General features: G+C 36.5%; 14 protein-coding genes, 1 non-coding gene and 6 pseudogenes across 30 annotated transcripts; 12 read left to right on the top strand and 9 right to left on the bottom strand.

The window, feature by feature from the left end:
* Positions 1-3,228: 3,228 nt before the first annotated feature.
* On the bottom strand, positions 3,229-5,016 carry LOC147929876 (uncharacterized). Its single transcript, XM_087480767.1, has 3 exons — positions 4,171-5,016; positions 3,979-4,051; positions 3,229-3,914 (listed from the first exon to the last, which is right to left on the bottom strand). Exons 1-3 carry the CDS (start codon positions 5,014-5,016, stop codon positions 3,229-3,231), a joined length of 1,605 nt encoding a protein of 534 aa, XP_087336893.1.
* A 290-nt stretch (positions 5,017-5,306) lies between these two features.
* Positions 5,307-7,098, top strand: LOC104737232 (UDP-glucuronate 4-epimerase 5). Its single transcript, XM_010457363.2, has one exon. The coding sequence runs from the start codon at positions 5,535-5,537 to the stop codon at positions 6,840-6,842; it is 1,308 nt and encodes a 435-aa protein (XP_010455665.1). The 5' UTR covers positions 5,307-5,534; the 3' UTR covers positions 6,843-7,098.
* A 37-nt stretch (positions 7,099-7,135) lies between these two features.
* LOC104737231 (uncharacterized) lies at positions 7,136-8,566 on the bottom strand. 2 transcript variants are annotated; one of them, XM_087482378.1, is made up of 2 exons: positions 8,114-8,516; positions 7,136-8,024 (listed from the first exon to the last, which is right to left on the bottom strand). In XM_087482378.1, the coding sequence occupies exon 2, from the start codon at positions 7,995-7,997 to the stop codon at positions 7,290-7,292; it is 708 nt and encodes a 235-aa protein (XP_087338504.1). In that variant the 5' UTR covers positions 7,998-8,024; positions 8,114-8,516; the 3' UTR covers positions 7,136-7,289. The 2 variants fall into 2 exon arrangements, with proteins under 2 accessions (XP_087338504.1, XP_010455664.2); XM_010457362.3 differs by having other exon boundaries at positions 7,136-8,566.
* An 11,093-nt stretch (positions 8,567-19,659) lies between these two features.
* On the bottom strand, positions 19,660-22,608 carry LOC104737230 (uncharacterized). Its single transcript, XM_010457361.3, has 8 exons — positions 22,295-22,608; positions 21,568-21,693; positions 21,282-21,380; positions 21,031-21,173; positions 20,823-20,931; positions 20,602-20,709; positions 20,364-20,504; positions 19,660-20,218 (listed from the first exon to the last, which is right to left on the bottom strand). The coding sequence occupies exons 1-8, from the start codon at positions 22,364-22,366 to the stop codon at positions 19,841-19,843; spliced, it is 1,176 nt and encodes a 391-aa protein (XP_010455663.2). The 5' UTR covers positions 22,367-22,608; the 3' UTR covers positions 19,660-19,840.
* A 3,975-nt stretch (positions 22,609-26,583) lies between these two features.
* Positions 26,584-26,793, top strand: LOC109128390 (uncharacterized). Its single transcript, XM_019234602.2, has one exon. The coding sequence runs from the start codon at positions 26,584-26,586 to the stop codon at positions 26,791-26,793; it is 210 nt and encodes a 69-aa protein (XP_019090147.1).
* Positions 26,794-27,416: 623 nt separating this feature from the next.
* On the top strand, positions 27,417-28,019 carry LOC104738405 (uncharacterized; annotated as a pseudogene).
* Positions 28,020-28,618: 599 nt separating this feature from the next.
* Positions 28,619-29,239, top strand: LOC104738404 (uncharacterized). The gene has a single exon (XM_010458585.1). It carries the CDS (start codon positions 28,619-28,621, stop codon positions 29,237-29,239), a length of 621 nt encoding a protein of 206 aa, XP_010456887.1.
* Positions 29,240-30,698: 1,459 nt separating this feature from the next.
* On the top strand, positions 30,699-31,103 carry LOC104738403 (NEP1-interacting protein 2 pseudogene; annotated as a pseudogene).
* A 446-nt stretch (positions 31,104-31,549) lies between these two features.
* LOC104738402 (putative two-component response regulator ARR20) lies at positions 31,550-33,784 on the top strand. Its single transcript, XM_087480766.1, has 4 exons — positions 31,550-31,694; positions 31,795-32,157; positions 32,245-32,333; positions 33,275-33,784. Exons 1-4 carry the CDS (start codon positions 31,571-31,573, stop codon positions 33,782-33,784), a joined length of 1,086 nt encoding a protein of 361 aa, XP_087336892.1. The 5' UTR covers positions 31,550-31,570.
* Positions 33,785-37,120: 3,336 nt separating this feature from the next.
* LOC104737228 (putative transferase At4g12130, mitochondrial) lies at positions 37,121-39,266 on the bottom strand. 2 transcript variants are annotated; one of them, XM_010457356.3, is made up of 6 exons: positions 38,659-39,266; positions 38,164-38,390; positions 37,982-38,080; positions 37,733-37,891; positions 37,389-37,650; positions 37,121-37,307 (listed from the first exon to the last, which is right to left on the bottom strand). In XM_010457356.3, exons 1-5 carry the CDS (start codon positions 39,111-39,113, stop codon positions 37,433-37,435), a joined length of 1,158 nt encoding a protein of 385 aa, XP_010455658.2. In that variant the 5' UTR covers positions 39,114-39,266; the 3' UTR covers positions 37,121-37,307; positions 37,389-37,432. The 2 variants fall into 2 exon arrangements, with proteins under 2 accessions (XP_010455658.2, XP_010455659.2); XM_010457357.3 differs by having other exon boundaries at positions 37,121-37,293; positions 38,659-39,191.
* A 5,402-nt stretch (positions 39,267-44,668) lies between these two features.
* Positions 44,669-47,657, top strand: LOC104738401 (putative two-component response regulator ARR20). Its single transcript, XM_010458582.3, has 5 exons — positions 44,669-44,885; positions 45,423-45,575; positions 45,676-46,038; positions 46,128-46,216; positions 47,193-47,657. Exons 1-5 carry the CDS (start codon positions 44,672-44,674, stop codon positions 47,655-47,657), a joined length of 1,284 nt encoding a protein of 427 aa, XP_010456884.3. The 5' UTR covers positions 44,669-44,671.
* Positions 47,658-56,804: 9,147 nt separating this feature from the next.
* On the top strand, positions 56,805-57,219 carry LOC109128389 (S-protein homolog 14 pseudogene; annotated as a pseudogene).
* An 836-nt stretch (positions 57,220-58,055) lies between these two features.
* LOC147929875 (uncharacterized) lies at positions 58,056-59,017 on the top strand. The gene is made up of 2 exons (XM_087480765.1): positions 58,056-58,701; positions 58,818-59,017. Exons 1-2 carry the CDS (start codon positions 58,056-58,058, stop codon positions 59,015-59,017), a joined length of 846 nt encoding a protein of 281 aa, XP_087336891.1.
* Positions 59,018-65,737: 6,720 nt separating this feature from the next.
* On the top strand, positions 65,738-77,630 carry LOC104738400 (ankyrin repeat-containing protein BDA1 pseudogene; annotated as a pseudogene).
* A 2,549-nt stretch (positions 77,631-80,179) lies between these two features.
* On the top strand, positions 80,180-85,021 carry LOC104737227 (protein transport Sec1b). Of its 6 annotated transcripts, none has more exons than XM_087480089.1 (21): positions 80,180-80,606; positions 80,965-81,023; positions 81,140-81,221; positions 81,340-81,418; positions 81,517-81,567; positions 81,663-81,759; positions 81,844-81,876; positions 82,179-82,304; positions 82,395-82,586; positions 82,671-82,754; positions 82,851-82,949; positions 83,023-83,099; positions 83,192-83,288; positions 83,382-83,507; positions 83,581-83,676; positions 83,755-83,877; positions 83,977-84,054; positions 84,139-84,317; positions 84,405-84,495; positions 84,595-84,684; positions 84,771-85,021. In XM_087480089.1, exons 1-21 carry the CDS (start codon positions 80,534-80,536, stop codon positions 84,825-84,827), a joined length of 1,989 nt encoding a protein of 662 aa, XP_087336215.1. In that variant the 5' UTR covers positions 80,180-80,533; the 3' UTR covers positions 84,828-85,021. The 6 variants fall into 6 exon arrangements, with proteins under 6 accessions (XP_087336215.1, XP_087336213.1, XP_087336214.1 ...); XM_087480087.1 differs by having other exon boundaries at positions 80,186-80,336; XM_087480088.1 differs by having other exon boundaries at positions 80,193-80,336; positions 83,980-84,054.
* Positions 85,022-85,028: 7 nt separating this feature from the next.
* On the bottom strand, positions 85,029-85,101 carry TRNAK-CUU (transfer RNA lysine (anticodon CUU)). The gene has a single exon. It is a non-coding gene; the product is annotated as a tRNA-Lys (tRNA).
* A 74-nt stretch (positions 85,102-85,175) lies between these two features.
* LOC104737226 (methylsterol monooxygenase 1-1) lies at positions 85,176-87,545 on the bottom strand. The gene is made up of 5 exons (XM_087480093.1): positions 86,909-87,545; positions 86,473-86,795; positions 85,836-85,983; positions 85,707-85,739; positions 85,176-85,617 (listed from the first exon to the last, which is right to left on the bottom strand). The coding sequence occupies exons 1-5, from the start codon at positions 87,242-87,244 to the stop codon at positions 85,561-85,563; spliced, it is 897 nt and encodes a 298-aa protein (XP_087336219.1). The 5' UTR covers positions 87,245-87,545; the 3' UTR covers positions 85,176-85,560.
* Positions 87,546-91,161: 3,616 nt separating this feature from the next.
* LOC147929873 (uncharacterized) lies at positions 91,162-96,545 on the bottom strand (annotated as a pseudogene).
* A 5,267-nt stretch (positions 96,546-101,812) lies between these two features.
* On the bottom strand, positions 101,813-103,350 carry LOC104738398 (AT-hook motif nuclear-localized protein 8-like; annotated as a pseudogene).
* A 788-nt stretch (positions 103,351-104,138) lies between these two features.
* LOC104737225 (DNA damage-binding protein 1-like) lies at positions 104,139-107,847 on the top strand. 2 transcript variants are annotated; one of them, XM_010457349.3, is made up of 8 exons: positions 104,244-104,621; positions 105,864-106,000; positions 106,378-106,436; positions 106,594-106,702; positions 106,803-106,923; positions 107,027-107,075; positions 107,196-107,255; positions 107,365-107,847. In XM_010457349.3, exons 4-8 carry the CDS (start codon positions 106,648-106,650, stop codon positions 107,395-107,397), a joined length of 318 nt encoding a protein of 105 aa, XP_010455651.1. In that variant the 5' UTR covers positions 104,244-104,621; positions 105,864-106,000; positions 106,378-106,436; positions 106,594-106,647; the 3' UTR covers positions 107,398-107,847. The 2 variants fall into 2 exon arrangements, with proteins under 2 accessions (XP_010455653.1, XP_010455651.1); XM_010457351.3 differs by lacking the exon at positions 105,864-106,000 and having other exon boundaries at positions 104,139-104,621.
* Positions 107,848-110,724: 2,877 nt separating this feature from the next.
* On the bottom strand, positions 110,725-112,865 carry LOC104737223 (cullin-like protein 5). 8 transcript variants are annotated; one of them, XM_010457345.3, is made up of 5 exons: positions 112,422-112,865; positions 111,856-112,298; positions 111,565-111,748; positions 111,065-111,457; positions 110,725-110,965 (listed from the first exon to the last, which is right to left on the bottom strand). In XM_010457345.3, exons 1-5 carry the CDS (start codon positions 112,440-112,442, stop codon positions 110,939-110,941), a joined length of 1,068 nt encoding a protein of 355 aa, XP_010455647.1. In that variant the 5' UTR covers positions 112,443-112,865; the 3' UTR covers positions 110,725-110,938. The 8 variants fall into 8 exon arrangements, with proteins under 8 accessions (XP_010455647.1, XP_087336210.1, XP_087336207.1 ...); XM_087480084.1 differs by having other exon boundaries at positions 110,725-110,959; XM_087480081.1 differs by having other exon boundaries at positions 111,856-112,301; positions 112,459-112,865.
* Between the last annotated feature and the right edge of the window lie 9,031 nt (positions 112,866-121,896).

Here is a 121,896-nt window from a genome sequence, read left to right as displayed (position 1 = left end):
GATAATTAAAAATTATAATATAATATTAGAATTAACAATTTTAAAATTGATTGATCTACCGAATTTGTTTCCTTAATTAAGAGGGGATGAATGAGAGTTGTTCACCCCTAGGGGTGAACATAAGAATTGTCCATGAATCTATACTAGTATTTTTGCAGCAGTTTTTGCTCAAAAATACTTTTTTGGAAAGTTTTTACATTTAATGCATTGACTTTAATATTAGTTACCAAAACTTCAAAATTAATTATAGGTAAGATTTTAAAAAATAAGGAAGTCTTTCTACATCATTCAAACATAAATATATGATTCCCTTTCATTATTATTTGAATTTATATTTAAATTATTTTGAATTATTCTATAATACATTTAGCTCATAAAAATTGTGATTTTTTCCTGCATATGATGTAATACAAAATTTTAAAAACGGACATATATTACTCAATAGATGAATTAAAAATACGGGTACAATTTCCACATCGTCTAAAAAATTTGAGCAATGGTTTAGAGTGATACTATAAAAGAGACTAAAATGATTCTGAATACAAATGAGTAGAAACCTTGATTTATCAGGCATTCAAACTTTAAAAACTTTTATTTGGTTTATTCCGGTTCTTTATTTTAAAGATTTTTAAAAGGCTAAATATGAAAATATTTAAAACTTTTAAAAAGATTAATATGATAAATATTATACCGTAGATACACAATAAATATTAAAAGTTAAGAATAGTGTGAGTTAAAATATCTCGGGACGAGGTTATATAGCCGGACGGGTTTTATCGATATTTATATAAATTAAAAAATATCATTAATTTGGTGTTATACGGGTAAAATATTATTTCATTATTTTGTTAACACTGTCAGTATCAGAGAATAGACATATCTAATTAAATTGATTAAATAAATATTATGTAAAAAATATATTATATTGCGGTATTATATGGTATATTTAACAATTATTATATAATTATAACATATTTAATCAACAAATACAATTTATAATTTAAATATTTTAGTTATAAATAATTTTGCCCTGTGGTGTACCGCGGGTCCTAATCTAGTTATTATTATAGCAGTTACCACAATATGTGTATGTAAATGCTAAATGTTTTTATGCATGATATTAGAGAAAGAAGAGTATGGTGATAAGAAATTCAAAGTCAAAGTAACCTTTGCTTTGAAACTTGGCGAGTCTAATTGGCTATTATTTGTTAATAGCCTTTTATAACCAAAGCTTATACTTTCGTTGTTATATATTCGTTATTTTTTAATATCTAATTTGAATTTAGATGGTATAGAGTAGAATATAAAAACATGTACTAGATTTCAAACAATAGATAAGTCAAATCTTATAACTTTTTGGTTGAAAATAAAATGGAGATAAGTACCATTAGGAATTCGATTAGTCAGTTTTATGGCTTTTCGTTTAGACTTCATTTGAGACTTCTTACGGTAAAACTATGCATCACAAATTCACAATCGTGCAACAAGCCAAGGTACATGCAAATGCAATATCAGAACTACAAGTCTACAAGCAACACTTCATTGAAATAATTTAGAGTTTTGTGCAATAAAAGCAAGTTTACTTGTGCCAGCCGGTTTGGCTCTAACCGCTCGAGGAACTTAAATACTAGTTAATGATCGTATGGAGGACAAATTCTATCTTGATTTTAATTTCGTAATCTAACCACAGTTATTACAAATTAATTGTATGTGGCGTGAACGATGCTTTTCGCAGTAAATGATTTGACACCTTCTTACACTAAAGAAAAGATTTGATATAAAGATATCAGTTTTGTGATAAGTTAGTTATATATATACTAGAATTCTTGCAGCAGTTTTTGTTCAAAAATACTTTTTGGAAAGTTTTTACATTGAATGCTATTTAATACTTATATTCATATCCAAACAATTTTAGTTAATTTTTTCTACTATCCTTATAACCAAACACAATTAAAATATTTTAAATATCCATATATATAATGTTCTATAATTAATATAGATATTTAGAAGATTTATTCCAGATTTTTCAAAAAATTATTCTCCTATCATTTCTTTTTGATTTTAAAATTTAAATATAGTGAATTATCATATAATACATAAATTTAATAAAAGGTGTATTTTTCCTGCATATATCGTGATTTGAATTTTTTAAAACAAACATATATTACTCAATTAATATAAAAATTGTGTGTGTAACATACATATATAGTAAATTTACTGTATATAGTAAATTTACTGTATATAGTAAATTTACTGTATATAGTAAATTATAAAATTTTAAGAAGTTTATAATTTATAACTGATATATCTAAACTTAATAAAAAGTTTTAAATTATAAATATTTAAACATATTAAATTTTCAAAATTATACAAACGAGTTATATTATATGACGGGTTATATGACATTACATGATTGAATTAATAATACCAAAAAATAAACTATTAGTAATATGATATTTCAATACGGATTATATCCTTATTTCACTGTTTTAACAGCACCAATATAAATTATGTCGAATCAAACTGATTTAATTAAGATTGTAGTAAACAAAAATTATTGTGCAGTATACCACGGTTTATATATTAAATCACTAAAATTAACAAAAAAGTATATTAGCAAAATTGGTATTAAAATAGTACATTAACAAAAAAAAAAAAAAAAAAATTTACCCCGCAGTGTACCGCGGGTCATAATCAATTAATACATAATTTGCTAACACTGATCTTGCATGAGATTATTCGATATTTGTACGATTTGTAAATCTTATCAAATGACTATAAGGATCGGAAAAGAAGTGAGAAAAAAAGAGAAATAATACTTTTTCTGTATCACAAAGATAATGTTTTAGGATTTTCATATTAATTAAGAAAAACATTTAATATTTAGATATAAACAAAATCGAAAACAATACAAATCGATCGTTTAATTGCTAGGTTCTAACGATATTTTAAATAAAATATAATTCAAATTTCATTGTTACTTTAAATTAATATTTAACTGTTAATTATCATTTAATATATTTATATTAGGAACTAACAGGAAAGTCTTTTACCAAACAGTTACAAAATAGTATATTATATATGACATTTATAATATAGTATCACAAAGAAGTGAGAAGGGATATAAGCAAAATTGAACGCAATACAAATCGATCGTTTAATTGTTAGGTTCTAACAATATTTTAAACAAAATATCATTCAATTTTTTTTTTCAACAAAAGAATCAGCTCAGACGAGCCAATTAGAAGAAAACTTATTTACAAACAAAACATGATGCGGAGACACACGCGCTTGGCGTGCTAAAGAATCCGCTCGTATATTAGCATTACGAGAAACATAAATCAAAGAGAAAGAAGAAAACTCCTCCCTGTCGATCTGAATGTCGTCTAGATATGTTGCAAAAGCTGGCCAATCAGTTGGGGAAGACACCATCTTCACCAAGTCGGAGCAGTCGGTAAGAAAAGCCACATCTCGGAAGTCATGTCCAATCATACATCGCATCGCCCATATGAAGGCTTCAACTTCTACATGTAACGGGGATAAACTTCGCCGGAAATTTGTCGCTCCAAGCACTGGGGGCGATCCTTGTGATGAAATACAACACCATCCTGCACCGGCAAAAACATCTGTCGCTTTCCAAGAGCCGTCAACATAACATCTCTGTCCCATAAAAACCGTAGGAAGAGATAAACCCCTTCTATACTCAGGTGTTAAACACGAAGTAGTGGAGGGAAACTCCTCCCCCTCGACATCTACCTGAGCCTCCTGCCAGGACAAAGCCTCACCCTCCGCAACCCGGACAACCTCATCAGGGCGTTCAGCCTGGTTTTCAAAAACACGGGCGTTTTGAGCTTTCCAAATATACCAAATCAGCCAAGGAAAAACCTGAACCTGTGAACCCGGACTTTTAGGATCTAGAAAATGATCAACATTAGCATATAAAGAGTTCGTCGGAAAGAACTGCGGCCCCACTGGTACATGAGCTAAAGCCCAGGCTTGTCAAGCCGGCGGACATAGAAAGATGGCATGATTTATATCCTCCTCCTCCATCCTGCACCGTGTACAAACGACATCACAACCCAATCCCCGACGACGCAAATTAGCCGATACCGAAATACAACCCGATAAAACTTGCCACATAAAATGTGGTAGGTTTGGTGGACATTTTACTTGCCAAACCCTAGCAAGAAGGGGAGTGATTGCTGGACCAGATCCGAATGCCCGAAAAGGACCTTGGACATCCAAACGTTCCGTCTCATACCCAGATTTTACCGTATATTTCCCAGTTTTAGTAAAGTGCCATCCTAAATAATCTGCCTTGGAACAACTGCTTAGAGGAATTGCCTCTATCAGAGCGACATCCACAGGATCAAAATATTGAGTAAGCAGATCCTTTCGCCAAGAATTCGTTCGTCGATCAATCAAATTAGGTAACCGGAGATTTGGGTCCTTAAAAGGACCGTTACTTAAGGCTGGTCTCGGAAATTGAGCTGGAACCCAGGGATCAGACCATATCGAAATGGAGGTCCCTGAGCCAACCCAAGCGATCCAATGCATACCTCCTGCCTGACCATTCGTACTCCACCAGAAGTTTGCCACTGCACTAGTCAGTTTAGATGTGATAGTCTTGGGCAGACGATAACAAGACATCACAAAAGTCGGGACAGCCGTTGCGACAGACTTAATCATCACCTCTTTCCCCCCTTTTGAGAGTAACCTCGCTGACCAGCCGGTCGTCCGACTCTGCAGACGATCCCGGACAAAGGAAAAAACCTTTGTTTTGGACCCCTCCAAACTCTCAGGGATTCCCAAATAAGAACCCATACCGCCCTGATTGGTTATTCCTAGGACCCCCTGAATTTCCGTTTTTGCCATATCATCTACCGTGTGGCCAAACTGAACCGAAGATTTTGCAAAATTAATTTGCTGCTCCGAGACCGCCTCATACTGTTTTAGAATATCCAAAACCACCCCACATTGTTCCTTATCAACCTTATAGAAAAAACAAACTGTCATCTGCAAATAACAAGTAGGTAATTGACGGACACTTGTTTACCACCTTAATACCCTTAATCTGCTTATCGACCTCCGCTTTCCGAATATTTCCGATGAGGAACTAACATGGCATTTATAATATAGTATCTCAGAATCTGTGACCGTGTACAAAAGGTACATGCATAACATGATCAATATAGAATTCAATTCAAAATACAGATGTCAAGAATCTACAAAACACGCTAACATTGAAAAAGCAATCTTTAAAAATACATGAATTTGACAGCTTTTTGTTTATTACCATCGCTTCAAGATTGAACAAAAAAAGAAATATATAAACCTAAATAGGATTATAATCATAAGAAGAAATATATAATCAATCAAGTTAAAAGTCTCTTCTTCTTTCCCGGAAAATACTCTCAATTTTTGACTTGCTCAATTTTTTTGCTTCTTCCCTTCAATCTCTCTTATACCCACAAAAATCAAAACCACAACAACCCTAACCCTAAAATCTCAGATTTCTGAATCCTCCGACGAAAATGTCACACCTTGATGATCTTCCTCCCACTCCCGGAAAGTACAAAACCGATAAAGTCCCGCCGTACTGGATGATTCTCCACCACCACCGTTACCTCCGTCTCTCGAAACTAACTCTTTGGGCTTCTCTCTTCCTCGCTCTCTTCCTCTTCTACCTAATCCTATCCCCTCCTCCGTCACCATCACGCCGCAATCTCAACGACTCTTCCTCCGTTTCCGCCGCCAAATACGGCGGCTCTCACTGGGAGAAACAAGTCCGTAAATCCGCTCGACCAAGGTCTCCCGGCGGTTTAACGGTTCTGGTCACCGGAGCATCCGGTTTCGTCGGTACACACGTCTCGATCGCGTTACGAAGACGCGGCGACGGTGTTCTAGGTCTTGACAATTTCAATCGGTACTACGATCCGAAGCTTAAACGAGCAAGACAAGGGCTTTTAGAACGATCAGGTGTGTTCGTTGTAGAAGGCGATATAAACGACGCCGTATTGCTTCGAAAGCTCTTTGATGTTGTCCTCTTCACACACGTGATGCATCTCGCTGCTCAAGCTGGTGTGCGTTACGCAATGCAGAACCCTGGATCGTATGTGAACAGTAACATTGCTGGGTTTGTGAATCTGTTGGAAGTATCCAAATCAGCGAATCCTCAGCCTGCGATCGTGTGGGCTTCGTCTAGCTCTGTTTATGGTCTCAATTCCAAAGTACCCTTTTCGGAGAAGGATCGAACTGATCAACCTGCGAGCTTATACGCAGCTACTAAGAAGGCAGGTGAAGGCATTGCGCATACTTATAACCATATCTATGGTTTGTCACTTACGGGTTTGAGGTTTTTCACTGTTTATGGACCTTGGGGTAGACCTGACATGGCCTACTTCTTCTTTACTAAAGATATACTTAAAGGGAAGACGATTACTGTGTTTGAGTCACCTGATAAAGGTAGTGTTGCTAGGGATTTCACTTACATTGATGATATTGTGAAAGGTTGTTTAGGTGCGTTAGATACTGCTGAGAAGAGTACTGGTAGTGGTGGGAAGAAGAAAGGCTCTGCTATGTTTAGGATTTATAATTTGGGGAATACTTCTCCTGTTCCTGTTACTAAGCTTGTCACTATATTGGAGAAGCTTTTGAAGACGAAAGCTAAGAAAAAGATCATGCCTTTACCTAGGAATGGGGATGTTGAGTTCACTCATGCGAATATCACGTTAGCGCAAGCAGAGCTTGGTTATAAACCCACGGTTGATCTTGAGACTGGTTTGAAAAAGTTTGTGAAATGGTACATGGGGTTTTACACGAAGAAGAAGAGTTCTTGGTGAGCTTTTTTTGGAACCGAGCACGCTTAGGGAAAGATGGCTCTCAGTCTTAATGGACAAACACACTTGGTTACCTCAACATAAAAGGCTATTTTCACATATCTGCATTGTTTCTGTGTTGCTAGATTTTGCTTCATTTTATTTGTTAGTAGATTTTGAGCAATGTACAGCTTCATCACTTAGGTGTTTCAATTGTGGGAAAACTTTATTGTCTTTTCCATCATGGCTGAAGAATAAATTAGCTTTGGATTTTGATGCATATACTCTGTAGTAACTCGATCTCTTTTGTCACCTTGTTTCTTGTGAATCCCAAAACATATCTTTATCCTCTTTATTCTGATCAAATATTACATAGCTCTAAACCAAACTATGATGGTTTTGGAAGAACAAATCAAATCAATGCAGCTAAATCAATCTCAAATAACAAGAAACAATGAATGTTCTACTACTTTAACTGCCTAAGTTGTTGTTATCTTCCTCTGCACAATCAATCCCGACTATGGTGTGATGTGATCGACAAGGTCTAGAAGATCCAACACCATCTTCATTATCAATCTTCCACCAATCACCACCATCTCCAATCTCCACCTCAGTTACATTCTCAATCTCATCATCATCACAATCAAACTCATAATCCCAAACTCCACAAGAACCTCCTTTCTCTTTCTCCAAAACAGGATCATAACTCCACTCCAACTTCTTCAACACATCTCTATCCTTCCACTTCCCAACAACCTTCTCAACTTCCTTCTTAGCCTTCCCCATCACAACTTCCTTCCAAGAATACGAAACATCAGCTACTCTCTTCAACACACCTTCATTCAAATCCCCAATCACAACAGTCCTCAAACACCTCTCCTTAGCTTCCCTCAAAACCCCTGCATAACCAGAATCATCAGACACAAGAACAACACACTCCACTTCTCTCTTATCCATCACATCAACCATATGTTCCTTCAACGCCACATCAGCAGCTTCTGGCTTATCACTAACCATCTTCACCCAAAACCCAGCTCGTTTCAGCTCATCAGCTAACCCGTAACCTTCCTTTGGAGTCAAAACCTTCCTCGCCGCTCTTTTATACTTTTCAATCTTCATCGAATACTTAGCCAAAAGCCTCACTCTTTGATGCCCTTTGGATGATTCAATCTGTCTCATACGTTTCTGATGCTCAGTCTCGTGAATCTGCTTGAAATGATTGATTAGATTCGCATTCGTGTAAAACCTCCGGTCACAAACACCGCAGAAGTAAGGCTCCGGCGGTTTAACCTTACCTGTGTTCTCCAACTCGTTCAGCAGTTTCCTATCTCTCCTCTCTTCTCGAACTACTAGAGGAACGTAGCTGAAGGCGTGACGATTCGCGTACGCCACCATCAGTTTCACGAATCCGAAAGAAGACGCGGCGATTCGGAGCTTTACGGCGGCGTCGTATGGCGGGAAAGAGGCTGGTGGTTTGTTGTCTAGGTCCCAGAACACCCCTGTTCGGATTTGGGGTTTAGGGTTTATTAATGAGCTAAAGCTAAAACCTTTGATTGAATTGAGAGATGTGATTTGGGTTTTGGGGCTCCGAACTCTCTGGACCCGGACGATTCTTGGGAACATCGTCGGAATTTTCGAATTGACGGAGACGATGGAGGCTTCGAAAAAATCGGGTTTACATACCCGACCCGGATCCTCAACTTTGTTACAAAAATATAAAACCTATAACCCTGAATTTTGTAACGTTTACAACTTCTTCCCTAACTTCAATAGGGAACAACAAAATACAACTGTTCGTAATTTTCTATCGAATTCAATATTATTAAAATGGAAGTACATTTGCTAGTATAACATTCTATTTGTAAAATTTACGTAATAATTTTTTATTATTTTAATAAATATTACAACTTAAATTATTATTTATAATATCTTAATTTAAAGTTATATGTACATCATATCCTTACAAATGGATGTAGATCTATTCTATTATTATTTACCTATTAGATTTTGTACCCGTGCACACGCGGGATTTTAATTCAAAATATTTCTTATCAATAGAAGTTGTTGAACTCAAATATAATCAGTCCAATTTTTGAGTATAAATATATAACTTACTTTACTCAGTGATATACAACATATATATATTTAAGATAATATTTCTTTGTTATATTTATTTACAATTTTACGTGAGATTTTAGTTAAAATTTTTATCAATAAGAATCATTGAATAGGAGTATAATTTGAAGATTAAAAGATAAATCTATATAAATGCCGTACTTATTTTACAAATCTATATATAACATATATTGTCTAGTGTCGCAATAATATTGTCGACAATCTTCTGACTTTTTAAAAGTGTTCATTCCATATTCATATCACATGAAAACATAATTTTAAAAGTTCTAACATCAATGTCGAGACCATTTAAACATATTGATATCGTTGACCTAATTATAGAGACCATTTAAATATATTGATATCCTACATTAAATGCGAATATACAAAGTTTCATGAACAATGTTACTGTATGTCACTACAATGAGGTTGTCCAAATGCATCATCTGTCATAATAGAATTTTAGACTAAGTTAAGAATGCTTAAATGATGAAACATTTAAACCCAACAATTAATATCTATTCACTAATCCAAGCTACATATTTTTCTAAAATCTCATATGTTATTTGCAGATGTTAATTTTGTGATGCAACTCCAGCTTCGTCTTCTAAAAAAAACATAGTGTACTTTAATATGTTGTTTTTGCCAATGTTTTGGGTTAAAAGCATTTGATAATATATATATATATATATATATATATATATATATATATATGTTAAATTTGTTATATATGTTTTATATCATGTTATAAAATTGTAGCTCTAGTTGATAATATACCTTATGAGATATGTTACACAAATCACATGTCACTTTTTGTAACGACTTGCATATCATTTTTCCAATATTTCCTGACCATTGATTTTGTTTTTTTAGATAGATTATTTTTCATAGTTTTCCCAAAAAACGTGTGCCCCTTACAATATATTTGTTTTAGATCAAAACTTTTAAGTAAAGTTAAGTTAAGTAATTAATCTTTTCTTTCTTATAAGTAAAATTTAATAATAAATCTTTATGGTATATGTTTTTTAGAAACTAATGTTTCACTTCAATTTTATTTTCATGTTTAGATTTTTATAAATACAATTACATAACTTGTTTTTTTACTCCACCATGCATTAAAATCTTACTTACATTCTAAAACTCATTAGCCTATTCTAAATTTTGAAATATAATCATTTTTTGGTTATAATTTTAATAATAACATTATTACTAAAACAAATTTATAGTATTATTTTTACTATTTTAAAATTTTCATTTAATTTACTTAATTCATTTTTAGATAGTTATTATTTTTATTATTTACTAAAAAATTATATTATTGTTTATATTATTTTAAAATTTAATTAATTTTAGTTAATTCGTTTTTTTATTTATTTTTTACTATGCAATGAATGAAGATTAAAAATAGTATTTTTTAATGCAAAAAAAGAAAAATTGATTAGGTGGATGCTGATGTGGAGTAAAGAGAAGTGAGCAAAGTTAACTTTATATATAATAGATTAATTAGTTATATAATAAAATGAATTATAAACTCAAAACTTTTATAACGGAAGATAGGGTTAAATGTAAAATATCAATGATGATATTGCTCAATAATAAAAAATTATATCAAAAATTTATTTTAATATATAGAAAATATTTAATTTTTTTATATAAAATAAAAAAATTGTAAAACAATTACCTTAGTGAAGTGGATCCCACACCAAGTGGCAAAGCCGTTCTGTTATGCTGATAACTCCTATAAAAACATCTCAAAGCAGAATAATAACACAGGTAAAAACAAGACAAAACTCATTATACTATTCATATCATTGTATTATATATATATATATATATATGTTGCATTTATAAATAGCATCTCAATTTTATAGACTAAGAACTAAGCATTATATTACAACAACGATCCCATACGAACTAAACAAAGTATAAGAATTAATTAAAACATTATGCACATAATTTTCTCCATACACCTAAACTATATTTGTAAGAATTTTTATAGTATAATGTTTAACAGTAAATTCAACAAACAATTATAGCACAAATATGTGCATTTTTACAATAAACAAGCATAAATATGTGTCATGTTTACAATATTTTATTCATCTCTCTAAATTATAGATATGGAATATAATAATTAAATGAAATCTTAAAAATCATCTAATCACTAATATTAATGGTGACATGCGAATTGATATGTTTTACATCGTCAATCCATATTTTTTTTAAGCGATTGTGATATTCATAAAAATATAAATTAATATCAACTCTTATTGGTGTTTTGCTATCAACTTATCATCAAGTTCTGGCTACATATTTCTTATTGAATGCGGCCCAAAAACATTTTAATTTATTTCAGTTAAAACAATGGTGTGATAGATAGTTATTGGTTTTTTATGACAAGAAACAAAATGATAGTCATTAGTTCTAATTAGTATCATTGTATAATCAGTGAAATGACATAAAATAAAATCTGTAAAAGAATTAAAAATATGCATGATAACAAGTTATTAAATAAAATTTTTGAACGCTTGAATAAAATTTAGGAAATAATAAATTATAATTTACGAGCATCAGATCCAGTTGGAACTAAGCTAACTTACTTTCTATTTTTGATCCAAGAACTCAACTATAGAAAGAAAAAAAGATAAAGTGAAGATGGACACGTTACCTTACAAAAAGATTTAAACAAAAAAATTCGAAAGATTTTTTTAGGTTTTTACGGTTTTTTTTTCCTCTTTTTTCTTTTATATACCAAAAAACACTACTCGTTATACGTTAATCGCTATATATCCACAATTCAGAAAAAAGTTTTAAAAGATCTTACAATAAACTAATTCCTCCAAATTAATAAACTACACATTTTGCGTTTATAATTTTTTGGTTTCTATGCTTAAGATTTTAGGATTTTTGTTTAATTAGGGTATATATTTTTGAGCTTTGGTTTAATTTTTAGAGGTTTAAGATTGAATTTTAGACTAATTTGTTAATTTTAAAACTTATATAAAAAATTTAAAAAATTTGGGTAGAGAATATGACATATTTCCTTCAGAGTCAAATTTGATTAGATTACGCATGATTGTTCAGATATTCGAAGCGGTTCAGTCCAAAATTTTGTTTGGATAGGTTAAAATCTAAATAAGATATATATGTAAGATCTAAATTAACTATCGACAGTAGTAACTTACTACCATTATTTCTTATTAATACATTTTTAAGAAAAATTCTCACATATTGAAAACTAACTATAATTGTATTATTTTTGTGATTAACAATTTTCTATAACTCTAAAATAATAATGATCAATAATTCATAAATTTTATAATTTATCTTCAAAAACCAATAAAAATGTATAGAAAACTGAAATGGACAAAAAAGACTGACTTTTTCTAGGAATTAGATTAATAAGTAACAGATGAAGTAGTATTAGTAAAGATCAATCATTTGCAAACTAAAAATAAATAATTAATTAGACCATCTCCAATGGTTTTCCCTATTTTTTACTCTAAAAAGGAATATTCCAAATATATACTATTTTAATTTTATAATTAACACATTTTATTTATAAAATTTGCAAACTAACTCATTTTACTTTAAATTTTGTAACATTTTCATAAAATTATTATTTTTATTTAAATTAAGTATTTATTGTTATAAAAAGCATCACATCATACAAAAATTATAAAATATACTAGATTTTTAACCATCAGCATTACTGTATTTTTCCCACATTATTAAGTTATTAGTTTTTGTTGTATTAAAATAATTATTATGGAATGAATGAAAAATAAATTTTATTATTTATCTAAATTATCTTTTGCAAATGGTAGTCTCAATATTTTAGAATAAATTAGAAAAGGACCCGTCCGATGTGCGGGTTTAAAGTTAGGTAAATAAAAGAAAATTAAAAACATATTAAAATTTATTGTACATTATTTATTAATTTCTTTATACTATAATACACTGATTTATATCCATATACAGATCTTTTATGTATGTTACCATTAAAAGCGTATTTTTTACACCTAGGTATATTGTATGTTACAAATATATTATTTACCACTATCTGGAAAATATCTATATGAACAAATGAAGCCAACTATTATATGTCTCTTTACTTTCACTTTTGCATAGTTCTTTAATCACTAAAATTGTTGGCTCAAAAAACATTTTAAATAAAAAAAATTACATCACAATAGTGTATGACTAACCATAGAGAGAATCTCTGTTCTGCCCTCCTCCCTTATGGAGAGAACCTTGCATCCAACATCCTCCACTATGGAGAAAACTTCGCTCCGCCTTCGTCCCTTGGGGAGATAACCTTACGTCCAACCTCCCCCACCTTTCTCTCTTGGAGAGATAACCTTGCCTCCAACCTCCTCCACTTTAGAGAGCATCTCGGATGTGCCCTCCTCCTGTGTGGAGATAACATGTTCACATCTTTTAGTTATCTCAAAGTAGCTTGCTCCAGCAACCAATAAAACTAAATACCCTTTTTCAACGTCACAAAATCTTATGATAGTAACTAATGTTAAATTTTTTAATGTATTAATGTAAGTTTCTTTGACACACCATGATGTAGCATCTGTCTTCAAGCTCCTATAGATCTATAAACAACGATCTATGTTTTTTCAATCTATCTATGTTTGTTGTAGGCTTGTATTTGATTAGCCTATTTTATCCAACCATTAGGTTGATGACCTTCTCCTCTTTATCTCATTTTGAGATTGAACGAATGGTAACAATGATGTTTTCACCCAAAAAAAGGTCAATGACCAACCAATCAAGGGTTGAGAAATTAGAAGAAAATTAATTTGACATAAATAATAAAATAATAGAAAATTATAAGCATTGTAATATATTAATCTCAAATAATTCAAAAATATATAAATTAAATAAAACAATCTAAAACTACTACAATAAAATTTTAAAATTTTAATATAAGGAATTACGGGGAAACTTCGGGTCAAGAGGTGAATCTGGAGAAATCCTCCATTATGTTTGGGAAAAAAATTTCACCTGAAAGCAGGACTCAACTAAAAATCTGTAATGGGTAGGTATTTCCAAAGAAGGGGGTATGAGCTCGTATTTGGGTATTCCTGAGAATCTTCAGGGTTCGAGAACTAAAGTTTTTAGTTATGTCAATGCTCGTTTGGATGATCGCGTGAATGGCTGGTCTGCAAAGTACTTATCGAAATGTGGAAAAGAAGTTATGATTAAGTCGGTCGCGTTGGCTCTTCCAACCCATGTCATGTCTTGTTATAAACTACCGCAGGAGTTGACGTCTAAGCTTACGAGTGCAATTTCACGGTTATGGTGGAAATCTAACGATAAAGCAAGAGGATTGCACTGGGTAGCCTGGGATAAGGTGTGTAAGGACAAGGGCGACAGCGGGTTGGGCTTTCGTACATTAGAACAATTTAATGATGCAATGTTGGCTAAACAATATTGGCGGTTAATTCATTACCCGGAATCCCTAATGGCTCGGGTCATGCGAGGTAGATACTTTCGGAATAAACACCCTTTACACGCTAAGAAGCCGTATCCCCCCTCGTTTGCTTGGAGGAGTATTTATTCTACTCAAGGCTTGGTGAAATTCGGTGCAAGGTGGGCGAGAGGCTCAGGATGTCATGTTTCGGTATGGCGGGATCCCTGGATACCGGATAATCAGCCAAGACCGGCTAATGGCAGAGGTCGCCTGTTACATCCCAATTTAAGGGATAATCATTTAATTAATCCTATTACTAAGGAGTGGCATATGCCAATTCTTGAGGTGTTTATGGACCCGACAGACATTAAGATTATTCAAGGTATGGAGATCAGTAAAGTTTACCACCGGATAAATTGATTCGACACTATACTAAATCGGGGAAATATTCGGTAAAGTCGGGTTATCGGCTAGCACGTGAATTAATCACAGAGGTTAAATTTGGGCCGTCTTGTACGGCCCTTAGGGCACAGGCTTGGAAACTGGAGGTTCCCTCGAAGGTTCAACATTTTTTCTGGCAGATTGCCTCTGGTTCCCTTCCAGTGATGGAACGACTTGCTCATCGGGGTGTTCGGTGTGATACCCTATGTAAACGATGTGATTCAGAGGTGGAGACTATCAATCACGCACTATTTGAGTGTCTCATTCTCGTCGGATATGGGATTTATCTTCCGTTGACTTTACTTCCGGGGATTTTCCTTCTGGTTCCATATACACGAATCTAGATTATATACTTTGGTGGGTGTATTCACAGACGGGCGCTCCGAGTATACGTCTTCGTTTACCATGGATTGTCTGGTCAATTTGGAAAGATAAGAATAAAAAAGTTTTTCAGGGCTGTGAGGCAGAAATAAGCGAGGTTATTAATCAGGCGGACAATGATAAATTTTTATGGGAAGAGGCTAAGTCCTTCTATTCGATTGCCCTAGATCCTCTGCCTGCGGAGTCTCGGGATCCTCTTCCCCGTTGTCAGGTTGATGGTTCTTGGAAGGTGTCAGATCCTCTTGCAGATTTGGGCTGGTGGTTTTGTAATAGTGAGGATATCATGCAATTTCTGGGAGCTCGGAGTCAAGGTCGCAGTCCTTCCCCTCTACATTCGGAGATTCAGGCTTTGATTTGGGCGATGGACTCTTTATTGTCGGTGGGGGTTGACTGTCAGAACTTCGAGACAGATAGCGCGGAATTAGTGGTGATGGTGCAGTCTCCTGATGAATGGCCCGCTTTCTCCAACCTCTTGGACGATTTCAACGTTCTCCGATCATCTTTCCCATCCTTCCAGCTGTTGCGGATCCCACGGACGTCAAACATACGGGTAGATTGTGTGACTCGTTCTTCGAGATCTTTATCTTGAGACTTCTTTTGTAAACTCTTATTCTCTGGTTTGGGCAACCAATATTGGAGTTATTTTCTAGTTTAACGTTAGGTTGACCAAAAAAAGATTAATATAAGAGTCATCTTTTTCTAATACTGTATTTTAAAATTTTGTTGTAGTATTTTTATATTGTTTTAATTTATATTTTAATCTTTGAATGATTTGGGATACATATATTAGCATGCTTATAATTTTCTATTGTTTCTTTAATTATGCCAAATTAATTTTCTTTCAATTTCTCAATCTTGATTGGTTGGTCGTAAACCCTTCTTTTTTTTGCAAACATAATTGTTACCATTATTCATTCAATCTCAAAGGGAGATAACGAATAGAAGCTCATCAACCTAATGAATTGATAAAATAGGCTAATCAAACACAAGCGTACAACAAACATAGATAGATAAATTGGAAAAAAATAAATCGTTGTTGATAGATATATAGGAGCTCAAAGACTCTGACACCCTGTTTTGCGGAAATGTTTAAAAGAATTGATTTAGCCACATACGTCACCAAAATGCACTTATTTTTTCAGTCAAGGGTCTTGAGAGAACTTCATGATGGGTGACCTTTCTGGAAGTGACTGTCGAAATTGTGCGAGTGAGGACAAAACACAAGAAAATATCATTTGTTGATTTGTAAGGTCGGCAATCAATTTTTAAAGACTTCCGGACGTAACAAACCGGCCATCAAATATGGGTTGCTCCACAAGCCGGGAATAGATGTAGGGCTCACTTGGGAAGGTGGGCCAATGGACTGAGAGTAGACATGGGCTCACTAAAAAATGTGGCGGTTGAAGCGTTACAGAGACAGAGGCTACATCATGATGTGTCAAAGACACTTCCACGAATACATTGAGAAATTTAGCATTAGTTACTATCAAAAGATTTTGTGACGATTGAAAAAGGTTTTGACGTTTATTGGTCGTCAGAGCAAGCTATTTTGAGATAGCAAAAAGACGTGAACATTTTCTCTCCACACAGGATGAGGGCAGAGCCGAGGTTCTCTCTATGGTGGAGAAGGATGAACACAAGGTTATCTACCCAACAGAGGAAGGTGGAGGAGGTTGGACGCAAGGTTATCTCTCCAAGGGAGGAAGACAGAGCCAAGGTTCTCTCCATGATGGAGGAAGTTGGACGTAAGGTTCTCTCCATAAGGGAGAGGGCGGAGCCGAGGTTTTTTCCATGGCGGTCATACATTATTGTGATGATACATCATTGATTAGTATATTATGTTATCTATAAACATATTAAGCCAACTATTTTACTTTCACTTTGGCATAGTTACTATCACGAATACGTTGGGAAATTTAACATTAGTTACTATCAAAAGATTTTTTTGTGAAGTTAGAAAATTTTTTTTACTTTTATTGGTTGTCTGAACAAGCCATTTTGAGATAGCAAAAAGACGTGAACATATTTTTTCCACATAGGAGGAGGGCAGAGCCGAGGTTTTCCCTATGGTAGAGAAGGTTGGACACAAAGTTATCTCCGCAAGGGAAGAAGGTGGAGGAGATTGGACGCAAGGTTATCTTTCCAAGGGAGAAAGGCGGAGCCAAAGTTCTCTCCATGGTAGAGGAGGTTGGATGCAAAGTTCTCTCCATAAGGGATGAAGGCGGAACCGATGTTTTCTCCATAGTGGTCATACATTATTGTGATGATACATCATTGATTAGTATATTATGTAATATATTTTTTATTCAAAATGTTTTTTGAGCCAACAATTTTAGTAATTAAAAAATTATGCAGAAGTGAAAGTAATATACTTGAATTAATGTGTTTATATAGACAGTTTCTAGATGGTGATAAAAAATATTTTTGTAACATACAAGAGTACATTTAGGTATAAAAAATATACTTTTAATAGTAACATACATAAAAGATTTGTAAATAGATATAAATCATTGTATTATAACAAAAATAAAATTTATATATAACATACGACAAAATTTAATAAATTTAATTTCATTTATAAAACTTTAAACCCGCACATCGGGCGGGTCCTCATCTAGTTTTATATAATAAGAGATTTGATATTGACATAACCGAAAATCGTACTACTTTTTCATAATCCACTATTACTGGTAAGTGGTAACTCTTTGCTATAGTCAATTAAACTTTATTAATTAGAAGATACGTACTTAAGAAACTCTTCTTTGACGCAATAAACAAAAAAATGAAAAAAACCCTAATTCATAATTATAGGTGTAACACAAAACTGGAAAAACAAACAAAGATGAAAAAACAAAAGTAGAAAACGAAGGAGAGAGATACGGATCTTCCGGAGGATAGAGTAATCAACATACTCAAAAGACTACCGCTGCAAAGTATCGTTAGATTCAAGTTGGTTTGTAGAGCCTACTTCGGCGATCTCTACCAACGTAATAACTCCAATTCTAATTGGTCAATCCTTCACGGAAACTATAGAGAGCCTTATTCCAATTTGGAGGAAATAAAACTTGACCTACCACACGATGGTGATGGTACTCAAAGTTACAGTTTGTCTTTTTCTAGTGTTAGTAAGAATAAGATCAAAAAGATTAGAGTTGTGTCTTGCGCTGATGGATTGGTCTTGCTTCGTCTCAAAGAGGAGGAGGAGGAGGACGAGATGGTGATAAGTTACTACGTTGTGAATCCAGTGTTAGCACAATGGATTCAACTCCCTCCCTCCTCTCCTGATCCTCCTAGAGACGCTTATCCATACCCTGGTCATTACACTGATACGGGACTTGTGACACGACACACGAATGCGTAATTGTGCCCTCTTAGGTTACAAGGTGGTTCGAATAAATAGCAAAAGCATGGCACCCTTTTCCTGGTTATTTTTCTCAGAAATGGAGTTTTGAGGTTTTCTCATCGGATAAGGGTGAATGGAGTGTTGAACAAGTCTCTTGTCCAGGTGGTGGTGTTAGTATGCGCAACGTATACAATCCTGTTTCTTTGAATGGGAAACTTCACTGGCTTGATGGCTCCCGTGGTATTATCGTTCATGATTTCTTCTCTTGTGATGATCAAGTTCGAGCATTACCACTACCCGCCATGATGGAAAGCGCTGAGTGGCTACGGTCTGAGCGTCGACGACGTCAAATAGATAAATGCCCCTTTCCACTCCGCAAGAAGATCTGCACCACCTCGCAAGGATATTTTGTGATTATTGATGTTGGATCGATAGACGAGGTCAAGAGCTATAATGTTAAAGTTATGAGGCTCAAGACTGATTCTTGGAACTGGGAAAAGGCTTGGGAAATCAACATGTCATGTGTAGAGCTTGGCTTTAAGTGTGTCCCAATGGCAATCAACTGTTTTGACATCAACATCATATATCTATGGGACTTAGACCGTAACTGTTTCCTCGCTTGTAACCTTCGTACACATAAGATATTGTGTGGTCCTCGTAAAGATGGTGCCACTTACAACCCCAAATATTTATGTCCTTCTATCTTTCGAGAAGATCATATTACTCGTGAAGATGGTACCTTCTACAAGGAAGATACTTTCTGCTACGAGCCACATTCAAGCCTTTTGCATTTTGTTCCGTCCTTGCAAGTCATACCTACATAGAAACGCAAGATGCTTTTGATCTTAACAACTCTCATGATCTATGTTTTTTGCTTTTTGTAATTAAGATATTTAAATACATCCTCTTATGCTTTTTTATATTTCATTGATTTATTTTTCCAAGCACCCATGTCCTGTTTGAGTCAGGCTATGTGTCCCAGTTCGTTCGTAGTCTACCATTAGTCTATTACAAGTGACAAATCTAATTTTGCTCAGGCCAGCCCCCAAGGATAAGGTCTCATTAATTAGTTGATGAGAGGTCAAGTTACCTTCCGAACTTCATTAACACTAGATTCCTCTAAAACATTTGTATAATAGCAAAAACAAATTAATTTTTTTTTTCTTCCGAAAGTGTAATAACTTGAAACATACAAAGAACTCTTGCTTTGTCTGTCAAACTTACACAAAAGTCAAGAGAAACCAAAACAGATCAAGAAACACAAAGGTAAAAAAGATTTAAACAGCAAAAGAGGGGAATAATAAATAATGAAGAACACTAAACCGATTGTCTGGAGATGAAACCACCATGAACCAAAACCAATGTACAGTAACACAACGTGAAAAGCAGACATGACTGATACACTTCACCAGCGACTTGTGCTAATATGAGGGTGTCTATTGATGAACTTTGCAACTGAATGGTGTCTGTGGGTAAAGGCGGATCATTGGAGCTTCCGGAACTTTCTGGAAATGTTGGTGATTGATCTGAAGATGAGCTTCCCGAGCCTTGAGGCATATTGTTGTTACGGTCGTCCTTCTCCTCATCAGTATTCTTTTTGCTCTGGCTGCTACTATCTGTGCCATCTGCGCCGTCTTTTGAAATAGTATTAACCACTTCGGGCCGTGGTTCTACTCCTACTCGCCTTAGATGCAGCTACACACAGAGAGTAAGATTCATAATATGTAATGTTTTAATGCAGTAACATGATGTTCCTTTACCAAGCAATAAAAATAGAGCTGCAGATACTTTGTATATGTTATGCTTAAAATTGGGCTGTAGATACTGAGTAAATATGTACCTGTAGATGCAAATTGACTTCGTCAGGCCGTGATAGGAACGGGAAATCTCCACCAGTCTTTAAGTAAGCTCTCCTTGCTTCGGGATACCTCTCTGTAAGTTCATCTTTAAGAATTTGTGGTATTGCGCAGTAATCATTGGTCTGATTTTGGAAGACAAAACAGCTTTGTTGGATGATACAAAACACTAACGTGCATTGATAATACCAAAAGTCCAAGATAGAGTTACTCAAAACCTACATCCATTATAGTGATGGCCGAATCAGAGAGTAGTAGAGTTCCCACGGAAGCAGCATCCACTGTTAAGGTTAACCGGGCAGCCAAATCATCTTTTGACAATGTCTCAACCTAAATCAGAGCAAACCAAAGTAACTGGGATAAGTTAATCTCAAAAACCTTCTTCCCAAGTTCTTTAGATCTGTTCAAGAAAATATCGAAGAGAAACTTTTCAGGGGAGCCACCTGAGAAACAGCAAAATCCACAGAGTCAGCGATAAAGGGTTCGTGAGGTCCATCACGTATTCCTGTTAAGACGTATCGTTTCAGCAAAAAAGAAGGAGTCCAACTAACACTGCACAGTGGACCCAAAAATTGTTTTAGAGTCAGTACAAATCCTTAGGCACAAACAAGAAAAGTAAAGATGGAACTATCATATAAGAGAGAGACATACAAAGGAGCCCATGGCATTGCAGCAGCAAATGTGCGAGTATCCAAATATGTATTCGATAGAACCAATGATTTAACCCTTCTTGGACGGTGATGAGCAAAGAGTTGTGCTAAGAAGCCTCCAAGGGAGGTACCATAGAGATGAACCTGTTTAAAACGGTCAAGTACAATCACTTGCAATGCATATATCTTTTCGCATCAGTAAAACGAACTAGAGACATAGATGGTGATATGTAACTTTAAAAGAGATCTTACGTGATGAACATCAATGGTGTCCAAGAATTTCTCAAATGCTTGAACCCACTCATGATAACTCCAAACCCGTGGTATGTCAACTGAAATTACCCGATAACCCTGCAGATTTAACAACATTCAAGAAAAAAAGTTCTACATTTTTAGGAGGTATTTAGTCAATCTCCAAGGACATAGCAACACAAAAGAATCTTAGTTACTATACCCTAACAAGTTTAAAGCTACATGTAATAATAAATCAAAAAAGATTGTTTCCAGATACAAGTTCAAAGACTATAATTCTACAAACCTTCATAGAGAGTGCCATAATCTGTTTATAATAAACATCTGCAGTACCAGCGATTCCAGGAATACATATGAGCGGAGGAACAGTCTTTGGACCAAAGTCATAATAACGCCATTGCTTAGTCCCAATCTGCAGTTAAGATTCACAAAACTACAGATATAACACTCATTCCGATGGTTCAGAAATACATATGTACACAGCTTAACAAATTACAATTTTTCCAACTAGAAGCAACAAAAACGACACTTACGTAGAGAGCTATGCAAAAATACATGCTTTGATAAATAACCTCTCCTTATCAAATAGAACAAGAATCTCAAAAAATATTCCCTTAACGTTTACACAATGAGAGTGATTAATAAAGCAGCTCTGACAATTTAAGATGCAAGACTCATAGATCAAAACAAAGGCAACCACCCCAGATGAATCCACACAAGTTACAACTTAAAACTAAAAGACCAACAAGTTCTTGCTTTTAGACAAGAACCCAAAATTAATTAACTCAAGTAACATCAAAAGCCAAATCCAAATGTATTCTCATAAACCCAAGAAAAAAAAAGGGTTCAATCCAAAATCTCTAAGCATAATTTTAAAACCCAAATCATGGGAATTTATCAAAACCCATAATCGAAAATTAACATACTTTTTTTTTATCAAAACCTCAAGAAGCGTAAATCAAAATTGAATCAAAAGTCAAAGAAAGAGAGAGAGGAGGAAGAAGGAAGCTTACGGGAATCTTGTGAAGAGGAACCTGAGATTTGAAGTAGACGTAATCTCCGGGCGTCGAAGAGACGCCTTTCATGGCCGATCGGAGATTTTCAACATCCGATACTCCTCGAATCGATCAAATAAAATCTCATCAAAAACTACGATTTTTTATTATTTTTTTTTCCTCTGATTTTTTTGAGAGAAAGATTTAACGGCGAGATAACAGAGTCTCCGATATCAACTGCCTGTCAACGTTGACGCCGTTAGTGTAGCAGTCATTCTCAGTTTTTGCCAACCTACTTATGTAATTGTTGTCATCATGACTCATCTTCTCACATGTTTAATTAAAGAGATTTTGGTTACTTATTCCTAATGAGAAATACAATTAAAAAAAATAATAAAAAAAATTCAAAGGTCTATAGACAAGTAAAATGAAATGACAAAAATATACAGATATTTGATATGTTGTAGATATATACAATTTTATCCTTTTTTTTTGTTTTTTATTATGACCATTTTTCTCCTATCATATTGCTAAGCTTAACATATATTTTTAAGGGTGAATTAGTTAGCTGACCAAAATCACAATAAAAATGAAGAATATAGCATGTTAATTGGGGAAATTAAGTGACTGACTTAAGAACAATGTGATTTTACCAAACTACCTTTAGGTGACACATACAGAACTACACGAGTTTAAAAAGAAATGAGAAAGATAGAGGTTGACGTGAGAGTGAAAATAATATAATTGTTTTATGTATTTTTTTCTTTCTTTTACTCCTTTTGATTTTATTTTTATTTTTTTACTACAGCAAATAAATTTACATTTTTTATAAATCTTCTAAAAATCTAAGTCTTTTTTCTACATATATCATGATTTGAATTTTTGAAAACTGATATAAACTTAGTCTGAAGAAAAATTACTGTATACATAAATTACAAATAATAAAGTATAGAACAAAATAAAATAGTATGGAAGTATTGGTAACAGGGGTGGCCAATGACTGCCGAGTTAACTGCATTGAAAAAAATTATACCCATAGGAATATAACATAGGAAACTCAAACTATCAAGTTAAACGTTCTTACAAAAAAAACTAGTATAAATAAATAAAATAGTATGAAATAAAGCATGGTAGTAGTAGTTTGAGCGACGATGATAAAATGGTAATGATGGTGGTAGTAATAGTGGGGTTCGTGACGATGATGGTGGTAATGATGCTAGCGTATGCCATAGCCGGTGTCGATGTCAATGGATGGTGGCCAAATGAAATATGCAAAAAAAGCTATATCCTAAAAGATACAATATAAAAAACTCAAACTGTCAAGTTAAACGTACACCAAATAAAAAATTACTATACTACAAAAAAATTAATATATATAACAGACCTAAATTATCGACCTGAATGTTATTAAAAATACCTTGTATTATATATATGATATAATATTTTCTATATTATAATTTTTATCTATATTATGTTTCTCCAATAATAACAAACCAGATATGACCAAAGGAACAAAATTCTAATAAGCTGTAGTCAAATTATTTATGCAATAGTATATATATTTTTAGTTATAAGAGAATTAATGCATAATATAGTTAATATATAATTATATAATAATCAATATTAGAGGTTGTCATGTTCAGTTTTTGTTGTGTCACTTTTTGTTACGTAGCCATCGAGTGAGAGAGAAAAACATTGTAACTGTTGGTCATGTACAAGGGTTAATTTGGACATTAATATACATAATACAGAGAATATAAGGGATGGTTGGTTAGAGTGGTTATAGAGTGAATTATAGTTTTTTTTGGGTTATTGATGCCAAATTCCCTATTTTAAAATTGAATATTTGACAAATTTGTTTTCCTAAAGAAACTAGATATTTACCATCACATAATTCATATCCTAAATTTCTTTTGTTAAAAAATTTGTTTAACACAATTAGTTTTTTTTTAATGAACAAACTAGAAAAACCCATTAGTTTTAAAAGTTTTTGTTTTAATTCCAAAAGTCATATTTTCTTATCCGAAATTCTCTATTGCTTCATTTTTTATCGACAATCAAATATATTATCATAAAATTTTTACATGATAAATGTTACATGAACGATTCATAATTCTTTGATACACATATAGTACTTAAAAACAGGGGCGAATCTAGGCTTATGAGGAGTGGGGCAAGTGCCCCATACTCATTTCCATAATTCTTGTAAATTATTAGCTAAGTTGTGTGATATATCTATTAAAATCTACGGGAAAACAAGCTATTTCTCCCCGAGAACTATTATATCTAGGTAGATGGAGCCGGAACTATGACCTTGATCTATATGTCTACGAAAACAAAGCTTGAAATCTATTTCTCTCCAAATCAAAAGTTCTAAATCTAAATCTCCATATAACTGGATTACATTGGTTTAAACTTTAACTCCAAAACTAAACCATGTAAACCAATAATAAACCAAAATAAACCGAAATCTATTTCTCCCTAAATCAAAATCAAAAATTCTTCTTCATTCCCCTTCGTCTTCCTCCTCCTAATCCAGCAAACTCACACAGCAAACAAACTATTTCAATTTTTTCTAAATCTCAGATTACAAAACTTGTATAATCCGCTCCAGAAATGACAGAAAAACCCAAAGTTTCATCATTCTCTAAACAACAACAACAAGAAAAACAAAAATCAAAAATTTAGCAAAACCCCATATCACACTTATTTATTCAACGGAGAGTAATTCAAGAGACCACAAATTAAAAGTGAAAAATCAATAACACCCAAGCCATTATAAAGTAAATCGAAAACAATGAAGGAGAGAGAGAGAGTAGTGAAGTAAGAAATTGGGGAAATGTAAGTAAATCTCTACACACGAGTCTCGAGAGAGTGATGCTTCAACCACCGAAGCTCATCTTCCGAACTCCTCCTCTTCTTCCTCTTGTGCTAATAACAATCTCTATCCTTCAATCGATGTGAACGATCTCAACAATGATATCTTCCCGGATCTCACCGTCTCCGATACTGCTTCAGCTCCTCCTCTCACGACGGAGGAAGTGATTCTCACAATCCACAGCACGATTCTCCACCTAATCAACAAATCATACAGCGTGGAGCTCGCTTGCGGCGATCTTGAAATTCTCTGTCCTGCTCAGGTCGCGGTTTTTGCTTGCGTCGGTGATGAGATACAATGACCGTTGCCCACTGTTAAAGTCAACGAGTCCCATTACTTCTTCTTGCTCCGACCCGTTAATGAATCCAGGTCGTCAAATTATTCGACGACGAAGCAAAGAATGATATGATGAACTACAAATTAATTGGGATTGTGTTGATTTGTCCAAAAAAACGGAGATTGTGTTCTAAATCTGGGTTTATTGGGTTTGTGCTCTAACCGGATCAAAATCTGGGTTTTTTTGGTTTAAATTTTTTAATAATCGGTTAAATAAATATCAAACCCGATGAAACTCATGTATGTGGATAAATAGATATTAAATTATTAATTTGAGGAGATTTAGATTTAGAACTTTTGATTTGGAGAGAAATAGATTTCAAACTTTATTTTCGTAGACATATAGATCGAGTTCATAGTTCCGGCTCCATCTACCTAGATATGATAGTTCTCGGGGAGAAATAGCTCGTTTTCCTTAAAATCTACAAAAAAAACTTTCAGTTTTTTAAGGTTGTGCCCCAGGTAAAAAAAGTTATATTGTGTAATATATCTATTTAAATCAACAAAATATCAGTTCCTTAAAGTTGTGCCCCATACAAAAATGGCTTCTGCATCCGCCACTGCTTAAAAAAATTTATACATCTCATCGACACTAAGAAGCTGAACATAAATTCAATCCATCAAAACCTATTCACCATTAGCATAGGCTTTAATAAGCCGACCCAAAATTCCAAACAATTAAAAAAAAAAAAAGGAGGAAATTTCTATGTTTTTTTTTTTTTTTTTTTTTTTTGTTTTGAACAAAAGAGGAAATTTCTAAGTTAAAAGGAAACTTTTTTGGTGAGAAGAAAACAAAAGGAAATAAGAACACGCACGTGTCTGCCGAGAAGAACCTGAAATATATGACCGTTGAACACACTTATATATATATATATATATATATCTTACTAGAGGTAGCCCTAAAGCGTCACAATTAATTCTCTTCTCTCATACTTTGCTCTCATTATTATCGCGAAGTCTTCTTCTGTGTGTTACCTCTTCTCCATAGTCGATTCGCTAGCTACCAATTGTTGTGTCAGAGCTCTCAACGGCTGAAATCAACTTAGGTTTTGGACGCGACGGCTGTGTTATGAACTACGAGAGATCATTGAGGATGATTCTATTAGGAAAGATAAAAGCAGAGGTGTTGAAGAACTTGAACATGGAGACAGAGTCATGTTCCATCTGTCTTGAGAATCTCTCCGGTCCGAAACCTTGCGGCTTCATGACACGCATGACTTGTTCCCATGTATTTCACGGTTTTTGTCTCTTGGAGTGGTTCAAGCGTAAACACACTTGTCCGTTGTGTCGGACTGTGCTCTAGGCTCGATGATTGGAACAATGGATAGAAACTAGGGTTTCATGTACTGATTGTAAACTTGGGTCACACGCTCTACTTTTTAGGGAAATTTCATGTCATTTAGTTATTAAAGTTTCAAATCCAAGTTAGAAATTCATGTAATTTAGTTATTAAATTTTCAAATCCAAGTTCGAAATTCTAATTTGGTGTCACACTTTCTGTGCCTACTGCAAGGAATAGAATGTAATTTGTGTTTTGTAACGGTTTTAAATCAATTTAAGGATCGAAGAGGCCTGAAATCTTTTAGGAACATCATTACTTCTAATCACACAAAACTCCAAACGTTGTTGGTTTTGTGCGTTCACATGCAACTCGTAACGTCTTGAACAATAACCAAAAGCCATTCACAATAAACTCTCTAAGTACAACTCTTAAGAGTGGGTTTTTTTTCGAAATACTTTATGCACCTTCTTCAATGTGATCATATATTTGTTCAGAGATCCTTGGAGAAATATACAGAGTTTCATATCTTAATTAAGCTTTCATTACAGTGAATCTTAAAATATACAGAGCTTCTTCTTCTTCTCTGTCTGTGTGTGAATCTCTTCTAAATATTTTTAGAGAGTTTCTGTTTTCGTTTTCAAAACATGAATGGTCCTATTGTTCCCGAATTGAAATCTCGATCCATCAACTCAAGGAAACTCTATCCATCACAACTAAACTCAGTCCTCATCATCGTCGACACCATATACGAAGAGATCTCTGTAAACCCAACATCGGGCAGATCCTTTCCGATTTCACGACATTTTCTCGTCGATATCAATCTCCGTAGTTGTAGTCAGTAGTCACCACTACATCCGAGGGCTTCTCCACGATAGATTCGTTAGCTAACCTTCGCTTTCTTTCTGCGATACCCTAGCCTCAAAGATCTCAGAGCTTGCTATCAACTTAGGTTTTGGCAACAACGGCTTTACCCTGACCATGAATCTCACGGTTACTTACAAGAACACCGTCCGTGTTATGAACGACAAGAGATTATTGAGGATTGTGGTTCTACTAGGGAAGATGAAAGCAGAGGATTTGATGAGTTTGAACATGGAAACAGCGCCCTGTTTCATCTGTCTCGAGAGTCTAGTCTCCGGTTCGAAACCTATCGAAGTCACACTCAAGACTTGTTCCCATGTCTTCCACAATCACTTAAGCGTAAAAGCACTTGTCCATTGTGTCGGACTGTGCTCTACAATGGTTGATTTGAACAACTTGGGTCAGAGATTATTGCACAAACGATCATTATTTTTTAGGGATTTGTTTTTGTAATGTAATTTTGTTATTAATTAGGGTCTCCAATCGTATTAATTAGAGATTCTAATTTTGTGTCACACGCTCTAAAAGTGTAAGAAATTGAATGTGTTCTTTCTAGGGTTTTAACGTCAGTTTGTAATATCATAAGCTACATATACATAGCTATTATTAAACTTTCTAAGTAAAATTGTAAAGATTGACTTTTCAATTAAAATTGTGAAATTCGTAGTGTAGAGCTACAAATTAGTAAAGCTTTTGCTAGTCTCCAATTATGATTAGGAAATATTGACCGCCACATCGAGATGTTGACACCGACCTAAAAAAAACAGAAAAGGTAACTTCTTGGTGACACAAAACTAGAAGGAAATTAGAATCTGATCCCACTTTTGACCCTCGAATACGCTTATACATATATCTCTTACTACGAGATGCCCTAAAGCTTCACAACATCTCTTTTTTTCTTTATTGCTCCCATTACGGCTTGCGACCCGACTAAGTCGTCCTCTTCTGTTTTGTGAATCTCTCTTTTGATAATCCTCTTTCAAACATGAATGGTCCCATTCCCGAACCCGTAGTGGACATTCAGGTCCAAGTGAGAAGACTCTCTCCATCAGAAGAATATACAAACTCAGGCCGATTCATCATCAATACCATAAACAAGGAGATCCGTGTAAACCTAACCACAGGCCATGAAACCCAAACGTTAGAGCCATATTCATATCATTCCACCAATTTCAGCCTTCCTAGTTTTAGTCACTACGACATCCAATCATCACTCCAAAATCTACTCCATAGCGAAGACCATTGGTTGTGCGATCGCTTAGTCCCAAAGATCTCAACGACTGCTATCAACTCAGGTTTTGGGGACAATGACATTGAATTGACCGTGCTCGTCACAGTTACTTACCAGCGAGAGTCCGTCCAGTCATTAAATGTATTGATGAGGATTGTTCTACAAGGGAGGATTGAAGCAGATGAACTGAAGAGTTTGAACATGGAAACAGAGTCTTGTTCCATCTGTCTCAAGAGTCTAGTCTCCAGTTCGGAAATACTCACTCGCATGGGTTGTTCCCATGTTTTTCACGGTTACTGTCTCTTGAAGTGGCTCAAGCGCAAAAACACTTGCCCTTTGTGTCGGACTGTGCTCTATGATGATCAGTTATTGTAATAGAGGAATAAAATCAGGGTTTCTTTATATTACATAACTTGTGTTACATTCACGCACACTCTATTTTAATAAATTTTGGTTATTTAGTTATTAAAAACATCACTTTTATGTTTACAAGCAACTCGTAAAGTCTAGATTAATATCAAAATCTTTCACATCTGTTGCTGAATTTAAAACACTCGTTAAGTGTAATCGTAATTACTACGCTCCAATCTCCATAAAAGGTAGATGGTTTCATGTTTTTTTTTCATCAACCTCCACTTAACCCTGAGAAACAAACAAGTAGAGCCACAAATTAGTATGTTTTTGCTAGTCACCAATCAAATTTAGGAATTATTGACACTTGCAGAGAGCCAATGGCGCAAAAAGTATTAAAGGAACTTTCCACAATCATGCGTATAAGACTTCCTAGTATGCTCTGTTATCCCTTTTTAACTCCTTTTTCGTAAGTCTGTTCCGACACTGGTTTTTGTAGTGGCCATCTTCCCCACAAATCCAGCAAACCCCTCTCGTTCCTTTGCATTTTGACCTATCTCTATAACCAGCATTTTGATCAAATCCAGACCTGCCTCTCACATGAAGTCTTTCTGCAGAGCTGTTACACTCTTTGTTAACAGAACCAAAGTCCAACTCTTTGGATAGTACAACACAAATCACATCATCAAGTGTAAGGCTTGTTCTACCACCATATGTTAGCACATCTCTAAGGTTATCAATCGCTTTGGTAAAGAAACCAACAAACGTATAGCTTGATCTTCATCAGATATAGAAACCTTAGCATTACTTAGATCATCAACTAACCTCTCAAACTCATCAATGTTTTCCTCAACTGACTGGCTTTCGTTCATCCTAAAACTATACAGCTTATATCATAGGTAAGTCCTGCTAGTTGAATATCTAATAATATAGAGTTTGTCTAGAACTTGAATCACACCAGCAGCTGAGTCCTCCATCCTAATTTTCTTTCGCAGATCCTTAAGTACGCTCTGAATTATCATGCTCCTTGCCTTTCTCCTCTTCTCTTCTAAATCTACACTCAATGCTACACAAAGGCTCTTACCTTCATCTGTTCCAACAGATTTGTTTCCATCTTCACCAATCTTTAAAGCTTCCATCAAATCAAGAATCTCAAAATGAGCAAGGATCCTTGTCTTCCATAAAATGTGATCACCTCTCCCATCAAACTTTTCTACTTCAATCCTTGTTCTTGACCTCTCTCTAAACTTGTTTTTATACCCTCTATAGCTTCCACCTAGCTCCATCTCTTTGGACAATGCAGCATCAAAGGCCACCATGTTGGTCTGATTGCCTCGACATTCACGTCCTCTGAGTCCTTTAATTTGATCATAAGATGCAAGAAAATTCGATGCAACTTCAGTTTTACCTTTTCCATTGCTATCAATGAATCGTAATGGGATTAAGCGTTTGCGGATGACACCTCGGTGATGAGTACGAGCTATAAGCTCTTGACCATTGGTTGTGCGATCGCTTAGTCCCAAAGATCTCAACGACTGCTATCAACTCAGGTTTTGCGGACAATGACATTGAATTGACCGTGCTCGTCACAGTTACTTACCAGCGAGAGTCCGTCGAGGTTATTCCCGTTCTCGCCGAGACATCATTAAATGAATTGAGGAGTGTATTGGGGAGGATGGTTCTACAAGGGAGGATTGAAGCAGATGAACTGAAGAGTTTGAACATGGAAACAGAGTCATGTTCCATCTGTCTCCAGAGTCTAGGCTCCAGTTCGAAAGTACCCAGTCGCATGAGTTGTCCCCATGTTTTCCACAGTAGCTGTCTCGTGGAGTGGCTCGTTCGCAAAAACACTTGCCCTTTGTGTCGGACTGTGTTCTACAATCGGTGATTGGAACAGGAATGAAATCAGGGTTTCATCTACTTCATTGCATAACTTGTGTCACACGCACACTCTATTAAATATTTTTTTTGTTATTTAGTTTTATATGTTTCTAATCGAAGTTGGAAAATTCTAATTTTGTCTCACACGATCTGTGCCTAGTGCAACAAGAAAAGTGAATTCAGTTTTGTTTTGTTTTTAGATTCTTAAATCAGTTCAAGGGGAGGTTTGAAATTTTAATAAAATCATCACTTATGTTTACATGCAACTAGTAAAGTCTCAAATCCATTTTATTCATGATAGGTTTGTAAAATTCCTCCTTAAGTTGCGGTAAATTAATTGGTGAAAATAAAAGATTGCGGTAGATTTTAACATTTATCCACTTTTATGAATAAAAGAAAAAAAATTAACAATATAGCTGTCATTATGTTTAATTTCGTGTTGCAGTAACGATATATGAGACCGGAGAAGAAGCCATGGCTTTCTTGATGAAGAGTAAGCATGAGATCGATCTCGTAATTTGGAATTTCGATATGCCTGATATCAGTGGACTGGACGCTCTCAATACCATTGGTATAGAGATGTATTTACCCGTAGTAGGTAAGTATATACAACTATACCAATACTTTTTCTCGATATTATAACGTACTAATTGGAAAATCATTTCTAATTTTTCTATATGTGAATTATTTGTATCAAGTCATGTCTCATGAACAGAATAAGGAAATGGTGATGAAATCGATCAAGAACGGCGCGTGTGACTTTCTTGTGAAGCCGATGAGCAAAGAGGTCGTTGCAGTTCTATGGCAACATGTTTTTCGCAAGAGGATGATGTCAAAATATGGTTTAGATCAACCGGGTGAATTAGATACGGTTGAGTCAGATTCCGACGAATTCGACAATTTAAAGCAAGACGATCTCTATCATAACAACGGAGAAGGCTCAAGAAACACTTCCGATCAAAAAGAAGTCAAGTCTACGTCCAAGAAACCGCGGATGTCGTGGACTGCTGAACTTCACCAGAAGTTTGAAGCAGCTGTCGAAAAAATCAGCAGAGTTGGGAGTAAGTAATCACACTACATAACCTTGCATATTCATAAAAAAAATTATTGATTGATAAAGATATAGTCTTACCTTTTGCATTTGGCAGCGCCTTATCCGAAAGATATTCTCAAATGCATGCAAGAAGAAATGAATGTCCAGGGGCTCACTAGAAACAACGTAGCCAGTCATCTTCAGGTAATTAATATATATATATATCAGAATCATCTTTCTTAATTAATTCCACTTATCTTGTCTATTTTTTTGAGAAAATTGGAGTTTTAGTACATTTTTAAAACTTAACTGGAGAATTAGTACATTTACTATTTAAAATTGGCAAAACACACACTTTCACTATTTATTACTATTTGAATTACTTTTTAATCCTCTACTAATCATTTTATTTACAAATGTGCTATTGAAATTAAATATATATATTTTTTTCCTTTTTATTAAATCACCCTTTAAATCTAATAACTAAAATACTATTCGATATATATATATATATATTTAATTTTTTTACAGATACAAAAAATCTATTTTTTTTCTTTATAATTTGATATGCATTTTGTGTAATGATTATATTTGATAATGTAAAATATTTTTTATAAATTTTGTATTAGTACACCTTATTAAATGTACATGTGTCTCTAAACATTATAATGTGTACATGTATCAGTACAGAAGTCTGTTATCAAGTTTACAAATAAATAATAATACACAAGTTTAACCCGTACAGTTCATTTAGTGTACTTATATATATATATATATGTTAATAGACATGTTTTTATCCATACAACTGATATATAATATATTCAATATAAATGAAATAAAAATATTTATATTTGTGTAATAAATGTGTACACTAAATATGTTGTACAAATATCTTTTATGCAGCTACCATTTTGTAATTTTACACTACTACACTATACCCCACTTTCTTATCTATCTCATATCTCTTCTATTACACAAGTAGTAAAACTCATCTATTTTTCCAATTATAAATAGTAAATGTACTACAATTCCAATTAAGTTTTGAAAATGAACTATTTTGCCAATAAACCCTTTTTTCTGGTTTCTTCGGAGACAAGAAACCATGCATTAGTTAGGCTGATAATTTACAACTATTGTGATTGCAGAAGTATCGTGAAAGTTACAACAAAAAGACATGCAGTCCTCAAGAGACATGCCAAGAAGATTTTAACTGGCGTAACGCTGGGCAAGATCCCCCTCTCACAGCTTCTAATCCGCTCCTAAGCTCAAACGTCAATCTCCAAACTACACCACCGTTTTGTATGACCGATCAAGCTGCGCCTAGAACGTCACATTTCATGAACGATCAAGCCGCGGTGAAGGCCCCATATTCATCAAACGGTTACCCGCCAATGAACAACTTTATCATGGCAAACCATGTTACTTACATTCCGCAACCACCACAACTCCATCATTCTCTAAATTTACCCTCCATGCTACCTAAGCAAGAACAAGGATCGTTAGTCATAGATAATTCAGATCTCATCTATAATAAATCTTTCGATTACGGCGAGTATTTCCCACATGCAGGATTCAACAACAACAACATCAACTCGTGGTCTTTCCCACCTCCAGGATTCAACAACAATTTCGATAATCAGATTCGTCGAAACTGAATTCTCATGTCTAAGGTGATCGATCATAGCAGTTTCATTAATTTTATTTTTGGTCTTATTCGTAGAGGATCTTTTATTATATTCCACAAAAGCGAATAGCAATACCTCGTTGCGATTTGCGTTTGGATCATAAGCAGTACTTTTTTTTCCTTTTTAACTTTAGTCGAACCTATAAGTTGGTAGTGAATGATCTATATATATTATTTATTTGATGACTGGGCAATCTCAATAGCAACATTAGAGCATGTTCATTAGTCATCCTCAAATTAGTGTCTCTAATTTTTTAATAATATTATAAATAATACAAATCTAAGTTTAGATCTTCGTCCCATTGTTTTTATTTTTTCTCCTTTCATTAGTTATCCCTAAACATGGGTGTCTTATATATTTTTGTTAAACATGTGTTGAAAAGCTTAACAAAAACAACACAAACAAGAGCGGAACCAAATAACACAAACAAGAGCGGAACCAAATAACACAAACAAGAACAGAACCAAACAACACTAACAAAAGCAGAACCAAACAACACTAACAAAAGCAGAACCAAACAACACGTAATAAAAAGAGAACCAAACAAGACACAAAACAATAGCAGAATAGTTTTTTATACACGTATACGTTCGCGTAATTGCGTTTGACGTACGTTTGCTTTTATAATCAGCAAATAAGTTTTGTTTGAAGTAATTAAGATTGTGAAATTACTTTTTTTTTAATGCTTAATTAAATGCAAACGAACAAGATCAAATTATGCTCATTAATTATATTTGCAGTAGAAAACCATCGAGGGGATTGGATTGAAGTAATAGATCTGAGTCATATTCATACTTAATTATGTAGTTTCTCTAGAAAACTTTACTAAGATCAATCACTTTTTGGATTCCTCTAGTGTTTATCTTCTATTGGCTTAACCATATCAGATCATTTACCTTAAACTAATGGGTCAAATGATAATCCATATATTATTAAACAAGTACGTAATGTTAAGGCTTTTCAATTCACATTTCTCAAACGGATCCAAGATTGATCACAGCTGCGCAAATCGGAAGCATAGGTGATTTGTATAAACAACGGTCTATCCGCGAAAGAAAGTGTGAAGAGAATTTTTGAAAAAAGTCATCACATATCTAAATATAATATCAAAAACTGTTTACAAGATAACCTTTTTAAAAAATGTAAAATCTTTGGATTATTTTATTTGCCACAAAGTAAAAGTGGGGAAATTGGATTGTAATATCTTTAGATAGTCATTTTCCAAGCAAAGACTTAAAAAAAAAACAAGAGATGTGTCACTTTCTGAGTTCTTTTAGTGTCTATCTTCTATTGGTTTAGCCAAACAACCATCAAATGCTACCTTAAACTAGTGATGAGTGATCAAGTTCACATGATAATAATGATGGGTCAAGTTCAACGGTCCATATATAAGACTTCCTAGTGTGCTCTGTTATTCCCTCTTTTAACAGATGCTTTTCCTTTTTCGTAAGTCTGTTCCTTAGATGGACACTGGCTTTTGTAGTGGCCATCTTCCCCACAAATCCAGCAAACCCCTCTCATAACTTTGGATTTTGAATTATCCCTATCACCAGCATCTTGATCTCTACTAACAGACTTGCCTCCCAAAAGAAGTCTTTAGGCAGAGCTTTTACTCTCTTTGTAAACAGAACCAAAGTCCAACTCTTTGGATAGTACAGCACAAATCACTTCATCAAGTGTAAGGCTTGTTCTACCACCATATGTTATCACGTCTTTAAGATTATCAAATCGCTTTGGTAAAGAAACCAACAAACGTATAGCTTGGTCTTCATCAGATATAGAAACCTCAGCATTACTTAGATCATCAACTAACCTCTCAAACTCATCAATGTTTTCCTCAACAGACAGGCTTTCGTTCATCCTAAAACTAAACAGCTTGTATCGTAGGTAAGTCCTGCTAGTCGAAGATGTAGTAATATAGAGTTTGTCTAGAAGTTGAATCATACCAACAGCTGAGTCCTCCTTCATAATTTTCTTCCGCAGATCCTGATTTTGTACGCTCTGAATTATCATGCTCCTTGCCTTTCTCTTCTTCTCTTCTAAATCTACACTCAATGCTACACAAAGGCTCTTACTTTCAACAGATTTGTTTCCATCCTCATCAATCTTTAAAGCTTCCATCAAATCAAGAATCTCAAAATGAGCAAGGATCCTTGTCTTCCATAAAATGTAATCACCTCTCCCATCAAACTTTTCTACTTCAATCCTTGTTCTTGACCTCTCTCTAAACTTGTTTTTATACCCTCTATAACTTCCACCTAGCTCCATCTCTTTGGACAGTGCAGCATCAATGACTTCCTCTAACGTTAAGCTCGTTCTATCATAGGTAAACATATCTCTAACCTCATCAAATTGCTCTGGCAAAGATATCAACAAAAATATAGCCTGGTCTTCATCAGACATCTCTACGTTAGCATTACGTAGTTCATCAATCAACCTCTGAAACTCATCAACGTTCTCCATAACAGAATTGGTTTCATTCATCCTAAAGCTATGTAACTTTTGTCTCAAGTAAAACCTTCTTGCTAAAGAACTAGTCATATAGTATTTGTCAATAACTTTTAACATACCAGAAGCTGTTTCTTCCTTCATAATCTTTCGCAAAGCCTTATCTCCAACGCTGAGTATGATCATGCTCCTTGCCTTTTTGTTCTTCTCCTCAAGACCTGGACTCAACTTCGCAGAAAGCTTCTCATCTTCAGCTATTTTAACATACTTGTTTCCATCCTCTTCCTCAATCTTTAATGCTTCCTTCAATCTATGAATACCAAGATGAGCAAGGATTCTGTTCTTCCATATAGTGTAGTAACCTCTGCTATTAAGCTTTTGTTCTTCGAACATCTCAAAAGACATGTTGATAAGAATCTTTTCTTAGTTTCTGTCTCACAGAGTCAATTCGTCGAACACCTTGTGTACACGGAGAATTCTAAAACCCTAAAAGGAGCCACAGCGTACACTGGTCTCTTATATATGGAGAATTTAACGGCGTTACAAGGAAACAAACGGAAAAGAGTACGGCGGATTCCGTATGAGCCAGAGCCGTCTCTGGTGGAAAACTAACGACGACTCTGTTTTCGATTGTAAATAAATTACAGCAATGACACAGGAATAGACAAAACCGTTAATCAAAGTTTAACCGGAATTGAACCAAGCTTATCTGAACAAAATCATACCATAAATCAGAACCAAAGTTGAAATTTTGATTTAATTCAGCTATTTAGAAGTTTTATCTACAAAAAAAAAAAAAAAAAAACTCAATATTAACTTGAAATTTGATTAGGAGGACACAAACAAAACTTGTAGTAATTAGTACAAAATTATCCGGCGGCTAAACCTCGCCGGAAAGATTCAACCTTTATTAGTTAAAACAGTGGAATACAATGAAAGCTACGAACTTGTTGCCGCCATAACAATAAACAAAGACACCTTCCCGATCAAGAATACCTCGTCGGAAAATATTCAACTTTATTTGTTTTAAACTGCAAAAAATAATCTAACAAAGAAACTTACATTTACTCAGAAGGATCATTCAATTCTTCAACTCTACCAAGTGAAATCACAAAAAAAATTGTACCTTTTAAGTAGTTACTACTACGCTGCAGCAACTCCTGATTGATTCTATTGGAACCACTCAGCCGGCCACCATGTTGGTCTGATTGCCTCGACCTTCACGTCCTCTGAGTCCTTTACTGTTAATTCAGCTGATGGTTTAAAGGCTTCTTCTACCCTCATTACACCCATTCCCCGGCTACCCAAAGCTGTTGATACCGTTCCCATTTTCTTGCCGGTTCCTGACTCAACTACTTGAGCTCCAGCTGCTATTTTCTGGTTTAACTCTGCAGTTTTATACGGAGATTTGGTTAAAGACCGGAACTTGGTTTCTTGATCATAGGATACAAGAAAAACTTCAGTTTTTACCTTTTCCATTGCTATCGATGAATCGTAAAGGGATTAAGCGTTTGCGGATGACACCACGGTGATGAGTACGAGCTATAAGCTCTTGACCAACATAGCAGCCTTTGTCAAAACTTATCGCATTAAGACCAACAAAATTGTATTCAAGCGGTATTGCTTCGCCTGTAAAAGCCACAAAAACACATATTATAAATACACAGAGATGAAGACAGATCAATGAGTTAATAAAAAAAGATAAGAAACAGATCATACCTTTGGGGATTTCAGCTGATCCTTCAGCCACTCCATGCTCTAATCTCCACAAAAGGTAATTGCTTTCATCAGTTTCTTTATCTGCCTCAACTAAAGGTGCTGTAAAACAAACAAAGTGTTAGTGAACATAGTGGAAGAAGCTTAAGAAATAAAAAAGCTTCTATTTGATTAAGAAAACTCACGAGTTGCATCAGAAGGAAAGATGCTTCTGTAACCAAGACACACCAACCTCGGATCCTTATACCATTGCCATCCATACTTATTACCACTAGCTGTAGACTCACCAGCACGATCAACACCACCTCCCCAACCAACAGATGAAGATCCAGTAAGACCCCTACCGTAACGCTGCCAACATGAAAATTCCTCTGCGACGTTTTCAATATCCACTTTGGACCTCAACCTATACCTATGAACATTCAGAAACACACAAATCAGAACTAATCCAATCCAATCTTAAGAATTATATTATAATCATCCACAAGTCCATTGACATTGCTAAATTGGGAACACACAAATCAGAACCAACATTAACAAGAAAGATATCATCTCTCCTAAAAATATCAGCTTTTTACTCATTCAATAAACCCTAAATTCCAAGGACATTGCTAAGATTGGGATCCAAAAAGACCTAATTTTTCAAATTTCTCCATTAAAAACAAAAAAAAAAAGCTTACTTTTTGAGTGTTACAAGCAATTCATCAAGGACATCAACATCAACATCAGCAAAAACCTCAACGGACCCATCACGACCCGAATCAGACCCGGGTCCAGAACCAGTTCGATCAAGCTTCTCCTCGGGTCTCGAAGGGCTATACAAGAAAAAATCGTACAGGAACCTTCCTTGAGGAGTTAAAAGCGCAGCGTACATCGGCGGAGTCGTAACGGAAGCCATGTTCGGCGTAGGAACCGCCGAGCTTTTCTCGCCGGACGAATCACCGAACCGCCGTACATCGTTGGTTAACAAACCCTGAAGAAACTTAACCGTATCCGGTCCGCTAAACCGGACAACGGAACGAGATTTAAGCCGAGATGCCATCGGACCGGCATCTTCTAGATCGCTGTGTAGATTCCGGCGATAAATCGCGGTGGATTTCGAGATTTCGCGGCGGAAAATGAATCGGAACATCATCTTTTGTGAAACGGCTCCGTTAGTTTTGTTCTTGGTGTCTCTGTGGTTAGTTCTGTTAAACCATTGTCGTAGAAGGAAGCTTTGGAACAAAGCCACGTGATCGAACACGTGTCTGTGGAAACGGTCTTTGGTTTCTGACACGTGTAATAAAAATAGCGGAGTTGTGCGGTTGTCTAGGAAAGTAAAAATGGATAATAATACATGGGCTTTCAAAACCTGGCCTATTTTGGATAATATAAAGCCCACGTAACTAACCCAAAATCCAGTTTTGCTGCGGTTGTCTTGTGTTGTGTGAGGCAATGGATACGTGAAAATTCGGAAAAACACACGTTTTCGTAATTTACTTCAATAAGAGACCAACTTCATTACAATTGTATAACAGATGTAATATTATTATTTGGAATATACTAGAAGATTTCGTATTTTGGTTATTAATTTCTTTGCCAATTCTACAACATTTTATGTCCAAATCCATTTATATAAATGTTTTTTTTTTCCATTTTAGTCGTTTTAACATTGTTTTAAAAACTATATGTCGCTGCTTATGAAAAACCTTGTTTTGAATCTCATCAGTCCACTTCTCAACCTGTATGTAGGCATGACCAAAATTAAACCGTAATCGTATTTCGGACCATAACCGGATCGTTTTTAACTGTAACCGTATAAAACGGTTAAAAACCGTAAAATCATATTGGCTAAGGTTACAAAAATTATTAACTGTAACCACTAATTAACCATAACCGTATGAAAACAGTTGGTTAACCACATAATTAAACCGTCAAATTATAACCGTAATCGTTTTATAAATATAATAAACTTTACCAATAACTACTCATGTATAATTAATATGTTATAGAAACATTACGTATAAGACATATTTATCGCTCAAATTTAAAAATATTAGTATTAAATATTTAAATTTTTTACTAAATCTAATTATTTAAAACATTTTGGAAGAAAACCGTATTAATTTAATGTAGTTTTAGAAAATATAGCGTTTTCTTAATATAACAGTTTCTATTTTAAGAAAATAAATGAGATATATTTCATTCATTTTTAAAAAAACTAAAACAGATAAACGAATGAAAATAAGTTACCAAAAAAATGACAAAGTCGAAGTGAGTGGCTTCATGCTTGTGGATGAAAATATCACGGATTATGTAGATCGTGTTTGTGTAAATGTGTTTGACTCTCTTTGTAAAACTGTGACACTATTTAAATTATTTTGTTAAATTAATTATGCTAAAATAAATAAATTTAAAAGTATTATATACTAGTTTCGGTAAATAATTGACCGAATGATAGGGAAGTGTTAGTAACTTGTTAGACTGTTAGTGTTAGGTTGTTAGCGTGAGCTGTGGAAAAGTAGCCGTTCCATTCCTTTAGTAACAAAAGTCTGGATAAATAAATATATTTCAAAACGAAGAGTCATATACTACTTCTCTTTTATTCCATTATCCAACGTGAACGTGTTCATTTTTTCACAGTCTTGAGCTCTTTTGTTATTTGATAATGTCTTCCGACTCATTTCATTTCGACAGTCAAAGAGAAGATGTCCACAACTCAGTACCAACCATCAATACTCAAGAGAGTGCAACTCAAGAAGAAGCTAGCAGAAATTCGGAAAAGCAACGTTTGAATGGTTCCGATACTTTTAAGGTACACTTTCCAAAACAAAAATTTGATGGGGAAATGAAAGCTTGTTGTAATTATTGCAACAAAAGGTTTTCTTGGAGGTCGGGTTCAGGATATGGATCATATAGGTATCATTTGCAACATATTCCTCCTGAAAAAATTGGTGTAGAAAATAACTCTCATAATGCTTCTTCTAGTCTTTCATCTTTTCATTATTCAGATAAAAAAAAAAATCGACAAGAATTAGCAAAGATGATTGCGGTTGATCAACTTTCATTTAGCTTTGGTGAAAAATTGGGTTTTAATAATTATTGCATAAATGTTTTAAATCCTCAAGCTAAGCAAGTTCCTCGAACTACTCTTACTCGTACTCTAAATCACTTTATCGAAAAACAAAAATAGATTTAGAAAAATTGTTTTCTAATATTCATAATAAAGTTTTGGTATGTTGTGATATTTGGAGTGATCATTGGCAGATACATTCTTATATGGGCATTACTTGTCATTGGATTGATAATGACTGGATTATTCAAAAGAGAATTATTGCTTTTAGGGTTTTTGATGAAAGACATACAACTGATAATATATTTAAATTGATAAAAATAATTTTAGAAGAATATAGTTTAACGAAGAAAATATTTTCTATTTCATTTGATAATGCATCTGCTAATACTGCCTCTGTTTCTGAATTAGTAAATAATTGTAGTCCTATTTTAGGTGGAAATTTTTTATGTTCGATGTATTTGTCATGTTTTAAATTTATGCGTTGAAGATTGATTATTAGTTTCTCAAAATAATCTTGTTTTACTGATTAAAAAAGCTTTAAATTATTTATGGGCGCATCCAAAGTTAATGAAACGATGGTTTGAGTTTTGTAAAATGCATAATGTATCTCCTAAAAGGTTTTCTCGAGATGTTCCAAATCGTTGGAATTCAACATATGATATGCTTGCTGGTTCTATTGGTTACAAAGATTTATTGTGTAGTTTTATTCAAGAAAAGTGTAGCTCTTTAAATTTGTGGCCAACTCATTGGGATGAATGCAGTGCTCTTCTGAAATTATTAAAATGTTTTAATGATGCAACATATGTATATATATTTTCTGGTGTTTATTATCCGACTAGTCAATTACTTGTGTAAGAATGCGTTAATATTGCTGATGTGATGCATGAACATGAAAATAATATTGTGTTGTCATCATGCATTGCAACTATGAGAGATAAGTGAATAAAATACTATGAAGAAATTCCACCTCTTAATTTACTTGCATTGATTTTTGATCCTAGAACTAAAGTAGATAGTTTATCTGATTATCTCACCATATATTATAATTTATTGCATTTGTCTGACAATGTTAGTGTTTCGAGCATTATTTCAAATACAAAAAAAGACATAGAAAATCTGTATGATGAATATTATAGAGTTTATAAGAATATGACACCAGATGTTGCTGAATCATCTCAACAAAATGATACGTCATCAACTTCTAAGCTGAGTCTTGCAGAAAGGATGGGACGAGAAAAAAGGCAATGACCATCACAAGGTAACAATTCTCAACTTGAAAAATATCTTTTCACTAATTTTGAATTTAGTGATGAAGATGCAGGTAATGACTTTCAAGTCGTTCAATGGTGGAAGTGTCATCAATCTCTCTTTCCAATTATAGCCATGATCGCAAGAGATGTTTTTTCTTCACCAGTTTCTACAACGTCTGTCGAACGTGCTTTTAGCATGGGAGGTCAAATTTTTGATGAAACTCTTTCAAGAATGACTCCAGATTCTCTTGAAGCTCAAACGTGTCTTGATGATTGGACTAGAGCCGTATATAGACAACATGAATACATGCGAGACAATGAAGAAGAGTTAGAAGACTTTGATAGTGATGTATCTTCAATCCGATTAGAAGATAATGACTAATATTTTTTATTTATTCATTATTGTAATCAGCATAATAATTATGCTTGCATGTATGTTTTTACGTATTCGTTTTTTTTACGTACTCATGTTCTTTACAGAAATACAATAATACATAGTTATTTCATTCCAAATTTCCAATTGTGACTTAAATAGTTTAATGTGTCAATACACTCCACTAGCTAGGACCACTGCGGCACTACCCTTAAATAACAGCTATTTTCTGTTAATCAACTCATTCTTAGTTTATAAACTTAGTATATGTAATGGTTTCTTACCAGAATAAATTTTCTAATTTCTATAGTCTAAAATATCATTTTTTGGTGATTCTTTTGGACTTTCTACTATTGTTTGGAGTCATTAACAATGAAAAAATGACATTAATTATAATCATTGCACTACAAATATTTTATATGTCTAGAAAATTAACAAAACTCATTGTAATGACCAAATGCTGTTTTCATTGTGACAAGAAAAAAAACTTATATTTTGTTTGACTATATGACTATTAATGTGAATGTTAATTTATATATAGTAAAAAAAAATTTAAAAATTACGGTTTCTAATTTATTTGATCACATTAATATATATATATAGTAATTTTTTTAAAAAAATTACGGTTTCCAATTTATTAGAGATATATATTAATAATCACAATACAAATATTAAATTTTAACCATATCATAATAATTAGAAACCGTAACCGTATATAACCATAACCGTTTAACCGCAAACCGTATTTAACCGTAACCATTTTAACCGTATATAAAATTTCTAACCGTAACCGTATATAATATGTCTAACCGTAATCAATGTTTAATCAACCGTAACCGTAACCGTATGTATATTTTGCACTTTCTTGTTTCTCAAGAAACCTTTAGTTTTCTTGTCTTTCATAATTAAGTCTGCGGCTCATCACATCAGGCAGCTCGTGACTAATCCAAGCAAACAAACTATCGGGCCAGGCTCAATCTTAATAAGTTATAAGCATTGTCCTTTGAGAGCGTGTCCCTCAAGTAGCTGGACGGTAAAAACACGAAAGTCGAAACAGAGATATATAGAGTTGAAGAAGAACTATATATATATATATTGTTGACGAGATCGATGTTATACAATAAAGCTAGAGAGTAGGCAACAACATATTTTCAATCGTATCAAATCAGATCCCTTGCAATGAAGAAACCAAGTCTCTAGACTCTGTGTTAATATAGAGAGGTGCCAAAAACAATATTCAATTGTTTTTAGTGACCAGATCTAGCAGACCCTGAAGTTTTAAGAAACCTGTTTAGGCCACAAAGCAGAGACAATAAGATTTAAAATATCTTCAAGATTCCTCATACCTCTATTACTATGAATTCCAAGAAACATGACTACATGAGCTTCCATTAACCTGAACAGCTCCTTTACTAACTCTGTTATGCAAAAGTTTCTCAAAACAAAAGAGTGAAACATTTGATTTACAGTAAACAAGACTGGAGCTTTTTCTCAAACATAAAGATCGAGCTCAAGTTTTTCAAAGTGTGTTCTGCCCAAGTCCTAGAGTTGTTTGAGTTTCTTATGACATGCAACCACATAAGGAAGCAATGCATCGGCCACGATCTTGCGCCTCCGGCCTCCCTCAGCAAGGTATTGTAAGTCGCTGTAGCATCTCTATAAATAACCCACAGACAAATATTCCAAAACCAACGGCAGCATCTCTGTAACAATACTCTCTCTTGTTTCTTTAATTTTTGTTTTTTCATTCTCCAAGATAAGTACGATATTTTTGTTAAACACTTTTTTTGAAATTCTTTTTAATTAAAAAAAATATGGATAATTATTATATAAAAAAGAAAGTCTATAAGCAAAACAATTAATAGCAGTATATATAGTTTCCAATACTCAACTTTTGATACGACATAGTTTTCCGCAGCTCTTAAAAACTCTCTCTCTTTCTCATCCTTCTTCAATTCAATCTGTTCCTTTTTCCTTGCAATTCAAGCATCCATAGTTTAGATTTGTTATCTTTAATGTCGAACATACTATATGAGAACTCTCACAACTTGCGAAAAGAAGTATCAGCTTGTGATGATGAAACTGAATCCCCTATCATCAACGAAGAAGAAGAAGACTTAGACGAAGACGAAGAGTTCGCGAAGACGAGTATTATGATTCTTTTGGTCGATGCAGATTCTAATTCTCTACTCCTTACGAAGACTCTCATGGCACATTACTCCTATCAAGGTACGTATCTAATTTAGATTTAACTAGGGTTTCTTTTTATGTTTCTTTGACTACGGGTCAGGGTTAGAGTTAGGGTTTTCAATCCAAGATAAAATAATACTAATCATAACAAAGAATACATATATAGAAAATCTGAATCTTAAGTGAAATTATTTCAAACTTAGACTAGGTTATTTTTTTATCGATCAAAACAAATATCATACTTAAACATTGTAATTATGAGAAAAAGAAAAAACAAGACGCCATAAATTGATACTATGTTTTCCACTAAGAAGAGTTTGGGATACCAATGCCACAAATCCGCTCAAGCTAAAAATATGTCCAAGTGAATCAGGTCACAAAAAGGTCTTTTATCTTAATTTCATGCGTACATTAATTTTTTATTCATGATAGGTTTGTAAAATTCCTCCTTAAGTTGCGGTAAATTAATTGGTGAAAATAAAAGATTGCGGTAGATTTTAACATTTATCCACTTTTATGAATAAAAGAAAAAAAATTAACAATATAGCTGTCATTATGTTTAATTTCGTGTTGCAGTAACGATATATGAGACCGGAGAAGAAGCCATGGCTTTCTTGATGAAGAGTAAGCATGAGATCGATCTCGTAATTTGGAATTTCGATATGCCTGATATCAGTGGACTGGACGCTCTCAATACCATTGGTATAGAGATGTATTTACCCGTAGTAAGTAAGTATATACAACTATACCAATACTTTTTCTCGATATTATAACGTACTAATTGGAAAATCATTTCTAATTTTTCTATATGTGAATTATTTGTATCAAGTCATGTCTCATGAACAGAATAAGGAAATGGTGATGAAATCGATCAAGAACGGCGCGTGTGACTTTCTTGTGAAGCCGATGAGCAAAGAGGTCGTTGCAGTTCTATGGCAACATGTTTTTCGCAAGAGGATGATGTCAACATATGGTTTAGATCAACCGGGTGAATTAGATACGGTTGAGTCAGATTCCGACGAATTCGACAATTTAAAGCAAGACGATCTCTATCATAACAACGGAGAAGGCTCAAGAAACACTTCCGATCAAAAAGAAGTCAAATCTACGTCCAAGAAACCGCGGATGTCGTGGACTGCTGAACTTCACCAGAAGTTTGAAGCAGCTGTCGAAAAAATCAGCAGAGTTGGGAGTAAGTAATCACACTACATAATCTTTGCATATTCATAAAAAAATCTTATTGATTAATAAAGATATAGTCTTACCTTTTGCATTTGGCAGCGCCTTATCCGAAAGATATTCTCAAATGCATGCAAGAAGAAATGAATGTCCAGGGGCTCACTAGAAACAACGTAGCCAGTCAGCTTCAGGTAATTAATATATATATATATATATATATATATATATATATACATATATCAGAATCATCTTTGTTAATTAATTCCACTTATCTTGTCTATTTTTTTGAGAAAATTGGAGTTTTAGTACATTTTTAAAATTTAATTGGAGAATTAGTACATTTACTATTTAAAATTGGCAAAACACACACTTTCACTATTTACTATTATTTGAATTATTTTTTAATCCTCTACTAATCATTTTATTGACAAATGTGCCATTGAAATTAAATATATATATTTTTTTCCTTTTTATTAAATCACCCTTTGAATCTAATAACTAAAATACTATTCAATATATATATATATATATATTTAATTTTTTTACTGATACAAAAAATCTATTTTTTTCTTTATAATTTGATATGCATTTTGTGTAATGATTATATTTGATAATGTTAAATATTTTTTATAAATTTTGTATTAGTACACCTTATTAAATGTACATGTGTCTCTAAACATTATAATGTGTACATGTATCAGTACAGAAGTCTATTATCAAGTTTACAAATAAATAATAATACACAAGTTTAACCCGTACAGTTCATTTAGTGTACTTATATATATATATATATATATGTTAATATACATGTTTTTATCCATACAGCTGATATATAATATATTCAATATGAATGAAATAAAAATATTTATATTTGTGTAATAAATGTGTATACTAAATATGCTGTACAAATATCTTTTATGCAGCTACCCTTTTTGTAATTTTACACTACTACACTATACCCCACTTTCTTATCTATCTCATATCTCTTCTATTACACAAGTAGTAAAACTCATCTATTTCTCCAATTATAAATAGTAAATGTACTACAATTCCAATTAAGTTTTAAAAATGAACTATTTTGCCAATAAACCCTTTTTTTCTGGTTTCTTCGGAGACAAGAAACCATGCATTAGATAGGCTGATAATTTACAACTATTGTGATTGCAGAAGTATCGTGAAAGTTACAACAAAAAGACATGCAGTCCTCAAGAGACATGCCAAGAAGATTTTAACTGGCGTAACGCTGGGCAAGATCCCCCTCTCACAGCTTCTAATCCGCTCCTAAGCTCAAACGTCAATCTCCAAACTACACCACCGTTTTGTATGACCGATCAAGCTGCGCCTAGATCGTCACATTTCATGAACGATCAAGCCACGGTGAACGCCCCATATTCATCAAGCGGTTACCCGCCGATGAACAACTTTATCATGGCAAACCATGTGACTTACATTCCGCAACCACCACAATTCCATCATTCTCTAAATTTACCCTCCATGCTACCTAAGCAAGAACTTGGACACGTATCGTCAGCCATAGATAATTCAGAGCTCATCTATAACCCAAATTTACCTTTCGGTTACGGCGAGTATTTCCCACATGCAGGATTCAACAACAACAACACCAACTCTTGATGTCGTTGATAATTAAAATATAGAGAGAATCTAATCCAAAAAAAAGCAATAAAAAAAGTCGATAATCTAATCGGCAAATTCCACCCGCCGACAGTTTGGCCTCACGCCGCCGTTCGAGAATTTCTCTTCTTTCTTTCCCCTCTTCCTTCCTAAAATGCCCGACCAAAGCTCAGATCCGCCAGATCCGCCTCCAGTTGCAGATCTCGTGACCTCGAAGCAGCAGATCCCAATACCTCTCCAACTAGCAAGCGACCCGGTTTTAGTTACAGTCCCCGCTATGGACAACAAGGAAATCAATCAAGCTATGGAAGCCTCCAAGAAGGACCCTCAATCTACTAAATCGGCGGACTCACCTCCAACAATTGATGACACTCAACTCCCGTGGGCTGAGCGAGTTAACTCAAATCTTCGTAACCTCAGCAAAGCTGCTCAACCTAAATACTCTGAAGATGGCACACCACGGGTACGTGCTCTGGCTTCTGTCATTCTTAAAGCTTCTAAAACTTGGAAGGACCACATAGTGGCTCACTTCCACTGAACTCCACCACCGACCGGGAAAATCTTCGTCGATCTAAATCCCATATGGGGAAAAGGCGGCAGAATCAGCATCCGAAACTTACCAAATGGCCTCGTCCTTCACCGTCACACCATGGTCCCCAACCACTACTCTTACTCCGCTCAAGCTCATCTCCCTCCCCATATGGGTGATCCTCAAAGACGTCCCCCCACAGCTATACTCTCTACCAGGACTCAGCACAATTGCATCTGGAATCGGTGAGCCGCTGCACACGGAAAAGCACCAGCTCCAACCACTAAGCAGAGACACAAGAATCAAGGTGGAGATCCTCCTCAAGAAAGTTCTGCCACAATCTGTTCTAGTCGAAGATATTGGGCCTTTTGGGCCTTCGTCTACATATGTAAAATCCATTTTGTTCATTATGTTAATACCTAGGTGTGAGACAGATTCGTCTGCCGCTTCTTCTTTGTATAAAGGACTTTGTCCTCTGTTTAATAAAAACCAGAAACCTTTTCTACGAACTTCAAAGGTTTTGTCATGGTATCAGAGCCAATAATCTAGATACAACGATTAATTGGTTAACAATCTATCAAATTCCGCTTCTATTCTATATCAAATCTCTGTTTCTTTTTCTTCTCTTCTTTTTGACCTCATCTTCCTCAAACATCTTTCGTTGAAGCTTTCTTAATGTCAGAAGACAATTCAACCAAAATCGACGGAGGCTCTGTCGCCTCTAAGAAATCTGTTGCTCGTGTTGAACACGTTCGACGAACAATATCACCTTATGATCTTACTTCTGGTGATAATCCTGGTACTCTAATTTCACAACCTCTACTACGTGGGCCAAATTACGACGAGCGGTCTGCAAATGTTCGGTTGGCTCTTCAAGCTCGAAAGAAATTCGGGTTTGTTGATGGTTCTATTCCATGTCCTGATGAAGATTCAGAAGACTATGAAGATTGGTGTGCTAATAACGCACTTGTCATCTCTTGGATAAAGCTCACTATTGCGGAATCACTCCGATCCTCACTTTCGCATAGTGATAACTCGCATGATCTTTGGTTACACATTCAAAAACGTTTTTCGGTGAAAAATGGACAAAGGGTGCAACGACTTAAATTAGAACTTGCAAACTGTCGTCAAAAAGGACTTGCGATTGAGGCATACTATGGTCAATTGACAAAGCTATGGAGTAGCTTGTCTGATTATCGAAGAGCTAAAACTGCAACTGAAATTCAGCAAGAACGTGAGGAAGATAAATTGCATCAATTTCTCATGGGATTGGATGAATCTGTGTATGGAGCTGTGAAATCAAATTTACTCTCTCGTGATCCACTTCCTACACTGGATGAAGCATATAACATACTTACTCAAGATGAAGAATCTAAATTGGCTTCACGGACTAATGATGAACGCATCGAAGGATTGAGTTTTGTTGTTCAAGCATCATCACTACATCGAGGTGCTTCGGATAACAAAGGTAACAATTTGATTGTGTGTTCACATTGTGGGAAATTGGGTCACTTGGCTGGGAATTGTTTTCGACGTATTGGTTATCCACCTTGGTTTGGTGAGAAAAATCGAAATAAGTTTGGCTCACCTTACAACCGTGGACCGTCTGAACAACATGGAACTGGACGCGATATACTCGCTACTCCTAGCAATGGCGTCAAACCCCGTCCACCTGACTCTGCTCGTGTGAACCATGTGTCTTCTAGCAATGGCGTCAAACCCCGTCCACCTCACTGATTCTGATCGAGTGGGAATAAGTGGTTTAAGTGACACTGAATGGACAGCTCTGAAGAAAATGCTTAATGATCGAAAGCAGACTTCTCGTGATCGTCTTTCAGGTACGTATTTTCTTGAATCTTGGATCATTGACACAGGAGCTTCTAATCATATGACGGGAAGCATTGATTTTTTACACGACATTTCTGACATGGCACCAATCCTAATCAAGCTTCCAGATGGTCGCTATACAACTTCACATAAAAAGGGAAAAGTGAAATTGGGTTCAGTGCTTAGTCTTAGTGATGTCTACTTTGTTGATGAGCTACAGTGTCATCTTATTTCTGTGTCACAATTAACCAGAGACAGTGGTTGTATCTTCCAGATTACTGATAGACTTTGTGTTATTCAGGACCGCATCACGAAAATGCTGATTGGTAGTGGTGAACAAAAGAATGGACTCTATTTCTTTAGAGGAGTGGAAGTAGCTGCAGCAATGCAAGGAACCAGTTCATTACCTATGGAGCTTTGGCATTGTAGGTTGGGTCATCCCTCTTCTAAGGCACTAGAGTTGTTGCAGTTTTCTGATTCTAGTACTAGTGATTTTGATTCCAAGACATGTGATATTTGTATCCGTGCCAAACAAACAAGAGATTCTTTTCCTTTAAGCAATAATAAGACAAGTTCAGTTTTTGAGATGATTCATTGTGATATTTGGGGGCCATATAGAACTACAGCTATTTGCGGATCTCGTTATTTTTTGACAATTGTTGACGATTTTTCTAGAGCTGTTTGGATCTATCTACTCTCGTCTAAACAAGCTGCTCCACAACATCTTAAAGATTTTATTGCTCTCATTGAACGACAGTTTTCTTGTCAAGTTAAAACAATTCGAAGTGACAATGGATCCGAATTCATTTGTTTAGCTAAGTTCTTCTCGGAAAAAGGGATTGTTCATGAGACTTCATGTGTTGGTACTCCTCAACAAAATGGCCGCGTAGAGCGTAAGCATCGTCACATTCTCAATGTTGCGCGCGCTCTTCGTTTTCAAGCTCATCTTCCAACTGAATTTTGGGGTTATTGTGCACTAGCAGCAGCTTATTTAATCAATCGAACGCCTACCAAACTTCTCCAGGGAAAAACTCCGTTTGAGTTGGTGTATAACCGATCACCTCCATTGAATCATCTCCGTGTTTTTGGTTGTCTTTGCTATGTTCACAATCAGAAAACTGGTGGTGATAAGTTTGTCTCTCGCAATAATCCATCTATTTTTTTGGGTTATCCTTTTGCTAAGAAAGGTTGGAGAGTCTATAACATTGAAACAGGTGTTGTCTCTGTTTCACGAGATGTCATTTTTTGTGAAATGATGTTCCCATTTTCTGCAACACAACACACGTCTTCCTCTTATTCATCTCCATCTGTTCAGCCCCGTTTGGTAGATGGAGAGCATGATTTCTTTGATCTGGAATTACCTACGTCATCAACATCACGTCTCGACGTTGCAGATTCAACACCACAAAATGACTCTGTTTCGCCTTTGCCACTTGACAGTCCTTGTTCTGTCCCTGTTCTCACTCCGACATCTACTCCAAACTTATATTCTTCAAAGTTGTTATCCACTTCGTCTCCTCCTGCTCCGAAAAACTTGATGTTACACTATGATTCTCCGAGTCCATCATCCTCTCCGCAAAATTTGGCTTCTTCTTCTGAAACGTCATCACCACTTCTTGCACCAGCTCCTCCACAAAAACTTGGTGTTGGTTGTCGACTGAAACGACCACCTGTTAAGCTTGCAGATTACGTTACAACAATTCTTCATCAGCCTTTTCCATCTGTTACTCCATATCCATTGGATAATTATCTCTCCAGCTCTCAATTTTCTCAAGCTCATCAAGCGTATATCTTGGCAATTACTTCAGCAGTGGAGCCTAAGTATTTCAAAGATGCTGTTGAAATTGATGTATGGTGTGATTCTATGACTGATGAAATTGTTTCTCTAGAGGATCTTGGCACTTGGACTGTTGAAGATCTTCCTCCTGGAAAGAAAGCTCTAGGTTGTAAGTGGGTATATCGCATTAAGTTTAAATCTGATGGTACGATTGAGAGGTATAAATCTCGGTTAGTGGTTCTTGGAAATAACCAAATCGAAGGAGAAGATTACAGTGAAACTTTTGCTCCTATTGCCAAGATGATTACAGTGCGGGCTTTCCTTAAACAAGCAGCTTCTAAGAACTGGGAAGTGCAACAAATGGATGTACACAACGCATTTCTTCATGGAGATTTAGATGAGGAGGTTTATATGCAGTTTCCTCCTGGTTTTCGTTCTAAGGATCAAGATAAAAACAAGGTTTGTCGCTTACGCAAATCTCTTTATGGTCTTAAGCAAGCTTCTCGATGTTGGTTTGAGAAATTTGCGACGGCTTTGACGGAATACGGTTTTGAACAGAACTATTCCGACTATTCCTTGTTTACGCTTGAGAGAGATGATCACCGTCTCCACGTACTAGTCTATGTTGATGATTTGATAAATCTCAGGCAGCTCTCTTGATCTTATTGATAGTTTCAAGGGGTACTTAAATGCATGTTTTCACATGAAAGACTTAGGTGCTCTAAAATATTTTTTGGGGATTGAAGTTGCTCGTGGTCCAGCTGGAATCTATTTGTGTCAAAGAAAATATGCATTGGATATACTTTCAGAAACAGGTCTCTTGGGCGCCAAACCAGCTGCATTTCCATTGGAACAAAATCATAAGTTGGCATTGGCTAAAGGTGCACCCCTCCCAGATCCTTCTCCTTATCGTCGCTTGGTTGGCCGACTTATCTATCTGGGTAACACTCGCCCAGAACTCTCATATGCCATTCACATTCTTTCTCAATTCATGGCTGCTCCTAAACCTGCACATTGGGAAGCTGCTCTCCGTGTCGTTTGTTATTTGAAAAAGGATCCTGGCCAAGGCATTCTTCTCAGTTCTGACTCGGATTTGTCTCTTTCAGCATGGTGTGATTCCGATCATGGTAGTTGTCCTTTGACATCTCGATCTCTTACTGGATATTTTGTTCAACTTGGTGGCTCTCCGTTGTCTTGGCGAACACGGAAGCAAGATGTGGTATCTCCTTCTTCGGCTGAGGCTGAATATCGAGCAATGGCCGAAACTGTTAGTGAACTACTCTGGTTGCGCGAGCTTCTTCCTACTCTTGGCATTGAATGTTCAGCTTCTATTACACTTCGTTCAGATAGTCTCTCTGCTATACAACTTGCGGCCAACCCGGTTTTTCACGCCAGAACAAAGCATGTTCGACGAGACATTCATTTCATTCGTGATGAAATCATACGAGGTACGATTGTCACTAAACATGTCCATACTACAACACAATTGGCTGACATTTTAACTAAAGCATTGGGTGAGAAAGAGTTTCAAACTTTTCTTGACAAGCTGGGTGTGATTAACATCCACACTCCACCTTGAGGGGGGATATTGGGCCTTTTGGGCCTTCGTCTACATATGTAAAATCCATTTTGTTCATTATGTTAATACCTAGGTGTGAGACAGATTCGTCCGCCGCTTCTTCTTTGTATAAAGGACTTTGTCCTCTGTTTAATAAAAACCAGAAACCTTTTCTACGAACTTCAAAGGTTTTGTCAGAAGACGATGATGGAAACGAGATTAGAATTTGGGTCGAATACCCTAGGCTTCCACCCAAATGCGACTATTTCAAAGAATACGGGCACCTCTATCATCGATGTCCATCTGCACCGGACATCACCACGGAAGCAGCATAGCTACCAAGGGCACGAGCACAACTACCAACTCAGACACAACCCCCAGTACTTGTCTCGGATTCCCTTAACGCAGTCTCTAACATCACACAAGTACCAACTACAGTTTGGCAGCCCAAAAAGCATTTATTAGCAGGGATCCCAATTCCAGCCCCAACAACACTACCACAGGAAGATGAAACAGAAACAACCACAGGAGGGACTGATAGAAACACCACCCAATTATCCGGCTCAGGAACACCTCCAACATCAACTCACAAGTACCTAGACTCTCCACCAACTGACAACTCAAATGACTGGCATGTTGTCAAGAGACGGAACACACCACAAAAATATATGCTTTCTGGTGAGTATACACAGGGACAACAACAAGAGCAGGTTTCCACAAAGAACATACCAGCGGGAAAGGCTATTAAGTTGGGTGCACCAAATCCTGAAGACCTAAAGTTCACTGTGACGAAGGCAAGTGAACACCAGAAGCAAAGCGGTTACACTAGCGCCATCAAGGTATTAACCAAAAAAGCCAACGTCTCCGATCTAGTAAAGAAGCAAACTTAGAAGAAGAACAAACAGGTCACGAATGGGCGATCTCCAACCAAGGGGCGCCCTCATCATCATGCTTGAAAGCTATGCTTTCAACATTTTTTTGTCCACGAATGATGATGTCAAAAAACAACAACTCTTGATCCTTTCCCACCCCCATGATTCAACAACAATTTCGATAATCAGATTGGTCGAAACTGAATTCTCATGTCTAAGGTGATCGGTCATTGCATTTTCATTAATTTTATATTTGGTCTCATAGGTAGAGGATCTTTTATTATATTCCACAAAAGCGAATAGCAATACCTCGTTGCGATTTGCGTTTGGATCATAAGCAGTACTTGTTTTTCTTTTTTTTACTTTGGTCGAACATATATGTTAGTAGTGAATGATTTATATATATTATTAATTTGATGATTGGGCAATCTCAATAGCAACATTACTAAGCAAAATAGTTTTTTATACTGTCAACGCAAACACCATGAGCAAAAGTAAAGTATACACTGATACACGTATTAGTTTGCGTTTGACATACGTTTGCTTTTATAATTAGCATATATATAAGTTTTGTTTGAAGTGATTAAGATTGTGCAAACCAACGACTCATATTCATAATTTTTTTTTGTCAACTATTCCGCTACATCTCGCCGACCCATTAACCAAATTTCTAAGAGTCTGTCCGATGTGCGGTTTTAAAGTTTTGTAAATAAAATTAAATTCAATAAAAATATATTAAAATTTATTGTACGTTATTTATAATATTTTTTTTGCAATAATACACTGATTTATATATCAATATACAGATCTTTTATGTATGTTATCATTAAAATTATATTTTTTACACCTAAGTATACTGTATATTACAAATATATTACCACTACCTAGAAAATGTCTATATGAACAAATTAAGTCAACTATTATATGTCTATATTAACATTTTTCATTTGATTCTTCTTTTTCTCTTTTGTATACTTAACATTCCGATTTTGAAATTAAAATATCAGAGCCGCTAGAAATACAAGTGACTGTAGATAGTATAGAAGCCATTGACGAACCTTTGAGAAGAATTGACAATGGAGAAGATAATTCTCATCTAAAAATCCATTTTTATTTCAAAATTTAAGGTCATACCCTTTGAATAAGTCATAAGTATACAATACACAGTTACTTTTATATGAAACGCGCGTGAGAGTCGCATGGCGACAGAAAGAACATGGCTAATATCAATGAACACCGTACGTACCATGTTGTACGACTAGATATCCTACGCTGAAAAATTCTTCACCACAAGTTCTCTTACAATAACTAATTCATAAATTACGGAACCAACGTCCCTATTTCCTAGAATAGTCCAACATCCAATAAATTTTACCTTAAAATTTGTAATGTTGATTTTTTTTTGGGTTAATTGCACTCACACCCACTTTGGGTTCAATTTATTGCACCCACACCTATTTTACAAACTTGGTATACTTTGTTAAGTTTTTAGCTTAGGTGTCATTGTTAGTTGGACAATTTTGCCCCTCTCCTCTTTTTCTCCTCATTTTCTCTATTTTTCTCTTTTTTTGTTATTAACACTTTAAATAGTTATCATAAAACAAATTATATATACAATATGTTATGATTATATATTTTCTACATTTTAAGATACATATTGCTATATTTTTGACAAAGAATATATCCACAATATTGTATCCACAAATAGTTATCCATGTGGACAAATATCGTATCCACAAATTGCACTATAACCCCATATGTTTCGATATGGATATGTTGTCATAGTCACCTGAATTGATGTGTATTACTTCTATTCTGTATGAAGAAACACAAGTAACTATCTATTAACAATACTGCAATTGACTATCCACTTATCATTGAACAAATGTTCAACGACAAATGGATACGATATTTGTCCACATGGATAACTATTTGTGGATACAATATTTGTGGATACATTATTTGTCAAACTTATCCAAATGGATAGCTCAGATCGAATTTCATATAATCTAAAGTGATAAGAAAAAAGATCTAAAGATTTCACCTTCTCTAGATTTCCACCATTATTGGAATGGTTTTTAAAAACTTTAGAAAAGGAATGTGAGAGAGAAAGAGAGAGAAACATAAATAAGCTTTTCTCTTTCAATGGATGAGCAAAAGCAAAACAATGAAGAAGAAGATGTATTGTTTGGTTGAATAATTGAGAGAGAGAGAGAGAGAGAGAGAGAGATATAGAAAGAGAGAGAAAAAATAGAAGGGGTTATAAGGAGTGAGGGGTAATATGTAATTAAACTTGAGAAAAGTATATGAGTAGTAGAAAGTGGGTGTGAATGTTAATACTTTTAGAGAAAGTGGGTGTGGGTGCAAAATTCCCTTTTCTTTTTATTAGTTCAACCATACTTTTCTAAACTATCTATTTTTAGTTCATATGTGTTTTTGTTTCAATTCAACTAATTATTTACGCCCACACATAAAATAATTAACCGCAGGAAATCATTATAAATACTACACTTTGATGTCATTAGATTCATGCATCTTACTCTCCAAAATTTCTCCAAAAATATCCTAGATAAAAAAGAAGAAAATGAGTCGTCTTATGATTTGTATGTTTGTTATTGCAATGTGTTTTGAGTTAAATGAATCATCATGGTTCAAATGTCTGAACAACAAACTTCTAATTGAGAACGATCTTGGTCCCGGTTTGGTTCTCCAGTACCATTGTCATTCCAGAGATGACAATCTAGCTGTCACAAATTTACAATTCAAAGAGATGAAAAGAATAGTATTCGGGGAGAAGTTAGGCAGAAGGACAAGATGGACTTGTAGTTTGAAATATGGATTGTACATGCGATATAGTCAAAGAATTTATAGCATACAGAGCGAGTAACATTGATGGATGTGATAAATGGCGTCATTGGATTGCCAAACGTGATGGAATTTACCTTATAAAAGATAAAAAGCTGCCAGCAGTGTTCAAACATGCATGGATTAAAAAATAAATAATGTTTATGGTGCATAACAATGGTACTTTCTATTGTAAAACACATGTGTGATTATCCCATCACAAACATATGGCATTACACTTGTCCATGTAGTATTACACAATCTTTGAAGTGTTAACATATGTCATTTACACCTTTCTACTTGTCAATACCAAAACTAATGAGTAGGTGACTCATGTTTTGTTTACTTCACTATAAATAAGAAGAAGTGTTAGTGTCTTGATGGTATACGTAGGAGAGTAAGAGAAACAAACATAATAAACTTCATTATTCACATTCCTCTCTTGTCTTCTATTCCACTTTGTTTCTCTTGTCTCATACACTAATATATAGTAGTTACATAACACGTTATCAGCACGAACGACTCCATATAATTAATCGATTTGTTACAAGTTTGAGCATAAGCGATTTGTGATCCATCATCAATTTGAGGTAAGATTTAAGTTTTGTTAAAGTTGTTTGAATTTAATTATTTTACATGCATATTACTATATGTATTATATATAGAGTAAAAGACTATATATACTTCTTGCTTATAATGGTAGGCTCTGCCTCCTTGATAATTTAGATCTACATTCTTGATCATATGTTAAGATCTATATATTATAAATCATATGGAAGGCGATGCCTCCTAAAATGATTGTTTTAATTTATAAATATATTATATAGCTTAATTTTTTTTAGATTATATTTATTGCTAAAACAAGATTTTACAAAAGTGTTTCATAAAAATTTATTTTTAACAAATTGTTTTATTATTTATATAGTATCATGTCAAACTTGGCAAAGCTCGAATTCCCCGCCCTTGATGTCTCTGGGAAAAATTATATGACATGGGCATTAGATGCAAAATTCTATCTGAAAGGGAATGGTTTCTCAAAACCCTCGATCCGTCAGAAACGAGGTTAGAAGAGGAAAAAGCAAGAATCATGATGTTCTTGTGTCACCATCTCCACAATAGTTTAAAAAATGAATACATCACGAGAGAAAATCCCGCAGATCTCTGGATCGCTCTCAAGGATAGGTTTAATCACCAAAAGTATGTGATCTTACCAAAAGCCAAACATGAATGGCTAAACCTGCGGTTTCAGGATTACAAAAGTGTAAGTGAGTACAATTCTGCTTTGTTCGGAATTAATTCAAGGATGGCTCTCTGCGGAGAAGAAGTTATCGACTATGATATGATCGAGAAAACATTTCAAACTTTCCATCCTTCAAATGTACTCATGCAGCAACAATATCGAGAAACAGGGTATACTCGATATTCTGAATTGATGCAAGTTCTGCATGTTGCTGAACAAAATAATGAGCTCATGATGATAAATCATCAAACTCGTCCAACTGGATCAGCTCCGTTTTCAGAAGTGAATGTTGCTACATCCAGTTATAATAATTGGCAAGGACAAGGACTCGGACGCGGACGCGGTCGAAGCCGTAGTCACGGTCGTGGAGGTGGTCGTGGAAGAGGAAAAGGAAGGGGTCTCTCTCCTAATGACTTCAATGCAAGAAAAACCAACAAACATCTTCAAATCAATAATGTTGGTCGCGTTTTAAAGAAAAAAGTGAAAGTACTTGCTACAGATGCGACATGAAAGGACATTGGTATCAGACCTGTCGTATTCCAAAACATTTGGCCGATCTGTACCAAACATCCCAAAAGGCAAAAGAAAGGGATGTTGAGACCAACCTCATCTCTGATGAAACTGGACCTTCTTTCCATGGCCTAAACGATGAACACCATCTTGATATAGTAGATTTTCTCGTTGATAATGAAAACACAAAATCATGCGAATAAGACCGATATTCCATGATATGCTTTGTCATTGTTTGATATGGACTTTATGTTTATAAAATGTCTTTTTGAATAGTAGTTTTATTGTAATATATATAAGTTTTTTTTGTAAGACTTTATGTTATTTTATTAATGTTTATTTTATTAATATTTTTTATCAGAAAATGTCAAATTTTGAGATTGAGGATGGAGATATGTGTCTAGTACACAATGCTACAACGCACTCAGTAATTAAAGAGAAAAATTATTTCTCCTCTCTCAAAATAGAAGACTCCGCTAGAAGCGTGAACACTATATGTGGCAATGCAAAGATTATTATAGGCTGTGGAAAAGCCAATTTTTCAAAGCCAAAGGGAACAAAATTTTAAATTGATGCATTATATTGCCCTCAGTCTCATAGAAACTTGATTAGTTTCAGAGATATCCGAAGAAATGAATATCATATAGAGACTCTTAATAAGAATGGCATTGAATATCTTTGCATAACATCTGAGGAGAAACATATATTGGAAGACTTGCCAATGTTATCCTCTGGATTATATTGCACAAAAATAAATACTTTTGCATCTTATGTTACAATTAACTCTAAGTTTAAAAATCAAATCACTGTAATTGTATAATTCCTAAACTCCCTCTTTACTGTTTTAATTTCTATTGCATATTATTCCCTTATCACTGTAATTGTTTAAGGTTTAGGATTTATTCATGAGTAAAGGTGTATGTTTTTATCATTGTTTATCTTATACTAGATAAGGGCCCGCACGATGTGCGGATTTAAAAATTGTTGAAGAAAATAAATCCTAAATCTTAAAAAAAAATTTGAAAATATATAAAGAAATTTTATTTCCTAAAGTAAATTTATAGACAATTTAAGTTAGAGATTATATGTGTTTACCTTCATACATTTATTTATATTTATATATTTTTAATTTATTATAATAATTATTACAATAATCTAAAGCTAATTTATATCCCACTAAAACTTTTGCCAAATACTCATCATTACAAATATTATATTGTCAAATTTCAGAAACGTTTCACAACTTATTTACAAAATATTTTACATGCAACAAATTCATCAAAGCAACATTTAATAAGTAACCACCTATAATTTTACTCTATGTTTAACCATTAAAAATATGTTTTTACACCCAAAATTATTTTATTGTTAAAGTATGCTCTTTATTACCACCAATAAAATGTCTTCTAAACAAATTAAACAAAATTTATGTTGATTTACTTTCATTTTGGCATAATTATAGTTCTTATAATTACTAAAATTGTTTTGTGACATAATTTCTTTAACCATGAATTTTTTTTACTCCAAAGATATTTTGGATGAACAACTGGTAAAAATTATCTACTCGATTACAATGATTTTATGATTAACCCAATAAAAGTTGAGAAATTGAAAAAAAGTTAATATAATATAATAAAAATAAAAGTTTGAAAATTATAATCAGTATGGTATATATAATTATTAGATGATTCAGTTATACAAAATATAAACTTTATATACAATCCAAAACATGATATATGTCATAATCACGTTAAGGATCAACGATTTATATAATAAGATTGGTTAACCAGATCAGATCATGTACCTTAAACTAATGGGTCAATTCATATCATTTACTTGTTCGACGATGATAATTCATATCTTTGTTAGATGAAGATATACATAAATCTTCTTAGGATATATTTAGATCTCCTCAATGTATATCTATTGTATATTTAGATATATCCAACCAATGTAGTATATATACATAAGTCATGAATATAATGCTCCTCACGGAGTTTTACCTTTCTACATGGTATCAGACGCTTTCTAGCCACCAAGCTAAAGCAAATCAATCCTCTCCGCTCTTGTTTCTCTTTCTCAAAATTTCTCTTTTCTTTTCGTTTTATTTTCCCTTCATCATCATGACAAACGTTCCCTCTCCTAATGACAAACCTTTTTCCATCTCTCAAATCAAGGCGTATATTCCTATTACGCTTGATATGACAAAACTCAACTACCAAACCTGAAGAGAACTCTTTGAAACCCACTGCACCTGTTTTGGTGTTATTGGCCACCTCACTGGCACCACTGTTTCAACTCCAGATACTGCACAAACATGGCAGGAACATGACGGACTGGTTAAGATGTAGATCTACGGAACCATATGTGAATCAATCCTCGATACTGTCCTTACCACCAAGGTGACTGCTCGGGATCTGTGAAGGTCTTTTCCGAGACAACAAGGAGGCCCATTCCCTTGAGCTTGAACATGAGCTTCGTACCATGGTGATCGGTGACCTCACCGTTCACGAATACTGTCAGAAGCTGAAGTCAATTGCGGACCTCCTTGCTAACCTTGACTCTCCGGTTACTGATTAAGTTCTCGTCCTCCATCTCCTCAATGGTCTCTCTGGCAAGTTTGATAACATTATTAATGTTATCAAACACAAATCTCCTTTCCCTGGATTCCTCGAGGCCCGATCAATGTTGACCATGGAGGAAAAACGGCTTTCCAAACAGTCTTCTTCAACACCTCTCTCGACCGCCTCTGCTCCTTCTCTGCTTTATGCGGCCTCCGATCAACCTCACCAATCTCGCTCTTCCAACAACATCACCAGCGGTTTCACCAACAACAACCACCACGACGACTACAACAACCACAACAACCACGGCGGCTACAACTCCAACAACCACGGCAGCTACAACTCCAACAACCACGGCGGCTACAACAACAACAACCACTGCGGCAACAAGTACAACAACTGTGGCCGTGGTCGCAGTCGCGGTAGATTTGGCACCACCTAGCCTCCGTCGTACTTCTCTGCACCGTGGCAGATCGGGCACTCTCCTCATCCTATTTCCCCTCACCCTCTCCGATGGCATACCCTAATCAGATGACCTTAATGGGTTCCAATCACCAGTTTCCGGCCCATAACAATCGATTTGGCCAACCAAGTCTTCTTTGACCCCCTCCTACATCGCCACACATGAAGCTCATATGATTCACGACCAGCCACACTCGTCCGACGTTCCTACCGGCAAACATCACTCATGCGTTCAACACCATGGCACTTGCTGATCCCTACAACTCTCCTTGGATCATGGACTCCGGAGCCACCAATCTCATAACGTCTCACCCAGGTATTCTACGTTCGACACTTAATTCGAGTACCTTACCTTCAATTACTGTTGGAAATGGATCTTTAGCTCCTGTCACGAACATTGGTCATGGCATTGTTCCCTCTCCTTCTCGCCCTTTTCATCTTCGTAATGTTCTTGTTTGCCCATCCATTATAAAAAATCTTATCTATGTTCGCAAATTTGTGACTGACAATTTTTGTACATTTGAATTTGATCCTTTTGGTTTTACTATAAGGATCTACCAACTCGGAATCCTCTACTCCGCTGTGATAGCTCCGGTCCCCTGTACTCCTTCACTCCATCAAGTCATGGTTCTTCTCCACTTGCTCTTACTGCTTCTGTTTCTCCTTCGTCTCTTTGGCATCGTTGTTTAGGTCACCCGAACAATCAAGTCCTACAACAAGTTCTTTCGTCTCTTTCTATTTTTTGCAATCCGACTGACTTGACAACTTTGTGTCAAGCGTGTCAATTGGGTAAACCTGCTAGGTTTTCATTTTCTTCTTCTCAATCTATAGTTACTCATCCTTTTGAAATAATACATTCCGATATTTGGACTTCTCCTCTCATGAGTGCTAGTGGCATCAAATATTATCTCCTTTTTCTTGACCAATTCACTCATTATGTTTGGATTTACCCTCTTCACCGTAAAAGTGATGTTTATTCCAAATATGTTGACTTTTCTAAGTATGTGCAGACTCAATTTCAATGTCCTATCAAAGCTCTACAGTGTGACAATGGTGGAGAGTATGACAATCATGCCATGCGAACTTTCCTGGCCTCCACGGGAACCGTCTTCTGCTTGTCATGTCCATACACGTCGCAGCAGAATGGCCGTGCCGAACGCATGATTCGCACCATCAACAACATGGTGCGAACTCTTCTTCAACAAGCCTCTATGCCGCTCACTTTTTGGGTTGAATCTCTTAATGTCATTGCTCATCTCCTCAACCTGCTTCCATCATCGGCCATTGCAAATGAAGTTCCTCACGTCAAACTGTTCCGCACGGTCCCACGATATCATGATCTCAAAACGTTTGGCTGCTTATGCTATCCCAACCTTTTGCCGACCACGTCTCACAAGCTTGCTCCACGCTCCACTTTGTGCGTCTTTCCTGGCTACCCCGTGGACCATCGCGGATACTGGTGTTTCGATATGGCATCACAAAGAATCATACTCTCCCGCCATGTCACATTCTACGAGTGTTTGTTCCCGTTTTCCTTTCCACCGTCTCCGGTTTATAGTCCACCTATTCCATCGGTTTTACCAGTTATACCACCTATTATTCCTCCCACTGCTTCTTCCCTACCTCCACCATAACCCCCACCGAGTTCTTCTCCTCTCTTGCTTCCTTCTCAGCCCACTCACCCTATGGTCACTCGCAGTAAAAGTGGTATCTTTAAACCACAAACTCCGTTGTGTCTTCACTCTGATGCCACAATAGCTCCATTACCTTTGTCTCATATGCAGGCTCTTAAGGATCCTAACTGGAATCCAGCAGTAAATGAGGAGTATGATGCTCTTATTAAACGTAAAACGTGGAAACTTGTTCCACGACCCAAAGCTACTAACATCATTCATTCTATGTGGTTATTTAGGCATAAATTCAAGGCGGATGGCACTCTTTCTCATTACAAAGCTCGACTTGTGGCCAACGGCAAGTCTCAATTACCCGGCATTGACTGTGACGAGACCTTTAGCCTTGTGGTCAAATCGGCTACCATTAACACCGTCCTCTGTGTTGCTACCTCTCGAGATTGGCCTCTTCATCAGCTTGATGTTAAGAACGCATTCTTACACGGGGATCTCGAGAAAACTGTGTATATGCATCAGCCTCCTAGGTTTTTTGATCCTTCTAAGCCTTATCATGTTTGTCTTTGACAGCGGTCTCTCTACGGGCTTAGGCAAGCACCGCGGGCGTGGTACAACCATCTTTCCACCTTTGCTCGAACCATCGGCTTCACACAGAGCAAGTATGACACGTCGCTGCTCATACTTCAAGATGGCTCAAACTATGCTTATTTACTGCTCTATGTCGACGATATTGTGCTCACGGCCTCTACCTCTCGCCTTCTCCATTGGATCATTGCTAAGTCAACGCAACTCCAACGGTTTATTTCTCAATCAACAAAATTATGCAACTGACATTCTCCATCGAGCGGGTATGACGGGTTGCAATCCTTGTCTAACACTGGCGGATACGAAGTCCAAGCTTGCCAATGTTGATGGCCCTCTGGTTTCCGATCCGACATTGTATCGTAGTTTGGCTGGGGCGCTTCAGTATCTGACCTTCACGCGACCAGACATTGCATTTGCCGTTCAAAAGGTCTGCTTGTTTATGCATGATCCACGGGAGTCTCATCTCCAGACACTTAAGCGTAATCTTCGCTACGTTAATGGCACTATTCGACATGGCATTCATATTTACCGCTCCTCTCTCACCGGTTTGATTGCTTATTCTGATGCTGACTGGGCCGGTTGCCCCTCTACCCGTCGTTCGACCTCCGGGTATTGCGTCTTTCTGGGTGAAAACCTCATATCCTGGTCCTCTAAGCGCCAACATACCGTCTCTCGTTCGAGTTCGGAGGCTGAGTATCACGGTGTCGCCAATGCCTTCTCCGAGGCCACTTGGTCACGCACTCTTCTGTGTGAAATGCACATTCCACTCCACCGTGCCACTATCGTCTACTATGATAATGTCTCCGCTATCCATTTATCGTCCAATCCTGTCCAACATCAGCGTACTAAACATGTGGAGATTGATATTCATTTCGTTCGGGAGAAAGTCGCTCTTGGCCATGTCCGTGTCTTGCATGTCCCTTCCGCACGACAGTTTGCTGATATTTTTACCAAGGCTCTCTTCTCCAGTGTTTCTTGACTTCGGACACAGCCTCAGTGTCCGTCAACCGCCGCTCAGTCTGAGGGGCAGTGTTAGATGAAGATATACATAAATCTTCTTAGGATATATTTAGATCTCCTCAATGTATATCTATTGTATATTTGGATATATCCAACCAATGTAGTATATATACATAAGTCATGAATACAATGCTCCTTACAGAGTTTTACCTTTCTATAATCTTAAACAAGTAATGTAAGCTTTTCAATTCACATTTCTCAAATGGATCCAAGATTGATCACCGGTGCGCAAATCAGAATCATAGATTATATGTATAAATAACGGGTCCATCCGCTAAAGAATGTGTGAAGAGAACTTTTTCAAAAATTCATCAGATATTTAAATACAATATCAAAAAATGTTTATAAGATAACCGTTTTTTAAAATGTAAAATCTTTGGATTGTTTTATTTGCCACAAAGTACAAATGAGGAGATTGGATTGTAAAATTAAAATCTTTGGATAGAGTCATTTTTCAAGCGAAGACTTTTTTTTTAAAACAAATGATGTGTCATTTTCTGAGTTCTCTTAGTGTCTATTGGGTTAGGAAGTTTAGCCAAGCAAACAACAAATGCTTACCTTAAACTAATGATGGGTTGTTAAGTTCACATGATATAATAATGATGAGTCAAGTTCAACAAATCCATATATAAAACAAGTAACGTATGTTTTTAGATTGAGCAAAAACATAATACACACTTACCAAATGAATCTAAGATTGATCACTGCCGCTCAAATCAGAAGCATAGATGACTTGTATACTCTAATTCATAAGGATTAGTACATTCTTGAAGCCATTGATGTCGTACCATTCATCAACACTCCTCTTCATGTAGCTTCTGCTTATGGGAACCTTGCGTTTGCTAGAAAAATTAACACATATGGGTTGAGTCCATTGCACCTTGCTATAGAGAAAGGCCAAACTCGGTTAACTCTCGGTTTTCTCAAACTTGATCCCGACCTAATTTGTCTTCGAGGAAATGAAGATATACACTTTTCCCCCCTAAGTTCTTGTGATTCCACAATAGTTCAAGTATCGGCCAAATGACCATGTAATTTAAGATATTAGTTGTTTGGTAGTTTGAATTTGCGGTGTTTCTCATTCTACTAGGCCAAACAATGTGTTTGGTCCGGTTAGTACCCAATGGACTAAATTAATGAGGGGTTGTGTTTTATATTGGTAATAGGGTACGACGTCGTTTCTTATGTTAGTAAAAAGAGGAGAAATTGACCTTATGACAGAGTTCCTTTTGGTTTGTCCCGATTGCGTCAGAGATGTGAATGTGAACGGTAAGACCGCTCTACACATTGTTGTTTTGAAAGATAGATACGAAGAGCTTGAAGTACTTGTGGGATGGGTGCAAAGACTGCGTCATATGGATGCTAAATCACTAGAGACGCAAGTGTTGAACAGACGTGATGGAAACGGTAACACGACCTTGCACATAACAACGTATCAAAAGAACATCAAGGTAATAAAGTTTTTCTAGGATCTCCAGCGGTTAACCGAAACATCCATAACCGGAATGGTTTAACCGCTCTAGATATCTTGCAAAACCAGAGACATAATAACAATAATAAGACTAGAGAAATCAAATAAACCATTCGTAAGTCAGGAGGCAAAAGCGCAACCTCTCTACCAAAGTCAAAGAAAGTGTCAGAAATATTGAAATCACCGATTATTTTCAAGAAGCATTTGTTCACAGACGCAGCTCGATACAGGAATCAAATATCAGATGGATCACGTAGTGCTCTTCTAGTGATAGTCGTGCTGATAATCACAACTACTTATATGATATAGCACTTCAACCACCAGGTGGTGTGTACCAAAGCAATGCTGAAGAAGGTAGTAGTACTACAAGTAACAAGAGTGTTAGTACGGTTGTGATGAACGAGAGTTATTTCTATGTTCTAGGGTTGTGAATAGCATGGCTTTCGAAGGAGCGTTTTTAATGGTGTTTTGCTTTTTACCATGTTTGTACTAGGGATTGCACAACACTAATAAATAAGATTTCGGGGAAAATTTGAGCTGGTTCTTTTATTAACGAGATAATTCGAGGTCGTCACAAACAAAGAGCCAAGATTAAGTTCGTCAGTTCACAAAAGAACTAACAAACAGAATAATGACGAACTCGAGAGAGCTCAGAAGTGGAAATGGATTACACAGAAAACAATAACAGATTTCGATCCAAAGTATTGCTCTCCAGGTAAAGTCTGGAAGTCAGGATGATGATCCCAATAAATGCTCTCTTCTTTCATAGGCGACTGTTGAGCTAGAGTTCTCTAGGGTTTCCATCGTGAATTCCCGAGATTGCCCTTTGCAGGAATTAATGGACTTGTTTCTAAGTTTATCGGGCCGAAATCACAATTAGCTTGTCTTGCTGGGCCTAATGGCATATTGGACGCAGCCCATATCCAACAATAGTCCCCCCTTAGTCCGGAGAGCAGCAATTCTTCTGCGATCGGAGGGCATGTTTGAATTATCTGTTAATATGCCTGCTCGGCACAGATCATTTTGGGTTGCCCCTGAGGAGAGAAATTGCTATAGTAAATCTTCTGTAAATGTCGGGCTCATCTTTCGAGGGATACCGGGAATATCCAGCGGTCTTTACTTCAAGTGCGGTTTTTGATGAATTTCCCGAAAAAGAGCGGGTTGCAGATCGAGGTGACGGATTTTCACAGTATAATTTCTGTTTTATTTACTTATTTATGTATCCTCACTCTTTTATTTTTTCTTCACTTCCTTCCTCTTCATAAAAGGTAAATTTTGTCTCTCTTTACTTTATGTTTGTGCTTCTTTCACTCTTCTTCTCTCTTTTGTTTGCACATTCCGAAACCCTAGTCGCCGCTCTTCCATATTAATCTTCGGCGGCAGCGTCGATGGTCGACCATCAGCGCGGTTCTTCTATTGATGATCGGCATAGCGCCAATGATATGGAACTAGATGGAGATCGCCGTGTTGACTCAAATTCGAATAGACCCGATCAATCTCATTGTTTGGCATCAAGGGTCGCGGCTGGAGAGAATGATCTGGGTGAGGTCGGCAGATTTGGTAATTCGGACAATCGGCCGGTTGGGATTGCTTTTGAGAGCGGCCAGTTAGGTCGGCGAGGGGATGAGGTCGGCGATATTCTGGCGGGAGCGCCCAGATCTGGTGACGTCGGCGGCGACGATGGCTTTCATGGGGTCGAGAGAGGCGAATTGGATAAGGAGGGGGTCGGCATTGTTTTCAAGAGAAGAGATCGGCAAAAGGAGAATGATTTCTCAAGTGTTGTTTTCGAGGGAGATGATTCGACCGACCGTCGGGTCGTGGTCACCGCGTGTATGGGCGGCATGTCCTTAATTGAGGTCGGGGATTCTCGGGTGAGAATGAGCAGACATCATGAAATCGATCTCCGAGGGTGGCGCGATCTTGTCGATGATGGCGCTGATCCTCATGGGTTCGGTGTTCCTTCGAGCGAACTCGCGATGGGTCTTGCGAGTGGTATGGTAGTTTGGCGAGGGGATATCGACATTAGCGGTAATGGGCTCGGCACTGATAAGCTCGACAGTGGTGAGATCGGCGGTCGTCGAACAAGGTTTGCCAATTTGAGATCGGCGAGATCCATGGTCGTTCATGGCTCCTCTTCTTTCGAGGTCGGCTCTGGTTCAAGTGAGAGAGGTCGTCGAGAAGACGAGATCAGGAGTGGAGATCGGCGGAGGAATGTAGATTTAGTGGGTGGAGATCGCTATGCCGAGGTGAGACCTTGTGAGATTGCGGATGACGCTGAGGTCGGCATTGGAGCTTCCGGAGGTCGACTTGATGGTTTCGGGAATGTTCGTCATGAGATTGATGCCGAATCTGATGATGGCGATACCGATCTCATGATGGGAGGTCGTGAGGTCGGCTTATCTTGCAGAAAGGAAGGCCATCCTTCAATTTCCATCGCATGTGTGTGGTAAAACTCTTGTGGGAAACCAACGTGCTTTCTCCAAAGAGTATGATGCTAATAAAGATGTTTTTGATGGTGTTAGTATCGACATTGGAGCAGAGTGTGGAGATCTTAACAGTTTGGCCAACGATTACAATTTTGATGATATTCTTGAGTTTAGCGAAGACAGCGAGAGTGGCTCTGGTGGGAGTCTTATGGACGTTGTCCCAGCTGAGGATGCTGGTCCGAGTTCAGCTATTTTGGGCCTTAGTGTTATTCCGGTTGTTTCCGATATTGATCTTATTGTTGGTCCGACCAATCGTGGTCCCTCATTGTGCACGTCGGATACTATTGTTGCAATGGTGCAATGGAACAAGATGCCCGAGGGGTTGGTTTTCCGGGTTCTTTAACCTCATGAACGCCCTTGGACGCCCCCAGCAGGTTTCACCGCGCTCTATGAGCATTACTTTACTGATTGTGGTCTTTGGTTCCCTCTACCAGAGTTTTTGACGCGTTATTGTGCGAGTCGCAAGATAGCTATCTCTCAGCTTTCTGTGGGAGGTATCCGTAACGCGGCTGGTTTGGCGATACTTGGTATCAACTGTGGTGTTGAGGTTGATTTGCATTTTCTTGAGGAAGCCACCAAGTTTATGAAAGTCAGAGGTAGTCCAGGATAGATCTACACTAGTGCCAAATCAGGCCACCAGATCGTCCTCGGGGCTAAAAAGAAGATTCGTCATTCGCAGCGTTATTTCTTCTTTGTTAGGCTGGACGAGCTTTCAGTTGATAGTCTCGATATGTTTTATGATACAGAGTGGAACATGTTTCTCGGTAGCTTCATTGTTTCTCATTTATAGTTGTTTGATCCTCCTTGATTGGTTTTTGACCCTTTCTTTGTTTTGGTTAATGTTTTGCAGATCCTGTCGTTCGCTTGCGCCCACATCCTCCATGTTTCTTTGATAATCTCAGGAAGATCAGAGCAGCGACCTGCAGGTGATGTGAGGTCGGCGGAGGTGGTTTCTGCTTGTGCCAACAAGAGGGCTGTCACGGTTCCTGCTGCTGCTTCGCGCGCACAGAAGAAGTCGCGTGGTGAGACTTCTGATGCCTTAGCGATTGTCGTTGCTGATTCTGGGTGTCCCACTCTGACGAGGAAGAGAGCTTCTCATGGCGAGGTGGTTGTTCCTGAGCCTGAGTCATCCAAGAGATCTAGGAGGGATGGCATACCGCGCGATACCACTTTGATTGATGATTCGTTCTCCTTCTCTTACAAGACGAAGGATGAGTTGTTCATCAACAACAGAGCTGCTAGCGGCGAGCTTGCTAGCAAGGTTCGCGGCTCCTTTGATCTGATTCCTCCTGTGAGTTCTCTCTATGATCCTGCGTTGTATCGATCGTGGGCTCGGAAACACTTTCAGGTTTGTATTCTTCTTTATGCTTTGAGTTAATTTTTACAGTTGCTACCTTGATTCCTTGCTTCTTACGTTTCATCACTACTTACGTTTCAGGATTGTGGGGGTGTGAACCACATGGTTGTCTCGTACGAGCGTCGCATTGCCGATCTGGAAAAACAACTTGCTGATTCTCGCACTTCTGAGCCATCTAGGAGGTCGGCTGAGGAACTTTGCTAGGATCTTGACAAGGAGCGAGGGGTTTCTGCTGCTCTCACGAAGCAAGCCACCGGTTTCAGGAGGTAGGTGGCCAATCTCAAGGCTTCTCTCGATGCTTCCCGCTCTCGTCTCGAGATTGACAAAGTGTCGGTGTCGAGATTGCTGGCTATAGGTCCCGTATCGAGAGGATGAGAAGGCACATCATTGACAACAGAGCGGCGAACGAGTCCCTTCTGACATTGAGCCAGGTGATGGGTGAAGGATGGTACGGTTATTCCATCGAAGACTCTGCTTGGGTTGGAGGTTGATGCGAAGATGTGGGAGGACATCCTTCATGAGAGCTCGTTTATGTTTCTAACTGAATTTTTTATTATTTTTTTAGTATAGTTGTGCCTTGTGACGGGCTGCCTACGTACCCTTAGAAAGGGATCAAGCCATTCGTATTTCATATTGCAAAGGGAGACCTCGGTTGTACGAGTCCGTCTTAGCGAGATGTCCAGCTCTTACATCGACTCCTTGGCAAAGGGAACGATTTAAAACGTGTTTTTTCTAATGGTAATAACGTTTCAGGTTTGCGGAATTCCATAAACGCGGATTCGGAGTGCCATCCAAGGTGAGGAGCTGGTAGACGCCAGGAGTGACGATCTTAGAAATTAGGTAAGGACCTTCCCAATGGGCGTCCACCTTTCCTGCATTTAGCTCGGCGGTGTTCTCGAAAACTTTTCGGAGAACGAGATCACCTTCGTCGAAGTGGCGTTGCTTGTAGTTTTGGATCCAAAGAAGTGCTTTGCCGCGCTCCTCTTCTAGAGTGTCAAGAGTATCAAACATCATTTCGGAATTCAGAGTAGGATCATGCACGAGCATGGAGCATCGCAGTGTTGGCACGCCAATTTCTTCAAGTGCAAGGGCTTCCATCCCGTGCGCGAGGGAGAACGGGGTTCGTCCTGTTGATCGGGTCGCTTCTTAAGCCCATCGATGAGAGTCTTATTGGTTGCATCAGCTTGGCCATTACCTTGTGGGTAGCGGGGCGTAGATTTGCTCAGGCGAATTCTCCACTTCGCACAGAAACCCTCAAATTCCAATGAGGTGAACTGCGTGTCATTGTCAGTGACAATTTCATATGGAAGTCCATGCCGACAGATAATGTTTTTCCAAACAAATTTATGGATTTGTTTCGCTCCTATTTTCGTAAAAGCTTCAGCCTTGGCCCACTTGGTGAAATAATCTGTCACGATGAGGATGTATTTCTTTTGACATGATGGGGAGGTATCCGACAATGTCTATTGCCCACCTCATGAAGGGGTATGGAGGCGAAGTAGTTCGCAGAAGTTCGGTCGTCGCGTGGATGAAAGGAGCATGGCGCTGATATTTCTCACATTTTGCAACGAACTTCTCGCAGTCATAGTTCATGGTCGGCCAATAGTGTCCGTTGGTGCGAATGCGCAGTGCGAGCGCGTGGCCGCCTGAGTGATTACCGCCGGCGCCCTCTTGAACCTCTCTCATCACATTATCAATTTCGTTGGGACTGACGCAAGCCAAAAGTGTGCCAGATGCGCTCCAGCGAAAGACTTCTCCGCGGTATAGTGTATAATGCGCGTAGTGAGTTCGAAGGCGTCGGGCTTCCCACTTGTCGGATGGGGCAATGCCGTCTGCGATGTAACCACGGATTTCATCCTGCCAATCGTATGACCGATCATGGTGTTCGGAGCTAGTCTGTGTTTGCGACGATGATGCTTGTCCTTAAGGAGGTGACACTTGTTCTTGGGAGAATGACTCTAGTCCTTGAAGAGGTGACACTTGTTCTTGGGATGATGACGCTTGGCCTTGTTCGACAAATACGTGCTCGACGGACTCTAGCTCGGCTGAGCACTCAACAGATGTTGGTAGTGAACTAGCCGATGGTTCGACGATAAGCAGTGTGAGCACGGGAGTGCCGTCATCTGTTCTTTGTCTTTTCGAGACTTGACAATTGGAAGTCTCATCTTGCAGAATCTTTTTCTTTTTTAAATCTTGGGTTCGGCGTTCACAGGGAGATTGATGCTTGGTTGATCTATGCTTTCAACAGGGATAACTCGACGGAGGTCGGGGTCAGACGTTGACGTCGCTGCGGGGGATTTTTGTTAATTGGAACGACTCGAATAAGCCAGATAGATCTTGGAAAACTTTAAGGTAAGCGTCCATTCGATCATTCCTAGCTTCATAATCACTGCTGAATTGGTGGGTCACCAACTTGTATCTTTTTTACCCTAATTCCGCGTGCCAGTCTCAATCCTGCGATGAAGGCTTCGTACTCGGCCTCATTGTTTGAGGCAGGAAAGGCAAGCCGGAATGATTTCTTGAGCACTTCACCTGTTGGTGAAACTAGGTGTATACCGATCCCGGAGCCGTGTCGGGAGGACGAGTCGTCAACGTGCAATGTCCACTTCTCTTCTCTCGGGGCGCCGGACTCTAGCTCGGGAGAGAGCTCGACTAGGAAGTCAGCAAGTACCTGTAAATTCGCACAAGTGCGATTCTTATACTCAATATTGTACTCGCTTAACTCTATTGCCCCCTTCGCGAGGTGACCTGACTGGCTTGGGCTATGCCGAATGGTTCGCAGGGGTTGGTTAGTCAAAATTTCAACTGTGTGATACTGAAAATACGGACGCAGCTTCCTAGCTGAGATAACTACGGCGTAAGCGAGTATCTCTAACGTGGGATAGCGGAGTTCGGCTCCGTCAAGACTTTTACTAACGTAAAAGATTGGATGTTGTTCTCCCCTATCTTCTTTAATGAGTACACCACTGACTGCCGAGCTGAATACGACAATGAATAGGTAAAGCGTTTCACCCTGACCAGGCTTTGCTAGGACGGGGGGAGTAGCTAGGTAGTTCTTGAGTTCCATGAAGGCGGACTCACACTTGTCGTCCCACTCAAACTTCTTGTTGCTGCGACGCAACTGGTAGAATGGTAGACACTTATCAGTGGGAACGTGAAATAAATCTGTTGAGAGCAGCGATTCGCCTAGTGAGGCGTTGAACTTATCGAGTATTTCGCAGGGACGGAAGGTTTGCAAGCGCCGAGATTTGTTTCGGGTTCGCTTTAATACCCCTCTTGGTGACGAGGTATCCTAGGAACTCTCCAGATGTTACGCCAAACGAGCACTTTGCCGGATTTAGCTTCATGTTATATCTATTAAGTACTTCAAAACACTTAGCGATATTCGAGACATGATCGGCGGCGCGGGTCGACTTGACCAACATGTCATTAATGTACACTTCCATGGTTTATCCGAGCTGCTCGGCAAACATGCGGTTAACAAGGCGCTGGTAGGTTGAACCAGCGTTTTTCAAGCCAAATGGCATAACCTTGTGCATCATAATCTGGTTGTACCCCGAGTATGCATCCATGAACGAAAGAAGTTTGTTCTCCGCGGTGGCCTCAACTAGTTGGTCGATTCGCGGTAGGGGGAAACTATCCTTTGGGCATGCCTTGTTGAGATCAGTAAAATTGACGCACACCCGCCACTTGTCGTTCTTCTCCTTTACCACTACTGGATTGCTTAACCAGTCGAGGTACTTCACCTCTGTAATCGATCCAGCATCAAGCACCTTTTTGACTTCTTCGTTGACGGCAGCAGTGCGCTCTGGACAGAGCTTTCGTCACTTTTATTTGATTGGCTTGAATGTCGGGTCGACGTTGAGCTCTTGGCAGGTTATGCTTGGGTCGATCCTAGTCATGCTGCTCATGTTCCATGCGAAGGTCGTGGTGTTTTTGCATAGGAACTTCACAAGCTCGTCCTTGATAGATTGTGGTAGGTCGGCACCGATCCCCATGCAGCGAGTTACGTTGGAAGGATCGATGTATACTTGGATGACAGATTCTGTGTTCGGGCGAACACGACCATCCCTCTGCTCGGCGGGGTCTGAAATGGCGAACGTCTGGGCGTTGCGTTGCTGCCGTTCGATAATGAAACAGGTTCTCACTACTAGTGACTCTCCTCGTAGTGTAAATATTCCTCTAGAGGTTGGGAACTTTACACACTGATGATAGGTCGATGCCACTGCTTTCATCTTATGCAACCAGGGCATGCGGAGGATAACATTGTAGACAATCGGCTTGTCGATGATGGCGAAGTTGATACAATGCATCATTCCGCCCACATAGACTGGCAACATGATCGTGCCTACTGTCATCACTGTGTCACCGTCGAATCCGGTGAGAGGTTGTACATCGTGCTCGGCCGTCCGTAGATCGACCTCTATTTGGATGAGCACATCCTTAAAGATGACATTGACCGAGCTGCCTGTGTCGATCAAGATTTTGGTGACCACCAGCGGGTCGTTGTGCGGCCCAGTTAGGCCTGCTTCATCAGCCTCATCGAATACGATCGCCTCGGATTTCGTTGTAGGTTGCGTACTTTGAGCTATCAACTCCCGATTCACCTCTAGTCCCCGCTGGTAAGCTTTGATTGATCGGACTGAGTCGCGGCAGGTCGCCAAACCGCCCATGATCATATTGATTCTTCGACGCGGGGCTGGAGCGTTCGTATCTTCAGCCGTCTCGGGGTTTGTTTTGAGAGTTGGGGCCGGAGGCGGCGGCAGAGTTTCGGTTCCGCGTTGTGGCGCTCGAGTTGTGTCGTATTGCCTACTTGGATTTTCGTTCTCAGAATTAAAGAAATGGTTGTCCCTGTGGGCTGCGATTAGTCGTCGCTCGAGGTCGACATCAATTTGGCCCTCTTTGAATTTGTCGAGCAAGATCTGTTGGAGGGTGTATCACTATTTTGTTGAATGCCCCGCTCGCTAGTGGTACTCACAATATTTGTTGCCACCTTTTCCCGATGGGTCTCGAACCCACTTGTTATTCCAAGGCTTTGATGAAGATGCTTAGGGAGCTTGATTACTAACTGCAAACGTTTGAACTTTCTATCCTTTTTCCAACTTTTCGGCGTACTCCTTATCAAAGTGTTGACGAGGATCGTGATGCTCGTCTTGTACCTTCTCCTTTCCTTTCGTCGACTTGGAGGTCGGCGGTTCTGGATGGTTCGTTCTCGATGCTCTCTCTTTGTCGAGCTCGATGTATTTATTAGCACGGTGCAGTGCGTCATCCAGAGTTAGAGGCTCGTGGATTATGATATCCTCCCTAAATCGGGAGCCGTAAACAAGAGCACTACGGAGAGATGAATTCGTTGTATCGTCGGCAATCGAGAGTTTCAAAACGATTCTTTTAAATCTCTCCATGAAATCTCGGAATGATTCATCGTTCTGCTGGAACAAGTTCCAGAGATCAGCATTCGAGGCACCTCGGATTATAAACGTGGAGTGGTGCTGGAGAAAGGCGGTGGTCAGCTCGTGATAGCTCCCTATCGAGTTCGGCGGAAGTCGAGAGAACCACCCTAGCGCTCCATGGGCTAAATCTCGACAAACAAATGGCAGCAACCAGCTTCGTATTCTTCTTCAGTGAAGTGGGCTCGGCTAATTGTGACACTCATTGAAGTTAAAAACGGTTTTAGATCATCCAATCCATTATACAGGGTAAATTTGAACTTGTTCACATAACCGATGCTTGCCGTAAATGGCGAGCGCTGGGCTTCCTCGAGCACTCGATCAAGGTTAGGAGCAGAGCTCGTAGCTCGGTGGACTCTTGAGGAGAGTTCATGCAGCATCGTCTCTAGACGTCGTATGGTTTTGTCTTTGAGATCTCCATCAGACTGTCGTCTCGGCAGTGTCGGAGTCAGCAGACTTCCGCTCCGTCGGCCCTGGCTATATCGCTGCTCGTCAGTTGGCTCCTCTCTTCATCGATCGATGGATTCTACAATTATAGACGTCAGACGGCTTATGTGGCCGTTGTATCGATCTTCCACAAATAGCTGCAGCGGGGGAGGATTCTCGTTCTGCTCGGAAGGATTGCTCTTGTTCCGGCGCTTGCCCCTCCTTCGCTGGAGCCTGCTGATCTGGTTCTGGGAGGCCTCCTGTGCAGCTGAAATCGCCTCGAGTCGTTCATTTGTTCCGTCAAGCCGATCGAGAATGACTTGTATCAGGTCATCAATCCCGCTCCTTTGTACGGGCAAGGCGTTAGGGAGAGCGGCGTTAGGGAGAGCGACATTGGTGAGAGTGGCGACATTGGTGACGAGCTGGTCTGCGGCAGGTCCGGTTTCAGCACGTGTAGCTACAAGAGGCTCAGAGGGCGCGTCGGACGCTGGCGGAGAGATTGTGTTCGGCAGGGAGTCTGCGATTGAGACCGTCGAGGAAGGTAGAGGCGGGACAGTTTGTGTTCTTGTTCGCCCCCATCGTTGCTCCGTTGGCTGTTCGGAAGTGTTGTTGAGATCTTTGCTGGAATTCGTCATGAGTCTTGAATCTTCGTGGTAGTGTGGACCGTCGGTCTTGATTCGTCAAAAAGAAGTGCTCTACTCTTGCCCCACGGTGGGTGCCAATTGTTTGTATTGGGGATTGCACAACACTAATAAATAAGATTTCGGGGAAAAGTTGAGCTGGTTCTTTTATTAACGAGATAATTCGATGTCGTCACTAACAAAGAGCCAAGATTAAGTTCGTTAGTTCACAAGAAAACTAACAAACAGAATAATGACGAACTCGAGAGAGCTCAGAAGTGGAAATGGATTACAAAGAAAACAATAACAAATATCGATGCAAAGTATTGCTCTCCGGGTAAAGTCTGGATGTCAGGATGGTGATCCCAATAAATGCTCTCTTCTTTTATAGGCAACTGTTGACCTAGAGTTCTCTAGGGTTTCCATCGTAAATTCCCGAGATTGCCCTTTGCAGGAATTAATGGACTTGCTTCTAGGTTTATCGGGCCGAAATCACAATTAGTTTATCTTGTTGGGCCGAGTGGCATATTGGGCGCAGCCCATATCTAACATACCAGCTGGAGAAGAATACATATGGGCGTTTATATGGATAAGGGTGCCTCTCCATGTCTCTTACTTGTCTCAATGGCTGTGATATTTCCAGATAAAATGTGGTATTTACCTATCAGTGTAGTGTGGGTGATGTTCGTTGTTTTAGTTAACATGGTTGTGTTTTTCTTGTGGTGGCTTACTTTGATGGTTGTTCTGTAATTTTCGTCAATTACTACTAATAAAAGGGACAATTTGAACCCTCTCAAATAGTCCACCTCAGCTTTTACAAAATCTCTCTCACTAGTTGCCTCCTCATCTCTTCTACTTTCTTTGATTTTTTGGAAAAATAATTTTTTTTTGTGATGCCACGTTAACTAAGCGTTATACTTCTAGATTTCCAAGGAGCATCAATAAGTAACGATCTCTCCACTTCCTTATTCACAATCACAACTCTATATTCTAACCTTTTAGACTTCTATCTTATTGTTTTGTTTGCGTCAGATCTAAATATATATTGATCTTGTGCGAGATGATGGATCCATGGAGTACACAAAGAGGTCCATGTTCTATTGTTTGAGATTAAAATATATTTTTTGCAATGGTCAGGAGTAATCTGGACATGTTCTCCAAAAAAAATATAGGTTGATCAAGTTGGTTGTAGGTTGCATACGATGATGGATGAATCTACGGAACGCCAAATAGGTACATGTACATCAATTGTTTCGTTTGCGTCAGACTTAAAGATATTATGAGCCATGGTGACGACGAATCTGAGACATGTTCTACAAAAAGTTATATTGTTCGAGTTAGTCGCAGGTTGTGTAAGATGATGGATATACGGAGCACACAAAGAGGTGCATGTACATTGATTCTCTTATTAGGGTAATTGTGTTGCGTGTGTCCTTGATGTATACCTTTCGTTTATTATATTTTTCTGTTTCAGTAGAAATTTTATTAACTAAATGGGGTTTCAAACCGTAACCTCTTCTGTATGGGATACTGATCTTGATACAACTCATTCTTTTCTAATCATCTGAATAAAATTTTATCATTTTTCCTACTACTTTTTTTTTGGACAAACTCATTTTTCCTACTTCTATGATATAGGTTTTGTTAGCTAATTGTCTATTAGAATTCAAAATATGTAGATACATTTGTAGATCATAAGGCATGTTCCATGTATTTTAATTAGTTTGTATATAAAAGTAGTGGAAGCCGAAAGGCTTCGCAGCGGCTCCATTAAAACCAAACAAAGCCTAAATGGAATTGAAAATTTTATGTTATTCAATTGTGTTACTACTAAGAGTTTACCTTTTCATGAATACTATTTAACACACATCAAATGTGCACGACTCCTTATGGACATAATTATTTGATCTTACAATCTTAATAGTTTCTTGGGCTTTCTTCCATGTTTTTATTGTTAGTCGCAATGTCCCATGTGGTCAGGTCTAAGGTGAAGAGGGATTGCAGAGGAGGTGATGCAACACAAGAAAACAACGAAAGTAGTGAAAATGATCTAAATCTCGACTCTATGATGCTTTTAGAGATGATTAAGACCTCAAGAGTCGTAGTTTTATTATTGGTGAATTAAGTAAGAGTGTAATACTCGAAGAATCGCATGAGATACTTAGGTAACGTGCACATGTTTGGTTTGCAGTAAAACAGAACTGGAAGAAAACAGAATTATTATGCCTTATTTAATGAGCAAGAGTAGTAAATTATGCCAATATTAAGAAAGTTTATTTCTTGCATTCGTGTTTTAATTTGGATTTCAGTGCTCGACTTCGCTATTCATGTAATAACCACCACATGTACATATACATTTCTTGTGTGGGAAAATAATATTTTTCTTGGTGAAAGGTCTAATTTACTTGCCCTTCAGTCTCAGTTACCGCTAATTAATGCAACTTTCATCTCTCATTTAGCGAAAAAAGAAAACCTTCATCTATACACCCGTTCTACTAGCCTCGCGATTTTGACTGTCTTCTATTATTTCATTATTTCATCAGAAGTTCACTCAGTTTTTTTTGCAAAGTTCTATTGAATAAACTGTTGCACAAGATGTAAAAACCCTATTTCTTTTTTAGAATCTAATTTAACATTTTTTCAAAAAAAAACAAAAAATGACACCCGTTCTAATTGGTAACCGGTACATACTACATACGATGACCTTAAGGGTCACATTGTTTTTAGAGCTGGGAGAAATGGAGACAAACACATAGTTGACCGCTAGAAAGTAAAAACATCCTCTATAATAACTTAATCTTTTACCCAAAAAAAAACATCCTCTATAAATCAACTAGGCTCACAATGTTTTTTATATAATTAATAATTGTATCTCTTTTTATAATTAAAAAAAAACTACATCATCTAAGGATATTGAGGCAAGTAGCTAGAGGTAAGCATCCTATATGCAATGATGTCGCAAGTTCAATTATTATAACTAACATTTAGATTATATTTCAATAACAGTATAACACTGGTGAAGAGTTGCCCAAAAAACCGTTCAAATTTCAATTGTAGAAATACTGTATATATAAATAAATAAATAAAATATATTAGGCAACATTTGAGATAATATGTTAATATATACTTATAATCACATATAATAACAAATTAGTCATACATAAATTAATGTTCTTATAAATCAAATTAAATATTGTATATCAATTGATAAATACATACGGGACGTAACCCGGATTATCCCTAGTAATAATATAATAATACATAAATTCGTCCATGTATTAAATTATATTTTTGACTTTAACACACACACGTCTGAAAAAGGGAAAAAACAAACTCGGGGTTCAAAGTTTGAAAATTCAATGGGCTCGCTCGCTAGCTTGAGCCGACCCAACGAAACGGCAAAATCTAGAAGCGCCAAGTTTCGCCTTTACTCTGTCTCTTTGTCTTCGTTACCAAGTAAACCCTAGATTTCTTTAATCTCCCCCGATCCACAATTTTCAAAATTGGAAACTTCCTTCTTCGTCTTCTTCGCGAATCTGATTTTGTTATATAAATTCGATTCTCGGATAAAGTTTTTGTCTTTCCCCTTTTCCATCTTTAAGAAAAGTTCTCTTTTTCTATCGTCGTCGACCATATTCTTACGATTCCACGCAATGTCTTTCTCCGATTCTGGATCGTCCTCTAATGGTGGAGATTACAAGGATTTCAGAAAAATCACCAGAGAAAGTTAGCTTTTTTTTTTCACCCTTTCTCTTACCCAATTTCTGAATTCTCGAAATTGGGGGGGGGGGGGGGGGGGAGGTTTTGATTAGACCATTAGGCTCTGTTATGGGGTTTGTGTAGAAGCTTTGGGTGTTTTAGGTTCTAGGGTTTCGTTGGATTAGTTAAAAGAGAAGTCATATGTTTCTTTTGGGTTTATGGAGTTTCGAATTAGGTCAATGTGATCGATCAGAATGAATCAGACTTTTGTTTTTTTTTTTTTGGCATATCAGGAGCATGAGGGGTTTTGTAAATTTAGGTGAATCATGTAAAGTTCATTACTTTTTTCAAGGGTGTGAATAGTTTATCACTTTTTTGGTTTCAGGGTTACTATGTGAAATGCTTAGGCCAGAGAGAAATGGGAGCTCTAAATTAACTTGGAAGGTAACTTCTATTCAGTTTTGTTTAAATTCACCTTAAAAATTCTTAATCCCTTTTGGTTTTTGGTTCTGGTTATGTTCAGTTTCATTGATTCACTGAACCTGTAAATGTATCTTTAGGTTCTTGTTATGGACAAGTTCACAGTGAAGATAATGTCATCTGCCTGTAAAATGTCTGAGATCACACAAGAAGGCATTTCTTGTAAGATAGAGAGCTTGTTCAGAACTCGTAGCAATAAATATTTTTGTTCTGTTTTATCTTATTGGCATTGTTTTTTGATTATATGGACATTTTTTGATGTTTTGTTATGTTTTCCCAGTGGTTGAGGTTATAACTAAACATAGACAGCCTATGACTTCCATGGAAGCTATATACTTTATCCAACCGACCCAAGAAAAGTAAACTATTCTTCCATCTGAGACAATTGAAATGATTTCTCGTCAGTGAACTCTTGTGATATCTGAAGCTTTTGTTATTTTGTATTTGTTTTTTGCAGTGTTACTACGTTTTTGTCAGATATGACTGGGAAATCACCACTGTACAAGAGGTATGTGAACACTTTCTTCATATTTCATAACTTCTCATATACATGGACTCTCTTGTCTGAAATGCTGAATCATTTTTCTTTGATGTGAACTTCAGGGCTTTTGTTTTCTTTAGCTCTCCTGTTTCAAGAAGCTTAGTTAATCTCATTAAGAAGGACATGAGAGCGATGAAACGAATTGGGGGATTGAAAGAGGTTGCTTCTATATTCCACTTTCATAATTTGTTCTCACTTTCCTTATCCACATGCAATCTCACAAGATAATTCCATAATATGCAGATGAACTTGGAGTACATTAGCATGGACGTCCAGGTATAATTATGCTTAAAATCCCTGATTCTGTTCTGTCTTTTCCTCAAGCTTTGCATAGTTTCACAAATTGTGATATCTAATATTGAAGTTTCATTCTTGACAAATCAAGTTGTTGATGGTTTCTTTTCTTTAGGCCAACCTCAATTACAGCTTTCACTAATAACAACATAGAAACATGACTTCAAAAAGTCTGCAATTTGTACTGCTTGACGTTATCAAACGCACCTTGTCAAGTTGGAACATGTGATTTATATTGAAACCTGCTTGCTTAATTACTCCTATGTATTATGATGTCTCTGCAGGGGTTTATTACAAATAATGAAAATGCTCTAGAAGAACTTTTCAGTGACGAGGAAAACCATCAAAACGCAGATGATTGCTTGAATGTCGTAGCTAAACGAATTGCTACAGTTTTGGCCTCGTTAAGGGTACAAAGCACAAAATTCAAAGCTTGTTTGTTGATTTGGCATGAAGTTCCTATGAAGGTTATATATCCTTAAACTCTTCTGTTTATACAGGAATACCCGCTTGTTCGCTACCGTTCAGCCAAAGCTCTTGATGCCACAACAATGACAACTTACCGAGAGCTGATTCCTACGAAGCTTGCTGCTAGTGTATGGAATTGTCTGGCAAGATACAAACAGACAATCGAAGATTTTCCTCAGACTGAAACATGTGAACTACTTATCCTAGATCGATCCATAGATCAGGTGGGGATTTTCACCCAGACAATTATCTTTTATGTTCTGTTTTATATGTCATAATAACAGAGTAACTTTCTGATGTTTTTGAAGATCGCACCTCTCATTCATGAGTGGACATACGATGCGATGTGCCACGATTTGCTTAATATGGAAGGAAATAAATACACACACGAGGTGACATTTTGGTTTCACTTTTCAAATGTTGTAAAAGCTGGTTGTAGCTCATTACTACAGCATATGGTAATTTCCTTCTTATTTCGTAGTGTTTAGGTTCCGAGTAAAACTGGTGATAAACCTGAGAAGAAAGAGGTTCTTTTAGATGAACAAGATCCCATTTGGGTGGAGCTTCGTGATGTTCACATTGCAGATGTATTTCTCAATTTGAATATGTCAAACTGGTTATGTTTTGTTTGTTTGGGAGTAATTATGTCTTTTTGTTCAGGCAAGTGAAAGATTGCATGAGAAGATGACAAACTTCGTGTCGAAGAACAAAGCCGCGCAATTGAAACACAGTTCAAAGTAGTTACCATTTTATCTTTTTTATATCTTTCTTGTTTTAAGTGATCCACTAGAACTTTTCTGATTAGTTTATTTGACTTCTTTGTCTGCAGAGACTTTGGTGACCTTTCATCAAAAGACTTGCAAAAGATGGTTCACGCTTTGCCTCAGTACAGTGAGCAAATGGACAAGCTTTCTCTACATGTGGAGGTTAGGTTTTTAAAATTATAAAATGATAAACCATGGAAGAAAGTTTGATCCTTTGTTTCTTCATAAAATAACTAATGGTTAATGTCACTGCAGATTGCTAGAACAATTAACAGAACTATCATGGAACAAGGTCTAAGAGATCTCGGGCAGCTCGAGCAGGACCTTGTTTTTGGGGATGCTGGAAGAAAGGACGTTATCAAATTCTTGAGCACCAACCATGTAAGATGCTCTGCTTTCTTAGTTTCATTTATCAGAAGATTTTATGCTGATAAAAATGAGCAACGTTTTCCAGATTATAAACCATGAAAGCAAGCTGCGATTATTGATGATTGTTGCGGGAATATATCCGAAAAAGTTTGAAGGTGAAAAGGGACGAAAGATGATGGAGGTAAATAAACAATTCTGTCTCTTCAAAAAGGTTTAAATTAAGTTGAAGCTTAACTACTTCTTGATTTAAATCCTTCAGCTAGCAAAATTGACGGGAGATGATATAATAGCTGTGAACAATATGAGATTACTTGGACCAGTACAAACAGAGTCCAAAAAGAGCACCACAGGATCTTTCCCCCTCAAGTTTGATGTTCTGAAGGTACATATTCTTCCTCATTATTGGTTATTATTAGAATGACTAAGACTAAGGTTTTCTTGATAATCTAATAACTGGAGTCTTTTGATCCATGTAACTCAGAAGAAGCGAGCTGCTCGAAGAGATCGAGTTGGTGAAACTCAAACATGGCAGCTGTCTCGTTTTTACCCGATTGTAGAGGTCTTTTACCTTCTTGAAATTTTATTCTTTCTTTTACTTGAAGCATTAGTAAAAAACCAGTGACATTGGTAAATATTTTTTCAGGAACTTGTTGAGAAACTTAGCAAAGGTCATTTGCCAAAACAAGAGTTCCCTTGTATGAATGAACCAAAGCCAACATTTTATTCTGGCTCTCAATCTCCATCAAGCAGTCCGGTGTTGCCTCATTCAAGACGAACACCAACATGGGCTAGACGTCACCTTTCTGATGATGGATATTTCAGGTAATTCATTTTAGTTTCTTTTTTATCTTTTGCTTGTTGGTAACATGGTGAAAACAACCAAGATTAATTTCTCAATGTGTTTTCTAGTGACTCGGTGCTAGGACGAGCATCTAGCGGATTCAAGAGAAAGGGACAGCGGATTTTCGTGTTCATAGTAGGTGGAGCAACGAGATCAGAGGTACTAAAATGAACCGGTCTGAAAAAAATAAATCTGTTATCACCCATATGTAAATAATGGGTTGATTGATTAAGTGATACATTTTGGGTTCTTTTGCAGTTGAGGGTTTGCCACAAACTTACGGAGAAGCTTGACAGAGAAGTGATATTAGGCTCCTCCAGCTTCCTTGATCCCCAAACTTTCCTCACTGTATGGAATCTTTTCATTTTTGCATTGAACACTTCTGTACATCAAAAATCTCTGTCTAATGACGAAGAATGCCTTCTTATGTGCAGAAAATGAAACGACTAAACGAAGAAGAGGAGATCTCACTTGATGATATTATCATTTAGTTTCATGATTTTTTTTTTTCTTTTTCTTGGATGCCGTCGTTTTTGTCTAACTTGGTATCGATTTTTGGTTTTCGAAATAAAATGGGGAGATATGTTCCCTGTGTAAATATAAATACAATTCAACTGTTTCCACTGTTTGGCTAAAAAGGAAGAGATCGCTATATTGGATATATTTTTTATTTGTTGAACAAAAAGGACATTCGCCCACCGTGGGGCTCGAACCCACGACCACAAGGTTAAGAGCCTTGCGCTCTACCAACTGAGCTAGACGGGCTTGTTGTTTTACTGAGTGAGATATGCGTAGCTATATTATACTATTAACCTAGGTTGTAAAGGAAGATAGAGAAATGCGAACAAGGTTCTCTTACAGAGGTAATATGAAAAAAAAACAAAGGAAACATGGCTAGCTTTGATGACATCTTCTTTCCTCTTTAAGACGACGAAACAATATTAATAAAATGGCAGAAAGAGCAAAAACCCAGTCCCGACCACACTTGATACATCGATGCCCCACATGTCGGAAGCAGAGCATTTTTCATGTGTACTTAGAAAAAAAACTTAGGTAGTTAGTAACAACTCTGATGACATAAGACACACCCGAAAATTCAAACTACCCCCCCCCCCCCCCCCCCCCCTTTTTTCTTTTCGTGAAGCTCACACTCTACGTAACTTGAAGTAGGTGGTTTATGGCGTTTTCTTTTACCGGTTTAAATCTTCTTCCCCGGTTTTTTTACTAATCGGATTTGATTCCTCTGTTATGCTTGTTGCTCTTCTTGGACGACTCCTTGATCTATAATAACATAAAAATCACGGTTAAATAGAATCATTTTAGAGGTCTTAGCAAAGGAACAAGTGACATCCATAGACAAGAGTTTTTACCTGCTCAAGAAGCTTCTTTTGGAATCGATAGCCCTGATCCAGGAAACAAATATTGAAATATATATATTCAGTCTGAATTGGTAGAAATCAATTAGTGAATTTTGATTAAAACTTTTGATGAACACTTACCTTGTCAGTTCCATATATGTAATCACAATAAGTGAAAACTGAAGCAAAGTTACTTTGGCTTTGTCCTCCAACGTAGTGATGATAATCGTGGTACTCAGCGCCACCATAGAAAGGAATGTACTTTGTTGGACTCCATGGAAAATCATATCTGCCATAGAACAAAGTGAAATATGTAAAGCTTTTAGTAACATCATCTTTTATGGTCAATCGAGATACATTTCCAAATTTCAAACAAGCAATCATTCTCACAGGAGTGTAAAGTAAAAAAAATAACAGAACACTAAGGGGGAGCCTAGTTCCCTCTTTGCCCTATTAGATGTTTTGTGTTACTCCTAAATTAGTTAGAGTAAAAATGAGCCTATCAATTGTTCATCAAAAGGTAGCTTAACCAGTTCCAAAAGCGAACCCCAATAGCTTCAAAAAAGCCTAAAAAGTAAACCTAATACCTAACTTAACCCCAGTTGTAAAAAGGTGAGCCACTATTGGATCTACACACACCTTGAGCTCTTAATATAATAATATAACATAGACTAACTAGTGTATAAATAATAAAGAAAAAGGCTATAATAAAACTGTAAAGCAAAAAGGAGTTGTTATTTTGATTCCTATCAAAACCACGCCTGCCTTTAGTCCTTACCCACTGTGAGTCTCAATAGCTTCAATTTGTCTTAAAGCAATCCACAACCAAAAAGTAATCATGTGACCAGGAGCAATAGCTGGTCCCAAAAACGTAGGGATACCAAGAAGCAACACTTCAGCCCAATGTGCATAAGGTGCAGCATACCCAATTGGAGCAGTGTACTCATGATGTACATGATGTATCTTTTCATATCCCCATTTACTATGAAAAAACCTATGCACCCAGTAGTTAGTGTAGTCTTCAATCAAAAAGTACACTCCTAACTGTGCCAACATCTCTGATATCGTTGGTAACGGTAGCCCAGATCGTACCTCAATCATCTGTTTCCACACATCAAAAACCCAAATCCAAATCAGATTTGAATCATTCCTTCGAATTAGGCAATGAGATACCAAAATTTGTCAAATCAAATGTGTTTGATTGTGAAATTAACCTGAATCGAAGGGTAAGAGGCGAGTTGTAAAGGACCAACGACGAGGATGAACATGGTCATGACGTCTTTGTAACATTTGAACATATCGGAGAAAGAGTAATTAACCTTAGGCTGGATCTTGTAACGATTGAACCAGCCGGAAGCGGATCGAGCCAATTCGACGAAGACGAGAGGGAGAGGGACGAGGGAGAAGACTACGAACAAGAACAATATGTTGTGGCAGTAGAGGTAGTAGTCTGATTTCGTGGCGGAGTAATCGAACCAGAGCGTTTCGAGACGAGTGAGGTTTCGTCCGAGTGCGACGGATGCTTCTTCGACTGTGGCGTAAGGTATCATGGTGAGTGAGTGTGTGTCTCTCTCCGGCGAGGATTTGGGTTACGAGGTGAAGATCTGAAGATTTTAGAAGAGGAGAGATCGAGAGATCGAGAGTGTTTTGTTTTTGTGTTTGTTTGTGTAAGCTGGCCGATGTTTTTGGACATGAAGAAGGAAGACGTGGCTGCAGTGATCTGTATTTATTTATATATAATAAATATTACTTCCTTTATGGTAAAGATTGATATTTAGACGTTTTTCCACATTATAAAAAAACAATAATTATTTAATTTAAATAATTTTTTTCTTTTAATTAAAGAGATATTATTTAATTTTAAACTAATAACAATTAAATATTTTAAATATTTTCAATGATTATTTCTAGAAGTTTCTAAAACATCAATCTTTGTGGAACAAAAAAAATATCTCAAAACATCAATCTTTACGAGACAGAGGAAATATTATTTAATAAAATGCCACATATACTTTTAGTTAAACTATATATGTACTGTATGTGGACATATATAATTTTAACATTTGATACTTTTTCTTTTCGTGCTAAATGTTATGTTTGCATTGAGAAGTTTGAAAAATATATTTTGTTGAATATTTTCCAAGTACGAAATCTATACTACGAAATAGATTATTTTTCGGATGTGATTTTCATAAATAATATTTAAAATAATATATATATATAACAAAATTATATTTCTAAATAGTAATACGCTATTGTAGGAAATAGTAAATTATTTGACTGTTTTTATCACCGTTTTTATTTTATGTTAGCAAATTTATCCTATTTTACTATGGTTAAATCGGGAAAAATTGAAGGCATGATAATGATTTAAAAAGGAGGTGTATAAATCTATAAAAAGTAAACAAAGGAATATCCATTGTTTTGTAGTTTATTTGTTCAAAGCACTTAACTCACTATCTTTTTCAAAAAAAAAAAATCAAAAACTTTTGAGAATAATTTTTCTGAAATTCTAGAATTGTTCCATTTGTATAAAATAAAGTGAAAATAGATCCGATTGACACAATTTTGGAAAAAATTGCTACACCCTCTCTGAGGAGAAAACTAGAATGACACAATTTTATGTTTAAATTACCAAAAGCCCAATTAAAATTAAATTAAGAAAGTGATAAAATAAAAACAAAAAATGTTATATCAAAACACAACAAAAAAACCCGACAATCGTTTTTCCCTCATCAACTTTGTTTCTTCCGCCGGCAAAGAAGGTTTTACAGTCCAGGAAAAAAACCCGATCTGTCGTCATCTTCCGCCGGCGAATAAGAAGTGTCATCACCGATGGTTCACTGTTCTGGCGGCAAAATAAGAACCCTAGTGGCTTCGGTGGTGATTGATTTTCGGATTTGGCGCCAGTGTTCTTGAAGCCCTCGCCATTGTTACACCCTTTGAGGTATAAAAGCTTTCCTTTTTGTTGTCTTTTTTGGCTTAATTTCTCCAAAAAACTCAGACGAAATCACATGTCCTCCCTTCCCCTTAATGATTTATTAGCACTTTACAATTTGTTAAATGGGAAAACCCCCGAAAAATACGCCATCTAATTCTTTTTTGACCGTTTAATTCCTCCAGTTATTAAATTCCCAAAAAAATACCTGGTTTAATTTCCGTTGTCTTTAAAAACCTTTCATTTTATTAATAACGGTAGATCCATACTTACGCCATAACGACTGTTAACTCTAATGACGGAAATGTTTACAAAGGTTAAACTATAACCCCACGCGATTAATTAGAGGGAGTTAAAGACACTATTGCCCTCTTCTTTTTCCCCAAATCGATTTTGAGTTATTTTAGAACCCTAAAAAATTCAGAAAATCAAATTTGGTTTGAGAGAATGGTGAGTCTAATTTGGTTTGAGAGAAAATCCATGAGGCATATAGCTAAATTGGCTGATAAGACAAAGAAATGTGATAAGAGGTTTCCCTCTAATATTATGTCGATCCTTGATGCAAACCGCAAGTAAGCCAAGTTTTGCTCAGTCCTCAAAAGTGGTGAGAACAAGTATGAGGTGTTAGAGGGTGCTAGAAGCTTCAGTGTTAACCTTCTATTTCACATTTCTTTGACTCACCATTCTCTCAAACCAAATATGATTTTCTGAATTTTTAGGGTTCTAAAACAACTCGAAATCGATTTGGGAGGAAAAGAAGAGGGCAACAGTGTCTTTAGTTACCTCTAATTAACCACGTGGGGTTATAGTTTAACCTTGGTTAACATTTCCGTTATTAGAGTTAACATTCGTTATGTCGTAAGTATGAATCTACCGTTATTAATAAAATGAAGGTTTTTAAAGACAACGGAAATTAAACCAGGTATTTTTGGAAAATTTAATAACTAGAGGAATTAAACAGCCAAAAAAAAATTAGATGACGTAATTTTCAGGTTTTTCCCTTTGTTAAATTATAGTTTAATTAGTTTGGTCATAGTGATTTAGTACAATTGAAAATTGTAGATTAATCCTGCACCAATCTCTCTGTTCGTCAATTGTATATTATTCATATATGTTTGATACTTTTTTAAAATTGTAAACCAGCGAACGTCTTTGCTAATTAGATAGGAATTGTGCTTCTGGGCACTATTGTGTTATGCCAATTCTTGATTATTGTAAACGATAAGTAGAAGCATTTTCTAGTCTCTGAATGGTTCTTGTGTCTATGCATATCTGTGTGAAGATAAAAGTATATAATTATCATTGTGTGTGTCGATTTGTTCAATTTTGAGATATTGCTTACCGGATTCTCTATGACTTCTTTCATGGCAGCCATTGCCAAACACTTGTCTCTCTCCGTGATCCTTCTCCTTCTTCCACGTCTTTCTTTCATCTCCAAACTCAAGCGGCGGTATCTTTTCAATTCTCTCCCTCCTCCCCCTCACACTGTTTCATTCATCATATCTGTTTTTATCTACTGTTTAAGTTCTCTATTGTATTTATGATGATTCAGATCTTCGGTTCCAAGCACAATTTAAAGGAAACCAAGTTGAGAATTCCTCCAGCTTCTGATTTTCAGGTTTAATTAATTTCTGGGCTTTTTTTATTTGGGATGTTGTTCTTTTCTGTTTTTTTTTCATCAGTAATATATAATAAGAACTCACATGGTGAACGATGCATTGTACTTTGTGGTGTTTACAGAATAAAAACTGCCAACTTGCGAATGATTTAGCTTTATCTTAACTGTTGTGTTCATTAGTTTCTCTTTGATTTCTATAAATGAGAGATTTGTTTTTTGTTTTTGGATTAGAAGTATCTAACAATTTTGTGTTACCTAAATGAGAGATTTGTTTCATTGATGGTTTCAAAATTTAGTATTTATCATCTTGTTTGCTACATTTTCCTATCATTTGATTCTTTTTTTGTATCTTTAGGAATGACATCTTCAAGCAATATCATCAAATATCCTCCTCTACTTTATGAAGAAGGGAAATCGCCTCTCCAACCTAGGAGCATGAACCACACTTATTTTGTGTCGAAAATTGGAATTTTGAGAGAAGGATTAGGGGTGGATGTGTGGGATAAACTGAAAGAATCATCTCTTGGAGTGTTTATAAAGTTTGCTGAATTGGAATACACATGGGCTGGGCAGAGAATTCATTATCTACTCACACATCAGCTAAGAATCAACAACATTCATGAGGTTTGGTCTTTGATCGATGATAGGCCAATTAGATTTTCTTTATATTTTCTTTAGATGTAAAAGTTCCATGATTTGCCCATTTTATCATATACAAATAAGTAGGAAGCTGCTCATAACCACTCTCTGGACTACCCCTGACCAACTCGCGAGCATGCCTTAGCGTTCGATATGCCTTCCAATAATCCATCTATCAAGAACAATATTATTTTAAATCGTTGTGAAACTAAATAAACGGTATAATGCTAAATAGAACTGGAAGGAATAATTTTACCTTGATTTGAAAACGTTTATTCACACTTCAGCAACATGCATTGGCAGTACCTTGGGACCAACTCCACCAACAAAATCTTTGTACAAATCTCCTAGAATATAATGATCTGCTTGGCGGGCACGCATAGAGCGCTCTGTTATTGAACATGTATGTGCTGAAATAAACACACGCACCTCAAACTTTGGAAAGTGACTTAATGTTGCAGCTCTTACCCTCAACTTGCATCCTTTAACGAAACACTTGACAATCAATAATGTTGCTCTCGATTTGTAAACATAAAAATCAAACCTTTGTACCAAGGTTAGTATCTTCAATCGTGTTTCTAGGTGCTCCTTTGTATCATACATTTGCCCAACAGCCAAATTCACAGAAGACAAGTCTACCTTTGAGACATCAACTGGTTCTTTATTTTCTTCAATAAAAAAAAGATGAACTCCTTTTTTTCATTGGCAATTTATGATCCTCTTCTTCTGGTGGAATTCCATACAGGGTAAAATTCTCATCATCAGAATCTGTTATATCAAAATCATCACAATAATCAAACCTAATTTCATCTTCATCGATATGTTCATGTTTTGCTTCGCTGGCCAAATCAAGATACTCTTCTCCAACCAAATCGTTTTCATCTCTTCCTCGTTTCTTACCTGTGTGATTTGAATCAGTCCGTATTTTCTTCTTCACTTCAACACAAAGACGACCTGTATCCCTTTTCAATTGTCCCAGAAAAGTGTGCAACTGACGAGAATTATCAATAATAATTGGTGGTGTATCAGCTGGTAAATCTTGCAATAACCTCTTCGAGATCTTGTAACTCAACACAACATCAAATACCTTGTTATCCAGTCTGTAACCCTCATATACCATTCCAATGTATTCATCAAAACTGCTTTGATCATTACATTCTAGAATTCGTGAACCCCTTTCATTATCGACAACAAACAACCATTTGTTGTTGTCGAAGATCCAATTACCACAAACGAGAATCACCTACTTCATATTCTCTTTGTTGTGTAACGATCAAATGCACTCTAAAACGTGAAAGAAGCGATGAAAAAAACGAACCTAAAAGGAAAATAATAGAGAAGTCGATTATGAAGCCCAGAAGGAAAGAAAGCATGATTAAAGCCACATTGGAGAGAAAGAAGAAGGAATCTATGGAAAAATAAGATGAATCCAGAAGAGAAAAAAAATTGGAGTCGATACTGGGGGAGGCACGAGAGAAACACGAAAGAATAAGGTAAACCCTAGATTCTTACCATATATGTCAACTATTCATATATAATAAATATGTTATTAAGAAGCATATTTTATATTAGGAAAAAAATAAAACTGTCATAACATAAGAAAATCTGGCACAACGTATAGTGTGAATGTAGGTCAATATATAAATTTTAAAAAGACTTTAGAAAATCTGTTATCAAAACAACAGATTTTTTCTTCAATCCAAAAATCAGTCATAACTATAAAAAAATCTGTTACCACTAGATGTCAAACTAGTAATTATTTTTTCGTTTATAAATCTATCGCAATGTGACAGATTTTTTAAGGAAAAAAAACTGTTACAACAATAAATAAAAAATCTGCCACAAAATTCCTAAAAAATTGTCTAAAATAATGAAAATCAGTCATGACTTTATAAATAAGTCTGTCGCGTTCAAAAAATCTGCTGTTCAAAGAAAATATGTCGTTACATACTTCAAATAAATCTTCCGTAAAAAACAAATCTGTCATCAAACTTTTCAAATTAATCTGCCATCCAAAATAAGTCTGCCAAAAAAAATTTGCCATGAACAAAAAATCTGCCTCTTGCAAAATAATCTGCCATTACTTGTTTGGCAGACTTTTATTATAAAAAGCAAAAAAAAAACGAAATTACAAGAATTTTTAACCAAAAGTAATATTGACTTTTTTTTTCCTAACAAAGCATAAAATGGTATTTTAAGTATGAAAATAACCCAACTAACCATCAAATTTTATGAGCTAATCTATCAATTAACTGCTCCATTTAGGTCAAACTAGTAATTTTCTCTAAAATAAAATACAAAGTTAGTTTTTTTCTTCACAAAGTTATATTTTAGTTAGGAAAAAAGGATGATCACATTGAGTAAAATTATAAAGTACTGTATAACTTGATTTGCAAAAGGTGGTAAAACAAAAAGTAACATTGTTCTATTTGAAGAAGGACACGAAACTCAAGATTAGGACAAAACGAAATGAACACAAATTTCTAGATACATCCGAAGTTGAAGTTCAATGCATATCTTAGTGTTTTTTTTACAGTAATAATAACCATTTTCACCGAAATTTTTGATCGTTCTTATTTTCTCTCTGGATTATAAACAAAAAAAGAAAGAAAGAAGAACTATTGATTGTTTCTCTCCACTAAATTTTTAGCTTTTAAAACGTAATCATGTTTTCTTTGGCCCAAAATATTTACTTTCCATTCATTAGAATAATTGACGAGGACAAACATATCAATCATTATCAAGAGATGTAGCTAGTCAATGTAGAATAATTGACGATCTTATTATGTTTTGTTTTTTATTGGGATTTGAGTAGACTACATTCTTATAATTAAGCATTTTCGGCTAATTTATCATGAAGTTTTTAGTTAATTCTCTCCCCATTTTAAAATTGTTGCGGATTATTGTCATCAGGTTCAGAAGACCAGTTCAGGTTATGAACTGGGCTGTCGCTGTTACAGGGCCGAGTTTGGGCCATGAAGGACTTTCGGATGTGGACCAGAACCAAGTTGGTTGGTTTGTGTTTCTTTACAAGGAAGAAAGGCAAGTTTCCAAAAAGGAGAAGGAGTTGGAAACCCTAAACCTAATTGGAATAAGGCGGCTTCAAGGTTATATATAAAGAGAGGCAAGGGTTCACAATGGAAGGGAGAGATAGAAGAATCACCAACATAGAAGCAAGGGAGAGACAAGTTAGAGAGAGAGAGTTTATAGAGCCTCTTGGTAATCTATTGTCTGTAAGGGCTTCGGGTTAGATAGGTTTCTTATTCTTCTTGTTCTTGTTCTCTGGGTTGTTCTTACACTAGAAGCATAGGTGAATAAGCTTCAGGGTCGTGTTTCTGTCGGGTACCTATAAGAGAGAAACAAAGAGTGTTAGATTGCGAGACAAGAGAGAATTGTTATGAAACTTATACTTGGATTTCTTTAGTGGATATTTGCAAGGGTCGGTCCTTGCACGAGACGTACTCTCCAGTTTGAAGGGAAACTCGTTAAATTCTGGTGTTGATTAGTTCTTGTTTCCGCACTCATACAGAGTTAGACTAATCGGATGAAAACACTTACAAGTGATATCAGAGCTTATAAGTGGTATCATAGCTTATAAGTGGTATCAAAGCTTAACAATTGTTAAGTTTTTAAAGATAGTAGTATTATTTTTGTTAAACAAGTTGTAACATCCATGATGATAGTAGTATTCAGTTTTTATCAAGTATTAAGTTTGATGTAGATTACCTTCTAATGATTAATTTGTCGTCACGCTTATTTGCAATTTGAACCCAAACCAAGCAAATCATTAATCGGTCTAAAAGTGTTGTTGATTAACGTAATAGTCCATATTTATCTTTGCGGCTAGAAACATTCTCTATTATACGCATGCAAAACTATAATTTCTTTGGTTTAAAAACAACAGTTTTACTCTACTCATAATTACAAGTCTTCTGATAATGTAAAAAAAGAGAGATGTTCCTAACATTTAACAACAAAAACATCCCATCTTAATTTTAAAATAATGACATGGAGAAAATTAAAGATCTTACACTTTTAAAAATGTTTCTAGTTCATTTTGTTTAGAACTAGATCAAGAAAATTAAACTTTTCTATGATGAATGTAAGAAATAAACTATATTGTACAATATATATCTATATGTATATATTGTACAGGAAATCAGAATGGGCATTTTTGAAAAATGATATAATGTGTGTTCTATAATCATTTTAGTTTTTTTTAACATTTGTTTCTTTATTATATTAAAGTTTTTTTGTTAAAATTAACAGAAAATCATTTTATCGACGAGGATAAACTGTTATATGTTAATGTACATAGATATTCTTCGATGGTTTGCAAATACTATTTTCGAGACAAAAAAGACAATCAGAACTATATCTATATTTAATGATTTGAATTTAACAAATATCAATGTTGGTAGACCAATGAACTATGATATGATTCGACGCTTTCAAATCATTGGCGTGTCACTATTCCATTTCACCTCTCCTTTATCCCCGATTCACATAACTATACATGATTAAAATTAAAGGAAAAGGTAAAGTATATATTGACATTATAACAACACGAAGAAAAGTCTACATTTGCACTGTTATTCTTTGAAGAAAAAGAAAAACTAATTTTGAAGAAAACTTTACCGGAGTATATATATATAACTTTATACTAATGTTTATGAAAACAAAGTTCAATTTTATGTTTTCAGTTGGCGTAAATGCAAATGCTTACTATTTAAATGTAAGTGCAATAACAACAAGATTCTTTCAAATTGCTCATGCGATGCGATGATACATCATTGACCTATTACATACGTTAGCTTTTAATTTTTTAATATTTTTATTCCTCAAAATATACCAAATCAGAGAGTTTATTGTAGTGTTAATCGAATTTTATTTGGGCTAAAAAGAGCCCATAAAAATTATTGTATAACTCTAGTAACCTAGTTAGTAAGTAATATTGAGAGCAAATGTTAGAAATGTGAAACTTTTCAGCTCCGTTGTCCATGGACTATTTGATTGATAGCCACACTATCAAAGAGCAGAGTAGTAAAGGGATAAGAATGAAAAGATAGTATGGACTATCTGGTAGTATGAGAGTAGATGTGAAACGGGTACGGGACTGGAAAGTAGAAATGGTTACATGTACGGGGATGGGAAACGGCAAAATAAAATTTTATAGATATAGGGACAACATGGATATTTCAATAAACATATACCTATAATTCATCATCTTCAACATTTTGATTAGGATTTTTGTTCAGCCTCCATAGAAGATTAAGGTTTTCTGACAAAACCATTTAGGTTATTATAGAACATAACTTGCTACAAACTCAGGAAAGAAGTTTGCAACATTTTTAGATATCAGATACACTAAGTTTTGCAAGAATTGTCTCGGAAACATCCACATCACATCTATCCTGTACCTAACAATGACCAGCCATCCCTAGTAGTTTGAAACGTCTGAGAAACGTTTTTATGGCGTTTCCAAGCTGTTTCCGTCTCTGAAACATTTTGAGACGGGATGGTGTATCTAATGGCATCCCCGTGCTACAATAATGACCATACCATATTATTTTAATTTTTGTTCTATTTTGCGTATGCGTTTGAAGATGACTAATTTTCATCGTCTAATCAAAACCAAAGATAGCTTTCTAACCATTACTGATACTACTGTACTACACCATCATTCATGCTTTAAAAAAAAAATCATGTAATTATCATTAGAAGTGAATAAATTTGTAACAAATTACAAAAGAATTGCTTAACCAGCCAAAAGGAGAAACGTTGCCAAGAAAAGAATAAAAACAAGGACTATCCTTAAATTTTTGCGTGAATTAGCAAACCAAAGCTGAATTAAACTAACACATCTTCCATTTCATTTCTTACGCCTTTTTAATGCAGTTCAATCATCCCTTCGTGCAAGCAATAAACACAAAATACATTAACCTAAAAAAAAATTACTTTTCTTATATAACAATATATAAATATTCATATTGCTTGTGATCTATGGTAAAACTAAAGTAGGTATAATAAGTTTCATGTATAACAGTTCCGCACAGGATTTTCTACTATTTTTGTTGTATATATATGACATTTATTATTTATATAAAGTGAAATACGTACTAAAAAAAAGTAGAGCATGCTTTTTAAAAAAAAAAGAGATGTTAAAAATTATAAAAGTAAATGCAACCCGTAACAACATTGTGTGTGTTTTTACGTACGTGTTTAATAATTAATACAAACGTTTTTTCAAATGGCAAGAAAATAAAGACTTTGAAATTAATACGAGATGCAGCTTATGATTAATCCGATTATAAATACCGTCTCTTAATGCTTTATTTGCCACACACAACACCTTTAAATCATACTACTATTGAATAAAACCAAAAATCAAAGATGGCAAAATCAAATATTTTTCTCCTTATCATACTTATCGTGGCGTCACTCTCTTCCTTATCCGAGAGCTTATCACTCCCCGGCCTCAATATTGGTGAAGTCAACATCCGTGGTGACGTGACATGCAGCCTTACCGGAAATCAAAACGCACCGCCTGTCTCGAATGCCACAGTACTCTTAGTATGTGCCGGATCAAGCACACCCCTTGCTCAAACAGTGACCAATCTGAACGGTACGTTTACCTTCGTGCTAAACGCCTTACAAGCTGTTTTGTTTCGCCCCGATATTTGCGGTGTCGTAGTTAATCTTCCGGCTGGCACATGCGAAATCTATCCACCGGACGCTGTACTCAGAGCCTCGATTCATCTGACCAACGTCGTCATCACGAACCTCGTAGCAATCGTTTTTTATACCACCGGTCCGTTTCTCGACTCAACTGTTTGATCCGATCGTCGTTTAATTAACAATAGCTTACACATATATGGATGGGATTTCGAATGTTGTAATGTTTTATATTATAGGGATAATTAAATAAGTGATGCTGTCATGCTGATGCATATGCTCTACACAAAAAAGAAACAAAAAAATCAATTTGAAGTGTGTATAATGGATTATTTAATTTGTGTATTTTTAAAAACATGATAATGTGTTACTATTACGTGAACCCTAGCTAGTTCTTAAGGAAAAATTTTATTCTATCCAAAAAACTTTGTTTACAGTATATGCATCTATAGATCGAAAGATGAATATTTAAAGCAGTTGAAATTGCAGATATAAAACGAAAACACCAAACTAGCTTCTCGATGTTAGAAATCTTGATTCCTTTAGCGAGCATAATCTATTGCGGACGGTTCGATCAATAAGCTTAATGAGCTGGTCAACGTTTTAAGCGATCTCTCCATGTCGTCTCCCATTAGTCTCACTGCTCACACCAAATGGGATGAGCAGCGGCTTAGAACACATATCTCATGATAGGTAAAGTAAATATTGATACTGAAAATTAAGCACATAAATGATTAATTGTGGAACCATATCTTCTTTGATTTCTCCTTTTTTTAGATGGTCTATTTAACTGTTATTAGATAAAATATTTCTTAATAACATGATGCTGATGCATATTCAAAACTATCAGTGAGAAGTCTATCATTCGACAATGGCTTTTGTGCCTCACGATTCATAATTCCATATATAAACGATGTTATCCTTCGCAGTCCGGTCTCTCAGATTTCAATGCACTTTGACGTCATTGCAGATTTGGTTATGCATGATCCATACAGATACAGTATGGACACTCCTTACTAAGGTATATGTTAAGGTTTAGTCCAACTTTATTAACTCTTCACTACATATATGGCTTTTTTCTTTTTTCTTTTTTGGCAAAACACTACGTATATGACTTGGGTTTAATTTGTGTCTTGTTTACTACTAAGTTCTAGTACAATTTTATGTGTTCAGATTTACTTTATGTGAATAAAACCATTTATCAGCGTAACAAAATAACTATTAACAAAAAGAAAGGACGAAAAAGTACAGAATTTTCTGAAAGTCATTAATAAAATTAAAATATCAAACGAAGTATGAAATTTTAATTATTCTATGGTTAAAGTGGAAAGGAAAGAAGCACGCGAGATGAGAGTGCATCATCAAGTGTGATAGGAAGGACTCTTACGCAACTGTTCACTACTCACTCTTTATCATCAACATATTATTTATTTGTTTCAACAGATAATTCACCATTATCATCAACAATTCAACATCATGGAATCGATCGACAAGTTTTTTTGGTTGAAACATTTTTTACTTTCAGATCAAACTACATCCTAAAAGTTAAAAACACATAATACCATTGCTTTTCTTATTCCATCACAAGGTATACATAGAGAGACTAGATCAGTATACACAATCTATTTAATAATGTACAGCAAGAAAGGATAGAGATGACACAAAAAGGATTTATAACAATATAATGGCACTAATATATATAGTTTAAAGGTTTATTTCGTTTATAATATAAAAGGGGTTTTAGTCTTTACATGTAAAATAATGAGATACGTGCTAGATCTACAGACTTGTATAATAGATCTGTATGTGCGATGCTTAATAGAGATGAAAAGATAGTGAAGAGACGACACAAGACATTTGTTAACGAGGTTCAAATAACCTACATCCCCGGGACCAAATCCAGAATCATTCACTAGAATTAGAACGCAAAAGTCACATTTGCCAATGGTATCTAGCACACACTTGTGCCTACCACTCTAATCTACATGAACTAAAGGAACCACCACTCTTTGTCTTTTCCGACGAGTGTGAACCTCTACAAAAACCACCATCAGATTCTCTATCTTGCTGGTGGGACGACACCACACACAACATGTGTGTTTCTCTCAATTTTAGTTCTAGGGTGCGCAAGCTTTTTCTTGCTACCACCTCTTCCTTTTATACCTCTTAGAGTTCTCCACAAACCCTAGGTTCCACAAGATTCTTCCTATTATCTTTTGGGTAAAAGCTTGTTCTCTTTCTGTCGACTTGACCCATGCCTTTGTTCCTGTCGCACCTGACACAAGCATGCTTCTCTGACACAGCCACTCCACTGTTTGCTGCAACTTGAAGCTTTTCCGCTATGTTGCACTACACAATGACTGCTCTGTTTTCAGCATTGTTGTACTAGACAGTCACTCCAAGTTGTCTATTCTGTTTTCTTCTGTGTTGCACTTCAAGTAAACTCAGCTGCTAAAACATGTTTCTGCTCTGTTGTATTATGCAGCTGCTACCTCCTTTCTGCTCTGTTGTGCTTTGAGGTTTGCTCAGCTGCTAATGGATGACTTGTTCTTATGAGAATAAATAAGATTGGCTGAGTTCTCACTTCTTGGATCTTCACAATAAGACTCCAAGATTCAGCATGTCACTTCATGACATGTGACTTCACCTTGAGCTGTCTTGGCTGTGCTAGTGTTCTCTGATTCTATTCATGAGGAATCATTGCGTCTATGTCTGTAGCTGGTTACACATGCTCCAGCTTGATCACTGCTTCTGTGTCTGAACATGTGTGTGTATCAGACTTGTTCACTGCAACATTCACTGAATATGTGTTTGTTCTCTTAGTTGTATCAGGTTTACTCATTGCTTCTTGATCATCTCTCTTGTGTTGTATAACCAGTAACAACACCAATATATCTTCAATCTCTCCCTTTGTTATTGAGTTATAGAACTTAAGCTTTCATGTTGTAACTAAGACTTTGGCATCTTCATTACCTTAAGAGGATTCTGTCATTGATCTTCTCTTATCTGTTTCACTAGTTGCTCCATTACGCCTTGTTGTCAGTCTTACAATTCTGTCAACACAATGCATCTTCAATCTCTCCCTTGTTGACTGAATTGTAGGACTAGCAAATGTTGATGATCTACAACCTCTACAAATCATGTTATTGTTCCTTTTGGCACATCAATTTCAAGCAACTTCAATCTCGGTCAACACGCAAATAAATCTCTCCCTTGTTGACTGAGTTGAACTCTCCCTTAATCATAACCCATCAAGCTCCTGATCACATCTTCAGTGAATATCAAACACCTCTAAGTGTTGCCTGCAACCACGACATAACATAGCAACAACAACAACTAGCATATGGGAGTAAATCGAAGAGTCTCCCTTTACAGCTCCATTTGATATTCAACTTCATACAATGAATCAACTCGTTATCAACAAACCTTAGACTTTGACATTAATACCATCTTCTGCATTTATCAAACATCTTCAAGTTGTGATAGCAGCAATGACACAAGCATAGCAGCCCCAACAACTAGAAAATGGGAGTAAGTACAAGAGCTCTCCCTTTTTAGCGCAGTTTGATACTCAAGCAATTAATGACACTAACTCATCCTGCAAGGCAACCATAAAAACTCTCCCTGCTTGAGTGCATAACTAAGGTAAAAAGTAACAAATCAAGAGCATAGTCCAATAAAGAACTCATTAAGCATAATATTGATCCTCCTCTTGCTTTGATGAGAAGAGTCTGCTCAGACTTGCCTGAACACTGCAGAAACTTCACACATACCAAAATCATTTTCAAGAAAATTTAATTAAAAAAAAAAAAAGACAAAAACTTTAGCAGTAGAAATTAAGAAAAAAAATTAAGCAATAATTAGGAACAAAACTGACACCAAACTGACTCTAAGCACACTAAGAGCATCTCCATTGGTAGAGTATTAACAACATTGCTTAAAACATTTTTAATTACTAATTTTGAATAAAAGTTAAGTTAACAACTTCTTAAAAAACTTTTTTTTTTGTCGGCATAAACATTTTTTGTGGGTCCATTGGTAGTACTTAAAATTGAGGTCCTTAATTTAAATTTTTTATTTTGAAAATTATTATAGTATAATAATTTTTTTAAATTTTTTTAATATTGTATATTTATAAAAACTTGAAAATATATATTTTGTATTAACCTCTAAAAAGAAAAAACTACAAAGAACGAGATGAAACTTGTCTCTTCTTATGATTGTGTAAGCAACAAAGAAGAGATAAGACTATCTCAAAAGAAAGAAGATCAATTCCACCATAACCAAAACCAAAACCGAGATAGGATTCCGCAGCAAATTCTTTTCATAGACCATGATTAGGCCAAAGATGTTGATACATTTGCATCTGATGAGGATGAAGAGGTGCATTGCTGGAGAACCACTCCCATTCTCTACTGATGACTCGCTAGATGGTCCTTGAGAGACTGATCCAAAGTTCAACATGTTAGCAGGCGTTGTAGCCGGTTCAGGATTCTGGCCCCTAGCATTGTTAACACTACTTTGTTTAGGTTTCTTTGCTTCCGCAACAAAGCTTCCCATTACAACCTATATCACATCACAAAAGAAATGAACATCAAATGATTAAACAGATTGTGATTTAAAAAAAGAATATAATTTTAAATCTCATAAGAAATGATTCCACCAGAATGAGAAGCTTGACGAAGCGTCACTCTACAAACTGCACCACTTGCAGAGAGAATACATATTGTTCTTGGCCCTTGATCCGAAAAAACCATCACCTTTGTCGCTATGTCCTGAAAAAAGTAGTACGTAAATTTCATAACAATTTACCAAAAGAACAACATCCAACACTCATTCTTCCATCTAAATTCACTAAAACAAAACAAATTACAATCTTGAAGAATGATATAGTTACATTTTGAGATTACAATCTTGAACCAGGAAATAAAACACATTTTGAGATTACTAAAACAGAACAACAACACTTTACCTCTCCTGTTTTCACTTCGATGACATGAGGTGTAAACCCAACTCCTGCAGCGCCTCCTACAAAAACAAACCCATCAAATCAAATTGCATGTAATCCAAAGCAAATTGTGATAAAATATTCAAACTATATAGTTCTTGTTTAATACGTAAAGCATCAAGCTGCTTCTTGCTAGAACTAGGAGGTCTTCCTCTGTCTCGTTTACCATGTGGATCAACAGAGTTCCATTTCCTCCACTATCTCCAACACCACCTTCACCACAACACCATAAGAATTAGATCGGCGGAGAGAAGAGGAGACGTGGGAGCTAAACCCAACGCAATGCTACCATCATGAGTGTACTTCCTAGGCCTACCTCGCTTTTTCTTGGCTTGTGGTTGATTCTGATCCTCAATCACAAATCTCATCGGTTGAGAAACAATCGATATTCTTCAGATTTTAGTTAAGACGAGACAGAGGAATGTCCATGGATTCCCCCCCCCCCTTAACCCTAGCTTCAATCGATATTACTTTAACCTAGCAATCGATATTTCAACCCAACGAACAAACCAGTATTCATTGCTGGAGTTATCATCTACACCTGCAACAAACTCACATAGAGTAGATTTAGAAATCGATTATAGAAATCTTCAAAACAATGATAACAAAACTTTAGAGAAAATAGATTATCTCTAGTCTAACTTTGAATAGAACAGTTCTCAATCAACAGAGCTGACAAAATTGAATCTAGAACAAAGAGATTGAGAAAACTATTGAATGAGATTGCAATTTCACCTTCACCGTTTTTTGTTTCTCCACGTTTTGTTCCTTTGTCCATTTAGCTAAACAAAGCTTAGCTGTATTATTTGTTATAATTTCATTGGGTATTTATTTTAACTGATGTGTCATTCTATGCTTCAATACAAAGACTGATGTATCTTGTTCTGGTGAGCAACATTGTAGTTTTATTGTATTAATTTCTTATTCCAAAATAATTACTAACAGCAACCATAATTTTACTCCATATGCGGGTGAATTAATGTTAAAAATATTGATATTAAAAAATATTTTGTGAGAGAAGAGAGTAAAAAGAATAATGTTTAATTAAATTGTAACTGATTTATATATAAACATTATAAGATATCGTTATATTTTATTTAAGTATAAAAAATATTGTTATATTGTTTGTAATGCATAAATTATATTACCCTTTTTGAAAATCCTTTTTGCCCCGACAAATCAATAACCCATGCTTGACGTAGTAAGTCCATGCAAATTATCGATTTTTCTTTCCAAATTCGGAAAAAATGACGACAATATTTACCCACGTGACGTAAGGGTGATATATATTGTTTCTGTGTCGTATTATTTTTGTCCACATTCATGAGTTATTTACTCATATGTTAATTCTCTCGGCAACCAAATCTTCTATACTATCCAAGTGAACATACTCTAAACCCTCTTTTACTCGATCGTCCTTTGAACATAGTTTTCGTATCAAGAAACACATATCAACCAGAACCAGTGAACTACGCATGACTTCCACGTTACCACAAGCTTACTACGACGTGTTACGTGTAGAACTAATAAAAACATTATTTAAAATGATTTTTTTTTCTTTTTTTTTGGAAACTGACTTTTTTAAAAATGATAAATTAATAAGAAATCTCTCACTCGCGATTCGATCTAAGTGTATAACAACAATTCCAACCTAATTATAACCTTACAATTTTCTTATATTAATATCCATCTATCAAAACCTAGCCATAGCCGACATGATCAAATTATCCATCACCCAGATCTGGTTAGGAAAACATTGAAAAAAAAAAAGATAAACAAAATCTTCACCAGATAATCAAACTCTGATATATTTACTTGTGGAGGAGGAAGAAATTATGAATCGAAGACGATGTGGAGGACATTTACTTGTGGAGGAGGAAGAAATTGGCCTTCTCGATGTTCTCAGTCAATTGGCCTTTTCGATGGCCAGCGACGTGGATCTGATCTTACTCAATTTCAGAGGTTTCCATTCCATAACCATGGCTTCTTGGACATCGTCTCTGTGTGGTCTTCCTCTGGGGGAGTTTACAACGCCATCCTTCTCAGCAAGTAATTAATATTTCATCTCAAACTCTTTTAAAGATCTTATGCTTATTTAAAAAAAAAAAAAAAATTCGTTGTTGTGAAAGATTTAAAAAAACTGAAAAGACCCCAATACACTATATATGTATATATATTAAAAATCATTTCTGAATTGGATATGTTTGAATGACATATCACTAGAAAACATACAGTAAACAGAGTATATAATATAAGAGCTTACAAATTGAGCTAGTGATGTTCGTAGATGGACTGTTGAAGTCATCAATAATTAATAGGGAGGAGCAATTGACGACGGTGAGATGTATTACACAAGCTTTTTCTTTGCTGCTTGGGAACGTATCTCTAAAGTATTTACCATATATAGGCTTCTTACGGTTCTTGAAGAAAGCACAGTTCTGTTAGTGTGACATTAATTAGAGGAGGAAAGAAAATCACCAATAGCTCCATCAAGTAATAGCTTGATCTGATCGCAGCAAACCAGTCTTGATCCACTGAGAGAACACCTAGCTAGCAGCCACTTGATTTTGTATTACTTGGCAAAACCTTGACAAATTAACATCCTGACCGTAACCAACACTAGGACCTCCAATCTATTGCAGTTGCAGGGACAAATTGATATGTTTTAACAAAACATTTTAGACCATTTATACTACCTCATTGAATCCCTTTACGCCTCTAGGAATCCAGACAATCCCACAACAATGCACTTAAAAGGAACCTTTAGTAGAGAGAGGAGGGCACCACCTGACCTCTTCATTATGCTCAAACAAGTCCTTGGATTCCTTTTGTGTCTTCTCCATAATCGTCGTCATAGTTGATTTCTGGTAGCTGAGAAACATATATCATTTTTAACCTTCCAAATTATCCATGGTAGATAGATACCTAAGTGAGAAGCCTCATTCGATATTGCAAACCTCATCTATCTCGACTTCTTATTGAATACAGTGATAAATAATACATGATTGACTGACTGTTTCTTTATCTAAGCAGTCGTTATATAGAATTTCTTCACTTGTTAAAAGAATTTTTTTTTTTTTTTTTTTTTTTTTTTTTAATATGGGTAAAAAAAAATCTTCTTTGCACCTCAAAAACATAAATTAAATTTTTAGTTCTTCTTCTCTTCACAAACCAAAAAACTCAGATAAAAAAATTAATAATCAGACAACTTTTAATTAATTCGTAGTTCACACGGTTCAATAGAAACCTCTAAGTGACTCAGAAGGTTCGCTTTTCTGAATTAAATATTAGGTTTTCCCTTGTTTGACGGTGGTGTAGTCATCGGCTTGGCTTCTCTTCTCTTATTCAATCGCTCTCTGGGCTAGGTTTATCAATCAGACGAGCAATTTGGTCCCCTATCGTCAAACACAACAATGTCGCCGCTCCATGTAATTCACCGTCCTTTTTTCGAGATTTTGATTCGATTCCTGTATCTTTAGTGTTTCTGTAGCTGATCTCTCGCTAAGTTTTGGAGAACGTCATCATGTAAACGGTTGAACCTTAGAATCTAAGGATTTTAGTTTCCCTATTCGTGTTCGTATACGTCTTCCAAGAGACCTTGTTACTGAATTTTAGTTTTCCGTAAACCTAGAAATCCGGTGATTTCACTGGAACTGTGTTTCGAGAGTATGCAATTTGTGCTCTCTAGGATTTGAGATGATAGTTCAGGCTTTTTTGTTGTTGTTGTTGTTGTTGTTGTTGTGATTAGTGGTTGCGTTTCCTCATTGATTTTGTTTGCCTAAGGAACCTGTTATTGCAAATGCAGATGGCGAGCTGATGTAAATTTGAAGCACGCTCTACTGAAGAAGAATACGACCTGCTTTGGTAATGGGATTTAGTGTTTCTTTTTTTTTTTTCTCATTCGTTAGTGGAATCCATCCTTTTCTCAAGGATTATTGTTCTTATTCTTGATTCTTAAATACGTAATCCGGATTGATGTAATTTTATTGGATGTTCCATGTCATCTTATTCATCTTCACAGTTTCGTTTGAAGTTGGAAGGATTGTCCACTCACCACTACAATCTGTCTGTCATCATGTCTGCTCCAATCGATCCAGAAGATTTTTTATCGACAAGTAGTTCTTCTGGAGGTATTGCATGCTCTTCTGTTTGTTTGAACAAAATTTGAATGAATTTGCTACTTTTTTTTAGTACTTCACATTGATGTCTACTATAATAATTTTGCAAAAGGTAACCAAAGAGCTCGGACAGCTACTTGGAACTATGTAGCAACTGTTCGCAAAGCCACAGCGGTTACCCACTCTTGTGTGGGGTGTTTCACCGGTCCAAACCACCTAAATCTGATTATATGGTATATGTTAGGGTGTCCAGCTCCTCAATTAAGATCTCACAGGATTAGTAACTCTTACTGTTTGTTATGTACCAATCTTTCTTTCATTTTTTTTTTTTTTCAGCAAAGGCTCTCATGTAGAAATCTATCACATGATCGAAAATGAATTACATGTAATTCGTCTCATCCCTAAGCTTTCTATCTCACTGGATTTGCTTATTGTTGAACTTCATAATCTTTGTTTTTAGCGTTTTGCAATATTTTCATTAGCTCAATTTTCCATCTGTTTTCAGCTTATCTTGGACTTCCCTGTAGTTGGGAAAGTGGTTTTCATGGAGTTATTCCGTCAGCCTGTAAGTATGCTATTTGGTTGTATGATCGTTTTGTTTTGTTTTTAACGCTGACAACAATAATAACATATTGAATTTGAAGTTGACCCTAATCTTCTTTGTCCTCACACAGCACACTGGCACAACAGACACGTCTACCCGCTAGGATTCACTGAAGAAATACGACAAGTGTTAGCAGACTTTCATGATCAATACGCATGGCTACAATCAAATCCAGATCATCTGGTCTACAGAGTTGAAGGGAAAAAATACAAGATAAAGCGATACATTCCAGGCCAAAAGATCTACATCACAGAAGTCGCCTCAGACAGTGAAGAAGACGACAACAGATAGGATAAACATCGCCTCTTTTTTGGAGACAGCGGGAATAAATAATAAGTGTGTGATATATGATAGTGAAATATATGGTTATCAGAGAGTTGAATAAATGGAGGGTTGTAAAATAAAGTAGAAAGTTGAATAAATGGTGGGTTGTAAAATAAAACATAAAAATATCTTAAGGAATATTCTATGTAATATTTTCTAAGACTTGTAATATAAATACTAAGGCTTGGTGAAGAGTTTTATTCAAACTTAAGTGAGTGAGTTTGAGTAAGAGTTCTTGTAATTTTTTGAGTGTTTCAATAATAAAGTTTATCCCCTTGTATAAAGATCTTTCTTATATATTTACATAATCTTTTTCCAAATACTTCCTAAACACTTAGCATTGATCCTAAAAACCTTCTAAGTGGTTGTACCACTATGTATGTGTAATTGTGGTATGAGTTGCAAGAATCATTATTTTTATTGGTTCATTGTTTGTTTCAGGTCAAGTATGACTTGGAAGACGTTGTTATTCCCCAGAGAATCGGAGTAACCACACTGCTATTGAAATGGTGGGAAACGAGGTTATGTTTTCCAATGATGCTCACCGTATCATCATGTCATACCGTAGATTTAACATGGTTGGAAAGTGTTATTCTAGAGAGTTTATTACTCAAATAAAGTCTTGAACCCTTTCCAGACTTTCGGATGAAGACTATGCTCAGGTACCGTCGGTTTTATTTTCTACAACAACTGGGGCAGTGGGAGTTATCATTTCATTCCCACGTGGGGTCTATGTATATTTGAAGAGCCTTGAAAAGAACAAGCGGTTGGCGAAAAGGAACTAGGTTATTTCTACCAGCCTAGGGCGCACGAATGTGTCGGTTTAGAAGATGTTGGGGATAAGCATTTCATCGATGGTGGCTTCCTGGAGTCCTACATGGACTTGCCTAGTCTAGCGCAGACGGAATTGGCAGCCACCATAGCTACCACCATGGCCATTGATGCTCAAACAATAATTCAAACCCTTGAATACTTCGCCCTATTTCACTAAGAGGTGAGTTCTTTCTATTTTAAAACTTTTGCATATATATTGATAAATACGGTATGAATCCTGAACTCTAAGTTAAATGGTCCAAATCTGCAGGGAGGCTCAGGCTCAGTGACTCCAACTTTTTTGAGTTTGATGAAAAGGTAAGCATAATGTCCCAAATGACCTAAGAACTTTTTTGAGTTCCGACTTTTCTTGTTTTGTTTCCTCTGCATTGACTTCTTATTTGGGTGTCTTAGGTTGGCCAATTATTCTACAAATAGAAGAGATGACATGAGAGATTCGCATAAGCTAAAGTAGCTAATGGTTCGTGTTAAGTGGTGATGCGGACTTATGGGTTTGATATTTTGTGCTTTTGTGGCTGCATCCTTCTTGTTAAAAACACTATTTAGACTCCGATAAACTTGTGTTTCTGGTATTGTGTTACTCTCGAATCTCTTTGACATTTTCCACTTAACGAACTCTAATGCAACCGGTTCTTGTGCAAAAAGGAGGCCAAACAGGTAGAAAACAAAGCTAAAGATGGAAAACACTCTTTAAAAAGGTGATGAGTGATTTCAGGGACATAAACCGGAACCAGATTGTACTACAATAACCAATTAGATTCGAAACATATCTGTTTTACTTTACTTTCTATTGTACTGGACCTGCTTTTGGTTCTTTCGAACAAGGATGCTGACCACAACATCGACCTTCACGATGTTGACCTTTTATTGATCTTGCGTTGAAATGAGAACTGACTTTGTTAGCGTGCGTAGTCTTTTTGGTGTGAAGCAATGGAAAGCCTTTGCTCTAGAGGGCTTCGGTTCCACGCTTACAATCCCGACCTGATCAGAAGTAAATGCTCAAGAGAATAAAATTTTATGCTTAAGAAAAACAAACTTCTTTTTGACGATATGTCCCATACTTTCATTTCTTCCTTGTGTTCAGTACAATATGATGACAAAAGATTCATCTTCACAAGAATTTTGCTTTCTGATACAAAATAAACCACAGCTCAAACAGATAATCAACACCTCGAAAAACCCATCACAGAGGATGACAGTAACAGATAAACGAAATATAACTAACTTCAACAATTTTTCAGGAATGGTATGTTTCCTCCTCGGTTGACTCGAAGTGAACTAGAAGACTATTTTTTTCTCCATACCGACTACAACCGAGAAATGAGTGGCATATACAACATGTGTAACAAGCCGAACAATGTATTAAATAAGATGGTTCTGTATTAACTCACATAGAAAACGTCAGAGTAGGCTGGTTTTTCACAGTACGTTCTTTGGATAAAGTACTTTCCACCAAAGTAAAAAATCTAGTTAGCAGCTTGAGTTGATACAACACAAGAAGTTACACTCTAAAACTGCTTGTAGGTGTTTAGACTTCCATTTATGCCAAACGTGGAACACCATAACACCAAAGATAAACATATTTTAAAACTTAAATCTCCAAGAAGCTGGTTCTTCTTTCATCATAATCGACTTTTGAAATAGCCACTTCACTCTGTTCATTTTAATAGCCACTCACGTTCCTGTTTTAAAACTTCAATCTCTAAGATTTGGGACACTTTAGTGCATCTTCCACTGTAAGTGTATACCTCGATCGATCTCCCTCTACCTCTCGCGCCCACTGATCACTCCTCCTCCTCCTCCTCCTCCTCTCCTTCACGTCCAACCGAGACTATGTCCTTCCCTCACCTGGAACGAGCGGTCCCTTCACTGGAAAATCCATAAGTTTGTGCTAAGGGTGTGATGCCTGTTGAGTCACATAGAAGCAATTAACATATCTAAGAGACACACGTCCTGCTCACGTTATATAACTTGACCCTACCTTACCTTAATTGCTTCCTAAACCGGAAAGACAACGACATGGTCTCCACGTGCTACCTTACCTTGGCTTCAATGCAACTGACTGAATATAATCTTCTTATTTCAGGACTTGAAAAAATGCGATTGCTAACAGAGGATGAATGACTTGGGTGGGATGTAACAACATATGTTGGGAGTGTTAACAATCAATTTAAAAGGATCAAAGCCAAAATATTTCAGATGAACAGTTGGTCTGCAGGTTGTTTAGTAATTCAATATGTAATTCACTTTCTGATATAGTAAAAAAAAAAGCTTGAGAATAACATGCATTTTTTTTTTTTGTTCACCATGTAGTAAATTCTGAAGAAACATCAACAGCATATGTAGTAAATTCTGAAGAAACATCAACAGCATATGTATTACAGCCCGTTGGCTGATAAAGAAAACGTAACACAATACCAGAATAAACAACATAACTTCCTACTACCATAAGATAAACGACCCTCCATGCATTTGACAAATCAGCTTTAATCCTCCGAGCACTCCCACTGCCCCTGATCGGAAAAATCACCGTGCAAAAAGAATCACATACTTTTTATATACACAGTTCAAGAATCAACAAGAGGGGTCAAATAGAAAAGAAGAAGTCATACCGGCACATGCAGACCCATACCCTCAAAAAAGTCTCTGATGGTCTTATCCAATAATTCATCCTCAAAAAAGCATCGACGCCATATCTTATCAATGCTAGTATGCAACTCATGCAAGGATCCTTCTTGCCTCGCTCCCTCTCCTTTGGCCAAGATGTAGGATTTCAAACTGCGGTCTAGATAATGCAGCAAATAATCTTCCCTAGAGAACAAACGATACATTCTTCCAAGGTCATCAATGAGACTCTCATCCATTAATAGCTTAAAACCCTCTTCAAGAAAAGAAACGTGAGCCACCAGTAGTTGCCTCTCTAAAACTCTCGGTAGTTGTAAGCAGCAAGCTGCAAAGAAGAAATAATGCTCCCGGCATTTTTTCCTTTCTGCGTGAAAAACCCCCTGCAAACAAACAATCACCAGAAGAATATATATATATATATATAGCTTAAGAAGGAAAGCTTAGAAACACAAAATGAATGAAAGAGGCTAGTTTAAGGTCTTGATACCTCGACATATTTCAAGTAGTTGGAAATGTCGGACTGCTGCAGGATTTTCTCTGCTTGCTCGGAGTAAAACTTGGAAGTAGAATCAAGGAAAGGCTTCTCAAACACATATCTCGACAGCCCGAGGAACATCTCCATCAGATTCTTTAGAAAATCACTCGTGTTGTTAGCAGTAGTCTTGCCTGATCTGGTAGACATATAAAAAAAAAATGCAAGGGAAAGAGTGAGAGTACTGGAACAAGGAAGGATACAACAAGAGACTGGTCTTACGTACTTAGGTACATACATACTTACCTTTCATCAGTGATGAGTCCTAATATGGCGGTAATAACTTGATGTTGAAGTTGAGAGGTCATGGAGAGTTGCTTATGGAAAAGCTTCTGGCACCCGTCCCACAGTGTATACTCATTACATGTCACATACATGGCTAAGTCAGACACAAACAGCATCTTCCTTCTAAAGTCTAACCAGCAATTGTGCACGAGTGGCAACAAAACAGAAGGATCATCACTGATTTGCTTCGCTAAAGACTGTAAAACCGAAGCAAGGTGTGGCTCACACTCCTGCTCGATAAGACCGAAAATATGCACTTGTACTGTTTCGGGATCCGCATCCGCAAAGCAAGCACGCTGAACGGCCATATAAATCTTTGTGCAGGGGATATCGACAGACTTATATTCATCATCTAATATGATTTTGACTGCTGGCTTTAGCAACTCCCACGCATCCGCTAAGTACTTCTTTATGTTTATGTTTAGTGGAGCAAAATGGACGATATGAAATTTAGAGGATCAGCAACGAACGAACCACAAACAAAGAGAAAAAACAAAAAACAAATCCGAGATCGAAAACGTATATACCGCTAACACGACGGGGGCCATAGTTAAACGTATATACCGCTAACACGACGGGGACCATAGTTAAACGTATATACCGCTAACACGACGGGGACCATAGTTAAACGTAGGAACAGGCTGCGATACAGGAAGGAAGACAATAAGAATTGCCCTCTGCTCCTACATCATCATCATCATCATCCTGTGAGTGGTGAAGGAGCTTCGGCAACTTCGCGGAGGATAAAAGGTCGGGGCTGATCGAGCGCTTCATGATAATCCGATCCAGAAGGAATCAATAGACACCAGAAATCGACGGGCGATTTCGGCAACTTTCGCAATCGTATGGACGGGCGATTTTTAGGACGGCAGGTCTCCCAATTAACAACCCTAGAGGGAGGAGAAAGACGGGATTGACATTTTTTTTTTTTTTTTTTTTTTCTTTTTAAATTTAACAAATAAATAGGAAGTGATTTTTAAAAGGAAAATATATCTATATATATATTTTTTAAAGTACATTTTTTTTTTATGAATATAAAATTATATTCAACAAAAAGACGGTGTTACAATAAATGCATCGTCAAGCTGAAATTTTAGAAAAGTGTTGCTAGAAATTCAAAAAACTAGTAACTGTGATGTTGGAACCAAAACTCGAGGCCATCAGTATAAGCCGGAATACTTGTTATAGTGTTCAGACGGTTCCGGACATGTTTATCAATCATGGCGGTGAGAGAACGGGGCGGAACCGCAGGGTCTCCATGGCGATGGCGGTTCCGTTCGGTCCAAAGACTGTGAATGGTGAGCTGAAAAGTGTATCGCAGCACAAAGATGTGAAGACGTGGAGCTGAAGTAACAAGTATGGTGAGGAGTTAGTCCCAGCTTACTGTGAATCGGCTTCCGAGAATCCTTTCCGTAAGAGCTGACCAAACCTGGGAGGAGTACGGGCAGGAGAAGAACAAGTGGTCTCGTGTTTCAATAGTCGACGTACAAAACACACATGTTCCATTTGCAGAGTCATTCCATTTTAGCATTCTATCTCATGTTGCTAAACGGTTATGAATTGCAAGCCAGGTGAGGAAAGAGTATTTGGGGGTAGCGTATTGGAACCATACCACTTTGTACCACGTACAGATCGGGTGTGTCTGCCGGACCAAATGCCAAGTATCACGCGAAGAAAAGTGTGACTTAAACACACCCGACTTTGTTTGCCAAAGGGAAACATCATTACCCGTAGTTAAACGAAGAGAGTCCATCGTATCCTCTACCTGAAGGAGTGTAGGAGTCCGATGTCGTCGTCGACTATGGTTGGCAAGGGCTGTGGCAACAGTGCCATTCAGAGGTATCCCCATACCAATTGTACCACGAGGACCTAGTAGATCAATGAGCCTCCCGAGAGGGGACCAAACATCATACCATAATGAAGGTTCCGTGCCTGATCGCACTTCCTTTTTGTGAAAAAACACGGCTTTATCTCTGTATTTCAGGAGTTTTTGCCATATCCATGAACCTGAGCAAGTCGTACCCTTAACTGACCACAAGGTCTTGCCCGAAAGGAGAGCAATGTGAGACCAAGTAACCCATAGAGAGTCCTTTGCCGATAGCAACCTCCAAATAAGTTTTAAAAGGCTAACAGTGTTTGATTCAGAGAGCAACCGAACACCGAGGCCTCCTTCTTTTCGTGGCTTACAAAATTCAGACCAAGCTACCTTCGCTTTTCTAGGATTAAGATCTGGACCAGACCAAAGGAAAGCCGAGAAAAGACTTTCAATCTCAGTGATGCACTGTTTTGGTAACCGGAAAGCAGAGAGCCAGAGACTTGTGAGACTTGTAAGCACTGATTTAATGAGCTGGAGCCTTCCCGCAAAAGATAAGAACCTACTCGTCCAGGAGGAGATTCGAGAACATATTCTCTCTATCAAAGGGAGATAGTCATTTCTTGACAATCGCTTAGTGAGCAGAGGGAGTCCTAGATATCAGACTGGGAGGGCACCTGGGGTAAAAGGGAACTGACTGAGAATTACACTGCAGTTCTGCGGGGAGATGCCTGCCATAAAGATGGTTGACTTTTCCAAACTGATAGTTAACCCGGAGCAAACAGCAAAGTCAGCAAATATCTTCAGGATACTCCCTATAGACTGTGTTGTCCCGTCTGAGAAGACCAAAATGTCATCTGCAAAACACAAGTGTGTGAGTTGCATCTTGCGACATTGAGGGTGGTAGCCAAATTGACGATCCACTGCCGCTTTATCAAGCATACGAGTGAGAAAGTTCATGCAAATGACAAAGAGATATGGCGACAGCGAGCAGCCTTGCCGGAGACCTCTCGTACAGCGAAAGAAACCCCCTAGCTCCCCATTCACTTGAACAGAGAAAGAAGTCGTTCCTATGCAGAGTTCAATCCAGTGTAGAAACTTAGCCGGTAAATCCATAGCTTTAAGGATATGAAGAAGAAACGGCCACTGTACTGAGTCAAAAGCTTTTAAGATATCAATTTTCACTGCACAACGACTACTGATAGATTCCTTATGGTAATCTTTAACTAGCTCAGTGGCTAACAACACATTCTCCAACATTAGTTTGTCCTTAATGAAAGCTGATTGATGTGGGGCTATAGAGGAGGGCAGAATTCTCTTTAGTCGGTTAGCCAAAAGTTTCGATATTACCTTATACATTACATTGCAGCATGAAATGGGACGGTAATCTTTCATCACCAAGGAATCAGTCTTTTTTGGAATTAGAGCAAGTATGGTGGTGTTCACGCCTTTAGGCAGGAAGCCCTTCAAGAAGAAGGACTGAACAGCCATCGTGAAATCCTTGCCAGTAATAGGCCAAGTTTGTTTGAAGAACTCAGCTGAAAATCCATCGGGTCCCGGCGCTTTGTTATTCGGCATCTTAAACACCACATCACGTATCTCATCTGCTGAAACAGGGTGGACCAATAGAGCTTGCTCCGAAACAGAGCAGCGATAGTCAACAAATTGCTCAGTTTGTTCAGTCGTTGGACCGACAAAGTTTGCTGGCTTATGAGATAAGAAATCACTGAAAAATCGAACAGCTTCGGCTTTAATTTCCTCCTGAGTGGTGGCAGTAGAACCATCCTGACATTTGATCTCCCTCATAGCATTCACCGCAAGCCTAGCTTCAATGGAATGGTGAAAATATTTATTATTCTTATCACCGACTTGCAGCCAGTGAAGTTTGGATCTCTGCTTCAAGAGTTTCTCCTCAATATCAGAAACCTGGTTCCAACGCTCAAAAGCTGCTACTTCCTCCTCCACGGCTACATAGGATGGTACAATATGAGTGGCCAACTGCTTAGTGCATAGGTCTGTATAGGCTGCAGTAACTCGAGTGGAAATATTACTAAGGCTATTTCGACTCAATGTTCGTAGGATGGGCTTCAACCCCTTTAACTTTTTTGCGAAACGAAACAGAGCTGAGATTGAGTGAAAGAGTGGTCTCGTTTCATCCCAGTAGATTTTGACTGTGGGCAAAAAATCCGGCATAGAAGCAACCACATTAGAAAACTTAAATGGTCCGCGAGACCGCTGTATGGAAGCTCCTAACTGGAAGCGGCACCGCAAATGGGCAGAGCACCCCCCAGATTCAAACACACTATAGGCTTCCGGGAACGTGCGAGCCCATACCTCATTCACTAAAGTCCTATCCAGCTTCTTACAAATGGGGTCCTCCTCACGTCTATTACTCCAAGTGAACAAAGGTCCATGATAACTCATGTCGATCAAGGAACAGTGAGCAACTGTATCTTGAAAGTCTCGCATCCCCACTAGACGAAGAGGTGAACTCTCAAAATTTGAGTGTTCCTCACCATCCCAAATTTCATTAAAATCTCCCATGATGAGCCAAGGCTTGTGACGTAACAATGGCGAATCATGATGTGATATTAAATCTTCCCATAACTCCTTCCGCTCCTCCTCGAAATTAGAGGCATAAACAAAGGAAACAAAAAACTCCTCCACTGCACCATCTAACAAGATTGACCAAGTGATCAGCTGACCACTTTTAAACACCGGAGACACCCTGAGGTTATTTCTCCAGACAACCCAAATTCTTCCCCGTCTATTGAACTCATAGTTTGTCATATAAGACCAATCTCTAAAGACAGAAGATGTAATCCAAGGGGCATTACACTCCTGAACTCGCGTTTCTAACAAGCAACTAAACAGCAGGTTTGCAGAGTGAAGCCAGTCTCGGACGTTGGAATGTTTTTTTGATTTATTGAACCCGCGCACATTCCAAAAGAACCCAGACATTAATGGCGTTTGGAGGAGTTTCTTCTACTCGAGTTGCTAAGGGGGGGCTTAGCTTTGAGAGAAAGAGACTCCGAAGAACCTTTTTGAGCCAATTGCCTAGTGACAGGTCGTTGAGACTCATCACCAGTTGAACTCCTCTGTATACTAGACGCATCAGCTTGAAGGTTTGAGGTCCAGCGTCGACTTGGTAGGAAGAGCACTGTTGTCGCCTACATCCTTCTGCCCAAGCAACTCGTCAACATTATCCCCTAACACAGCGTAGCGGGACGGAGAATGTAGGACCTCTTGAGATCCTGCTGAACCACGAGGTTTGTCACCACTGCGACTACCTTTACCAGGAGACACCGTAGACCATCCTTCCTTATCAGGGTCATCAGGCACTAGGGCACTCGTTTTGATCGGTGAATTAACGACAGGGGCAACAGGCAGAGCCGTGCCAGTGAGCAACTCACCTTCCTCAACTTCAACTGCAGTATCACTGCCAAGAGCAGGGGACCCTTGTTTCATCACACACACCTCCTCAGTGTGACCCCACTTACTACACCATGAACAACGTGGGGGAAGCCATGGATAACTAAAGTCAACAATAGCAGCAGAGTGTTGGTTAAGCTGAAAACAGAAAGAGTTCGGTAGAGGTTTTGTCAAGTCAACCTCAACAAACACCTTTGCTTCTTCAAAATGACGTCAGAGTTCCGTTTTTGGATGTGGTCGAATAGGTTGACCAATTGGACTAGTGAGAAAACCAAGGCCCTCCCAGGAGTACAAAGAGTGAGGAACGTTTTTTAAAGTAACCCAAAGAGGCATGGAGTAACTTCAGGCTGAGATTCTTCCAGTATTGGAGACCATTTTGCTAAAATCATAGGGAGACCCGCAATATTCCACATTCCTCGCCGCAAAACTCTGGCGCGTGTGAGAGGATCATGAATACGAAAACGGAGAGACTTGGCAGTATTTTCATACACATCGATCTTAACAGTTTTGTCCCCCAGTGGCCAGATCTTGTTGACAATAACGTGGATCTTAGCGACATGAGGATCAGTAGATGTAAATCTACCAACGAGAAAATCCTCCCACAGAGGGACCGAGTCTTGTAGGACGGCTTCTGGAACTGCAATCGTAGGGACTACATCAATTAGGTTGACTTTGAAATCATGTTTTTTGAGAGAAGGACGCTTGTGCACCACCGAGGCATAAGATGGTGGTTTAGACTGAGAAGGGCTCCGTCATGAGGCCAGCCGGTGGCGGCGGCCCTGAAAACCCTAGCGTGGGAGGCAAACCTAAATCGCCTTAATGATCGCACTGCTGTTGACGTGGCAAAAAAAAAATAATCCCTTATCAAATCGTTTTTCTTTGAAGTACATTTTGTGTTATGCCATTTTAGTTTTACTTATTTAAAATTTTATTTACAAATTTGATCCCTATATATTTGCAAAAATAAACTATAGTCAATTTATGACAAAATAAGTTAGTTTCCTAAAATATATTAACAAAATACCATAAGTTTCCTAACTTTAAGAATATATTAAACACAACATGGCATAAAAATTACACAATCATTTATCCGTATTTCTAATTGTCTTATATTTTTGGAAACATATTAATTAACATTATAGAGCAATTAATTATTTTTATATCATATGATTTCAACTTTGAATTGCAATTGGAAATTTATAGATAATATTTTCTCACGTTCATAAACACAATAGCATCTTACTAGCATATTCCATAGTTAATTTGTGATTTCTACTCTATTTCCAAAATTGTAGGTTTGAAGATATTTGAGAAAATTTAATGTACTTGCTCACCAAAATTTTCTCTACTCACTATAAATATTGCCATCGGTGAATTGGTGATCTATATCACTCTCAAGTCATTCTCAAAGCTTTTGTTTGTTTTTTTTTTGGGTTTTTTTTAAAAGGGATATGATATTTGCAAAACCAAACGAAGGTTTATGTGAATTTCTTTTTGTATCACTTGATTTTGTTTAATTTTTTTTTTGTTTTCGTGTATTTTTTGTTTGTGGTTTGTTGTTAATCATCTTTTTTTTGTACCCTCCTTGGCTTGGTTTTTTTTAGAACCCAAGAGATATCACTTGGTAAACACTTAAATTAATGGTGTTCTGTTATATTCTCTTTTGGGATATTGTCCCGTTTGAGTTTAGACCGAAGCTGGTGTAAGATCAAGTTACAAACGACTTATATAAAAATTATTAGTCTTTGTGACTGAGATTGGAGAAAACAATCTTTTTTACACACTGCTTAAAAGAAATCAGAAGCCTCACTGAAATTAGAAAAATGTTATAAAACTCGGGCAAATTGGAGGTTAATCGCCGATTAAGCGCTGTGATGTTGATGACCGATAGGATTAAAGGACCGATGGAATTAAGAACAAAAATGAAAAAATAAAACTGCAGAAAATTAGAATGTGGGGAAGAAGAAGAAGTAAAGGAGGAGAAAGAAAATCTTTCATTAAATTAACAAATGAAAGCTTTCTAAAAATCATAAGTGATGATGCTGTTTCTAACGTGGGTTTGGTCATAATTTATAAAAAATGTGAGTTATGTTTTATGAAAGCAAAATATTATACATTTTCAATTAGAACTGAAACAATATACAGCTTCTGAATATACGTATTTTTCAAATGGTCCGTTTTCATCATTTTAAATATTTTCACTAATCTAAGTTGTGATTGTATTACATAAACATATTTTAAGAAATTATTTTAGATACCTATTATATCTAACCAAATTATTTCATTTCGACCCAAATCATCTATTTTATTTCATTGATTAGTGAAAAAAACTATAAAAATGTGATACAATAGTACGGGCTAGGTTTAAAATTACTGTAACATGAATTTTGATTTTATTAACTTGCATATTCTACCTACGTTTGTGCATATATATACAGTAAAATCTACATAAATTAATAATGTTAGGACCAAAATATTTTATTAATTTATAGTGATATTAGTTTACTATAAAATAATAATTATTAATTTATAGATATATTTTTAATAGTTTACATTTTTTAAATTTTGAATTAGAACAATTTTAGCAAAATAATATTAGACTTTCAGATTTTGTAAATTTTATGGTAGTGGAATCAAATTTGTAATATATAAAAAACATTATTAACAATAAATTACAAATACAATAGACAAATTCACTTATACACATAACATACATAAATTCAAATTTATGAATAATAATATCAATTTTTGTATTTTAATAGTCAATCAAACAACCAAAATGTAAATGATGGATATCTAGATATTAAAAACTTAAAACAAAAATTAGCTATTTTTGTGACATGTTACAGAATATTTATATCATTATATTTTGGAAGTACAACTTAACAAGTGTTTTATAGATATGAGCTTTAAGAGAAACATACATTATTCTATCAGCATATATATGTGTGTAAATTTACATGATTATTAATTTATGATATTATTGGGACCATATTTTAGATGGGAATTTCAAAAAATGTATTATTTTATTATCTTATCGCATTTTGTTATTTTTTACACTGACCCGACTTGGGACTAGCAAAATTTATTAATTATAGTGTTTATTAATTTATAGAGTACTAATTTATAGAGGTTTTAATGTATATATGCACTACATAATAACATGATCTGTTTACTTTTAGAACCGGTAATTTTAATTGATCAAATTCTAAATGAAAACAATTACTATGTATTTACATCAAAATAAATAAAATAAATAAAATAAATTTTATTTCCTACATATCTATATATTTTCTACATAAAAACACAATTATGCGATATACCACAGGTCAAAACCTAAATAATATTCAAACATTTATATTAAAAATCAAAGAAACTTAATTATTTTACTTAAAAACAAAAACATTATATATAAAAATTAAAATAACAAACAAATACAACATAAATTTTAAATTTTATAAATTAAAAATATAATCTCGCGGTATATTGCGGGTTAAATCCTAGTTATATACAAAATATTCTCAATTTCTTTTTTTTTTTCTTTTTTTTTTGGGTTGATGGTCCCTTGATTTTACCAAAATAATTCCACGTTTAATCAATGTTAGCTATGATCGATTAAAATTTAGGTCAATTCTCACAAATATTTATCTCTAATTTTTTTAAAACAACACTATATTTCAAAAATTAACCATAAACTTTAAATATGTAGAAAATTTCTCTATTTATAACTCCAAATGGGTCTATTAACCACTAAAAATGCTCTAAGGGGGTGTTATTGGATTGTGGCTTTTAAAAGAATTTGATGTATTTAGAATCAGGTGTTATTCAATTGTGTAATTTAACTCAAGCTGTACCGTTCTCTACATATATGAATATACCAGTATCTATTTAAAAAAAAATTGTGTATTTTTAAAAAATCTATTAAAATTGTGTATTTTTAAAAAATCTATTAAAATCTAGTGTTGTTAAAAAATCTATTAAAATCTATTACCTCCCTCTCCCTCTTTAGATGGATCCCTAGCCTTTAACATATTATTGTTTGATTTTTTTTCTCAATAGTTTTATATAATCACACTTGTTCATCTGTGTGTTTATTATATATAACCTTTTTTTTTGGGTTTATTATTTGTAACTTTTTTTTCTGGGTTCATTATCTGTAACTTTTTTTATGGGTTCATGATATAATCACATTTTTTTTTCTGGGTTCAATGTTTGTTTCTTCCTCCATAAACCCTATGTCTATAGAAGACAAATATGGTGATCTGTGTAAAAGTCTCGGTGTTGTTAATTTAATATGGTTTTGGTGTATAACACAGTTTATGGATAATTTTTTACTTTTTTCTATAAATAACTTTTAAAAAAATCCATAACAATCACCAAAAATACATTATCAATGACTTTTGAAGACATTATTGCTCCTAGGAAGGTTCTCCGACTTTGTAAAGCCATCTATGGTCTTAAGCAGTCTCCGCGAGCTTGGTACCATAAACTCAGTTCTGCACTCAAGAATCGTGGCGTGGCTTCCGACGGTCTGAAGCTGATCATACCTTGTTCACACTCCAAAGTGACCTTGTCATTGTCGTTGTTCTGATATATGTCGATGACATCATTGTTTCTGGTGACAAAAAGGACGGTATTCGCGATACTAAGCACTTCCTTAAGTCTGTATTTGATATTAAAGATCTTGGGGAGATGAAATACTTCCTTGGGATCGAAATATGTCGTTCTCCAGAGGGTTTATTTCTATCACAGAGAAA

The sequence above is a fragment of the Camelina sativa genome, chromosome 13 (genome assembly GCF_030686135.1).
Source record: "Camelina sativa cultivar CO46 ecotype springtype chromosome 13, ASM3068613v1".
Classification (NCBI taxonomy): domain Eukaryota; kingdom Viridiplantae; phylum Streptophyta; class Magnoliopsida; order Brassicales; family Brassicaceae; genus Camelina; species Camelina sativa.
The sequence above is the reverse complement of the archived record's forward strand: the minus strand, read 5'-3'. Positions and strand labels throughout refer to the sequence as shown.

What these genes read in the sequence shown, in the direction of transcription:
- LOC147929876 (XM_087480767.1), bottom strand. Translation starts at nt 5,016, where the DNA reads ATGACAGTTTGTTTTTTCTATAAGGTTGATAAGGAACAATGTGGGGTG. An exon ending in TTCTTGCTAGGGTTTGGCAA is followed by an intron (nt 4,052 to 4,170) that starts GTAAAATGTCCA and finishes TACACGGTGCAG; the next exon opens with GATGGAGGAGGAGGATATAA. An exon ending in AAGCCTGGGCTTTAGCTCAT is followed by an intron (nt 3,915 to 3,978) that starts GTACCAGTGGGG and finishes ATCATTTTCTAG; the next exon opens with ATCCTAAAAGTCCGGGTTCA.
- LOC104737232 (XM_010457363.2), top strand. Translation starts at nt 5,535, where the DNA reads ATGTCACACCTTGATGATCTTCCTCCCACTCCCGGAAAGTACAAAACC.
- LOC104737231 (XM_010457362.3), bottom strand. Translation starts at nt 8,441, where the DNA reads ATGTTCCCAAGAATCGTCCGGGTCCAGAGAGTTCGGAGCCCCAAAACC.
- LOC104737230 (XM_010457361.3), bottom strand. Translation starts at nt 22,366, where the DNA reads ATGAAAGGCGTCTCTTCGACGCCCGGAGATTACGTCTACTTCAAATCT. An exon ending in TGGATTTTGCTGTTTCTCAG is followed by an intron (nt 20,710 to 20,822) that starts GTGGCTCCCCTG and finishes GCTCTGATTTAG; the next exon opens with GTTGAGACATTGTCAAAAGA. An exon ending in CGGCCATCACTATAATGGAT is followed by an intron (nt 20,505 to 20,601) that starts GTAGGTTTTGAG and finishes TTCCAAAATCAG; the next exon opens with ACCAATGATTACTGCGCAAT.
- LOC109128390 (XM_019234602.2), top strand. Translation starts at nt 26,584, where the DNA reads ATGATTCTATTAGGAAAGATAAAAGCAGAGGTGTTGAAGAACTTGAAC.
- LOC104738404 (XM_010458585.1), top strand. Translation starts at nt 28,619, where the DNA reads ATGAATGGTCCCATTCCCGAACCCGTAGTGGACATTCAGGTCCAAGTG.
- LOC104738402 (XM_087480766.1), top strand. Translation starts at nt 31,571, where the DNA reads ATGGCTTTCTTGATGAAGAGTAAGCATGAGATCGATCTCGTAATTTGG. An exon ending in GATGTATTTACCCGTAGTAG is followed by an intron (nt 31,695 to 31,794) that starts GTAAGTATATAC and finishes ATTTGTATCAAG; the next exon opens with TCATGTCTCATGAACAGAAT. An exon ending in AAAAATCAGCAGAGTTGGGA is followed by an intron (nt 32,158 to 32,244) that starts GTAAGTAATCAC and finishes TGCATTTGGCAG; the next exon opens with CGCCTTATCCGAAAGATATT.
- LOC104737228 (XM_010457356.3), bottom strand. Translation starts at nt 39,113, where the DNA reads ATGATGTTCCGATTCATTTTCCGCCGCGAAATCTCGAAATCCACCGCG. An exon ending in TTGCTTGTAACACTCAAAAA is followed by an intron (nt 38,391 to 38,658) that starts GTAAGCTTTTTT and finishes GAATGTTCATAG; the next exon opens with GTATAGGTTGAGGTCCAAAG. An exon ending in CATCGATAGCAATGGAAAAG is followed by an intron (nt 37,651 to 37,732) that starts GTAAAAACTGAA and finishes ATAAAACTGCAG; the next exon opens with AGTTAAACCAGAAAATAGCA.
- LOC104738401 (XM_010458582.3), top strand. Translation starts at nt 44,672, where the DNA reads ATGTCGAACATACTATATGAGAACTCTCACAACTTGCGAAAAGAAGTA. An exon ending in GGCACATTACTCCTATCAAG is followed by an intron (nt 44,886 to 45,422) that starts GTACGTATCTAA and finishes TTCGTGTTGCAG; the next exon opens with TAACGATATATGAGACCGGA. An exon ending in ACGTAGCCAGTCAGCTTCAG is followed by an intron (nt 46,217 to 47,192) that starts GTAATTAATATA and finishes TTGTGATTGCAG; the next exon opens with AAGTATCGTGAAAGTTACAA.
- LOC147929875 (XM_087480765.1), top strand. Translation starts at nt 58,056, where the DNA reads ATGGGCATTAGATGCAAAATTCTATCTGAAAGGGAATGGTTTCTCAAA. An exon ending in TGGAAGAGGAAAAGGAAGGG is followed by an intron (nt 58,702 to 58,817) that starts GTCTCTCTCCTA and finishes GCGACATGAAAG; the next exon opens with GACATTGGTATCAGACCTGT.
- LOC104737227 (XM_087480087.1), top strand. Translation starts at nt 80,240, where the DNA reads ATGGGCTCGCTCGCTAGCTTGAGCCGACCCAACGAAACGGCAAAATCT. An exon ending in AAATCACCACTGTACAAGAG is followed by an intron (nt 81,568 to 81,662) that starts GTATGTGAACAC and finishes TGTGAACTTCAG; the next exon opens with GGCTTTTGTTTTCTTTAGCT. An exon ending in CAGTTTTGGCCTCGTTAAGG is followed by an intron (nt 82,305 to 82,394) that starts GTACAAAGCACA and finishes CTGTTTATACAG; the next exon opens with GAATACCCGCTTGTTCGCTA.
- LOC104737226 (XM_087480093.1), bottom strand. Translation starts at nt 87,244, where the DNA reads ATGATACCTTACGCCACAGTCGAAGAAGCATCCGTCGCACTCGGACGA. An exon ending in GCTATTGAGACTCACAGTGG is followed by an intron (nt 85,984 to 86,472) that starts GTAAGGACTAAA and finishes GTTCTATGGCAG; the next exon opens with ATATGATTTTCCATGGAGTC. An exon ending in AAAAGAAGCTTCTTGAGCAG is followed by an intron (nt 85,618 to 85,706) that starts GTAAAAACTCTT and finishes ATGTTATTATAG; the next exon opens with ATCAAGGAGTCGTCCAAGAA.
- LOC104737225 (XM_010457351.3), top strand. Translation starts at nt 106,648, where the DNA reads ATGTCTGCTCCAATCGATCCAGAAGATTTTTTATCGACAAGTAGTTCT. An exon ending in GACAAGTAGTTCTTCTGGAG is followed by an intron (nt 106,703 to 106,802) that starts GTATTGCATGCT and finishes ATTTTGCAAAAG; the next exon opens with GTAACCAAAGAGCTCGGACA. An exon ending in TGGAGTTATTCCGTCAGCCT is followed by an intron (nt 107,256 to 107,364) that starts GTAAGTATGCTA and finishes GTCCTCACACAG; the next exon opens with CACACTGGCACAACAGACAC.
- LOC104737223 (XM_087480081.1), bottom strand. Translation starts at nt 112,479, where the DNA reads ATGGTCCCCGTCGTGTTAGCG. An exon ending in TGGTCCCCGTCGTGTTAGCG is followed by an intron (nt 112,302 to 112,458) that starts GTATATACGTTT and finishes ATAAACATAAAG; the next exon opens with AAGTACTTAGCGGATGCGTG. An exon ending in GTATGGGTCTGCATGTGCCG is followed by an intron (nt 110,966 to 111,064) that starts GTATGACTTCTT and finishes TTTTCCGATCAG; the next exon opens with GGGCAGTGGGAGTGCTCGGA.